Below are 144,179 nucleotides of genomic sequence, written 5' to 3' on the forward strand. Positions count from 1 at the left end.
TCACAAATATAAAAAATAATGAAAACTTTAGCTATGCTGAATCATTTATCTGATCATTATCCAGAGAAAATGGCTGAGAATGAACCATCTTCAATATTTAGGAGTATGAAGAGTAAGAAAAGAGGAAAATGAAAACTTGGACTTCCTGAACCTCAAGCTAGTACCATATTTCTCTTGGACAAACTGATATTTTCCTCATATAACCAATCAGGGCATGGTTATATGTTTGTGCTCTCAGCTTGGACAGAGTGGGGTGCCAGTAAGAGAGGGGGGCGAAGTTTGAATAGTGAGTTTCACTACAGGTAGTGAAAGTGTAGGAAAACAGTGATTTCTGTAACAATGTCAACCATTGTACTCTTCTTCCACTTTCTTTTGAATTCAGTCAGTCCACAACCAGAACTGTTCTGCATTAAACAAGTCAAGCCAGGGGTTCTTTCCACCCCTACCCTCTACATTAACATGGCAAAGTCCCAAACTAGAATGAGATTTATCAGATTATTTTTTTCTCATTAATTCATTGTAAAGAATGCTTTGGGTGAACAATTAGACAGTGAATAGTATCTCTTTCAGCTGAAAAGTCATACATGAAAGGAGTATGGCTTTCTTATTGGGCTAGATTTAAGGACGTGCAATTCCTGGTGGCTCAGCAGTAAGGATCCACCTGTAATTAAGGAGCTGCAGGAGACCTGGGTTTGATCCCTGGGTCGGGGAGATCCCCTGAAGGAGAGCATGGCAACTCACTCTAGTGTTTTTGCCTGAAGAATCCCATGGACAGAGAAGCTTGGTTGGTTTCAATCCATTGGGTCACAAAGAGTCGGACACAACTGAAGCAACTTAGCATGAACAGAAATGTTAGATCCACATGTATGTGATCTCCTGTGTATTGGATCCTCCAAATTTCTATCAGAGGAGTGTTTCTTCAACTGTGGTCCATTGACCACTTGCAGCAGAAGCACCTGAGTTGGGATAATAGTGCTAGTTCTAGGTGACACCCAACACCATGAATACAAACATAGGAATGAAGGCTGAAAATGTGCATTTTTCAATAAACTCCATAGCTGATTCTTATTCAAGTTGGTTTTTAAGAACTGCTGTCCTGGTGGTAACAGATAAAGTGACACACTTCTCTCTGAAATGGACAGGTTCCCAGCCTGACACACAAATGCATTCCAGACTGGTACTCATGGGCTTGTTCCTAACCCAAAACCCTTCCTGTCTTGTTGCACCCTGGATACTCCTGCTTTCCCAGGTCATCCTATTTTTGCTTGAGAACCCACAACCACAGGTCAAGTTTCAGGTTCTTCTTATTTCTGTAATTGCAGGGAAGATGGAATTGGATAGTAAACAAACCAACTTTAACTTGGTCTCTTATATCAGGGACCATGTGTTTTAACTATTTTACGACTTAAAAAAAGACTGAAGCAGTTATATTTCCAGTTTTTTAAGGAATCTCCACACTGTTCTCGATAGTGGCTGTACTAGTTTGCATTCCCACCAACAGTGTAAGAGAGTTCCCTTTTCTCCACACCCTCTCCAGCGTTTATTGCTTGTAGACTTATGGATTGCAGCCATTCTGACTGGCGTGAAATGGTACCTCATAGTGGTTTTGATTTGCATTTCTCTGATAATGAGTGATGTTGAGCATCTTTTCATGTGTTTGTTAGCCATCTGTATGTCTTCTTTGGAGAAATGTCTATTTAGTTCTTTGGCCCATTTTTTGATTGGGTCATTTGTTTTTCTGGAGTTGAGCTGCCTTATGATCCAGCAATCCCACTGTACCCCAATGTTCATCGCAGCACTGTTTATAATAGCCAAGACATGGAAGCAACCTAGATGCCCATCAGCAGATGAATGGATAAGAAAGCTGTGGTACATATACAGAATGGAGTATTACTCAGCCATTAAAAAGAATACATTTGAATCAGTTCTAATGAGATGGATGAAATTGGAACCTATTATACAGAGTGAAGTAAGCCAGAAATAGAAACACCAATACAGTATACTAACACATATATATGGAATTTAGAAAGATGGTAACAATAACCCTGTGTACGAGACAGCAAAAGAGACACTGATGTATAGATCAGCCTTATAGACTCTGTGGGAGAGGAAGAGGGTGGGGTATTTGGGAGAATATCATTGAAACACGTATAATATCATGTATGAAATGAGTCGCCAGTCCAGGTTCGATGCACGATACTGGATGCTTGGGGCTGGTGCACTGGGACGACCCAGAGGGAGGGTATGGGGAGGGAGGAGGGAGGAGGGTTCAGGATGGGGAACACAGGTATACCTGTGGTGGATTCACTTTGATATTTGGCAAAACGAATACAATATTGTAAAGTTTAAAAATAAAATAAAATTAAAAATAAATTAATTAATTAAAAAAATTAAAAAAAGCTAAAAAAAAAAGACTGAAGCATAAACTTATTGTCATTTATATTTTTCTAATATTGTTTAGGTTTTGTTCTGCATATTTATTTCCCTGATCTGCTTTACACTGAAATTTTGTGTATTGGGAAAATGTAGAGAATTCTCTGCAGAGGGACTTTTTATGCAATGAATTTTTCCTGACTTCTGAGTTCTAGGAATTGTTTTTCAAGGCAAAAAAACATGACAAATCTCTTGAGCAACAGAAAATCATCAAGATGAAACACTAAGATGCCCTTTGATTACTGCATTTGGGGTTGCACTGCCCCATCTACCCTCCTGGGAAAGACAGAAATATTCTTCACAGGTCATGGAAAAGGGTAAATGATTTCCTGCTCAATCATGGGGACTGAAGTGAGAGGTTGGTTTGACTGGAGTTCTTCACTGGAATTCTTCTGGACACACTCCAGACCTCACTGTTAGCAGCCTGAGAGAAGCTCATAAATGAAAAACCTTTAGTGGTGAGAACCTGAAGTTTAGGGTGTATGGTGGCAAGGAGGTCATTGTACCCGAGCTGAGCGAGGATAGGTTCATGGAGGAGGTGGCCGCCATATTGAAAAAAAATTCAAAAGTGAATCAAGGATTTTTGGAGGCATCTGTACAAAGTCTTATGGACTTACTGTGTGCAGTTCAAAAATTGTGATGAAGCATGTCCCTTTCCACCTCAAAAACCCATTTTTTTCTAATATGCATTGGTGCCCCCACACAGGACACACAATTACCCTGTTCAACATTCTCAGATTCAGTCTCTCCCAGTTAAAGGGTTGTAATAAGTGTTCCCACCTTGGAGGGTTTGTGGACAATTCATTGGGTCAATCCATGTAAAGAACTTAGACCCATGCTTGTCACACAGTATGAGTTCAATAACTGTTAGTGCTTGTAACTGTTATCTGTGGCCTGGCCTCTATGTAAAGAATATACAGATGAAGCAGACAGGAGTCTTCCTCCCAGGAGCCACTTGCAGTCCAGACAGTTGAAGACAAAACTGCAGCCTTGGCTGAGATGGCCCCATTACCCTGTGCTTCCTCTGTGGCTACTGGGAATACTTGGCAATGGCTGAGCACCAAGTTATTTCCAGACCTGAACTTGACCTCATTTTTCTGACTTAGGTACTATCATATCCTCCCCCACCCCTAATGCATGGTGAACTTGGGATTCAGAGAAACTCTGTAGCATCCAAGATCACAAAGGCATTGATATCAGAAGAGACACAGTTTGAAGCCAAGTATAAATGTCATTTAAACCTATGCTTTTCCCTACACTCTACCCAGAACCAACAAGAAGTAATGAAAGGATAAAGAAGAGAAGTGGGGGAGTCAGGGTGACCTGTATATTCACAGAGATGCAGCATGTGTTCTTGCAAATGTATCCAGGTAGGAAATTGATCCTCTGATGAAAATGGTTGGAACAGAAAGAATTCCCATCTTTTGGATAAAACATGATTAAGCAATATAACAGCTCACATATTTAGAAAACGATGATAGGAATTGCACTGATATTTAATATGTACCTCAAAGGAAATATCAAGTTAAACTAATGATTTGTTCATTTCCTCTAGTCAGAAATTAATGGACCATTGAGAATGCTTTGTGGAGCCAGAAGATCCAAGTCAACATGTAGCTGAAAAGTGAGAGGTCTATATATGTCATACTTTGCATGGTTGAACCAATAAGAAGGATCAGTAAATAGCTTCTGTAGTTAAGTTTTCTATACTGAAGGGACAAATATTTGTAAAACAGCAGCCTGAATTTTTGATCATCCTCTATCTGGTTGGCACAGGAAAAATAGAATATTTACACCCAGCTCCTAACTTGCCCCTGATTGCTGTGAGATGGGTAGGAATTTCCCTGAAGGACAAGGATGTGTGTGGCTGCCCCACAACCTTGACCATGAAGCTTCACCACACAGAATGTGTCCCAGGATGTTAAAACATCTGTTTCTTTACTTTCAACCTTGCTAATGGTCATTTTATTTATCTCGTGAATTCCTTAGAAGCTCTGACAAACCTGCTAATATTTATTGCACCAGGCCTTCTATGCATCCCCACTGTGTCAGTACAGTGACCTGGGTCCTCAGAGACCTCTCAGTGGCTCATGGCGACCATCTCTGAAACGCGTCTGCTTCCCCAGGATTGCTCCCCTGACAACCAACCTTCCTGCTATTTTTCTTTCTAAAGCACAGATCTGATCATATCACTTTCCTCCCTATCACCGTCAGTATTTCCTCATCATTCATTCTTTTCTAAAAATATATATTTGAAAATGCTGTAAAAATTGCTCACATTCCTACTTTTTAAAAAATAACTATTAAGTAAGGATGTCTCCTGTTCTCTTTCTATTTGAAGTTTCTCTATTCAAGGAGTCAATTAGTCTCTTCAGATCAGATCAGATCAGTCGCTCAGTCGTGCCCGACTCTTTGCGACCCCATGAATCGGAGCACACCAGGCCTCCCTGTCTATCACCAACTCCCGGTGTTCACTGAGACTCATGTCCATCGAGTCAATGATGCCATCCAGCCATCTCATCCTCTGTCATTCCCTTCTCCTCCTGACCCCAATCCCTCCCAGCATCAGAGTCTTTTCCAATGAGTCAACTCTTCGCACAAGGTGGCCAGAGTACTGGAGTTTCAGCCTCAGCATCATTCCTTCCAAAGAAATCCTAGGGCTGATCTCCTTCAGAATGGACTGGTTGGATCTCCTTGAAGTCCAAGGGATTCTCAAGAGTCTTCCCCAACACCACAGTTCAAAAGCATCAATTCTTCGGCGCTCAGCCTTCTTCACAGTCCAACTCTCACATCCATACATGACCACAGGAAAAACCATAGCCTTCACTAGACGAACCTTTGTTGGCAAAATAATGTCTTTGCTTTTGAATATGCTATCTAGGTTGGTCATAACTTTCCTTCCAAGGAGTGAGCATCTTCTATTTTCATGGCTGCAGTCACCATCTGTAGTGATTTTGGAGCCCAGAAAAATAAAGTCTGACACTGTTTCCACTGTTTCCCCATCTATTTCCTATGAAGTGGTGGGACCAGATGCCATGATCTTCGTTTTCTGAATGTTGAGCTTTAAGCCAACTTTTTCACTCTGCTCTTTCACTTTCATCAAGAGGCTTTTGAGTTCCTCTTCACTTTCTGCCATAAGGGTGGTGTCATCTGCATATCTGAGGTGATTGAGATTTCTCCCGGCAATCTTGATTCCAGCTTGTGTTTCTTCTAGTCCAGCGTTTCTCATGATGTACTCTGCATAGAAGTTAAATAAACAGGGTGACAATATACAGCCTTGACATACTCCTTTTCCTATTTGGAACCAGTCTGTTGTTCCATGTCCAGTTCTAACTGTTGCTTCCTGACCTGCATACGAATTTCTCAAGAGGCAGATCAGGTGGTCTGGTATTCCCATCTCTTTCAGAATTTTCCACAGTTGATTGTGATCCACACAGTCAAAGGCTTTGTCATAGTCAATAAAGCAGAAATAGATGTTTTTCTGGAACTCTCTTGCTTTTTCCATGATCCAGCGGATGTTGGCAATTTGATCTCTGGTTCCTCTGCCTTTTCTAAAACCAGATTGAACATCAGGAAGTTCACGGTTCACATATTGCTGAAGCCTGGCTTGGAGGATTTTGAGCATTACTTCACTAGCGTGTGAGATGAGTGCAATTGTGCGATAGTTTGAGCATTCTTTGGCATTGCCTTTCTTTGGGATTGGAATGAAAACTGACCTTTTCCAGTCCTGTGGCCACTGCTGAGTTCCAAATTTTTTTTTTTTTTTTTTTTTTAGATCTGTACAGTTTTTATTTTTTTTAATTTTTTTTTTATTTTTTTATTTTTTTCCTCCAATTTTATTTTATTTTTAAACTTTACATAATTGTATTAGTTTTGCCAAATATCAAAATGAATCCGCCACAGGTATACATGTGTTCCCCATCCCGAACCCTCCTCCCTCCTCCCTCCCCATACCATCCCTCTGGGCCGTCCCAGTGCACCAGCCCCAAGCATCCAGCATCATGCATCGAACCTGGACTGGCAACTCGTTTCCCACATGATACTTTACATGTTTCATTGCCATTCTCCCAAATCTTCCCACCCTCTCCCTCTCCCACAGAGTCCATAAGACTGTTCTATACATCAGTGTCTCTTTTGCTGTCTCGTACACCGGGTTATTGTTACCATCTTTCTAAATTCCATATATATGCGTTAGTATACTGTATTTATGTTTTTCCTTCTGGCTTACTTCACTCTGTATAATAGGCTCCAGTTTCATCCACCTCATTAGAACTGATTCAAATGTATTCTTTTTAATGGCTGAGTAATACTCCATTGTGTATATGTACCACAGCTTTCTTATCCATTCATCTGCTGATGGACATCTAGGTTGCTTCCATGTCTTGGCTATTATAAACAGTGCTGCGATGAACATTGGGGTACACGTGTCTCTTTCCCTTCTGGTTTTCTCAGGGTGTATGCCCAGCAGTGGGATTGCTGGATCATAAGGCAGTTCTATTTCCAGTTTTTTAAGGAATCTCCACACTGTTCTCCATAGTGGCTGTACTAGTTTGCATTCCCACCAACAGTGTAAGAGGGTTCCCTTTTCTCCACACCCTCTCCAGCATTTATTATTTGTAGACTTTTGGATCGCAGCCATTCTGACTGGTGTGAAATGGTACCTCATAGTGGTTTTGATTTGCATTTCTCTGATAATGAGTGATGTTGAGCATCTTTTCATGTGTTTGTTAGCCATCTGTATGTCTTTTTTGGAGAAATGTCTATTTAGTTCTTTGGCCCATTTTTTGATTGGGTCGTTTATTTTTCTGGAGTTGAGCTGTAGGAGTTGCTTGTATATTTTTGAGATTAGTTGTTTGTCGGTTGCTTCATTTGCTATTATTTTCTCCCATTCTGAAGGCTGTCTTTTCACCTTGCTAATAGTTTCCTTTGATGTGCAGAAGCTTTTAAGGTTAATTAGGTCCCATTTGTTTATTTTTGCTTTTATTTCCAATATTCTGGGAGGTGGGTCATAGAGGATCCTGCTGTGATGTATGTCGGAGAGTGTTTTGCCTATGTTCTCCTCTAGGAGTTTTATAGTTTCTGGTCTTACGTTGAGATCTTTAATCCATTTTGAGTTTATTTTTGTGTATGGTGTTAGAAAGTGGTCCAGTTTCATTCTTTTACAAGTGGTTGACCAGATTTCCCAGCACCACTTGTTAAAGAGATTGTCTTTAATCCATTGTATATTCTTGCCTCCTTTGTCAAAGATAAGGTGTCCATATGTGCGTGGATTTATCTCTGGGCTTTCTATTTTGTTCCATTGATCAATATTTCTGTCTTTGTGCCAGTACCATACTGTCTTGATAACTGTGGCTTTGTAGTAGAGCCTGAAGTCAGGTAGGTTGATTCCTCCAGTTCCATTCTTCTTTCTCAAGATCGCTTTGGCTATTCGAGGTTTTTTGTATTTCCATACAAATTGTGAAATTATTTGTTCTAGCTCTGTGAAGAATACTGTTGGTAGCTTGATAGGGATTGCGTTGAATCTATAAATTGCTTTGGGTAGTATACTCATTTTCACTATATTGATTCTTCCAATCCATGAACATGGTATATTTCTCCATCTATTAGTGTCCTCTTTGATTTCTTTCACCAGTGTTTTATAGTTTTCTATATATAGGTCTTTAGTTTCTTTGGGTAGATATATTCCTAAGTATTTTATTCTTTCCGTTGCAATGGTGAATGGAATTGTTTCCTTAATTTCTCTTTCTGTTTTCTCATTATTAGTGTATAGGAATGCAAGGGATTTCTGTGTGTTGATTTTATATCCTGCAACTTTACTGTAGTCATTGATTATTTCTAGTAATTTTCTGGTGGACTCTTTAGGGTTTTCTATGTAGAGGATCATGTCATCTGCAAATAGTGAGAGTTTTACTTCTTCTTTTCCAATTTGGATTCCTTTTATTTCTTTTTCTGCTCTGATCGCTGTGGCTAAAACTTCCAAAACTATGTTGAATAGTAATGGTGAAAGTGGGCACCCTTGTCTTGTTCCTGACTTTAGAGGAAATGCTTTCAATTTTTCACCATTGAGGATAATGTTTGCTGTGGGTTTGTCATATATAGCTTTTATTATGTTGAGGTATGTTCCTTCTATTCCTGCTTTCTGGAGAGTTTTTATCATAAATGGATGTTGAATTTTGTCAAAGGCTTTCTCTGCATCTATTGAGATAATCATATGGTTTTTATTTTTCAATTTGTTAATGTGGTGTATTACATTGATTGATTTGCGGATATTGAAGAATCCTTGCATCCCTGGGATAAAGCCCACTTGATCATGGTGTATGATCTTTTTAATGTGTTGTTGGATTCTGATTGCTAGAATTTTGTTAAGGATTTTTGCATCTATGTTCATCAGTGATATTGGCCTGTAGTTTTCTTTTTTTGTGGGATCTTTGTCAGGTTTTGGTATTAGGGTGATGGTGGCCTCATAGAATGAGTTTGGAAGTTTACCTTCCTCTGCAATTTTCTGGAAGAGTTTGCGCAGGATAGGTGTTAGCTCTTCTCTAAATTTTTGGTAGAATTCAGCTGTGAAGCCGTCTGGACCGGGGCTTTTGTTTGCTGGAAGATTTTTGATTACAGTTTCAATTTCCATGCTTGTGATGGGTCTGTTAAGATTTTCTATTTCTTCCTGGTCCAGTTTTGGAAAGTTGTACTTTTCTAAGAATTTGTCCATTTCTTCCACGTTGTCCATTTTATTGGCATATAATTGTTGATAGTAGTCTCCTATGATCCTTTGTATTTCTGTGTTGTCTGTTGTGATCTCTCCATTTTCGTTTCTAATTTTGTTGATTTGATTTTTCTCCCTTTGTTTCTTGATGAGTCTGGCTAATGGTTTGTCAATTTTATTTATCCTTTCAAAGAACCAGCTTTTGGTTTTGTTGATTTTTGCTATGGTCTCTTTTGTTTCTTTTGCATTTATTTCTGCTCTAATTTTTAAGATTTCTTTCCTTCTACTAACCCTGGGGTTCTTCATTTCTTCCTTTTCTAGTTGCTTTAGGTGTAGAGTTAGGTTATTTATTTGACTTTTTTCTTGTTTCTTGAGGTGTGCCTGTATTGCTATGAACTTTCCCCTTAAGACTGCTTTTACCGTGTCCCACAGGTTTTGGGTTGTTGTGTTTTCATTTTCATTCGTTTCTATGCAAATTTTGATTTCTTTTTTGATTTCTTCTGTGATTTGTTGGTTATTCAGCAGCGTGTTGTTCAGCCTCCATATGTTGGAATTTTTAATAGTTTTTCTCCTGTAATTGAGATCTAATCTTACTGCATTGTGGTCAGAAAAGATGCTTGGAATGATTTCTATTTTTTTGAATTTACCAAGGCTAGCTTTATGGCCCAGGATGTGATCTATCCTGGAGAAGGTTCCATGTGCGCTTGAGAAAAAGGTGAAATTCATTGTTTTGGGATGAAATGACCTATAGATATCAATTAGGTCTAACTGGTCTATTGTATCGTTTAAAGTTTGTGTTTCCTTGTTAATTTTCTGTTTAGTTGATCTATCCATAGGTGTAAGTGGGGTATTAAAGTCTCCCACTATTATTGTGTTATTGTTAATTTCTCCTTTCATACTTGTTAGCATTTGTCTAACGTACTGTGGTGCTCCCGTGTTGGGTGCATATATATTTATAATTGTTATATCTTCTTCTTGGATTGATCCTTTGATCATTATGTAGTGACCTTCTTTGTCTCTTTTCACAGCCTTTGTTTTAAAGTCTATTTTATCTGATATGAGTATTGCTACTCCTGCTTTCTTTTGGTCCCTATTTGCATGGAAAATCTTTTTCCAGCCCTTCACTTTCAGTCTGTATGTGTCCCCTGTTTTGAGGTGGGTCTCTTGTAGACAACATATGTAGGGGTCTTGTTTTTGTATCCATTCAGCCAGTCTTTGTCTTTTGGTTGGGGCATTCAACCCATTTACATTTAAGGTAATTACTGATAAGTATGTTCCCGTTGCCATTTACTTTATTGTTTTGGGTTCGAGTTTATACACCGTTTTTGTGTTTCCTGTCTAGAGAATATCCTTTAGTATTTGTTGGAGAGCTGGTTTGGTGGTGCAGAATTCTCTCAGCTTTTGCTTGTCTGAAAAGCTTTTGATTTCTCCTTCATACTTGAATGAGATCCTTGCTGGGTACAATAATCTGGGCTGTAGGTTATTTTCTTTCATCATTTTAAGTATGTCTTGCCATTCCCTCCTGGCTTGAAGAGTTTCTATTGAAAGATCAGCTGTTATCCTTATGGGAATTCCCTTGTGTGTTATTTGTTGTTTTTCCCTTGCTGCTTTTAATATTTGTTCTTTGTGTTTGATCTTTGTTAATTTGATTAATATGTGTCTTGGGGTGTTTCTCCTTGGGTTTATCCTGTTTGGTACTCTCTGGGTTTCTTGGACTTGGGTGATTATTTCCTTCCCCATTTTAGGGAAGTTTTCCACTATTATCTCCTCAAGTATTTTCTCATGGTCTTTCTTTTTGTCTTCTTCTTCTGGAACCCCTATGATTCGAATGTTGTAGCGTTTAATATTGTCCTGGAGGTCTCTAAGATTGTCCTCATTTCTTTTAATTCGTTTTTCTTTTATCCTCTCTGATTCATTTATTTCTACCATTCTATCTTCTAATTCACTAATCCTGTCTTCTGCCTCTGTTATTCTACTATTTGTTGCCTCCAGAGTGTTTTTAATTTCACTTATTGCATTATTCATTATATATTGACTCTTTTTTATTTCTTCTAGGTCCTTGTTAAACCTTTCTTGCATCTTCTCAATCCTTGTCTCCAGGCTATTTATCTGTGATTCCATTTTACTTTCAAGATTTTGGATCAATTTCACTATCATTATTCGGAATTCTTTATCAGGTAGATTCCCTATCTCTTCCTCTTTTGTTTGGTTTGGTGGGCATTTATCCTGTTCCTTTATCTGCTGAGTATTCCTCTGTCTCTTCATCTTGTTTAAATTGCTGAGTTTGGGGTGTCCTTTCTGTATTCTGGCAGTTTGTGGAGTTCTCTTTATTGTGGCGTTTCCTCACTGTGTGTGGGTTTGTACAGGTGGCTTGTCAAGGTTTCCTGGTTAGGGAAGCTTGTGTCAGTGTTCTGGTGGGTGGAGCTGTATTTCTTCTCTCTGGAGTGCAATGAAATGTCCAGTAATGAGTTATGAGATGTCTATAGTTTTGGGGTGACTTTGGGCAGCCTGTATCTTGAAGCTCAGGGCTGTGTTCCTTTGTTGCTGGAGAATTTGCTTGGTATGTCTTGCCCTGGAACTTATTGGCCCTTGTGTGGTGCTTGGTTTCAGTGTCGGTATGGAGGCATTTGATGAGCTCCTGTCAATGAATGTTCCTTGGAGTCAGGAGTTCCCTGGAGTCAGGGTTTGGACTTAAGTCTCCTGCTTCTGATTATCGGTCTTATTTTTACAGTAGTTTCAAAACTTCTCCTTCTATACAGCACCATTGATAAAACATCTACATTAAAGATGATAAGTTTCTCTACAGTTAGGGTCACTCAGAGAGGTTCACAGGGTTACATGGAGAAGAGAAGAGGGAGGAGGGAGTTAGAGGTGACCCAAATGAGATGAGGTGAATCAATAGTGGAGAGAGTGGACTAGCCAGTAGTCACTTCCTTATGTGCACTCCACAACTCGACCACTCAGAGATGTTCACGGGGTTATACAGAGAAGAGAAGAAGGAGGAAGGTAACAGAGGTGGCCAGAAGGATAAAAGGGGGGAATGAAAAGGAGGGAGACAGATCCAGCCAGTAATCAGTTCCCTAAGTGTTCTCCACAGTCTGGAACACACAGAAATTCACAGAGTTGGGTAGAGTAGAGAGGGGTTAGGGAGGAGACACAGGCGACCTGGTGGAGAAAAAGGAGGGTCCAAAGGGAGAGAGAGCAGTCAAGCCAGTAATCTCACTCCCTAGTGAAAAATGGGTCCTGAAGATTGGGTCCTTATAGGTACAAAATTGGTAACAAATACATAAAAGCAAAACTTAAAAATCTAGAGTAGAGTTTGGAATTTCAAAAATACGATGTTAAAGAAAAGAAGAAGGAAAAGAAAGAGAGAAAGAACGAACAAACAAAAACAAACAAGGTCGCGAAAATTATAGAGAAAGTACAGGTACAAAATTGATAACTAATACCAGAAAGCGAAAATTAAAAATCTAGAGTAGAGTTTGGAATTTCAAAAATACAATGTTAAAAAAAAAAAAAAGAAGAAGAAGAAGAAAAATAAAGAGAGAAAACAAACAAACAAATATGAACAATGTCACAAAAATTATAAAGAAAATACAGGTACAAAATTGATATCAAATACCAAAAAGCATAAATTAAAAATCTAGAGTAAAGTTTGGAATTTCAGATATACAATGTTATATAAAAGAAGAAGAGAAAGAAACAGAGAAGAAGAAAAAAAAAAAAGTCACAGAAATTATATAAAAAAAAAAACTATAGGTACAAAATTGATAACATATACCAAAAAGTGAAAATTAAAAATCTAGAGTAGAGTTTAGAATTTCAAAAATACAATGTTAAAGAAAAGAAGAAAAAAACAAAAACAAACAAAAAAAACAAGGTCAAAAAATTATAAAATATATATATATGAAGTTTGCTGAAGAAGAAAAAAATAGGTCTTTTTTTTTTTTTTTTTTTGCAAAGTAATAGGATATAAAGGTGAAAATTAAAGGAACAATAGAGGACTTAAAATTTTTTTTTTAATTAAAAAAAAAGAAAGAATGATCATAAAAATAATAAAAATATATCTAGGACTTTTTTGTTTTTTTTTTTTGTGGGTGTTGTGGGTTCAGTTCATTTTTGGCTAGTTCCTTGGTCAGATTTATATTTCTCAAGATCTATAGGCCCCTTCCTATGTAGTCCGTAGTAACCACAGGGTTTTGATCTATTGCCTGTAGCTTCCAAGGCGTTTCCCTCTGTTATATCTTCTTCTGTTTGCTAGTCTCTTCAGTATCTGGTTTCCGCCCTGACTCAAAGGGCACGGTGGAGGACACTTTTTTTTTTTTTTTTTTTTAGGCTTACTTGTTCAGTCGCGCTGTGGGGAGGGAGGGAGGGATGCTGCAAACAAATAACACTGGCGTGGGCTCGCAGTGCCTCAGCCACCCTGGGTCTGCCCCCGCTCACGGCGCGTGTAGCCTCCCTGTCCACACTGCTCGGACTCTAGGTTGTTCCGCCGGGAACAATCCGAGGCTGGCCCTGGGCTGCATGCACCTCCCAGGTCCAAGCCGCTCAGGTTCAGGCACTCGGGTAGTCCTCAGAGGCGCAGACTCAGTTGGGTCTGCGTTTTGTGCTCTTCCCAGGTCCGAGCGCCAATTTGCTCTTCCCAGGCGAGCGCCAATGCTACGACTTATCGCCTCCCCGCCACTCGGTTATCTGGATGTAAAACCGGCGCACCTTCTCAGGCAGATGTTGACCGTCCAGACCCCCAAGAAGTTTTAGTTAGCAAAGAAGCCTGCTTACAGTTTTATAGATAATGTCTCTCTGGGGCTGCGATTGCCCCCTTCCGGCTCTGGCTGCCTGTCACCGGAGGGGGAAGGTCTGCAGCCGGCTATCTCTGTTCAGTCCTTTGTTCCGTGCGCGGGCCTGGCGGTCTTAGGTTAGGGCTGGCTTTTCGCGTGGTAGGTATCCCACAGTCTGGTTTGCTAGCCCAAATTATTTCACTCAGATAGCGCTCAGGGTATTCAGGCCAGATTCTTACTCTCAGGGATGCAGCCCACGCCGCGCCTCCCTGCCCAGCCCCGGTTTGCTAATGGCGGATGCAGGCGTCTGCGCTGCTTCTCTGCTGGGGGAGTTACCGTAGGGCTCGCAATCTGCGAGTTTTAAATTGTTTATTTATTTTTTCTCTCTGTTATGTTGCCCTCTGTGCTTCCAAAACTCGGCACAGATTCGGCAGTGAGAAGGTTTCCTGATGTTTGGAAACTTCTCTCTTTTTAAGATTCCCTTCCCGGGACGGAACTCCGTCCCTCCCTCTTTTGTCTCTTTTTTTTTGTTTTTAATATTTTTTCCTACCTCCTTTCGAAGAGTTGGGTTGCTTTTCTGGGTGCCTGATGTCCTCTGCCTGCATTCAGAAGTTGTTTTGTGGAATTTACTCGACGTTTAAATGCTCTTTTGATGAATTTGTGGGGGAGAAAGTGTTCTCCCCGTCCTACTCCTCCGCCATCTTGGCTCCTCCCCCTGAGTTCCAAATTTGCTGGCATATTGAGTGCAGCACTTTCACAGCATCATCTTTCAGGATTTGGAATAGCGCAACTGGAATTCCATCACCTCCACTAGCTTTGTTTGTAGTGATGCTTTCTAAGGCCCACTTGACTTCACATTCCAGGATGTCTGGCTCTAGGTCAGTGATCACACCATCGTGATTATCTGGGTCGTGAAGATCTTTTTTGTACAGTTCTTCTGTGTATTCTTGCCATGTCTTCTTAATATCTTCTGCTTCTGTTAGGTCCATACCATTTCTGTCCTTTATCGAGCTCATCTTTGCATGAAATGTTCCTTTGGTATCTCTGATTTTTTTGAAGAGATCCCTAGTCTTTCCCATTCTGTTGTTCTCCTCTATTTCTTTGCATTGATCACTGAAGAAGGCTTTCTTATCTCGTCTTGCTATCCTTTGGAACTCTGCATTCAGATGTTTATATCTTTCCTTTTCTCCTTTGCTTTTCGCTTCTCTTCTTTTCACAGCTATTTGTAAGGCCTCCCCAGACAGCCATTTTGCTTTTTTGCATTTCTTTTCTATGGGAATGGTCTTGATCCCTATCTCTCCTTCAATATTAAATAACTAACGAGCAGCCAGGTTGAGGCAAGTGACTGAAATAGTTCCAGCGTTGCCAGCTCAGATCTCAGGCACAAGGAGCCATCACAGAACTCATTATACAAGTGTACAATGTGCTTTACTCTGAAAGTGACTAGCATCCACTTATCAATTTCACAAGGAAACAAGACATACATACTAAATTTATGTGCCTGGATGTTCATTCGTTGTAGTACCATTTACTACAGCCCCTAGTGAACCATAATCCGCAATAAGAAACTGAAAATAAATGATGTCATGTGACAGACTGCTTTGCATCTTTAAAAAATGTAGATTATTTTTAGAAATGGAACATCAATCAGGAAGCGTCATTGAAAAAATAATTTCTGCATTATGAAAGTGAAAGTCACTCAGTCGTGTCTGACTCTTTGTGACCCCATGGATTATACAGTCCATGGAATTCTCCAGGCCAGAATACTGGAGTGGGTAGCCTTTCCCTTCTCCAGGGAATCTTCCTAACCCAGGGATCGAACCCAGGTCTCATGCATTGCAGGTGGATTCTTTACCAGTTAAGCCACAAGGGAAGGCCAAGAATACTGTAGTGGGTAGCCTATCCCTTCTCCAGTGGATCTTCCTGACCGAGGAATTGAACAGGCTCTCCTGCATTGTAAGCAGATTCTTTACCAACTGAGCTATCAGGGAAGCCAATCTTCATTACAGTATCCATCAAAAATTTTGGATAATATCTTTGCATGGATCAAAAATACACCAACTAACCTTGCTTGAGCCATTGTATTTACCTTTCTTCCTCTTTAACATTATGCTTTTGCTTTCTCTGAATCTTTTATAGCAAATATGAGTGTACGTATGAATGTATATGCATGTATACATATTCTAACTTCCCTCTTTATACTCAAAGGTAGCATTCAGCATATATTGTTTTGAACTTCTCTGTACTTACACAATCTAGAGCTATTTTTCTGCAAATGTACAGAGATGCTCGAATAGCTAGGTTAATAAATAATAATTTATAAAATAATTTCCCGTCATAATACACTATTATCTTACACATTTTGCTATTATTTTTAAAATGCTGAAATCATAATAGTGTTTTATATCATGAAGACTGTGTGTATTTATCATTTTTATGGGGAAAAAAAGTGAAAGTGCAGTGTAAAGAATCCGCCTGCCAAAGCAGGAGACTCAGGTTCAATCCCTGGGTAGGGAAAATCTCCTGGAGAAGGATATGGCAACCTACTCCAGTATTCTTGCCTGGGAAATCCCATGGACAGAGGAGTCTGTTGGACTACAGTCCACGGGGTCGAAAAAAGTCAGCCATGACTTAGCAACCAACTTTCACTTCACTTTTTTTTCTCCATTCACAAAGTATATGAATGTCGGGAGAGTGTTGTGAAAAGTGGGATTTTGCTACTTGGACAAGTGAAAATAGATAAAATCTAATCTACTCAACTCCTTGCCTTTTAGTCGCTGAGGTGTGTCTGACACTTTGGGACCCTACAGACTGTAACCCTCCAGGCTCCTCTGCCCATGGGATTATCCTGGCAAGAATATTGGAATGGGTTGCTATTTTCTCCTTCAGGGGATCTTCCCAACCCAAGGATCGAACTTGGGGTCTCCTGCATTGGCAGGTGGATTCTTTACTGCTGAGCCACTTGGGAAGTCCAGATCAACTCCTTGGTTCTTAGGAATTTGATCAGACTTCTTTAGACGAAATATGTGGCCCTGGTCTTAGAGATTTGGAACTATTTATTCACCGTGAACAAAACAGTGTATTTAAGTGTAGAAGGCAAGAAACGGAAACGTGCAAATCACTGAAAGTTGTATGCAGCTGATGTCACAGTCAGGGCCCTGCTGGGCATGTCTCCTGTGGTTTCCAACTTCTCAGCAACCTCCTGCCCCAACTTGCCCTGGACTGCCCTAGCCTGGGAGGGCAGAGAGGGAAGGGTAGTGGGCCTGGGGGTGACAGTCTGCTGATATGCTGATGCGTTGATCAGGTTTCATTTTCTCAGGCTTCTTTGTTCACCTGCTCTGTGGAATGTGGTTGATTCATGGAAAATGCTCAAACTGGCCTCTACTGGTTGGGACTGTGCAAGGAAACGAGAACAGTTAAACCACAGCCAACTCTGCTCACTTTCAAAGGGTCACAGCTAATGGAAGAAAAAAATCCTTCTGCAAGCACATGTGAATGTTATCAAACACACTCTAGACTGTGTGACCCGAATTCCTCATTATTTCTTTGTATAGTTCCTCTGATGAGCTCCTACGTGAGTTGGGAACTTTATGCTCAGGATGTTCATATCTGCGTGTTTGTCTATGCTCATGACCCTGAAGAAAGGAGCAGACAGGACTCCTTGCAGCACTAAGATCATCCCTAACTTTCCACCAGCCACCTAGGATCTTCCATGATTTGTGATTTTTCTGAGGCTGCTACTTCTTGGTTTCATTTTTCTCTGTGTAGACTAGGTGACACAAGACCCAATCCTTGAACCAAGCTTCGTGGACAGATGTGACATGCTTGGTCCCTCACAAGAACAGAGATTTGGAGGCCCGATCTCACCTGTGCAATTGAGTCTGTCATGTACTAAGTCATGTAAGTTCTCTAAAAGGAAAAAATGATTTCATAGTCAATCTGAGCAAGGCTTCCTAGGGGCACTAACATCAGGTGACAATGTAACGGGTGAATGACAGAGGGCTGCTCAGACACAAGCATGAAGAGCAGGTGTCCAACCCCCTCCCCACCCAGCAGGCCCAGGATGGGAGTCCATGTCCTGGATTCCATCTGTCCAGTCTCAGAGGGAAGCAGAGGGAAGCAGTCTCAAACGGAAGCAGTCTCAGAGGGACCACTGCTGAGGTCTTGGCTTCAGCTCTCACATTGTGACCTCAGGTCACATTCAAGTCACATCCTTCATTCCTCCTGGTCTCTGCTCTGAGAGCCAACATCTAGGGAGCCTTGCCCTCCTAGGAGGACTGGCTGCATCTAACTGGTGCAGCCAGTGTGTCAGGAGTGGAGTCCCTTCTCAGGTTAAAGTCACATCCTGACGTCCAGCTCAGGCCCCATCTGTGGTGCTGCTGTGGACACGAGTCCACTCCTGACTCAGGACAAATCATTGTGATGACACTACTGAATTCTTGAGGTTTGAGTCCAAGGCCAGACTCAGCATGTTCTCCATGTAAGGAGCTCTCCCTGCTTAGACCCCATCCTCCCAGGGAGCCTCTGTCTGCATTTCTGTCCTGTGGCCCATTCTTAGACCAAGCGTGGATGGGGTTGATTAGATCCATATAAATAACCAGTTTCCTCCCGAGCCAGACCATTTCCTTCATTACTTGAATGACGGTACCTAATGAAAGGAAACTGACAGACACGCTGCCTTCCCATAAAGCATTGCATTGAGTATTTCTGTTTTACAAAGGCAACTCAAAATATAATTGAGTTCATTTGAGTTCAGACTGGCTAAACACAAGGGAAAATGATTTCATAGTGTGGGTTCAAAATAAGAGTACTCAGACTACCTTAGGGGCTACATCTGTAAGAAAACTATTATTTCATGATACATAATACAAAATGCCTGGTACCTTTTATATGTATTCAAAACCCACCATGTCTTCTTGTTGTGATCCCAGTCCTTCAGGCCAAATACATAATGCAAAATAGGAAAAACAAAACTAATCATTTTGATATTTCAATATTACTACTTTTTACAATAGTACAAATAGTGCCTGTGCATGAAGTAAAAACCTGAGAAGAAATGTAAGGTGTTGAAAAACATAAAAAGAAATCTGAGACATGAAACAAGAATTACCTTCTGCAAATCAAAACAGAAAGAGATTTTGCTTACAAATAAATGCTACGCGAATTTACTAAGAGGTTTTTTGATCAGGAACACAACACAAAACTTTTCTCCAACTTTTCATTAAGAGATCACTCAGTCTCACTGAATATAGGGTGGATCTGAACATTATCTTACCAGCCAGAGTCAGGTGTATGTATATATGTGTGGATATGATACCATGTCTGTGAATCAATAAATTCTTTACCAGCCATTCACTAACATCAGCAGTGGGTGTCCTCATTTCAACTTTCAAAAAAGAGACTCCATCTTCAGTTTTTTCCCTTCTGGTGACTTTCAATTACGTTTTTAAAATTAATTAATTAATTTTTTATTGAAGGATAATTGTTTTACAGAATTTTGCTGTTTTCTGTTAAACCTCAACATGAATCAGCCATAGGTATACATATAACCACTCCCTTTTGGAATTCCCTCAATTATGTTTTTTTTTCATGCTGAAAAAGACAGAACCCCCCAAAATTTTGAGATGCAATGTGAAAAACAAAAAGCTACATTTTACTCTGTATTTTTATAGCAGTTTATGTATCAAACATGAGCCATGAGATAGACACTGAAGAGACCAAGGATGAGGTCACCCAAGAATTTACTTTAAAGCATTTTACAAAAGGGTCATACTCTTCACATGCCCACATTTTTGCTTTATGTCTGAACACTGTTGTGGAAAAGAGAGGCTGGAGTGTCTTGGGAACCATGCATTCACAGCAGGGCTCCTGTTTCCTGCAACTGGCTGCTTCTGTCGGCTCTTTTGCCCCTATGCCTGTTGTGCAGATACTCCATTCAATCCACTAATTTTCTCTCTTTTTTAAAAACATATCTTTAAAATAAAATTGACATAAAATATTACATTATTCTCAGTTATACAAGATAGAAATTTGATATTTTATATATATTGAAATGGTCACCACATTAAGTCAATATCCCTCATTGTATATAGTTACATATTTTTTTTTTCTTATAAGATAAAATTGTTAGATCTACTCTTTCCCTTGTTGGTTAAATATTTAAGCAGAGTTACTGCTTTTATAATTGACTGTATGTTTATATGTTCATATTTGTGGGACTGAAATATTTCCTTTGATGTTTGAAAGGGACTGAACAATATTAGCAGACCTGGATGCACATGGATTCCATCTTCTGTAGCTGGACCACATGTGTCATCTCAGAAGTTCCAAAACACTCCCAGTAGAGCTCTCTAAATCCACCACATAATTAGGGCACAAAATGGTAATTATCTCTCTCTCTGTCTCTCTCTCTATATATATATACAACACACATATATACTATATATATATATATTCACATATATACCACACCTAGTTTATCTGTCCATCTGGTTTTGGGCACTTAGGTTGTTTTTGTGTCTTGGTTGTTATAAACAATGAACATGAGGTGCTGGTATATCTTAGTATTTTTGTTTTCTATGGATAAACACTCAGAAGTGAAATTGCTGGATCATGTGGTAGTTCCATTTCTAACTTATGGAGGAAGCTCCATACTGGTTTCCATAGTGACTACACCAGTTTACATTCCCACCAACAGTGCACTTGTTATTTCCAGCCTTGTTGATATTAGCCATTCTGACAGGAGTGAGGTGAAATCTCATTGTTGTTTGATTTGCATTTCCCTGAATTTCAGATAAACAAAATATATATTTTTAGTTTAAGTTTGTTCCAAATATTGCAAAGCTCCTTGCTTTATTTATTTTTGTTTTTTTGAGAAACGTGGCAACCCAATGTGAGGTGGCTTTTTACTTAGGGATGAACATACACTGTCTATCAAAATGATTCGTAACGCAGACACACACACATATATCCCTTTACTGCTGCTACTGCTACTGCTACTGCTAAGTCATTTCAGTTGTGTCTGACTCTGAGAGTCAAATGCAGACCAACATTATAACCTTAATTTTAATAAAGCGGGCTCAGTTCTTCTTGGATTTGCTGTTTGTTGTCTCAAAGTTTGCTTATAGCTATAAGAGGAAAGGTAGCTCGGGGAAGGACTATAGACGTTTCATCACTGGAGAAGACCACGGCAGCAGCATTAACACTGAAACCTTGAACTGCAGGGAACTTAGCCTGATTCAGATCTGCTCACTCCACTAGGCAACAGGCAAGTATTGTCCGTGTTTTTCCATCCACCCCTCACCTGATCCCTCTGCTTGCAGTTCTGAGCTTTCAGAGCTCAGGCTTCTCTTCTCCCGTCGGGGAGGTGGCTGCTCCCAGCCTGCCACAGGGGGCCCTCAAGAAAGGGGTTGGTGTAGAGAGGCGGGGCTCCTCCGTGGGCCTCCCCCAGCACCCACCCCTTCTGGGCTCAGCCTGGTGGTCTTTAAGAGAGATCCTCGCTAACTCCCCTGCCCATCACATCTGCTGGGAACCCCAGTCTCACTATTGTCCCAGCCATGCTGCGGGCCCCAGTGCTGCTTCTGGTGTTCCTGGCTCTTGGTGAGTGTGTTGCCTGGATGCTCCTGGGATTTTTCTGTATTTTTTGGCAATGGTGTGTATGTATGTGTGTGGTGTGTGTGTGTGGGGGGTCATACTAAGAAATGCTGTTTCCTCTTCCTCAAGATTTTTTGTTGCTTTTCCCATTGCAGTCACTCAGGTATCTTCCAACATGGAAGGCGACAAGATGTCAATCACCAGGGCAACTGGGTCCTCTGCTGTAATCCCGTGTGATCTTCCTACACAAAACAAGCAATATATCCACTGGTACAAATTCCAGGAGGGAACCGTACCCCGACGCCTTCTCTACTATGATGTCTCCTACTCAAAGGTTGTGCTGGAATCAGGAATCAGTCCAGGGAAATACCATGGCTATGAAGGCACAGACAAGATGTATAAATTTGTAATCTCAAATCTTCAAGAAAGTGATTCTGGCGTGTACCGCTGCGCTGTCTGGGAGAAGCACATTGGTTCAGCCCTCCGTTACACTGTACTGAAATTTTGCTTGTCACTGCCAAAAAACAGCCGGATACACAGGATAGACCAACACCTGCCTCACTTCCTGCTGTCAATGCCAATTCTCTTTACTCTGAACAAAGTGAAATCCTGAGCTCATCGCCCATCCCCCAACTTTAATATTCAATTGTCACTCACCTCTCCCCACCAAAGCCACAGTTTTTTCTAAAAGCAGGCTTCCATCTTCACGCCTCACACAAGCAACTGTCAGGCTTCATCTTCTTTTAACTGGCCTAGGAGCTGCTGGAGTCTATTCAACCTCCTCTTTAGGAGACAGGGCACCTAGGGTTGATTTGTTAAGGGAAGTATTTAGGAGAGCATGGAAAGGTTGGGAACCTCACTGTGGTTCAGTGTTTAAGAATCTGCCTTGGAATGCAGGGTGCTTGTGTTCTGGAGCAACTACACCTGCATGTTTTGAAGACCCTGTTCCACAACTAGAAGTTCCTGTGCCACAAGGGAAGACCCCACACGATGCAACAGAGATCCTGCATGTCGCAACTAAGACCTGATGCAGAAAGTAAAGAAGATATCAAAAAATAACAAAAATCACAAACATAAAAAATAATGAAAAGCTTAGCTATACTGAATCATTTATCTGATCATTATCCAGAGAAAATGGCTGGGAACAAAGCGTCTTCAATATTCAGGAGTATGAAGAGTAAGAAAAGATGAAAATGAAAACTTGGACTTCCTGAACCTCAAGCTAGTATCATATTTCTTTTGGACAAACTGATACTTTCCTCATATAACCAATTAAGGCATGGCTGACATAGTGAAAGTGTAGGAAAACAGTGATTTCTCTAACAATGTCAACCATTGTACTCTTCTTCCACTTTCTTTTGAATTCAGTCAGTCCACAACCAGAACTGTTCTGCATTAAACAAGTCAAGCCAGGGGTTCTTTCCACTCCTACCCTCTACATTAACATGGCCAAGTCCCAAACTGGAATGAGATTTATCAGATTATTTTTTTCTCATTAATTCATTGTAAAGAATGCTTTGGGTGAACAATTAGACAGTGAATAGTATCTCTTTCAGCTGAAAAGTCATACATGAAAGGAGTATGGCTTTCTTACTGGGCTAGATTTAAGGACGTGGAATTCCTGGTGGCTCAGCGGTAAAGAATTCACCTGTAATTAAGGAGCTGCAGGAGACCTGGGTTCGATCCCTGGGTCGGGACGATCCCCTGAAGGAGAGCATGGCAACTCACTCCAGTGTTTTTATCTGGAGAATCCATTGGGTCGCAAAGAGTTGGACACAACTGAAGCAACTTAGCATGAACAGAAATGTTAGATTCACATGTATGTGATCTCCTGTGTATTGGATCCTCCAAATTTCTATCAGAGGAGTGTTTCTTCAACTGTGGTCCGTTGACCACTTGCAGCAGAAGCACCTGAGTTGGGATAATAGTGCTAGTTCTAGGTGACACCCAACACCATGAATACAAACATAGGAATGAAGGCTGAAAATGTGCATTTTTCAATAAACTCCATAGCTGATTCTTATTCAAGTTGGTTTTTAAGAACTGCTGTCCTGGTGGTAACAGATAAAGTGACACACTTCTCTCTGAAATGGACAAGTTCCCAGCCTGACACACAAATGCATTCCAGAATGGTACTCATGAGCTTGTTCCTAACCCAAAACCCTTCCTGTCTTGTTGCACCCTGGATACTCCTGCTCTCCCAGGTCATCCTATTTTTGCTTGAGAACCCACAACCACAGGTCAAGTTTCAGGTTCTTCTTATTTCTGTAATTGCAGGGAAGAAGGAATTGGATAGTAAACAAACCAACTTTAACTTGGTCTCTTATATCAGGGACCATGTGTTTTAACTATTTTACGACTTTAAAAAAGACTGAAGCATGAACTTATTGTCATTTATATTTTTCTAATATTGTTTAGGTTTTGTTCTGCATATTTATTTCCCTGATCTGCTTTACACTGAAATTTTGTGTATTGGGAAAATGTAGAGATTCTCTGCAGAGGGACTTTTTATGCAATGAATTGTTCCTGACTTCTGAGTTCTAGGAATTGTTTTTCAAGGCAAAAAGACATGACAAATCTCTTGAGCAACAGAAAATCATCAAGATGAAACACTAAGATGCCCTTTGATTACTGCATTTGGGGTTGCACTGCCCCATCTACCCTCCTGGGAAAGACAGAAATATTCTTCACAGGTCATGGAAAAGGGTAAATGATTTGCTGCTCAATCATGGGGACTGAAGTGAGAGGTTGGTTTGACTGGAGTTCTTCACTGGAATTCTTCTGGACACACTCCAGACCTCACTGTTAGCAGCCTGAGAGCTGCTCATAAGTGAAAAACCTTTAGTGGTGAGAACCTGAAGTTTAGGGTGTATGGTGGCAAGGAGGTCATTGTGCCCGAGCTGAGTGAGGATACGTTCAAGGAGGAGGTGGCCGCCACATTGAAAAAAAAATTCAAAAGTGAATCAAGGATTTTTGGAGGCATCTGTACAAAGACTTATGGACTTATTGTGTACAGTTCAAAAATTGTGATGAAGCATGTCCCTTTCCACCTCAAATGCCCATTTTTTTCTAATATGCATTGGTGCCCCCACACGGGACACACAATTACCCTGTTCAACATTCTCAGATTCAATCTCTCCCTCAGTTAAAGGGTTGTAATAAGTGTTCCCACCTTGGAGGGTTTGTGGACAATTCATTGGGTCAATCCATGTAAAGAACTTAGACCCATGCTTGTCACACAGTACAAGTTCAATAACTGTTAGTGCTTGTAACTGTTAGCTGTGGCCTGGCCTCTATGTAAAGAATATACAGATGAAGCAGACAGGAGTCTTCCTCCCAGGAGCCACTTGCCGTCCAGACAGTTGAAGACAAAACTGCAGCCTTGGCTGAGATGGCCCCATTACCCTGTGCTTCCTCTGTGGCTACTGGGAATACTTGGCAATGGCTGAGCACCAAGTAATTTCCCAGACCTGAACTTGACCTCATTTTTCTGACTTAGGTACTATCATATCCTCCCCCACCCCTAATGCATGGTGAACTTGGGATTCAGAGAAACTCTGTAGCATCCAAGATCACAAAGGCATCGATATCAGAAGAGACACAGTTTGAAGCCAAGTATAAATGTCATTTAAACCTATGCTTTTCCCTACACTCTACCCAGAACCAACAAGAAGTAATGAAAGGATAAAGAAGAGAAGTGGGGGAGTCAGGGTGACCTGTATATTCACAGAGATGCAGCATGTGTTCTTGCAAATGTATCCAGGTAGGAAATTGATCCTCTGATGAAAATGGTTCGAACAGAAAGAATTCCCATCTTTTGGATAAAACATGATTAAGCAATATAACGGCTCACATATTTAGAAAAGTAATGATAGGAGTTGCACTGTGCTATTTCCTATGTACCTCAAAGGAAATATCAAATTAAACTAATGATTTGTTCATTTCCTCTAGTCAGAATTAATGACCATTGGAGAATGCTTTGTGGAGCCAGAAGATACAGGTCCACATGTAGCCGAAAAGTGAGAGGGTCTATATATGTCACACTTTGCATGGTTGAACCAATAAGAAGGATCAGTAAATAGCTTCTGTAGTTAAGTTTTCTATACTGAAGGGATAAATATTTGTAAAATAGCAGCCTGAATTTTCAATCAACCTCTATCTGGTTGGCACAGGAAAAATAGAATATTTATACCCAGCTCCTAACTTGCCCCTGATTGTTGTGAGATGGGTAGGAATTTCCCTGAAGGACAAGGATGTGTGTGGCTGCCCCACAACCTTGACCATGAAGCTTTACCACACAGAATGTGTCCCAGGATGTTAAAACATCTTTTTCTTTACTTTCAACCTTGCTAATGGTCATTTTATTTATCTCGTGAATTCCTTAGAAGCTCTGACAAACCTGCTAATATTTATTGCACCAGCCCTTCTATGCATCCCCACTGTGTCAGTACAGTGACCTGGGTCCTCAGAGACCTCTCAGTGGCTCATGGCGACCATCTCTGAAACGTATCTGCTTCCCCGGGATTGCTCCCCTGACAGCCAACCTTCCTGCTATTTTTCTTTCTAAAGCACAGATCTGATCATATCACTTTCCTCCCTACCACCATCAGTATTTCCTCATCATTCATTCTTTTCTAAAAATATATATTTGAAAATGCTGTAAAAATTGCTCACATTCTTACTTCTTAAAAAATAACTATTAAGTAAGGATGTCTCCTGTTCTCTTTCTATTTGAAGTTTCTCTACTCAAGGAGTCAATTAGTCTCTTATTTGTTCCTTTTAACTTACATCTCTCAGTTCAGTTCAGTCTCTCAGACATATCTGACTCTTTGTGACCCCATGGACTGCAGCACACCTGGTTTCGCTGTCCATCACCAACTTCTGGAGCTTGCTCAAACTCATGTCCATAGGGTTGGTGATGCCATCCAACCATCTCATCCTCTGTCGTCCCCTTCTCCTCCTGCCTTCAATCTTTCCCAGCATCAGGGTCTTTTCCAGTGAGTCAGTTCTTCACATATGGTGGCCAAAGTATTGGAGCTTCACATCTCTAGACGTTTTTTAATATGAACTTCACATATATTGTGTTTGATAGAAAACTATTTCTGTTTTCCCAACAGATTATCAATTATCCTAATCTAGTTTTAAGATAATCTCTTTGTTTCCCTACAATTTAAAAACGACTTACCATATTTTTATATCAACATATACTTGAAGTATTTGCTAGAGGACTTCTGTTTCATTTATGTCTCAGTATTCATACACCATTATCATGTTATGTCAGTAACTTTGCAATAAAGGTTTACATCTATTAGGCCAAATGTCTATTCAATATTATTCTTAATCATATTTAATGTTATTTAACTTGCTAACCCTGAACCCTTATATCATAGAACAAAAAATGAAATATTTTCTTAATTCTCATAAGAATTATAGTAACTTCATAAATGTGAATTTAGGAAAGATCAGTATCTTTATGATATTTAGTTTTCCTTATACAAATATGATATGTCTCTTTATTTATTCAGGTTTAATTTTATGGCCTTTATAAAACCTTACACTCTTTATTCTTATAGCTCTAGAATTTTCTTATAAATTTGACAAATGATTTTATAACTCTTTACTTACTCTTTTGCATTTTATTGGTAAAGCTTTCATGGGTTTGGAAAAATAGGCAACTCCTAAAGCTCCTGATAATTTGATTCATGGTCTAGAATAAGGAAAAACAGAGTACAAGCTACCAGAGAGGTACTGAGTGGTACCTCAGATACCACTGAGATCTCAATAGGTCCGAATGGTATTTGACAACCCAAAGTATGAATACTATTAACTTAATTTTCAATTAAAAAAAGCTTTCTAAACAAAATATTCATCCAGATCTCTCGTCTTCCTGTGTATTAAGGGCTCAGCTACTATGAATGGACAGTTGGCACTGTGACCTATTTTCATTCTCAGGGCAAAGGCACTGCTTGGTGATAGGACTTAGGCCAGGACCAACCAGGTGGATCTGGCATGGACAGAAGGATACTTGATCTGTCTTGTGTGGGTCCTGGGGGATGGACAGCTCATGCATGCCAGAGGAGCACCCAGATGCCTCTGACAACCTTTTTTCACCCTGATCCAAGATGAGTATCTCCAGATTACGAAACAGTCTCCAAGAGTCTTCTTACAACTTATCAGATAAATGGATATTGTTTTTAAGTTTTAGTTTCAATAAGGAATCTATTATTTCAAAGGAGAGAAAATTCTACAAATTTCTTCTTAAATCCTAAGGGTGAAAAGAAAAACTCATCACAGAACTTATTTTCTCATCTTGTGTTGCCATGGTAAAGAATGTTACCCAGTGAATGGAGAACTTTGCTCACATTTTCCAAGTACACTTGTGATGGAGTATTTACATTTTCAGTGACTGAAGAGTTACCTCCTTTCAACAATATAGCCCCAAATCCCTAAGGGAGAGGTTCTGGTGTTTGTGAGAACGGAAGGGTCTTTCTTTGATGCAAACTCTGAGCAGTTTCAACAGAGTTGAACACCTGGAAATTAAAAAAAAAAAAAGGCTTAATTCTTTGAATACTATTACTGGAAATTTAGGAAGGCAGGTGGTTAACCCGTTGGTGGTGAACTCTTCTTTTCCTGTTTTTCTTCCTTTCATCTTTCATCAGTGCCTTCAATAATTTCTCCTCCATGGAAAGCAGATATTTGGGTCCATTTGTCTGAGGAAAACTAATAAAACATCAGATACCATAAAACCTATGTTTAAGGACTTTCAAAAGAATCCATAAGATCAAATTTCCAGTACAAAATGTTTAACTTCCAGTCATGATATGAAGTTAGGAGAAGGCTAAGATTATTGTAGGAGCTTCAACCAGTGTGATAGTGCAGGCTGGAAGAAGATATTTGGAAAAGCAACTGAGCTCATAGTAGCTCCTCCTGGTAAGTAATGTTTTTCTCTTTTTTGCCTTAGTTATGGGAAAGTGACAAGTGTTTTTGTAGAGAAAACAATCTGTGCTGTGTGTTAAGTCACTTCAGTCATGTCCGCCTCTTTGCGACCCTGTGGACTGTAGCCTGCCAGGCTCCTCTGTCGATGGGATTCCACAGGCAAAAATTCTGAAGTGGGTTGCCATTTCCTTCCCCAGGGTATCTTCTTGACCCAAGGATCTAAAGTATTCACTTTGTCTAACTGCCGCATGCTTGGTCTTAGCATATGAACAATAATTCTGCAGGTACTGGTTGCTGTATATGGAAACTCAACTATTTTGTAAATGATTTATTCTCTCCTCAAAAACAGAATGGAATTTTTCTTTTAAAATACACACACACAAACATAAACCATTAAAATAGACTCAGACTAGATAGTAAAATGGAGATGTAGAAATGGAGAAGGAAATGGCAACCCACTCCAGTGTTCTTGCCTGGAGAATCCCAGGGACAGGGGAGCCTGGTGGGCTGCCGTCTATGGGGTCGCACAGAGTCAGACACGATTGAAGCGTCTTAGCAGCAGATAGTAAAATATTTGAGGATCATGTCTTTTTTACTGTTTCGTTTATGTGTCAATATTCTTACACCATTAACATATGTCATTACATTGGTATAAGCTATTGATTAAATTTCCTTTTCTTCTAGACAATCTATTAAGTGAGAATCACTTTTCTTAATTATTTCTTCTCTACAGTTTGAGATAAAACACAGTGTCCTTGTCTCCCAATATTTTACAAAACTACATTATCGGTTTTCATCCCATCCCTAAAATCGGTACATAAAAATTCTTATAGTAAATGACTATAGAACATAGATAAATCCCATTTCTTATTACTGTAGCTTCTTAGAGGGAGGCTGAGATAAGTTGAAATGTATGTAGTCACATCTCTTGTTACATTGCCTGGATATGGATCAGTTTCATGGAATTTGTGAGCTCAATGAGCCCTGTCTTCCCTGGTGGCTCAGGTAGTAAAGAATCTGCCCGTGATGCTGGAAACCCAGGTTTGATCCCTGGGTGAAGAAGATACCCTGGAGAAGGGAATGGCTACCCACTCTAGCATTTTTGTTTGGAGAATTTCATGGACAGAGGAACCTGGTGGGCTACAGTCCATGGGGTTGCAAAGAGTCAGACATGACCAAGAGACTTTTACTCCCTCTCTTATGAGCCATGTCAGCTCCAAAGTCCATGAAAACAGTTTACATGGTTGAATATCCTCATCTGCCCATTCTCTCAGCATTTATTTATTGAGGACAGTTTCTGTGTTGGATGCTGGAGATAAAAGAGTAAGCTAGACAAAGATAGAGCGAGTTCCAACAGTCAAACAGTTTCTATTCTACCAGATGAGCTTTATAGATTCTGCCATGATTAGGACCCATGTTCTATGATCCGTGGCTGCTAGACAGACAGCAGATCTTGGATTGATGGGCTTGTTTCTTTCTCAATTGATGTAATATTTATAGCTTATAAAACTCATGTATTTTATCTGGTGGAAGAATTTAATGAAATGTCCTTACCTTAAGTCATCTCACTAAAGAGAATTTTAGTATCAGCTGCTATTTACTGAGAATCAGACAGCATAAGAAGTTTCAGTGCTGTATCTCATTCCTCAGCAGGAATCATCTTATTCCTAGTTCATATATAAGGACACTGAGGTTTTAAGAAGCTCAGTTACTAGCCTACAGTCACCTAACAAGATATATTGCAAAGTTTAGGATTCAATAGGGATTTGTCTATTCCAAAGTACATGATCTGGACTGTTATTGATGTTAGAAACATTTAAGTCATGTTTGTATATCCTGAGTATTTACAGTTCCGTAGCCTGACCTTTTCCAGTATCCTCACCTGAAAAATCCCATGGTCAGAGGAGCCTGGCAGGCTGTAGTCCAAAGGGTCTCAAAGAGTCAGACACAACTGAATGACTAAGCACTCAGCCTCACCTTTTAAACGACTACTTTGATTGACTATTTAGTAGCTTATAATTTGCTTTACTGTCATTTGTGAAAACAATGCTTCTGTTCCTCTTTGGTAATGAAAGACATATTTACTCTAAGTGACACTCTTGACCAGGAACTGACTTTACATTGAAAACACTTTTTGAAAGGAGATTTAAAAAGATTCAGGCAAAATAGTGAAAAAAGATGCAACTCTACTCCCAATGGATGTGGGATGGAAACAGAGGTAATCCAAGCAGCCCAGAGAGAGCAGGGAGAGTTCTTCAGTTCTCGGCACATTCTTACCTTATGTGGTTTGCTGAAAGTCACCTCTGTGTCACCGTAGCAGGGTCAACTTCTCCATATATTTATGTAAATATTGAAAAAAGTTGGACAGAAATTCAAAACAGACACAGTTCTCTATGTCTTGCATCTATCTCACAGAACTAGGATTTGCAAACACGTTATCTGATTCCTCATGCTCTGTTGGAGTTGCTGCTGCTGCTGCTAAGTCGCTTCAGTCATGTCCGACTCTGTGCGACCCCATAGACGGCAGCCCACCAGGCTCCCCCGTTCCTGGGATTCTCCAGGCAAGAACACTGGAGTGGGTTGCCATTTCCTTCTCCAATGCATGAAGGTGAAAAATGAAAGTGAAGTCACTCAGTCGTGTCCGACTCTTCGTGACCCCATGGACTGCAGCCTACCAGGCTCCTCCATCCATGGGATTTTCTAGGCAAGAGTACTGGAGTCGGGTGCCATTGCCTTAGAACTTACTAAATTATCAAAATCCAAGGCAGAAAAAGAAACATGCTATTTGTTATTTTATGTAAGTTGCTTGCTTCCAAACTTTATTTGAGAAGAACTCTGGGAGTTGGTGATGGACAGGGGGGCCTGGCCTGCTGCGATTCATGGGGTCGCAAAAAGTCGGACATGACTGAGCAACTGAACTGAACTGAAGATAAAAACACACATACAGGGACTTTCCTGCTGGATCAGTGACTGGGTCTCTGAATTCCCAGTGCGGGAGCCTGGGTTCATTCCCTGATTGGGGAACTAGATCCTGCATGCTGCAAAGAAGATCCTGTGTGCCACAACTAGAGACCTGATGCAGCCAAATAAATGAATACTTAAACACACACACACACAGGTTCAGGCAGGGCAAAAATAGGAATAGAAAATCAAAGACACTCATGGAAGTAGAAGGAAAAAGGCCTGTGAAGACCTGGCAGGAAAACACAGTGTAAGATTTCATTCTCAGAGATAGGAGAGATATGTGTATGTTCTATATCTATAAACAAGTGATTGAAAATTTTAAAAGTTGAAAAAATGTAGTGGAATGATATTTTTAATAAAGTGATAAAGAAGCATACCAAATTTTCCAATAAGCTATGTTAAAATAATATTAGAAAGAGATCTCAATGCAGGAGTCTTTGGGAGGAAAATGAAGTAATAGGTGGACATTGGCTTCAACACCTATTATATAAAATGGAAGAAATGGTTTTTAAATAAATCCAGTTCTTGCTTCCAGGGCATCAATGTTACGAACATCATAAAGTTTAATGTCATTCAGAGATGACCCTGCAGAGAGAGTCAGGCAGGGAAGGTTTTCATGATGCAATATGACTCTAGGGGAATTTGAGGACCAGGTATCCTGCCATTTCTCTAGTCATCCTGTCTTAAAGGCCCACTGCAAGGACTCACAAGTTGAACTCTGTTCATGAGCTGGATAGAAGTCAATTCAAGGCTAAAATTTCTAGTCAAAGCTTGGAGCCAAAATCAATTGTGGTCTTGACTGGGGGGAATGCCATTTGTTTTGAACAAAACAAGTGAAGCAGTTTCATATACTAACTGAATATATTAGGCTTTAGCCAATGTTCCTTTTGATTTTTTTAACCCTGGAAATACATTGGCTAAGACAAGACTAATAATTGCCTATCAATTTGGTTTGTGAAAGGCATGTTTCCTGTGATGATAGAGTTGAGGATTTCAGACAATTGAGAGCACAGTGGAATTGCAATCAAGGGAACCAGTGTCCAAGGTTAATTGGCAGGGATTCAGTTGCAACCAAAATACTGAATTCTGATCAGTAAGGATGAGCTCTGGTACCATGATATAAAAATGTCATGTTGGAGCACACAATCAACACAAACAAATCACTAATAATGAGAACTATTATCTCTTATTTCCATAGCATTTTTAATCAACTTACTTTTCACATCTTGTTTCGTTTTGGTCTCACTGCAGCACTGGTTTGCTGTTGTTGTTTAAATGCTAAGTTGTGTCCGACTCTTTTGCAACCCCATGGACTGTAGCACGTCAGGCTCCTCTGTCCAAGGGATTTCTGGGGCAAAAACACTAATGATTTACATGAACTTCATTTTCAAATAAATAAAGTATCAAAGGCTTTAATTGACCCAGTTGGCTCAGTCACAGAACTTATGAGGAAAATGAAGCAGGACCAGAAGCCTGGTCTCTTGAACTGAAGGCCACCATAGTTTCCCTAGGATATGAAGAAGTCAGAGAAGCTAAATTAGTCTAATGATTTCTATATGGGTTGAATAATTTTGAAATTATTATAGAAAAATGTTTGTTAACAGAATAAAATTTTTGTCATAGGTAGATAGCAGGAGAAAGCAATTTTTTTTTTCAAGGGAATTGGGGAAGGCAAGAAACAATTCAAGGAAAAATATATGGTTCTTTGGAAGGAATGATGCTAAAGCTGAAACTCCAGTACTTTGGCCACCTCATGTGAAGAGCTGACTCATTGGAAAAGACTCTGATGCTGGGAGGGATTGGGGGCAGGAGGAGAATGGGACGACAGAAGATGAGATGGCTGGATGGCAACACCGACTCGATGGACGTGAGTCTGAGTGAACTCCGGGAGTTGGTGATGGACAGAGAGGCCTGGCGTGCTGTGGTTCATAGGGTCGCAAAGAGTCGGACATGACTGAGCAACTGAATTGAACTGAACTGTAGGATGTTTAGGTAAAAATGGGAATGTGAAAGAGGATTAGATGTGGAAATCTTAGGAAGAATTTTAAAACAAATCCCTGTTTGTAAAAGACAGTATGGAAAAACACTGTGCAAGGAACCTAATAGGATTTGTCTTGTGTACATGTGGACTACTACTAAGGATTCATGTATAAAGTGTGCAGTCATCTTGAAAGTGTTTGGCCTAAGGTTTAAATTTGTTATTACAAGTAAGTTTTGTGAGTTGACATATTTCCTTTCCTGATGTGGAAGAGTGTTTTCAAAGAACCTGGGCTTTGGAATCAGGTTGACTTGGAACTTCAGGTGTACCACTTATGCTTATGTGAATTTGGGCAATTATTTTCTGGCCTCAGTCTCTAATCCATAAAGTGGGATAATAATGTATACCCAGTACCGGTTGTATGAAAACTGAATGAGATAATGTGTAGCTATCATATTTGGTACATTGTCTTGGCAGATGATAGGGAATGTATATATGTACCTACACTCAATTCAAATGTTAAGGGAGAATTTTATCCAGTAGGGAGTTGTTTGCAGACAAGAATGCTGACTGAACAAAAATTCTCCAGAAAATACAGCTGTACTTTTAATTCCTCAAATGGAAAGTTATCTTACTGTCCACTCACACACAAAAAATTGAATTTGGAGATATTTGTCTCTCTTTAGCATACTTTTTCTCACTTGACAAGAAAAATGAGTTATAAATATGTTTTTTAATATGCCCTATAGAGACATTTTCATAGTTACCTGGTCTTCTCCCTCAATCCATTCCCACCACGCACTCCCATTCACCCTAAAACAGTCTCCATTATAATAAAATAAAATAGATTTTTAAACAATAAATGTGTTCATGAAGGCTGGAAGCCTTGATATGGGGCAGTTAAAAGTCAAACCCCATTGTAACATGCGGAGAAAGAACAAATGTCAAGGTTAATCCAGCCTCTGTTACATATTAGCTGGGACTTTAAGTTTTATGATGTCTTGAACCTCTCTTCCCATTGAAAACAAGAACAATAAAACACACCTCACCACCTTCTGTGGATGAACAACCAGGCTATCTTCCTCTTACCACTTGCTAGGTTGTTCCAAATAACACCAACATTTGTGTTTGTGTAATAACTCTTTTTAATTACTGTTTCATTTTCTCCTACAGATAGAGACCTTGATATAGACATGTCCCCCAAGCCCACTATGTTTCTTCCTTCGATTACTGAAATCAAGCGTGAGAATACTGGAACATATCTTTGTCTTCTGGAGAATTTTTTCCCTCATGTTATTAAGGTTTATTGGAGAGAAAAAAGAGGCAACAGAGTTTTGCCATCCCAGCAGGGAAATACCGTGAAGACTGCTGACACATACATGAAGTTCAGCTGGCTGACCGTGTCTGGAAACTCCATGGATAAAGAACACATATGTATCGTCAAACATGAGAAAAATAAAAGAGGAGATAATCAAGAGATTCTTTTTCCGCCAGTGAATGAAGGTATGTGAATAGAAATATAAGTATAACTTCCTAGAACAATTTTTCAAAGGGATACTCCACCTCTTCTGTCAAGCATTAATGAAAAACAAATGCAAAACTTTCTTAAATTGAAAGCTATTTCCTTACAGAATAAAAAAAAAAAGTGTAGTGTTTGAAATAAAAAAGAAAGAGAAAAGTTCACCTAAACTTTGTCAGCCTTGGTTCATCATCCAAAATATTAAGGTCATAATATAGTATTTTGGGGTTGTTATATGGTTTAAATCAAACAACATATATGGAAGTACCTAACAATTTAGCACACTATAAACACACAAAAAGAGATTCCACTGTTGAAGATCTTAGTTTATTAGGAAGTAAGAATAATTGTATGTCTTTTATGAGTGTTCTATTCATCAAACAAAGTCATCTAACTTCAATCTTGCTTTACTCAAACTGTAGTCCAGAAACGAGTCTTAACATCAAATTGATGTTCTTATGCACGAGCCAGATTGCAGATCAACAGAAATCAGAGTAACTTGGCTACTGTACATTTATTATGGTCCATGGTGTTAGGTTTTTAAGATTTGGATTTTTTATATATCACTTGGAGTAGAATTTTGTGATTAAAGATGAGGTGAGGCTAGAGCACACAGACTTACTTGCATTCTACATAATGAATGTATTTCTTGCCATTGGAAAATGCCTCTCACCAACTTTCATTGCAGCCTAGCACGTTACGTGCCAGGCCTGAAGGGAGTGTGTACCCATGCCCCTTGCATTGGCAGGCAGATTCCTATCCACTGCTCCACCAGGGACGTCCTTCCCTTAGTTAGAGGACTATAAATGTGATTTGGCCTATTTTTCAGTCCTCAAAAGAATTGCACTGAAATGCTGAGCTCCTGTAATAAAATCATCATTGCTAAAAATATTTAAGAAAGGAAGCTATTTTTGGTGTGGAATTCTGTTTTCTGTCTATAGATTAATTTTTCTGCATTTCTATGGATTATTTCTACAAAGTACTTTTCTCAGCTTTGTCTCATTTAATCTCCCTCAACAATCCTTAGAGTTCTGGCTCTGCCATCACTGATATGACTCTAAGCAAGTTACTTACCATCTAATTCTTACTTACTCCTTTGTAACATGGAATCCTCCAAAATACACCTCAGTCCAGTGTCAGTGGGGGAGTAAATGACGTATTGCATGTGCAGTATGTAAGTGAGTGCCTGGCACAGTAATAATCACTCAATGGCTATCAGCCTTATTAGTATTGTTTTCTTTATTCCCACACATATCACAATTGCAAGAGTATCGGATGCTGGAGATATGAGTGATATAGAAAGGTGTGGCTGGTTTTTTATTTTTCCTCGATGGGAAATTTGCTGGAGCCAGACTCCTTCAAATAAGAGATTCTGTTTTATTTTCTGGGATTGGATGAATTTATTTTGATGCTGACCTGATGTACTGAATTACATAGAATCAGACCAACTCTTCCTGGATTGTAGGGCTCATATTTCTTAATGAATGTTTCTTTCTCAGCAGATTATCTACTTATATATGTGTGTTTTAATAACACATATATAAACATAAACGCACATTGCCAAATAACAGGCGTGAAAATTTGACTAATAATTGTTCTCATTTCTTGTAGTTGTCTCTTCAGTTGTCACTGCTACTAAACCTCCAAATGATGGTTTGAAGGATAAAAGTAAGTTTTTGTACACGTTTGCCTTTATGTCATGCTTCAGTCTTTTTTTCCTTCTTATTCCACATCTCCTGCATCTCTTGCATTGCTTTCTGATGAATTTCCCTTTTGAAGTCTACCTGGCTTAAAGTAAAAAGACCAATTACCTGCAATTGTGGGGCTCATCATTGTTATACTTTTAATGACTCCTCTTCTGTCAGGAGAATGTATTCTATCAGGAGAATACATATATGTGTACAGACATATAGACAGACTAAAATAATAGGCAGGGATAATATATATATGACTTCCCAATATAAAGAATCTGCTTGTAATGCAGGAGACCCGAGTTTGATCCCTGGGTCAACAAGATCCCCTGGAGAAGGAAATTGCAATCCACTCCAGTATTCTTGCCTGGAAAATCCCGTGAACAGAGGAGCTTGGTGGGCTATAGTTAATGGGGTCACTAGAGTTGGGCATGGCTTGGTGACTAAACCACAACCATGGCTTCCCAGGTGGCCCAGTGGTAGGGAATCCACCTGCCAGTGCAGGAAATGCAGGAGATCTGGGAGATGTGGGTTCAATCCCTGGGTTGGAAAGAGCCCCTGGAGGAGAAAATAGCAACCCATTCTAGTATTCTTTCCAGAAGAATCCCACGGACAAGGAATCTGACAGGCTAAGTCCATGGGGTAGCAAAGAATTGGACAGGACTCAGCAACAGAGCATGCATATAGATGTCTATATGCACATATATATCACACTATCAAAAATAGATATACACAATCAACTAATACTTGCTTTCCTTTCTTCTAGAAAAACAAGTCCCTGTTGTAAATTCTACAAAAGCATGTCTGAAAGATGAAAACAGTAAGTTTTTGTTTAGTTTTGCTGTTATGTCAGCTATAGCACTTTTGTCCACCATATAAATTAACTTTTGAACTTACTTGGTTTAATGTAAAAAAAGCTATACTGTTGGGATTTGCAGAAATAGACTGAGTGGTATTTTAAGTAAATCTATCATCATTTCTTGGGCTTGGTGGCTCAGTGGTAAAGAATCTGCCTGCCAATGCAGGAGACATAAATTCAATCCCTGGGTTGGGAAGATCCCCTGGAAAAGGAAGTGGCCACCCACTCCAGTATTCTTGCCTGGGAAATCCCATGGACAGAGGAGGCTGGTGGGCTACAGTCCATGGAGTCTCAAAAGAGTCGGACACAACTTACCCACTAAACGTTATCATTTCCTAGGGGTCATCTTAGCACAATAAATGCTGGTTTTGGTGTGAGATGACTCTAAATTAGAAACTGTTCATGATAAACTCTGAACTATTTACACAGTGGATTTCATTTGTTAGTGTGGCTTTTGTGTCTAATGACCGGGAAACATGATATGTTTTTGTGTCTAGTATTTTGATTGTGCTGGTAGTTAATACGTGAAATGACACTTACTGAAATCTTCTTATATGGAAGGTATTGTGCTGTATCTTGCATGCATTTTCTGTGAATGCAGTGTTCTCTTTACTAAACCCCACTATCCACCCTCTGTGAACACCAGAAAACTTCATGGATTGTAACTTTTGTAGGAATCTCACTAACGCACAACATATAATGGCTCAGATGCTTCCAAGTCAGCAGTTCCACTTGATGTTTATGCTAAGACTTTCCTGTCTGGAGTATTTATCGCATGTGGAGATGCAGGACTCCAGAGCAGTTAAGAATGTGTTCTTTACAGTCAGATTGCTGGGAATAAAATACGGTTTCTGGTATTTTCTAAATGTGTGACATCTGGCAAATTCATTCTCTCCATTCACAGTTGACTTGTAAAATGGAAATGAAAATAACAATCTTATGAATTATTGTGAAGTGAAGTAAGATTAGAGCTTTGCTTGCAAAGCTCTCAGAATAAATGCCTGGTATTTGGGGTTAATGAAGATTAGCTGTTTTTATTACTTAGAGACATAGTGAGGGCAAAGAAAATGCTAAAATCTCTTAAAAATTCTTTTTTCCCACTGCATGAATTCATTAAAAACACAAACTTACTTTTTAATATTTAGAAAGGTTCTAAGTGAACATAGCAGAAGTTGTCGATTGGCTTGAACTTTGAGTTGGATTCTGAGTAGTTCTGGTGGTGGTGTGATGGTAGTGGTGGTCCTTGTTGACTGTGGGGATTGGTGATGCTGGGGTGTCACTTTAAAGTAGGTCGTCAGAAAGAAAGAATTGTGACCTCCTCCCATCACTGTGTACTGACCTTTCAAAAGAACAGGCAACTAATCAAAGGACTTCTCCTAGATACCCTGCAGCTGCACCTCATGAACACCTCTGCCTATTACACATACCTCCTCCTCCTCATTACGAGCACGGTCTACCTTGTCATCATCACCTCCTGTGTGTTCAGGAGAACAGGCGTCTGCGGCATTCAGAAGAGCTCGTGATAGAGGGGCCCCATAAGAGGATCAACGTTCCTTCATCATCTATGGTCTCTAAAAGCTCTGCTCAGAATCTAGCCTGGTTTTTATTCTGGATTTGGGTTATTTCAATCCATGTGTTATTTTTATATTATGTGTTTATTTTGTAAGAGTTTTTCAAACCATTGGGCAAACAGTTTGACTCTGTAACAAGAAATTCTGCCATTACCCAGGGCCAGGACCCAGGGTGGGTCCGGAGAGCCTCTCCCCTCACTGTCCCCACAGCCTCATCAGCTCCCTGGGCTCCTGAGTCTTCACACCTTCTCAGCGCACACAGTAGGCAGCTCCCCGTCTCTTCCCTCAGCACCTCCCCCCAGATCCTGACCCTGACCCTCCCTGCCACACACCCTGGGGCTGCCAGCTTTGCTACTTGAATTCTGTATTCTATTTCATAATAGATGAGGTTAATAAAAAGAAAAACTAAAAAGTCCATTTTTGTCTGTGTGTACTTTAATTTTATGAAATCTAACTAAGGTAAAAAACAGCATGACAACTGAGCTATCAAATTCAGCCCTGGTTATAATAATGATCAACAACACATGTCTAAGCCTTTCCCTGGGATGGTGGTTATGGTGCTTTCTTTGGGGCACTGGCCCCAAGAGGATCCATAGTCAAAGAAAGGTGCCTGGGTTCTTTCTCTTTTAAAGTCAGCGGATTCAAACTTATTGGTTTGGGACATTTCCATGGTGACTGACACTCAGCATGACTTTCACAGTGTGTGCTCAGATCTGTGCTAGGGTCTCATAAGCACTGCCTCCGGATCCTCATATTAACCCCACGAGAACTGCCCCAACACCAGAGGGGCATCAGGTAGAGGAGGAGCATGCAGACTCTAATCCCCGAGGGCCTGCATTTGAACCCTGGGTCTGTGTTAGCATCTGTGTGACCCCAGGCAGTGATTTGAACTCTCTGCATGATGAAGTTACAGTGCCCTGTCTCCTGGAGCAGGTGAAGTAGATAAGTTCATGATGCGTGGTCCATGTAAACCCTAAGCAACATTAGCATCTACTGTTGGTAGCTCTACTGTAGAATCCATAGATTTCACAATTACACAAATGCACTGAGAATTTTCTCTAATCTCATTCCCCACGGACAGTTTAGATGTAGATGGAACAGGGATTCAGTTGCTACAGTTCACCCAGATAATTCCATTAATCCTCTAAGCACCCTTGGAAGAAGCTACAGTTAGAGGCCACAGTTTTCAGATGAGAGAGGTTATCTGCTCATCACATCTACTTTTAAAGCAATAGTTATTTAGAACTGGATTTCTCTGACTTCTGAGCCTATATTTTGTTGCCCAGCATCTCTAATTCACCGACAAGAAGATGAGGTCCCAGAGAGGTTATGAAATATGCCCAAAGGTAAACACAGAGCAGTGCCAAACTCCACTTGGGCCAGGTCTGCCTGACTTAAACCCTGCTCCCTTTTTCAGTACACCAGTGGCTCTCTTATTGTAGCTATAAATAAATGATTAGGGAAATAGATTGATAAATGTATAAGAAAAAAAGTCACTGATGTCCAGACTACATCACAGGCCAGGCATCACACTTTAAAAATCCTCCTTCATTAATCCTAATGTGCAGCTGGGTTGAGGCATCAAGTGACTGAAACGGTTCCAACGTTGCCCGCTCAGATCTCACGCAGCGAGGGGCCATCACAGAGCTCATTACACAAGTTAGAATGTGCTTTACTCAGAAAGCGATCTTAACATCCACTCATCAATTTCCTAAAGAAATAAAATGTACTAAGATTTATTTATGTTCATTAACTGCAGCCCCCAATGAACCCTAGTCCCCAGTAAGAAGCTAAAAAATAAACTAAAAGACCACTATGCGTCTTCCAAAACATATATATTGTGCATATTTATTGATTATCCCAAAGCCTTTGGCTGTGTGGATCACAACAAACTGGAAAATTCTTCAAGAGATGGGAATACCAGACCATCTAACCTGCCTCCTGTAGGGAGGTCAAGAAGCAACAGTTGGAACCGGACATGGAACAGACTGGTTCCAAATCAGGAAAGGAGTACATCAAAGCTGTATATTGTTACCCTGCTTATTTAACTTATATGCAGTGCACATCATGTGAAATGCTGGGCTGGATGAAACACAAGCAGGAGTCAAGATTGCTGGGAGAAATATCAATAACCTCAGATATGCAGATGACACCACCCTTACAGGCAGAAAGCGAAGAAGAATTAGTCTCTTGATGAAAGTGAAAGAGGAGAGTGAAAAAGTTGGCTTAAAACTTAGCATTCAGAAAGCTAAGATCATGGCATCTGGTCCCATCACTTCATGGCAGGTAGATAAAGAAACAGTGAAAACAGTGACGGAGTTTATTCTCTGGGGCTCCAAATCACTGAAGATGGTGACCTCAGCCATGAAATTAAGACACTTGCCCCTTGGAGGAAAAGCTATAACCAACCTAGACAGCATACTACAAAGCAGAGACATTACTGTGCCAACAAAGTTCCATCTAGTGAAAGCTATGGCTTTTCCAGTAGTCAGGTTTGGATGTGAGAGTTGGACTATAAAGAAAGCTGAGCAAGGAAGAATTGATGCTCTTGAACTGTGGTGTTTGAGAAACTCTTGAGAGTCCCTTGGACTGCAAGGAGATCCAACCAGTCTATCCTAAAGGAAATCAGTCCTGAATATTTATTGGAAGGACTGATGCTGAAGCTGAAACTTCAACACTTTGGCCACCTGATGGGAAGAACTGACTCATTTGAAAAGACCCTGATGCCTGGAAAGACTGAAGGGAGGAGGAGAAGGGGACGATATAGAATGAGATGGTTGGATAGCCTCACTGACTCAATGGACATGAATTTGAGTAAGCTCTGGGAGTTGGTGATGGACAGGGAGGCCTGGTGTGCTGCAGTCCATGGCGTCACAAAGTTGGACACGACTGAGCAACTGAACTGACTGAACTGGTCTTAGAGATGTAGAACTATTTCTTCATTGTGAGGAATCAGTGCATTAAATGTAGGAGGCAAGAAGGGAAATTTGCAAATCACTGAAAGTTTTGTGCAGCTGATTCCACAGCTAGGGCCCTGCTGGGCAGTATCTCTTGTGGTTTCCAACTTCTCAGCAACCTCCTGCCCCAACTCTCCCTGGGCTGCCCTGGCCTGGGAGGTGCAGAGAGGGGAGGGCCTTGGGGATGGGGTGACAGCCTGAGTGGCAGCAGGAGGGCGCTGGTGTGGCTGATGGGGTTTCATTTTCTCAGGGTTTTTATGTTTACGTGCTCTGACAAATGTGGTTGATTCACTGAGAATGCTCAAACTGGCCTCTAGTGGTTGAGGCTGTGCAAAGGGTAGCTGGGGTGTCACAAGGAAATTAGAACAGTTAAACCACAGCCGACTTCCTGCAAGCAACTCCTGTGTGAGCTGGGGACCTTATGTCCAGGATGTTCAGTGGCTGCATTTCTGTCTATGCTCAGGACTGTGTTCTGGAGGAAAGAGCAGACAGGACTCCTTGCAGCACTAAGATCACCCCTGACTTTCCACCAGCCACCCAAATCAACACCATTTTCATCACACAGAGTTTAATTTTTCTGAAATGACACAAGTGAATAATGAAAAGGAACTTACAGACATGCTGCCTTCCCATGAAGCACTGCATTGAAAATTCCTGCTTAACAAAATCAGCTCACAGTATGAGTTAATTTTAGTTCAAACTAGCTAAACATACGGAGAAGGCAGTGGCACCCCACTCCAGTACTCTTGCCTGGAAAATCCCATGGACAGAGGAGCCTGGTGGGCTGCAGTCCCTGAGGTCTCACAGAGTCGGACACGACTCATGCGACTTAGCAGCAGCAGCAGCTAAACATAAGGAAAATTGATGGCAATGGTGTCATAGAATGGATTCAAAGTAAGAGTACTCAGAGTGGTTTAGAAGATATGTCTAAGAGAGAAACATTTCATGCTACGTAATACTTTGATACTTTTACATGTATTCGCAAGCCATCTTGCCTTCCTGTTATAATTCAACACTGTAGGCCAAATACATAATGCAAATCAGGAATGAAACTAATCATTTTAATAGGTTCAGGGTTTTTTATTTTGTTTTACTTTTTAGCTGCAGTGAAAGTGCTGAGTCCTAGCCACAGGACCATCAGGGAACTCCCGACATACTCTGTTTTCTTACTTTTTACAATTGTACAAATATTGCATGTGCATGAATTTAAAAACACAGTAGACAGGTAGGGTGTTAAAAAAGATATTAAAAAGAAGGCCAAGACACAAAAGGAAAAAATACCCTCCATTCTGCAAATCAAAATAAAATAAAAAATAAAAAGAGATTTTGCTTACAAAGAAATGCTCCTCCAATATATTAAGAGGTCTTTTGGTTAGGAACAAAGCACAGGTCTTTTTCCCAACTTTTCATTAAGAGATCAGACTCAGTCTCATGGAATACAGGGTGGATCCTGACACAACCTTATCAGCCACAGGCAGGCAACTAAGTCTAGGGTGCCATGTCTGTGAAGTACTACAATCAAGAAAACCTTTACTAACCCCTGAATAATATCAGCAGTAGATTACCATTTCAGTTTTCAAAAAGAATAACCAATTTCCAGTCTTTTTTCCCCCTCTAGTGACTTTCAATGAAGGTTTTTCATGCAGAAAAAGAAAGAACACAAAAATTATTTGAGATGTAGCATGAAAAGGCTAAATATTGCATGTTACTTTGTGTCTTTTTTATAACAAAGTCTATTATTTCATGGGCTGTGAAATAGACACTGAAGTGTCTATATGATTTAGGCCACCCAAGAATTTATTTTAAAGCATTTTAGAAAAGGATTTACTCTTCACATGTCCAAATTTTTGCTTTATGTCTGAACACTGTTGTGGAAACAAGAGGCCCAAGTTTGTTGAGAACCCCAGATGCAGGGCAGGGTCTCTGTTTGCTGTGACTGTGGCTGCCTCAGCTGGCCTGCCTGTCCCTATATCAGCTGCCCAGCTACTCCATCCAGTCCTCTGCTTTCCCCTTCTTTTAGAAAAGATTTTATTAGCTTTCAGTGGGGCTATACTTGACATGAAACATTATATTAGTCTCAGTTATCAGCATAATGATTCCATATTTATAAATGGTCCCTGGGCTTCCCTGGTGGCTCAGCGACATGAAGTTTTAAGATCTACTCTCTTTTCCCTTCTATGGTTCAATAATTATGCAGAGTCACTGCTATTACAACTGATCATATGTTTATTTGCTTGTGTTTCTGAGGTTGAAATGTTTCTTTGGTGACTTGAGGGACTGAACAATGAATGTTCCTGGACTTGGAGGCACATGGAGCTGCACTGCTGGCACTGGACAGTGTCTGTCATCTCAGAAGCTCCAGTGTGCTCCAGAGACACCCACTGGTGCAGGATTAGCACGGATCCGGGTACCAGACAGGGTGCCTGAGTCCTGGCTCTGCCTGTCAGTCGTGGGACCCTGGACCAGTCACTCACCCTCGGTCTCACCCGTCTCTGTGTAAGTGGAGACAAGGACAGTACCAACCTCCCAGGACTGCTGCCCTCACTGCCTGCAGAAGTTAGGGTTTGTAGATAAACCATGTCTGACACAGAGACATTCTGGCTACATAAATAAAAGTGAACTAAGTCATCCTTATTTGGAAATTTGGCACTCTGCGATGATTTTCATGCTTCACAAATTTATACCTAAAAATAAAAGGTTAAAAAAACTCACCTTATAAAATCATATTCCTGAAATTTTACTTTGAATCTACTCAAAGAAAGGCTCCATATTTAACTACTTTGTCATATAGTTTCATTTTTCAAAGACTTACTTTAACAAAAGAGTTCTCATTGTCCTGAAAGTGGTTTTTCACTATCCTGCTTTTCTTCTGCTTCTCCTGAAGATCCTAGATGGTGGAAAAGAGGAAGGAGAAAAAGTACTGCGTTTGATTGCAGTAACAAATGATTTCTTTTACATTGCAGTACACATGGTTAGAATATAAAATGAGAGGTACGTAGGTTTAATCCTTGAGAGATTTAGGTTAACACAATGCCAAGTGCAAACTAAAGTTTTATTTTATTTCTTGTCAGAGGAAAACCTGTATAACAGGAACTACCTGTTGCACTAATTTGTCAAAAGGGGTTTCACGTATGTCCATCTAAAAATATTCATCTAGCCCGAGAACTATTATCCACCGTCCCTCCTCCTGCATTTCTTTACTGACAAGCTTGTGCAGGTTCATCAAGTGCAGTTAGTTTGGACTTTGGTACAAATAATTTACCCTTCATATTTGGACAAATGGCTACATTCAGTTAGTGAGAGAGTTCCTAGTGCGGAGATAAAACCGACAGTCATGCTCTCATGCGAGCAACCATTGTGTTACAATCTTCCTTGGTCAGTGTCTCCTGAACCTTTTATTGTTGTTGAATTTTACCCAGACATCCACTCCGGAGTTATCTCCAAACTACACTGTTATACATCTATTTAATGTATGAATATGCTTGATATAATAAATAATATGTCTTTCTTTCTCTTTATATATATTAACTTCCTGCATATTTTCCCTATCTATCTCTCCGTCTCTCTGTACTATTGCACAATAACACTGTATGACAAACATCCCAAAGCATACTGGTTTAAAACAGCAATCATTTATTAATCCTCATTAACTCTCTGGTCAGCTGGGCTGTTCTCCTGATCTGAGTCACACTCAGCTGGTGACCACCTAGGCTCCAGCTAACCCATCAGCGGAATACCAGGTGACTAGGTCAAGGTAGCCTGGGCTAGGATGAATCTGCTCTATACGAGGTGGGTCTTCATCCTCGAGGACTTGTTGTCATGACAATGGTGGGGATTCAAGAGACCTGCCAGAATCTCATTAGGCCTTTTAAGGTCTAGACTCAGACCTGGAACCCCATTCTAATGGGGGAAGAAACTACAGCCTTTGATTAAGGAACTAGGAATTCACATTGCAAGGAGTGAGTTCCAATCTGGAAAATTTGCCGAGAAGCACATTTGGCCTTTGGATATCTCTTACTAAATGCAACTAACACCCATGATTTTGGGAGCTGCAAAAAATAAATGACAGCAAGTATTTTGTAAAAGGAAATCATAAAGTTAGCACCACTGAACTGATGGTGAGTTTCTCTTATTTTTCTTTTGGTCTCCCCTAGCTGGCACTCAAAGAAGCCTGAAGCCTGAATGTGCATCAGGTACAGAGAGAGGGATGGGGTGCTCAGTGGGCCAGGAGCACTGCTTTTCTGTTTTTGCTTGTGCTTCTTTTGTCCTTTTCCATTCTCTCCCACTCTTACCATCCCACACGCACACTCCCAACCCAGGCCATCCCAGTGTCTGTGACAGCAGCTGTGACTGCATGGAGGTTAAGCCCTGAGGGAGGGGACCTTCTTGCTCACACAGGAAACTGTGGTCCCAAGAGCACACAGAGAATCCCAGTGGCTTTTTTCTCTCTGTCCTCTTCCTGCTTGGTGTGGAAGGGAGACACAGTTGCAGGAATGCACAGCAGAGCAAATATACTAAAGACCACTTATCTGGTCCAAGAGCCAGAAGGATGATTCCTGTGAGCTGGAAAGTGGTGCAGAGCTTGCAGAGGAGAGAGATTAAGAAAGAAACCTCATATAAGGGTATTTGACAGCTAGGATCACAGCCCCCCTAGCTGCACATTCATAAAGTGAAAAAAAGTGAAAGTGAAGTCACTCATTCTTGTCCGACTCTTTGCAACCCATGGACTGTAGCCTACCAGGCTCCTCCATGTGTCCATGGGATTTTCCAGACAAGAGTACTGGAGTGGGTTGCCATTTCCTTCTCTAGCACATGCATAAATGTGATCCAAAACAGACTTTGCAAACTGATTTGAGTGTAAACAAACACCCAGGGCTACTGGGTGGCACACACAGTGCAGTGTGAATAATACTGCAAGTGCTTTGAAAACTGCACTATCTGGACCTGCCCATCAAAGACAGGTAGGGATTTATATTCCATAACTGGATTATTTCCCAGCAAACAAAAAATCAACACGTGCAGGATATAATCCAAAATTACTCAACTTATAGAAAGCCAGGAAAAGCTCAACACACTAATGTAGAAAAGTCAGTTAACAGATGCCAATCCTTAAATAGGGCTTCCCTGACAGCTCAGCTGGTAAAGAATCCACCTGCAACGCAGGAGACCCCGGTTCCTGAATATCACACATGTTGGAATGACAGAGAAATTAAAATAGTTATGAGGACCATGGGAGGAAATGGAAAGAGGGAGAGGTAGAAAGTAAAATAGGTAAGAGATATAAACAGAGAAATAGAACAGGAAAGGCAGGTGGTGGACGTAGGCAAGTACAGAGATAGAAAGAGTCAGAAATAGAGATGAGGAAAGAAATAGTAAAACGGAAGAGAGATTAAAGAGAAGGAGAGAAGGGGAAGAAGTCAGAGCTGAAAAGAAAGAGGGGGTGGGTGTAGCAATAGGAAACAGAGAAGATCTGTGAACATAGAGATGGACAGACAGAGGGATATAAAGAATGGTGCATTGGGGAGACAGAGAAACAGAAACGTGATAGAAGAAAGTGCGTCAGTCAAGAGACAGCTGTAAAGCAGTCAGGAGAGTCGTCTAAACCCACCACATAATTAGGGGCCACATAATGGTAATTTCATGTATTCATATAACCACAGCTACTTTACCTGTTCATCTGTTGATGGGCACTTAGCTGTTATAAACAATGAACTTAGGAGTACAGGTATCTTTTAGTGTTTTTGTTTTCTTTTGAAAAACACTCAGAAGTAGAATTGCTGGATCATGTGGTAGTTCCATTTTTAACTTTTTGAGGAACATCCACATTGTTTTCAGTAGTGACTGAACCAATTTACATTCCACCAAAAGTGTACTTAGACGGTAAAGAATCCAGGTGGCTCAGATGATAAAGAATTTGCCTGCACTGCTGGAGACCTGAGTTCTATCCCTGAGTTGGGAAGATCCCCTGGAGGAGGGCATGGCAACCCACTCCAGTACTCTTGCCTGGAAAATCCCCATGGACAGAGGAGCCTGGTGGGTTACAGTCTATGGTGTCACACAGAATCGGACACAACTGAGCGACTAAGCACAGTGAAAATGTACAAGGGTTCTCTTTTCTCCACATCCTTACCAACATGTGTTGTTTGTGTTCTTTTTGATAACAGCCATTCTGACGGATGTTAGATGATATCTCATTGTTGTTTCGATTTGCATGTACCTGAATTTCAGATAAGTCAATTTTTTTTTCCTTTGTGGATGTTTCAAATATTGCAAAGTTCCTTGCATTTTTTTCCCCACAAAATCTGGAAACCCTAAATGAGACAGTCTTTTACTTGAGGATGAACATAAATCCTCCATTAAATTGTTTTATGAGGCATGCACACACACAGCACATATCTGTTTACTTTAAAGGAGAGTCAGATGTAGACCAGTATAACTGATATTAATTTCTTTTAATAAGGCTCATTCAATTCTTATTGGATTTGCTGTTCGAAGTTGGCTTACAGGTGTAAAAGAAAAGGTAGTTCAGGGAAATGATATAAAGATGTTTAATCACCAGACAAGACCACGGCATCAACATTAACACTGAAAGGCTGAACTGCAGGGAATTTAGCCCGATTCAGGTCTTCTCACTCCACCAGGTAACAGGCAAGCTTTGTCCATGTTTCTCCCCCCAACCCCCAATCTGATTGATCCCTCTGCTTGCAGTTCTGAGCTCTCAGTGCTCAGGCATCTCTTCTCCTGGGTGGGGGAGGTGTTCCCAGCCTGCCACAGGGACATCTTCAAGAAGAGGGTTGGTACAGAGAGGCACAGCTCCACCCAGGCCTCTTCTGACACCACCCCCTCTGGGCTTAGCCTGGTGGTTTTAAAGAAAGATCCTCTTTGACTCCCCTGCCTGTCACATCTGCTGAGAACCCCAGTCTAGCTCACTGTCCCAGGCATGTTGTGGGCCCTAGTGCTGCCTTTGGTTTTCCTGGCTCTTGGTAAGTGTGTTGCCTGTATGCTCAGTGGATTCTTCTGTATTTTGTGGCATTGGTGGGGGCAGGAAGGGTCATACTCAGAAACTGGTGTTTCCTCTTCATCATTATTTTTTATTGCTTTTCCCATTGCAGTCACTCAGGTATCTTCCAACGCCAAAGGGGCCCAGATGTCAGTCACTGGCAAGACTTGGGAGACTGCTTCTTTCACTTGCGATCTTACACAAGATGCCACATATATCCACCTGTACAAACAACAGGAGGGGATGGCTCCCCAACGCCTTTTCTACTATGATGTCTACTACACCAAGATTCAGTTCGAATCAGGAACCAAAAAAGAAAAATACAGTGTTTATAAAGTCACAGGAAGGAGCTACAGATTTGCAATCCTAAATCTGGAAGACAGTGATTCTGGGATGTACTACTGTGCTGTCTGGGATAAGCACATTGGTTCAGACTTCCTGTACACTGCACTGGAAATTTTGCTTGTGGCTGCCAAGTGCAGCTCTGGTAACAACCCCTGCCTCACTTCTTCCCCCAGATTTTCTTTACTCTGGACAAAGAGAAACCCTGAGCTCAATGCCCATTTCCGAAGTTTTATATTCTATAGCCACCTCCTCCCTCTCCACAACAGCCATAGTTTTTCCTGAAAACAGACCTTCATCCCCAGGCTGTAAGCAAGCAATATAGCAGGCAGCATATCCTCACTCTCCTAGGAACTGATAGAGTTCATATAATTTTTTCTTTAGAACAAACAGGGGATCTAGGATTGATCTCTTAGGAAAGACATTTAGAAGAGCAAAATGGAAAGGCTAGACAATATGGAATCATTAATTCCATCATTATCCAGAGAAAATGGCTGGGGATGGAGCATCTTTATTATTCAGGAATATGAAAAATAAGAAATGATGGAATGAAAACTTGAGACTTCTTAAACCTCAAGCTGGTATCTGATCTCTCTTTTGGACAAATAGATATTTTCCTCATATAACCAACTAGGGCATGACTAACATAGTGAAAGTGTAGGAAAAAAAGTTATTGTTTTAGGTAAGCCAACCATGATATTCTACTTACACCTTCTTTTGAAGTTCAGCCCACAGCCAAAACTGGTCTGGTCTGGTAACAGATAAAGTGGTATGTCTCCCTTTGAAATGGGCCAGGTCCCAGCCTGACACAGGAGTGCATTCTAGAAGAGTGCTTGTGAGCTTCCTCCCAACCAAGAAGCCCCTCCTCTCTTACTGCACCCCTGGGCACTGCTGCTCTCCCAGGTCATCATATTTGTTCATGATAACCCCACAACCACAAGTCAAAGCTTCATGTCCTTCCACTTCTGTGACTGCAGGGAAGATGAGATTGGCTAGTAAATGCACCAACTTTAACTTGCTGTACTGCTCAGCAAGCTCTTGGAGTTGGTGATAGACGGGGATGCCTGGCGTGCTGCGGTCCATGGGGTCACAAACAGTCGGACATGACTGAGCAACTGAACTGAACTTGAACTGATCAGCAACCACATGGTTTAACTGTTTGCAGCTTTAGGACAGTCTGAAGCATTCAATATATTTTAATTTAGATTTTTCCAGTGGTGGTAAGATTTTGTTCTGCACATTCGTTTCTTTGATCTGCTGTGATTTCAATTTCTGTGTATGGGGGTAAGGTAGCAATCTTAATATGGAGATCCAGTTTCTTCCCCAGTTACTGACAAATACATCATTACACCACTGTTTTTCATCATCACATAGTGATAACTATCTTTCTATATGCTCACATTTTCTCCCTCCTCTTCCACTCTCTATCTGCTTATACAGGCCAGTTTCTCCAAGGGCACAACTAGAGATGGCAGTTACTATGTACACACAAGAAACACAATCACAATCATGTGTAGGATAAAAACTATGCTATACACAACCTGTGTGTGACCAAAGAAATCAGAGAAAATAAAAAATACTTGAAGACAATAAAAATGGAAGTGAGTGAAGTGAAAGTTGCTCAGTCATTTCTAACTCTTTGCTACCCCATGGACTATGCAGTCCATGGAATTGTCCAGGGCAGAATACTGGAGTGGGTAGTCTTTCCCTTCGCCAGGGGATCTTTCCAAACCAGGGATCAAACCCAGGTCTCTTACAGTGCGGGTGGATTCTTTACCAGCTGAGCCACAAGGGAAGCCCAAGAAGACTGGAGTGGGTAGCCTATCTCTTCTCCAGAGGATCTTCCTGACTCAGGAATTGAACCGGAGTCTCCTGCTTTGCAGATGGCTTCTTTTCCAACTGAGCTATCAGAGAAGCCCCAATATAGAAGAACATCATAAAAATCTGTGGCACACAGCAGAAGCAATTCTAAGAGTAAGGTTTATAGTGATACAAGCCTACCTCAGGAGACAAGAACAACCTGAATAAACAGCCTAAACTAACACCTAAAAGAACTAGAGAAAAGAAAAACAAATTAACCTAAAAGTAAGAAGAAGGAAAGATTAGTAAAGATCAGAGCAGATATAAATAAAATAGAGCATAAAAGAACAATAGAAAATATCAGTGATATCAAGAACTGGTTATTTGAAAAGACAAATTGGAAAAACAAATTTATCAAGTAAAAAAGAGAAAAATCTCAAATATGCAAAATGAGACTTGAAATAGAAGAAATTGAAATTGACACCATCAAAATACAAATGATAATAAGACATTACTGCAAATAATCATTTGCCATGCAAGAAAACAGACAACCTAGAATAAATGGATGAATTCCTAGAAATGTAAAATCTCTCCACTTAACCAGGAAGAAATAGAAAATATAAATACACCATCAGAAATGAAACTGCATCAGTAATCAAAAGCATTCCAAAAACAAAAGTCTAGGACCAGACAGCTTCTCAGATTAATTCAACCTAATATTTATAAAAGAACATCTGTCTAAAAATATTCTAAAAATATCAAAGAGGAAGGAACACTTCCCACCACATCATCAAAAATTAAATATTAAGTAATGATGTCTCCTAATGTTTAATCCTTAAGTCATGTCTGACTCTTTGCAACCCCATGGACTGTAGCCTGCCAGGTTCCTTTGCCCATGGGATTTCCCAGGCAAGAATACTGGAGTGCATTGCCATTTCCTTCTCCAGGGGATCTTCCTAACCCAGGAATCAAACCCACATCTCCTGCATTGGCAGGTAAATTCTTTACCGCTGAGTCACCTGGAAAGCCAAAGATGTCTCTTTCCATCTTCTCATTCCAAGTTTCTCTACCCGAAGATCCAGTCAGTCTCCTACTTGTTCCTTCTAGCTCACATTTCTAAGATCAGATCAGATCAGATCATTTGCTCAGTCGTGTCCGACTCTTTGCGATTGCATGAATTGCAGCACGCCAGGGCTCCCTGTCCATCACCAACTCCCGGAGTTCACTGAGACTCATGTCCATCGAGTCAGTGATGCCATCCAGCCATCTCATCCTCTGTCATCCCCTTCTCCTCTGCCCCCAATCCCTCCCAGCATCAGAGTCTTTTCCAATGAGTCAACTCTTCGCATGAGGTGGCCAAAGTACTGGAATTTCAGCTTTAGCATCATTCCTTCCAAAGAAGTCCCAGGGCTGATCTCCTTCAGAATGGACTGGTTGGATCTCCTTGCAGTCCAAGGGACTCTCAAGAGTCTTCTCCAACACCACAGTTCAAAAGCACCAATTCTTCGGCGCTCAGCCTTCTTCACAGTCCAACTCTCACATCCTACATGACCACAGGAAAAACCATAGCCTTGACTAGACGAACCTTTGTTGGCAAAGTAATGTCTCTGCTTTTGAATATGCTATCTAGGTTGGTCATAACTTTCCTTCCAAGGAGTAAGCGTCTTCTAATTTCATGGCTGCAGTCACCATCTGTAGTGATTTTGGAGCCCAGAAAAATAAAGTCTGACACTGTTTCCACTGTTTCCCCATCTATTTCCTATGAAGTGATGGGACCGGATGCCATGATCTTCGTTTTCTGAATGTTGAGCTTTAAGCCAACTTTTTCACTCTCCTCTTTCACTTTCATCAAGAGGCTTTTGTGTTCCTCTTCACTTTCTGCCATAAGGGTGGTGTCATCTGCATATCTGAGGTGATTGAGATTTCTCCTGGCAATCTTGATTCCAGCTTGTGTTTCTTCCAGTCCAGCGTTTCTCATGATGTACTCTGCATATAAGTTAAATAAACAGGGTGACAATATACAGCCTTGACATACTCCTTTTCCTATTTGGAACCAATCTGTTGTTCAGTTCTCACGTTGCTTCCTGACCTGCATACAAATTTCTCAAGAGGCAGGTCAGGTGGTCTGGTATTCCCATCTCTTTCAGAATTTTCCACAGTTTATTGTGATCCACACAGTCAAAGGCTTTGGCATAGTCAATAAAGCAGAAATAGATGTTTTTCTGGAACTCTCTTGCTTTTTCCATGATCCAGCGGATGTTGGCAATTTGATCTCTGGTTCCTCTGCCTTTTCTGAAACCAGCTTGAACATCAGGAAGTTCACGGTTCACAAATTGCTGAAGCCTGGCTTGGAGAATTTGGAGCATTACTTTACTAGCGTGTGAGATGAGTGCAATTGTGCGGTAGTGTGAACATTCTTTGGCATTGCCTTTCTTTGGGATTGGAATGAAAAGTGACCTTTTCCAGTCCTGTGGCCACTGCTGAGTTTTCCAAATATGCTGGCGTATTGAGTGCAGCACTTTCACAGCATCATCTTTCAGGATTTGAAATAGCTCCACTGGAATTCCATCACCTCCACTAGCTTTGTTCGTAGTGATGCTTTCTAAGGCCCACTTGACTTCACATTCCAGGATGTCTGGCTCTAGGTCAGTGATCACACCATCGTGATTATCTGGGTCGTGAAGATCTTTTTTGTGCAGTTCTTCTGTGTATTCTTGCCATGTCTTCTTAATATCTTCTGCTTCTGTTAGGTCCATACCATTTCTGTCCTTTATCAAGCCCATCTTTGCATGAAATGTTCCTTTGGCATCTCTGATTTTCTCGAAGAGATCCCTAGTCTTTCCCATTCTGTTGTTTTCCTCTATTTCTTTGCATTGATCACTGAGGAAGGTTTTCTTATCTCTTCTTGCTTCTCCTTGGAACTTTGCATTCAGATGCTTATATCTGTCCTTTTCTCCTTTGCTTTTCGCTTCTCTTTTCACAGCTATTTGTAAGGCCTCCCCAGACAGCCATTTTGCTTTTTTGCATTTCTTTTCCATGGGAATGGTCTTGATCCCTCTCTCCTATACAATGTCACAAACCTCATTCCATAGTTCATCAGGCACTCTATCTATCAGATCTAGGCCATGCCCATGGGGCGACCCAAGACAGGCAGGTCATCATGGAGAGATTTGACAGAATGTGGTCCACTGGAGAAGGGAATGGCAAACCACTTCAGTATTCTTGCCTTGAGAACCCCATGAACAGTATGAAAAGGCAAAATGATAGGATACTGAAAGAGAAACTCCCCAGGTCAATAGGTGCCCAATATGCTACTGGAGATCAGTGGAGAAATAACTCCAGAAAGAATGAAGGGATGGAGCCAAAGCAAAAACAATACCTAGCTGTGGATGTGACTGGTGATAGAAGCAAGGTCCGATGCTGTAAAGAGCAATATTGCATAGGAACCTGGAATGTCAGGTCCATGAATCAAGGCATATTGGAAGTGGTCAAACAAGAGATGGCAAGAGTGAATGTGGACATTCTAGGAATCAACGAACTGAAATGGACTGGAATGGGTGAATTTAACTCAGATGACCATTATATCTACTACTGCAGGCAGAAATCCCTCAGGAGAAATGGAGTGGCCATCATGGTCAACAAAAGAGTCCGAAATGCAGTACTTGGATGCAATCTCAAAAATGACAGAATGATCTCTGTTCATTTCCAAGGCAAACCACTCAATATCACAGTAATCCAAGTCTATGCCCCAACCAGTAATGCTGAAGAAGCTGAAGTTGAACGGTTCTATGAAGACCTACAAGACCTTTTAGAACTAACACCCAAAAAAGATGTCCTTTTCATTATAGGGGACTGGAATGCAAAAGTAGGAAGTCAAGAAACACCTGGAGTAACAGGCAAATTTGGCCTTGGAATACGGAATGAAGCAGGGCAAAGACTAATAGAGTTTTGCCAAGAAAATGCACTGGTCATAACAAACACCCTCTTCCAACAACACAAGAGAAGACTCTATACATGGACATCACCAGATGGTCAACACTGAAATCAGATTGATTATATTCTTTGCAGCCAAAGATGGAGAAGCTCTATATGGTCAGCAAAAACAAGACCAAGACCTGACTATGGCTCAGACCATGAACTCATTATTGCCAAATTCAGGCTTAAATTGAAGAAAGTAGGGAAAACCACTAGACCATTCACATTTCTAGATGCTTTTTTAAAAATAAACCTAATACTTTCAGGTGTATAGGCTAGGTTTAGAAAAGGTAGAGGAACCAGAGATCAAGTTGTCAACATTCTTCAGGTCATAAAGAAAACAGGAGAATTCCAGAAAAACATCTACTTCTGCTTCATTGACTATCCTTTGTGTGGATCACAACAAACTGTCTACTTCTGCTTCATTGACTATGCTTTGTGTGGATCACAACAAACTGTGGAAAATTCTCAAATAGATGGGAATACCAGACCTGTCTCCTGAGAAACCTATATGTGAGTCAAGAAGCAAGAGTTAGAACTGGACATGGAACAACTGTGGAAAATTCTCAAAGAGATGGGAATACCAGAGCACCTGACCTGCCTCTTGAGAAACCTATTATATTCTTTGGCTGCAAAGAATATAATCAATCTGATTTCAGTGTTGACCATCTGGTGATGTCCATGTATAGAGTCTTCTCTTGTGTTGTTGGAAGAGGGTGTTTGTTATGACCAGTGCATTTTCTTGGCAAAACTCTATTAGTCTTTGCCCTGCTTCATTCCGTATTCCAAGGCCAAATTTGCCTGTTACTCCAGGTGTTTCTTGACTTCCTACTTTTGCATTCCAGTCCCCTATAATGAAAAGGACATCTTTTTTGGGTGTTAGTTCTAAAAGGTCTTGTAGGTCTTCAGGTCAGGAAGCAACAGTTAGAACTGGACATGGAACAACAGACTGGTTCCAAATAGGAAAAGCAGTATGTCAAGGCTGTATATTGTCACCCTGCTTATTTAACTGCTATGCAGAGTACATCCTGGGAAATGCCAAGGCTGGATGAAGCACAAGCTGTAATCAAGACTGCTGGGGGAATTGCCAACAACCTCAGATATGCAGATGATTCCACTCTAATGACAGAAAGTGAAGAGAATCTGAAGAGTCTCTTGATGAGGGTGAAAGAGGAGAGTGAAAAAGCTGGCTTTTTCAACATTCAAAAAATGAAGATCATGGCATTTTGTCCCATTACTTCATGGCAAATAGAAGGAGAAAAAGTGGAAGCAGTGACAGAATTTATTTATTTTTTTTGGATTCCAAAATCACTGCAGACTGTCACTTTAGTCATGAAATTAAAAGACACTTGCTGCTTGGAAAGAAAACTATGACTAACCCAGATAGTGTATTAAGAAGCAGAGACATCACTTTGCCAACAAAATCTGTATAGTCAAAGGTACAATTTTTCTAGTAGTCATGTATGGATGTGACAGTTGGATCATAAATAAGGTTGAGTGCCCAAGAATTTATGCTTTCAAATTGTGGTGCTGGAGAAGACACTTGAGAGTCACTTGGACAGCAAGGAGATCAAACTAGTCAATACTAAAGGAAATCAACCCTGAATCTTCATTGGAAGGACTGATACTGAAGCTGAACCTCCAATACTTTGGCCACCTGATGCAAAGAGCTGACTCATTGGGAAAGAACCGGATGCTGGGAAAGAGTGAAGACAAAAGGAGCAGGGGGAACCAAAGGATGAGATGTTTAGATAGCAATACTCTAGATGTACATGAGTTTGAGCAAACTCTGGGAGATAGTGGAGGTCAGAAGAGGATGGTGTGCTATAGTCCACGGAGTTGCAAAGAGTCAAACATGACTTAGCAACTGAATAAGAGCAACTCATTTATATAGTATTTGATAAAGAGCTATTTTTTGTTCTCCCAACAAATGATCAGTAGCTCAAAGCCAGTTTTAAAACAATCTCTCATTTCTCTACAATTTAAAAATTCCTTATCATATTTTTACATTAATATATGCTTGGAGTGTTTTCTGTAGGACTTTTGTTTCATTTATGCTTTAAAATTCTTACAACATAATTAGCTCAATCCCAATCCTTACAACATACAACAACAACAAATAAAGTTTATCTTAACTCGGATTGGAATTATAGTCAATTTATGTGATTTTAGGAAGGATTAGCATGTTTATGATATGGAGTTTTTCTTTCATGAATATGATATGTCCCTCTACTTATGCAGGTTTTTTCCAGCCCTTTAATAAAATCCTGTACTATTTTCTTCATATGGTCTTGTATTATTTTGTAAATATAATCAAAGATTGTGTAACTGTTTACCTATTCTTTTACATTTTACTACTTAAATCCTTCATGGGTCTTGGAATACAGACAACTCCTAAAGCTTAGGAAAATTCTGCTCATGGTCTTAGAATAAGGAAAAACAGAAGACAAGATGTCAAAAAGGAGATGAGTGGGCATCACTCATGTCTATAATAGATGCAAAGAGTATATGTCAGCCCCAAGTACTAATAACCCAGAACTTTCAATTTAAAAAAAGAGATGAGATGCGCTTAGTCGCTCAGTCATATCCAACTCTGCAACCTCATGGACTGTAGCCCGCCAGGCTCCTCTTTCCATGGGGATTCTCCAGGCAAGAATACTGGAGTGGGTTGCTGTTCCCTCCTCCAGATCTTCCCAACCCAGGGATCGAACCCAGGTCTCCTGCATTACAGGCAGATTCTTTACCATGTTATCTACCAGGGAAGCCCTTAAAAAAAGACTCCTTTCTAAATATGATTTTCATCCAGGTCTCTCATCCTTTTATATTGTGTTGGGTGCTGTGAGTGGACAGCTGCTCACCATGATCTCCTCTTATTTTCATCCTCAGGGCAGAGGCATTGAGTGCTCATGGGCCTCAGGCCAGGACTGGGTGGATCTGCCATGGACATGGGAATCTCAGGGCCTGTCCTGTATGGATTCTGGCAGCTGGACAGTTCATCTGTGCTCAGAGAAGCACTCAGTTGCTTCTGGATATTTCTTTTTCTCCTGATCTAAGGTGAGTGGCTTGAGAGTACAGAACAGCCTCTAAGAGTCTTCTTTCAACATATCAGAGAAATGGATATTGTTTTCAAGTTTTAGTTTTACTAAGGAATCTAATCTCAAAGCAGATAGAATTCTACAAATTTCTTCCTTTATTCTAGGAAAAATAGTAAGTCGTCATGGGACATGTTCTCTCATCTTGCATTGCCGTGGTAAAGAATTACGTTATTCAACAATGGAGACCTTTGTTCACATTTCTCAAGTACACTTGTGTTGGCATATTTGCATTTTCAGTTACTGAAGAGTTTCTTCTTTTCAGAAATACATTCCTAAATTGCTGACGGAACAGCCCTGGTGTTTGTGGGAACAGAAGGGTCTTTCCTTTGATGTAAACTCTGAGCTGTTTCAACAGAGCTGAACACCTGGAAAAAAAAAAGTCTTAATTCTTTGAATACTATTCCTGGAAATTTAGAAAGGCCAGTAGTTAACTGTTTGGTGCCAATGATGTGTTCTTTTCCTGCTTTTACACTTTTCATGTATTATCAGTGTTTTCAATGATTTCTCCTCTGGGGAAAGCAGATATTTGGGTCCATTTATCTGAGGAAAATTAATAAAACATCAAATACCACAAAACCTATGTTCAAGGACTTTCAAAAGAACCCAGAGAATAAAGTTGCCAGTACAAAGTTTTCAACTGCTAGTCATGTCATGAAGGTAGGTGAAGGCTGAGATTATTGTAGGAGCTTCAACCAGGGTAATGGCTCAGAGTGAAAGAAGATATTTGGAAAAGGAACTAAGCTCATAATAGCTCCCCATGGTAAGTAACTTTTTTCCATTTTTTACCTTGGTCATGAAAGACTAACAGATGCTTTTCATTTTATTTTATTTTGGGGGCTCGTGGGATCTTAGATCCCTGATCAGAGATCGAACCCAAGCCCATGGTAGTGAAGTGCCAAATCCTAACCCCTGGATAGACAAGAAATTTCTGACTGATGGTTTTTAGAAAAAAGCAATTTAGGATTCCTCCTTATCTGACTGCCACATTCTTGGTCTCAGAATACAAACAGCAATTTTTCAGCTACTGGTCTCTGTATATGGAAACTAAACTACTTTGGAAATGGTTTATTTTTTCTGCTTGTAAACAGTTGAAATTTTTCTTCTAGAAAACACACACACATGCAGAATAGGATCAGGCTAGATAATAAAAAGGACTCAGTTTTATTGTTTCATTTCTATTTCAATATTCTTATACCATTATCATGTTCCTTATTATGTTAGTGTAAGTTTTTGGCTCAGGTTCCTTTTCTTGAAGATGGTATGTTAAGTGAGTTACTCTTCTTTTAATTAGCTCTTCTCTAGAGTTTGAGATAAATCTGCTCCATTCTCCTAATAACTTGCCAAACAAATATAGATTTTCACCTCATCCCTAATAGCAGTGCAAAAAGATTCTATAGTAAATGACTATAGAACTTTGATAAATCTCACTTCTTATTACTCTAGCTTCTCAGAGGTAGGCTGATAGTCTTTAAAACTTGAGCGATTGCATCTCTTTTTTAAATTAATTAATTTTTTAACTGAAGGATAATTGTTTTACAGAATTTTGTTGTTTTCTGTCAAACCTCAACAAGAATCAGCCATAAGTTTCTTGGATATGGACAAGTTTGTCAGCTTGAGTCATTTCAGCTCCAAAGTCCTTGAAAATGGTGTGCATGGTTACATATCCTCATTTGCTCTTTCATTCTCTCAGCAAATATTTATTGAATTGTTTCTGTGCTGGATGCTTGAGATAAAAGTGTGAACATCACAGATAGAACAAGGATAACACTCAAACAAACCATTTCTATTCTAGTGGGAAAGTGTTTGAAATTCTGGCTTAATGGGGACCCATGTTCTATGATATGTGGCTGCAGAGAGGCAGGACATCTTGATGAACTTGTTTCCTTTCTTAATTGATTAAATAGTTGTTTTTGTTGAGTCATTAAGTCACGTCCGGCTCCTTTGTGACCCCATGAACTGTAGCCTGCCAGACTCTTTCGTCCATGGGATTTCCCAGGCAAGAATACTGGAATGGGTTGCCATTTCTTTCTCCAGGGGATTTTCCTGACTCAGGGATCGAACTCATGTTGCCTACATTGGCAGGCAGACTCTTTAACACTCAACCACCAGGGAAGCCCAATGTAATAGTTATTGCTTGTAAAATCTACACCTTTTGTTTGGTGGACGACTGATGAAACGGCCTCAAAACCATCCCATTAAAGAGAATTTTAATATTAGTCAATATTAGCTATATTTACTGAGGGTCAGGCACCATGGTAAGTATTTCAATGCCTTATCTTTTCCTCAACAGGAATCCTTTCATTCTCATTTCATAGATAAGGAAACTGAGTTTAGAGTAGTTCACTTAAATGCTGTAAGTCACATGACTAATTACTGTTGGCAAAGTTTGAGATCCAATAGGGATTCCCTTGTGGCTCAGCTGGTAAAGAATCTGCTTGCAATTCGAGAGACCTGGGTTCAATCCCTGGGTTGGAAAGATCCCCTGGAGAAGGGAAAGGCTACCCACTTGAGTATTCTGGCCTAGAGAATTCCATGGATTGCATAGTCCATAGGGCCGTGAAGAGTCAGACATGACTGAGTGACTTTCACACTCACACAGAGACTTGTTTATTCTGAAGTAAGTGGACTAGACCATTACATGATGTTAGAAACATTAAGTCATGTTTTTATATCCTGAATATTTACTCTCTGTAGTCTGACCTGGATCCTTCAATTAACTACAGTGTTGTCATAGTGCATACTTTGTATTGCTACTCATGTGTGAAAACAATGCTTTTGCTTTTAATGATGGCACTGAGATGACCTTTCTTTATGCCCAAAAGATCATGTAAGTCATATTGAATATGCATTTATTAAATATTCAGAATATGTGTCAGTTCTATCTCAATACAAAAGAAACAAGTAATAAAAGGAAATAAGAAAGCAGGAAAAAATGTAGTGGAATACATACTATCTGTTAACACACCAAATTTGATAAACACACCAAATTTTAAAATATGATATGCTTTTCCATCCACAAAATTAGAAGAGAACTTCAATGCAGGAGTCTTTAAGAGGAAAGTGAAGTAAATAAATAAATAAAAAGGGGACTTTGCCTTCAACATCCATTTTATAAAATGAAATAAATGGTCTTTAAACATATACATTTATACTTCCAGTACATCAATGCTATGTCCTCCAACATTTAATGTCATCCACAGATGGTGACCCTCAGCAGGAAGGCAGGCAACGTTTTAGTGATCCAAGGAGAAAATAGGAGGATTTGAGGACTGGGCATCTTCATTTGGAACAGGCCATTTCTCTTAGTCATTCTGTCTTAAGGTTCAGTGCCCAGAGTTGCAAGTTGAACTTTGGGCATGAGTTAGGTAGAAGTCAGTTTGAGGCTGAAATTTCAGGTAAAAGCTTGGAATGCCAGTAGATGTGCTGTTAATGGGGGGAAAAATGCCATTTATTTTGGACAACACCAGTGAAGAAGTTCCATGTACTGATTGCTTCAGCCAATGTTCTCTTTGGATTTCTTAAACGTGGAAATACAACAAATAAGAATAAACAAATGATTGCCTATTAATTGGGTATGTGAAAAGCTGTGATGATGGTTTTGAGAGGTCTAGACATATTACAGCATAGAGTAAAGCAAACAAGTCATTAGTTGCTACAAATCTAATTGCAAACCCCAAACACTGAATTCCTATCAGGGTATGCAAAATTTGGCCCCATGTTATTAAAATGTCATGTTGGACCACACAATTATCAGAAATAAAAATGCTAATAATAATGATAATACAGTAATTTTTATAGTATCTTATCTCCATATTATTTTTATTCAAATCACTCTTCAGTTCTTGTTTTGTTTTGATCTCACTGCAACTGTGATAAGGATGTTCAATTGACTTAACAGTAATAACATCTTTTACAAATAAATGAAGTATCTAAGGGTTTAGCTTATTTGATTTGCTCAGCCCCAGAACTTGTTAGGAGCAAAATGAACTAGGACCTGAATCCTGGTGTCTTGAATTCCAGGCTATCATAATTCCACTAGAATTTGAAGGAATCGGTGAAGCTAAATTAGTCTAAAGTTTTTGATACAGCCTGAATCACTGTGTAATAATTACAAAAAAAACTTCAATGTTGGAACAAAACTTGTTGTCACAGGTAGGTATTAGAGAATGTAATTTTTTTCCAAGGTAATAGAGGGAAAGTGAGGAACAACTAAATGAGAATGAAAGCCACAAAAAATGGGTATGTGGTTGGGGATTAGATTTAGGAGAGATTTTACAAGTTGGAAAAGACTCTGATGCTGGGAGGGATTGGGGGCAGGAGGAGAAGGGAACAACAGAGGATGAGATGGCTGGATGGCATTACCGACTTGATGGACGTGAGTTTGAGTGAACTCTGGGAGTTGGTGATGGATAAGGAGGCCTGGCGTGCTGCGATTCATGGGGTTGCAAAGAGTCGGACACGACTGAGCGACTGATCTGATCTGATCTGATCTGATAGTAAAGGAGCGTGTAGACAACACTGTGCAAATGTTGTAATAGGATTTGGCTTTGTATCCATGTGGACTTCAATAAAGGGCCCATGTGGCATTCTTGCCTGGAAAATCCCGTGGACAGAGGAGCCTGGCAGGGTACTGTCCATGGAGTCGCAAGAGTCGGGCATGACTTAGCAACTAAACAATAATGTAGTATATGTAATAGTCATAAAAGTGTTTGGCCCAAGGTTGAAGTTTGTCATTACAGCTAAGTTTTGTGAGTTGACAGGTTTCCTTTTCTGATGCTGAAGACGTATTTTCAAAAACATGGGCTTTTGAGTCAGGCTGACCTGGAGCTTCTGACCCACCACTAACTACTTATGTGAACATGGGGGTGATTCTCTGGCCTCAGTCTCCTAATCCATAAGATAGGATAACAGTGTATATTCAGCAGGGGTAGTAGGAGAATTGAATGAGATAAAGTGAATAAAGTACTTAGCACATTGGCTAACACCTCATAGGTGCTGGATAGTTGTTTATTCAAATGTAAAGTGAAAATGGCCTCCAGGAGGGAGAGTTTTTTGCAAAACTGTTGACAGCACTGACATTCTTCAGAGAATGCAGCTGTACTTCTGACTCCTCAAATGAAAAGTTATCTTACTGTCCACTCACACACACACAAAATTGAATTGGGGGGATTTGTCTCTCTTTAGCAGGTTCTTGTCTACTTAGCAAGAAAAATTAGATTAAAATGTATTTTTTTTAATATGTCTTGTTGTTCTATGTGGTTTAAATCTTAATCCTTTAGCTTACTTGGTATCATTTCTAACAACAATATTTATTGGCTCTTAAATATATAGTCAATAAGTTTGGGCTTCATGCTCATATTTATCAGAAAAAAGTTTTAATTTATAAAGAAAGTGATCAAGAAGGGAAGTCAAATATAGAGGGAAATATCATAAATTTGAAACTGCTATTTAAAAATGAAATAGTTCTAATTATCTAATTTATAAAGGAAAAGTGAGAAGAAAAAAAAGAGAACACGTAAATGTCAGCATAGTATATGGTTGGAGAAATACACAGTGTCTTGCTATGATAATGAATAAAGTACTACTTGTTCTAAAAGGAAGATGCATAACATTAAAATAAACACATTAAGACCCAACTATATTTAAAGCATGAGTAAAAAATCAACACCGTCTGTTTACTGATTTAGTAGAAAAATCAGGAGCTTTGCTGCACAGGCAGAAATTCTGAATAATTCTTTTCTTCTCATGTGAGAAGTCCAATTTTTCTTTTCTTAAGATATTTCCCAATGAGGGGCTTCCCTGGTGGGTCAGTGGTTAAGATTCGGCCTTCTAGTGCTGGGGGCACAGGTTCGATTCCTGGTTGGGATATACACTCTATTCAGTAGGTGGAAAAGAGCGAATAGTGGTGCTCCAAAGCAGTTCAGCAGCCTTATACGGTAGGTTCAAATGAGAGTCAAAATGTTGTATGTTATTCCTGAATTTAGACGAAATTCCAAAGTAAAATGTGATTTGGTGCACTTTCTGAATTGAGACAAAATTCTGATAAATGCATTACTTGGTAAGTTCAGTGTAAGAGCATTTCTGAAAACAATGTGTGCTCAGTTGCTTCAGTTATGTCTGACTCTTTGCGATCCATGAACTGTAGTCCACCAGGCTCCTCTGTCCATGGGATGCTCCAGGCAATAATACTGGAGTGGGTTGCCACTTCCTCCTCCAGGGGATCTTCCCAACCCAGGAATCGCACCTACTTTTCCTGCGTCTGCTGCATTGCAGATGAATTCTTTACCGCTGAGCCACGCAGAAGCTCTTCTGAAAATAATACTTTTTTTTAAAATGGAAGTATAGTTGATTAACAACATTGTGTGAGTTTCAGGTGTACAGCAGAATGATTCATTTATACATATGTGTGTATGTGTGTGTGTTTGTGTATCTGTGTGTGTATAGTCTTTTTCACGTTCTTTCCTATTATTACAAGGTTATTACAAGATATTGGATGTAGTTCCCTGTGCTATATAGTAGGTCCTTATTGTTTTATCTATTTTATATATAGTATTGTGCTATCTGTTAATCCCAAATTAGGAGTTTGGGATTAATTGTACATTTTAAATAAAAGTTTTAGAAATATAGCTATCTTGCTTCCACATTCAAGGCACTGTAAATAATGTAGTGCTCTACTAAAAAATCTGGAGTGGTTCAGATGTAAAATTGAGAGGTTATATAGAATTAAAAATAAAGAGGATTCCAGCACTTAAGAATTGGGCATGGGACCCACATTTGGAGAGAAAAGTTAACTTCATACATTGTCACATACCCGTGGACACTGACTCCATTTTAAAAAGCAATTGCATATCACTTTTTAAAAATGATAAACTTCTCTGGGTGTTTATTTTTGTGGGAAATAAAATAAATATGGTGCATCCCAGAATCAGTTAAATGAATGAGTTTCCACAGAGTTTCAGAACATAAGAATGTGTCATTTGGCGAAAGAGAGCATAAGTTAAAATACAAGATAAGATGGGAAAGGAAAGTAATTTAGAAGGCATCAAAGATTCTCACAGATAGAGAAACCATCAGAGTTACCTGGTCTCCTCCTCCATCCGCATTCCCACAACCCACCCATCTACTCCAAAAGAGGCTCCACTATGATAGAGCAAAAGAGAATTTTTTTTTTAATCAGGATTTCCCTGGCAGTCCAGCAGTTGGGACTTTGCACTTCTACTGTAGGAGGCACAGGTTCAAAGCATGGTGCAGGAACTAAGATACGGCATGCTGCATAGTATGGTCAAAAAACAAGCAAACAAAAAAAATAAGCTGACAAAACAATAAATGTATTCATGAATTTTGGAAGCCTTGATATGGAGTGTTTACGTGGGGTATTTAAAAGTCATACGCCATCTTTACAAATGGAGAAAAATGAAGGTCAAGGTATAATCTAGCTTTACTACTCAACAGCTGTGACTTTGGGCAAGTTACATGAAGTCTTGAACTTTTCTTTCCATCAAAGATAAGAACAATAATACGCATCTGACAATCTATTGTGGATGAAAGGCCACCGTGAGCACTGGTTCAATGATGCCTTTCTTTTACCACTCGCTGTGCTGCCCTCAGTCATTCACTTGTGTCCGACTCTTTGCTACCCCATGGACTGTAGCCTGCCAGGCCCTTCTGTCCATGAAATTTTCCAGGCAAGAGCACTGGAGTGGGTTGCCATTTCCTTCTCCAGGGGATCTTTCCAACCCGGGAACTGAATCCACATCTCTTGTGTCTCCTGCATTTGCAGTGGATTCTTTTCCACTGGGCTACCTGGGAAGCCTTATTACTTGCTGCTGCTGCTGCTGCTAAGTCACTTCAGTCGAGTCTGACTCTGAGCAACCCCATGGACTGTAGCCTACCACGCTCTTCCGTCCATGGGATTTTCCAGGCAAGAGTACTGGAGTAGGGTGCTATTGCCTTCTCCATTATTACTTGCTAGGTTTTTCCAAATCTCAAAATGTTAGTGTTGCTCTAATGATTCTTTTTAATTATATTTTATTTCCCCCCACAGATAGAAACCTTGCTACAGACATTTCACCCAAGCCCACTATTTTTCTTCCTTCAATTGCTGAAATCAATCACAGTAAGACTGGAACATACCTTTGTCTTCTGGAGAAATTTTTCCCTGATATTATTAAGGTTTATTGGAAAGAAAAGGATGGCAACAAAGCTCTGCCATCCCAGCAGGGAAATACCATGAAGACTACTGACACATACATGAAGCTCAGCTGGCTGACCGTGACTGAAAACTCCATGGACAAAGAACATATCTGTGTCGTACAACACGAGAGAAATATAGGAGGAATTAATCAAGAGATTCTTTTTCCTTCAATAAATGAAGGTATGTGAATAAACATAAAACAGAACCCTGTTTTTCAAATAAAATACACCACTTTTTCTGTTAAGCATTAATGAAAAACAAACAAATGTCTTTATAAAATGATGTTTTATTTAATGGTAGCATAAATGTTCTGCTATCTCTCCCATAGAATTAAAGTGGGATAGGCTTTGGTACCAGAGAAGGCAATGGCACCCCATTCCAGTACTCTTGTCTGGAAAATCCCATGGACGGAGGAGCCTGGTGGGCTGCAGTACATGAGGTTGCTAAGAGTCGGACACAACTGAGCGACTTCACTTTCACTTTTCTCTTTCATGCATTGGAGAAGGAAATGGCAACCCACTCCAGTGTTCTTGCCTGGAGAATCCCAGGGACGGGGGAGCCTGGTCGGCTGCAGTCTATGGGGTCGCATAGAGTCGGACACGACTGAAGCGACTTAGCAGCAGTAGCAGCAGTAGGCTTTGATACATAAATATGAAAAAAATTTTACTTAACCTTTTCAGATTTGGTTTCATCTTCCAAAATATTAAGATCATAGTAATGTTTCTTAAAGTTGTTGTATGGATTTAAGGAAACAACATCTGTGAAAATATCTAGCAACTTGCTGCTGCTGCTGCTAAGTCGCTTCAGTCGTGTCCGACTCTATGCGACCCCATAGACTGCAGCCGACCAGGCTCCCCCGTCCCTGGGATTCTCCAGGCAAGAACACTGGAGTGGGTTGCCATTTCCTTCTCCAATGCATGAAAGTGAAAAGTGAAAGTGAAGTCGCTCAGTCCTGTCTGACTCTTAACGACCCCATGGACGGCAGCCCACCAGGCTCCTCCACCCATGGGATTTTCCAGGCAAGAGTACTGGAGTGGGGTGCCATTGCCTTCTCCAACTTAGCACATAACAAATCTCCACTGTGGATGACCTTGGCTGACCAGGAAATGAGAACATGTATGCATCTTTTAGGAATGTTCTACTCAGCAAATAAGTCAGTGTCACTTTAATTCTGCTTTATGCAAGGTACAATTCCACAACAATGAGTTATTAAATGATAAAACGGTGTTTGTATGATGGAGGCAGATTGCAGTTCAACAAAATGTAGAATAATTAGACACCTGGGGTTTTATTATGTTTTTAGGTTTTTGAAATTTGTATTTTACATATCATCATAAGATAAGCTAAAATTTTGTAATTAGAGATGGGGTGAGGCTAAAGTATACAGACTTACTCTCATTCTACATAAAGAATGCATTTCTTGCCATTGGAAAATGCTTCTCACAAACTCTCATTGTAGCCCTAGCACGTGCCAGGCCTAGAGGGAATGTGGATGAACACACTCAGGTGAATTACTCTCCCAGAAGGATGCACTACAGTCAAGAGAATATCAGATCAGATCAGATCAGATTAGTCACTCAGTCGTGTCCGACTCTTTTCGACCCCATGAATTGCAGCACGCCAGGCCTCACTGTCCATCACCAACTCCCGGAGTTCACCCAGACTCACGTCCATCGAGTCAGTGATGCCATCCAGCCATCTCATCCTCTGTCATCCCCTTCTCCTCTTGCCCCCAATCCCTCTCAGCATCAGAGTCTTTTCCAATGAGTCAACTCTTCGCATGAGGTGGCTAAAGTACTGGAGTTTCAGCCTCAGCATCAGTCCTTCCAATGAACACCCAGGGCTGATCTCCTTCAGAATGGACTGGTTGGATCTCCTTGCAGTCCAAGGGACTCTCAAGAGTCTTCTCCAACACCACTTGTCTCTTAATCACTCAGGGTTACTTGTGATTTGGGCAAGGTGTACCAAAGGAGACCCTGTGATACAGATGTTGGGCAGAGGGCTGGAAGTGCGCTGGCCCTGGCAGTGATCCTGTAACTCACAGGACTCCGGACTGAAAGTCCTCAGTATTCACCTAGCAGGCCAAAGGCCCCAGAGTGTCCCTAATTAGGAATCATTGCTGTGCCTTTCCTGTGGTTAGGAAGCCCTTTTTAAGCAGTGGGAACCACGTGCTTAATCAAATGTACATAGACTTTTACTGGGCACCAGTCCAGATTTTTGAAGCAAGCCTATCTCTTCCCTGATCCTCAGTTTGTCCACTGATCAAATTAGGTTTGAACACTTGCCTTGGCTTTGTCCTGGGACTGCAATGAAGAGCAAATAGAATAGCACCAGAGAAAACGTTCCAAAGCATGACATAGATGTATTTATTCTTATATTCATCAAATCTATTTGTATCCTTTCCTAAAACTAATTAAAAGTAAGAATACAAAAACAGCCCTAAATTGTTATTTCTACTCTTTATAAATAGAGAGGAAGCAAATTTGCTAAGTGCTGTCTAATGTAACCACAGCTCTGATTATCCTACTAGGTTTTAATTTTTCTTGTAGTCAGGAAAAAATGAGTCACTGTGACAATGACCATACTGGAGAGAAGCCCCAGTTCATAATGTGTTCTACCTGACACAACTTCTGAAACAAATGCTTTGCAAGTGGTTCTAACGGCAGTAAAACTAATGAGGGCATTTCTGCTAATGTCGTTCTACCGCAGATTTCTAATGCTGTTTCTTAGAAGCTTTTTGTTTTTGATAAAAGCTAAGAATATAACATGGAAGTACAGACTGATGAAATGATTTTGAAGAGAAATAAAATTAATCTGGTCCTAGTTTTCAACCAGCCTTTACTGAGAAATTGAACTTATCATAAACACATGAAGTTTATTACAAAAATTTGTTTCTTTATTGTTTCTACCTCAATCAATGCATGGTAGTAAGAAATTTGTTTATCTTCTAACAATTTAAAAAATTTATTTATTTTATATTTTGCTGCACTAGGTCTTCATTGCTATTTTGTTGCACTGGGTCTTCATTGCTGCACAGGCTTTTCTCTAGTTGCAGTGCGTGGGCTTCTCACTGCAGCGGTTTCTCTTGTTGCAGAGCACGGGCTCTGGGGCTTGTGGGCTTCAGTGGTTGTGGCACACGGGCTCCGTAGTTGCAGCTCCCAGGCTCTTGAGTGCAGGCTCAATAGCTGTGGTGCATGGGCTTAGTTGCTCTATGGTATGTGGGATCCTCTCAGATCAGGGATCAAACCCATGCTTCCTGCATTGGCAGGCAGATTCTTTACCACTGAGCCACCAGGGAAGCCCCTATTTACCTTTTAATGAATAAAATCATTATAAGGAAAGAAAGGGACTTATTAAAGTCAGTTCTTGAGGATACTTTAACATCAAAACATGACTCTACTTGTATTTTCATTCTTGGGATTTACTCCAAAGCATTCATACCTCAAATCCAAGTTTTAGATTATAGGGAAAAAAATATCTCATTGAGGGCGTAAAAAATATAGCAGACTGTATTCATGTGGACATGAACCCATCCAGGAGAAAAGCGATAAACCAAACAACTTCTGTGACTGTTTTCCTCCATCCAACAGTCCATGATCTTTTAAAAAAATTTTGTACTAATATGGTTGTATTTTTCTTTGACATTACTCATGAATAAAATTCTCACTTCAAGTTTTATCAAGCCAGATAACTAAAAATGTGATTTGATCTATTTTTTTTTTTTACCCCTGGAAAGAAATGCTGAGCTCCTGTAATAAAAAGGTCATTGTTAAGAATAATTAAGATCTCTAGAAGACAAAATGTTTTTAATGTTCACAATGGTGGAATTCTGTTGTCTTTGCATAGGTTGATTTCTCTTTCTAAGGCTTATTTTTAGAGTACTCTCCACTTGCTCTGTCTCATTTAATCCCCAACAACCATCCTTTGAATGGTGTCTCTGCCACCACTGGTATCACCGATATGACTCTCCGCCAGTTACCCTCTAATTCTTATTTCTTCCTTTGTAACATGGAATCCTCCAAAACACAAATCACTCCAGTGTCACTGGGGGATTAAAGAAGATAATGCACGTGAAGAGCTAAGCGAGTGCCTAGCCCAGTTACAGTCACTCAGCTATTAACCTTGTTAACATTGCTTTCGTTATGCCCATAAGCTCCACAACTACAGAAAAATCATGTCCGTGAGCCAAGGATACCAAGGATGTGTGTGCTTTGGAAAGCTTCAGCGCTTTCTTTTGCTTGATGGGAAATATGCCTTAGCCTAACTCCTTCAAACGTGGGATTCCCTTGAGGACTCTAGCTTTGAATGACTTTGATTTGGTAGCAATTCTTCATCTTGGCAGTGGGTGCTGAAGTTATGGAGCAGCCACTTTTCCTGATTACTTGTCTTTGCAATAAGTATTTCTCCAACACCTACTTTGTGGTAAGCACAGTGCTAGGAGCTATGAATACAGAAGGAAAATAGGATGCCATTGGGTATTACCCTCCAGTTATGGTAAAATGTAGCCTTCACGAACTTCAACATTTCCATGTGTAGAAAACTATATGCAAATGAAATCTATGAATTACATGGAATCAGACCAACTAGTTTTGGAACTGTAGGGCTCATATTTTTAATAACTGTCTCTCTCAGCAGATTATCTATATATATACATATATATGTATTATACAATAACACATGTATAAACACACACAATGTCAAATAATGGGCACAAATAATTGACTAATACTTTTTTCATTTCTTGTAGTTGTCAGCTCAATTGTCCCTACCACTGAGTCTCCCAGTGACTGTTTAAACCATGACAGCAGTAAGTTTTTGTAGATGATTGCCTTTATGTCATGCTTTAGTCTTTTATTTCCTTTCTAATCTATTTATCTTTTGAACTTCTCTGGCTAAAAGTACAAAAGACCAACAATTATCTGAAATTGTGGGGCTCATTGTCGTAGTTTTAATGATATCTCTTTTGTCTCACTGTATCTCACTGACTATCTCACTGTCTCACTATATATAAATATATATATTTATATATACACAGATACACACATTTTACATACATATGTACACATTGTAAAATACTGGGCAAGGACAACCAATTAATACTTGCTTCCATTGTTTCTAGAAGTTACCGGTACTGGTTCTAAAAAAGCTTGTCTGAAAGATGAAAGTGGTAAGTTTTTGACTTTGTTTGCCTTTACAAAATCCTATAGCATTTTTTCCCTCCTGATCAAATTACCTCTTGAACTTCCCTGCTTAATGTTAGGAAAAAGCAATTATTCCTAGAATTGTGGAGTTCATACATTTAATCAGAGTATCTCTCCTACTTGTGCTAGCAAATTTTACCTTATATATACATATATATTAACACACATATACTTAATCACATATGTGCCACTGTCTAATAATAGATATGAACAATTGACAATACAATTAATACTTGCTCTCCTTTCTTCTAGAAGTCACTGCTGATAATAATTCTACAAAAGTGTGTCTGAAAGATGAAAGCAGTAAGTTTTGCCTTTGTGTCATGTTACAGCACTTTTCCTCTCTAAATAAACTTAACTTTTGTACTTCTTTGGTTTAAGATAGAAAGCCAGAAGTCTGGATATTGTAGAATGGATGGTATCATATTTTAAGTAATCCCATCATTCCCTAAGAGTCATCTTAGCACAGTAAATGTTGGTTTTGGAGTTTTGAGGATGTAGTGATAGGTTCTGAATTACTTCAACAGTGGGCTTCACTTAGTTGCGTAGCTTTTGTTTGTAGTGACTAGAGAAATGCGATGTCAAGTTGCTTCTAGACATTTGAGTTTTAGCCCTTGTTTGCATATAATACATGAACTGACACTGAGAGCTTGATATACACAAAGTGTATTGCTATATCTTTCACATATACTCTGTTTGCTCCCTATAACCACTCCTATGAGGTGGTACAATATTTTCCAACATTTTGCAATCAGGGCAATGTGCCAAAATTAGTTCAGTCCTTTGTACAAAGTCACACAGCTAGATTTGGGGATTCAACTTAGTCCATCTGAAACAATGGTTCACACAACTTACTCAGTTCTCTATTCCTCCTCTAAGAGGTAGACATAGAGCAAGACTCCCGAAGCCAAGGTCCTGAGACAGGATGAACCCATGGGCAGGGGGTTAAGTGCATGGGCTTCTGAACATCACAGTCCCCAATACTTTTATTATTAGCTTCATGAAAAATGGGTAAATTAGTTACATTTCTGAGCAATACTGCCCTCATATGCCAGTTGGAAACAATAATAGACTGAACTCAGTTATTGGAGATATAAGATCACATATGTGGAGTGTCTCCGACAGGGTATCCATTTAGCTGGCACAGAATCAATACTAGTTGGTGGCCTCTTCTCCCTACGGGTTCCAAGTGCATTTAGAATCTCTGGCTCTAGCTCTGCTGATTCCTCCTCCATTTCAAGTATCAGGGGGCCCAGAATTCAGCTAATACCTGACCTGACTGAGGGGAGTTAGTTATGAGCAGGTCACCTCCTGAGATCCTTTCCATACTAAATGCTACTGATTCTGGAGTTCTGACTCTATGAAGATGAAGTGTGGGAAAGAGAAATTTCCACAGGAAGAAACTCAGTCCTGAGATTAATTGAGTAGCCAAGTCAGGCCCATCATTAGTGCTGTTAATTGTTTTTTGACAGCATATATTTCTTGCAAAACTTCAAGGACACATAAGGGCAATTATCCTATAACATCACAGCCATGATGTTAGACATTCAAGACAGACAGGTGAGTGAAGCATGAGCTCCTGATGTTTCAGGAATTTTGGACTAAAGACCTTCTTCCATTTAATAAAATATCCTGTTTACCAAAACCTTCTGCCCACTACAATGTATCACAACCAGATTTCCATGACTTGTATCTTTCTTAGGAACCTCATTTATTCACAACATATAATGGCTCAGATCCTCCCAAATCAACAATTCAACTTGATATTTATGCTTAACTTTGATGTCTGGTGTGTCAATTGCACACAGAGTTGCAGGATTACAGAGCAGCTAAGAATGTGTTCTTCAACGTCATGTTGCTGGGATTGAAATGTGGTTTCTGGTACTTTCTAAATGTGTGACCTCAGGCCAATTATTTTTCTCTGTGCTCAGTTTACTTGTAAAATGTGATTGAAACTAATAATCTCATGCTCTGCTTTGCTTAGTCACTCAGTCATGTTTAAACTCTTTGTGACTCATGGACTGTAGTGCACCAGGTTCCTCTCTCCATTGGGATTCTCCAGGCAAGAATACTGGAGTGGGTTGCCATGCCCTCCTCCAGGGGATCTTCCCAACCCAGGGATTGAACCCAGGTTTCCTGCATTTCGGGTGGATTCTTTATCATCTAAGCCACTAGAGAAGCACAATAATTTCATAGGTTATCTTAAAGCTTAGATAAGAGTAGAATTTTACATGCAAAGCTCTCAAAATAAGTGTTTGATTAGTTGTTAATGAATATAACCTGTTATTATTACTCAGAGATGCAGGAGGGGGGCAAAAAATGCTAAATGCTATTTATCACAAATATTTTTCCTTTTGGATTCATTCTTTAAAAACACAACTTTTTTTTTTTTTAATATTTTGGAAGAGTCTAGTGAATTTAGCTGAGGTTGTTGATTGACTTGAATTGCCAACTGGATTCTGAATTGTCCTGGCAGTGGTGGTGCTCATGGTGCTTGCATTTGTTTTCTTTGGCATTTGGTGGTGCAGGGGTAACACTTCACAGTAGGTCAGCAGAAATAATTATGACCTCCTCCCATTACTGTGTATTGACCTTTCAAAAGAGCAGGTAACTAATCAAATGATTTCTCCTAGATACCCTGCAGCTGCAGCTCATGAACACCTCTGCCTATTACACCTACCTCCTTCTCCTCCTCAAGAGTGTGGTCTACTGTATCATCATCACCTCCTGTGTGTTTCGGAGAACAGGCATCTTCTGTGACGGGAAGAACTTGTGATAGAGGGTCCCCGAAGGAGTCAGCTTTCCTTAATCATCTGTTGATACTGAAATTCTCTGCTTGCTTTTTGGATTTGGGTTATCTCAGTGCATATGTGTTTTTTCCCCTATTATGTCATTATTGTGTAACAATTTTTCAAACACTGGGCAAACAGACAGTTCTACCCTGAAACAAGGAATTCTGTTATTACTCAGGGAGCAAGGCCCAGGGCGGGTCCAGGGGAGCCTCTCCCACCACTGTCCCCACCCGCATCAGCTCCTTCCACCCCAAGTCCCCATGCCTCCAGGGTGCACTAAGCGGGCAGCTCCCCATCTCCTCCGTCAGCATCTTCCCCAAGACCATGGTCTTGACCCTCCCTGTTACACATCCTGGGGCAGCCAGCTTTGCTACTTGAACTCTGTACGTTCTTTTTCATAATAGGCACAATAAGTAAAAAAATAAATAAAAAGTCCACACATTTGTCTGTGTGTACTTTAATTTCATGAAATCTAACCAATGTAAGAAACATCATGACAATTGAGCTATCAAATTCTGCATGGTTGTAATAGTGGTCAATACCACATGTCTAAGTCTTTCCCTGAAATGGTGGCTATGGTGCTTTCTTTGGGGCACTGGGGCAAATGAAGGTGCCCAGGGTCCTTCTCTTTCAAAGTCACCAGATTCAGACTCATCAGTTTGGGACGTTCTGATGGTGACAGTGTGACACCCATCATGCCTTGCACCGAGTGTGCTCAGATTGTACCAGTGTCTCACAAGCACTGAATCCTGAGCCTCACATTAACCCCATGGGAACTGCTCCAGCACCAGAAGGTCATTCAGTGGACGGTGAAGCACACAGACCATGACTCCCAAGGGTCTGGGATTGAACCCTGGATCTGTATTAGCATCCGTGTGACGTCAGGCAGTGATCTGAACTCTCTGTGCCATCATTTCCTCATCTGTGTAATGAAGTCACAGTGCCTGTGCTCAGTTTACCTGTAAATGGGATTGAAACTAGTAATCTCATGCTGTGCTGTGCTTAGTCACTCAGTCATGTCCAACTCTTTGTGACCCTGAAGGGTAAATGAATAAACAAGTTAATGATGCTTAATCCATGCAAGTTCTCAATAACAGCATCTACTGGAGGTAGCTGTACTACAGAAATCATAGATTTCACATGTACAAAAATGCACTGATATTCATTTCAAAACTTACTTCCCCACAAAGAGATTAGATGCAGATGGAATAGGGACTCAGTTTCTACTGTTCATCAGGAATCCCGTTAATCATCTAAGAATCCTTGAAGGAAGGAACAGTTAGAGTCCACAGTTTATAGGTTGGAGAGGTTAATTTGTCTGTTCATGGTCATTATTTTATAAGTAAGAGTCATTCAAGTTTTTCTGAACTCAGAGCCCATATTTTGTTACCTAGTATCATGTAGCTTTCCATTGACTCAATTTCTATTGGGGGAAAAAAACAAACACACACAGCATAACAGAAAATGCACTGCTTCCTTACTAAAGGCTTTCTCTAGGGATTCATTGAGGATTTTCTTAAGGACATGTGGGTGCATCTGTCTTCTCCTCATGTATATAATCTGGTATCACCATAGCTGCCCTCTTGATTGTCAACATGGTGGAAATTCTGCCTTATTCTGTGTGTGTAGACTTACAACTTCTTTTAAGGTGAACTATTTGTTCATGTCTTTCAACCATTTTTGTCTATTAAGTAATAATACTAACAATCAGAACACTCCTAATATGTATTTCTGTGTATTTCTATAAACAGAGACATAAAACAAGAAGTTCAATTCATGATAAATGGGAGAAAAAATAAGTGAGTGTATATTTTCTATTTTCTCTAATGAATCCTTTTAAAGGAAAAATTCTAAGGTATTAGAATAAAACACTGTCTCATTTAAAACCAAGGAGGCTTTTTGTTTGTTTCTTTGTTTATAATCAGCTTCAGTGTGTGTGAAACAAGTCCTTAGAACACTAAACAGAAGTTCCTCATTTGAAAGCAAAAAAGACCAACCAAATAGAAAGAAGATAGAGGAAATCTAGTTTAGATTGGCTCTACTCCTTGCTTCCCACTAATTTGATCAGACCTCTTTAAACAAAATAAGTCACTCTCATCTTAAAGATATGAAAATATTTCTTTACTGGAAACAAATAATGTAGTAAGTAAAGAAGTCAAGGAGTTCCCAGGTCATTCAGCAGTAAAGAAGATAGATAGATTAGTTGCTCAGTCACGTCTGACTCTTTTTGACTCCATTGTCAAAAAGACTGTGGATTGCCAGGCTCCTCTGTCCATGGGATTTTCCCAGACAAGAACACTAGTGTGAGTTGCCATTTCTTTCTCCAGAGGATCTTCCTGACTTAGGGATGGAAACTGCATCTCCTGCATTGCAAGCAGATTCTGTACCATCTGAACCACCAGGGAAGCTCTAGCAGTAAAGAATCCACCTGCCAATGGGCAGAGGAGCCTGTTGGGCTACAGTCCATAGGGTCGATATAAGTCAGACACAACTTAGTGACTAAACAAGAATAACAACAGAAGCCAAGAAGGGAAACTCGCTTTGGCTATTGTACATACTGCTGCAATGAACTTTGGGGTACATATGTTTCCTCAAATATGGTTTTCTCCAGATATAAGCCCATGAGTGGGATTGTTGGATCATGTGTGGCATGCTCAGTTGCTCAGTCATGTCCAACTCTTTGTGACCCCATGGACCATCGCCCAACATGTTCCTCTGTCCATGGGATTTTCCAGGCAAGAATCCTGGAGTGCTTTGCCATTTTCTTCTCCAGGGGATCTTCCCGATCCAGGATCATATGGTAGTTCTATTACAACACGGATGGATTTAGAGATTATCATACTAAGTGAGGTAAATCAGACAGAGAAAGACAAATATCCTATGGTATCACTTATATGTGGAGAGTAAAATAATGATACAAATGAACTTATATTAAAAAAAGAAACAGACTCACAGACTTAGAAAACAAATCTATAGCTATCAAAGAGGAAAGAAAGATGGGGGGAGGGTAAGTTAGGAGTTTAGCATTAACACATACAAACTACTATATATTAAATAGATGATCAACAAGGACCTACTGTATAGCACAGGAAACTCTCTTCAATTTTCTATGATAATCTACATGAGAAAAGGATTTGAAAAAGAATGAATATATGTATTAATATAACTGACTTACTTTGCTGTACACCTGAAACTAACACAACACTGTAAATTGACTATATGCTGTGTGTGTGTTAGTTGCCTAGTCGTGTCTGACTCTTTGCAACCCCATAGAATGCAGCCCCACCAGGGCCCTCTGTCCTTGGGATTCTCCAGGCAAGAACACTGGGGTGGGTTGCCATTTCCTTCTCCAAAAGGAACTATAGAAAGAAAGAAAGTGAAGTCGCTCTGTTGTGTCTGACTCTTTGCAACCCCATGGACTGTAGCTTGCCAGGCTCCCCCATCCATGGAGTTTTCCAGGCAAGAGTACTGGAGTGGGTTGCCATTTCCTTCTCCTGACTATATTTTGCTGCTGCTGCTGCTCCTAAGTCACTTCGGTCGTGTCTGACTCTGTGCGACCCCATAGATGGCAGCCCACCAGGCTCCGCCATCCCTGGGATTCTCCATGCATGAACACTGGAGTGGGTTGCCATTTCCTTCTCCAATGCATGAAAGTGAAAAGGGAAAGTGAAGTCGCTCAGTCGTGTCTGACTCCTAGTGACCCCATGGACTGCAGCCTACCAGGCTCCTCCATCCATGGGATTTTCCAGGCAAGAGTACTGGATTATGTTGCCATTGCCTTCTCCTGACTATACTCTAATATGAACTAAAATTTAAATTTTAAAAATGGAAGCAATAACATTTTAAAAAGAGGCTAAACCTACATATCTCTGAAAATTTTGTGTAGCTGATTTCCCTGCCAGGGCCCCGCTGGGCAGCGTCTCTTGTGATTTCCAGCTCTCAGCAACTTCCTGCCCCAGCTGCCCTGGGCTGCCCTGGCCTGAGAGGTGCAGAAAGGGGAGGGCATTGGGGGTGGCAGTGGCAGCAGAAGGGCGCTGATGTGGGTGATGGGGTATCATTTCCTCAGGCTTTTTTGCTCATTTGCTCAAAACCACATTTTGGTTGATTTGTGGAAAATGTTTAAAGGCAAACAGACCCTACCAGTTGGGACTGTGCAACAGCTAGCTGGGGTGTCACAAAGAAATGAGAACAGTTAAACCACAACCAGCTTTGCTCACTTTCAAAGGTCACAGTTAATGGAAGAAAAGAGTTCTTTACACAGGCATGTGATTGTTAGCAAACAAATTGTGGCTCAGGTTCCCCATTATTTCTGTATGCATTTCCTCCACTATGTCCATTTAAGAATCCACCTGCAGTGTAGGAGACCTGGATTTGATCACTGGGTCGAGAAGATCCCCTGGAGAAAGATATGGCAACCCACTCCAGTGTTCTTGCCTAGAGAATCCCATGGACAGAAGAGCCTGGCAGGCTACAGTCCATGGGGTTGCAAAAGAGTTGGACACGACTTAGTGACTAAACCACCGCATACATCCTATGTGAGCTGGGAATCTTACCCCCAAGGTGTCCAGATGCTGAACATCATCCACAACAGTGTGTCCATCCACACTCAGGACCCTGTTCTGGAGGAAGGAGCAGAAAGGACTCCTTGCAGCACTAAGATCATCCCTGATGTCTCACCAGCCACCTGGGCTCTTCCATGATCTGTGACTTACTGAGGCTGCTTCTTCTTGGTCTCATTTTCCCAGTGTAGATAGGGTGACACAAAATCCCATCCCTGAAACCAGTGACATGGACAGACCACAGGTGTGGGCAACAGCAATCTGCTTTGTTCCTCAAAGACAGTAGTAAGGAGGCACCTGTGCAATTAAGTGTCGTATATGGAGTCACCTAAGTCCCGAGAGCCTGGTGGGCTACAGTCCATGGGGTTGCAAAGAGCTGGACACAAGTGAGAGACTTCACTTTCTTTCTTTCTTTCTAAGTCCCCCTAAAGGGACAAAATGACTTCAGAGTCAACCTGAGCAAGGCTTACTAGAGGACAGTAAGTCAAATGACAGTGTTATGTGTGAATGAGCAGAGGGCTGCTCAGCAAAGTCAGTGTGAGTAGCAGATGTCCCCCTCCCCTCCCCTTCCCCATCCAGCAGGTCCAGGGTGGGGGTCCAGGACTCGGACTCCATCTATCCAGTCCCAGAGGGAAGCAGGGCTCCACTGCTGAGGTCACAGCTTCAACTCTGAGAGTCTGACCTTAGGGCATATTCAAGTCACATCGTTTGTTCCTCTTGGTCTCTGCTCCAAGAGCCAACATGTGGGATGCCTTGCCCTCCTAGGAGGACTGGCCGCCTTTAACTGATGCTGCCAGTGCTTCAGGGGTGGAGTCCCTTCTCAGGTTGAAGTCACACTCTGATGTCCAGCTCAGGCCCCATCAGTGGTCATGCTGTAGATGCAGATTCACTCCTGACACAGGACGTTCTCATTGTGATGACACCAGGGAATTCCTGAGGTTTTAGTTCAAGGCCAGACCCTGGCACTTCCCCTCCCCTTGTCTCCATGCAAGAAGCTCTCCCTGGTGAGGCCCCGGGCTCCCAGGGAGCCTCCAGAGGCATATCTGTCCTGTGGCACATTCTTAGACCAAGCTCGGATAGAATTGATTAAATCCACACAAACGGCCAGTTTTTACCCAAACCAGCATCACTACCACTATACACAATTGGGTATTTCTTGAATAAAACAATGAATAATGGAAAAATCTAATAGGCATGCTGGCTTCTCATGAAGCATTAAGTTGAATACATTTTTATTTGAAAAAAAATCTCACAATATAATTGAGTTCATTTTAATTCAAACTAGTTAAACACGAGGGAAAAGGATGGCAAAAGATTTCATAGAGTAGGTTCAAACTAAGGGGACTCAAGACTATTTCAGAAGATATGTCCAAGAGAGAGATATCATTTCATTTGTTACTTTTAAAATTTGTACACAGAACACATGTGCATGAGTTAAAAGAACACAAGAGAAATGTAAGGTCATAAAGAAGAAATACAGAGATCTGAGACATGAAAAAAAATTCCATTCTGCAAATCAAAATATAAAATGTCTGGCATTTTTTATATGTATTCAGCCATCTTGTCTTCCTGTTGTGATTTCAACACTTTAGGACAAATACATAATGCAAAAGAAAAAAACCAAAACTAATCATTTTTATATGCTCAGTTTTAATACTTTTATAATTATATAAATACAATTATACAATTGTACAATTGGCCAGTTTCCCAAAGCAGCAACATTACCACTATACACAATTGTGTGTTTCTTGAATAAAACAATGAATCATTGGGAAAAAACAAAAATAAAAACCTTGTAGACATGCTGCCTTCCCATGAAGTATTACATTGAATATTCCTGTTTGAAAACAAAACAGCTTACAGTATTGCTGAGTTCATTTTAATTCAAACTAGCCATACATAAGGGGAAATAATGGCAATGTTTCAGAGTAGAGTTTCAAAGTACTATTTTAGATCATACTTCTAAGAGAAAGATACTGTTTCTGGTGACCTTTTATATGTATTCATATCCCTTCTGTTCCTCTTTTGTAATTCTAACACTTTAGGCCAGATATATAATTCAAAGCAAGAAAAATAAAACTATTTTGATACATAGGAATTTGTTACTTTTAAAATTTGTACACAGAACACATGTGCATGAGTTAAAAGAACACAAGAGAAATGTAAGGTCATAAAGAAGAAATACAGAGATCTGAGACATGAAAAAAAATTCCATTCTGCAAATCAAAATAAAAAGAGATTTTCCTTACAAAGAGATGCTATTCCAATTTATTAAGAGCTCTTTTAATTAGGAACACAGCCCAAGACTTTCTGCAACTATTACTTAAGAAGTCAGACTCAGTCTCACTGAGTATAGCATGGATCATATTATCTTACCAGCCACAGGCAGGTGACTAAACATATGTGGATATGGTACCATGACGGTGAGGGGTTATAGTCAATAAATTGTTTACTAGCCATTGAATAACAATAGCAGTGGGTATAACCATTTCAATGTTCAGTTGGGAGACCCCCATGTCCTTCTTGTGACTTTCAATGAGGGTTTCTTCCTGCTTCAAAAAAGAACACAAAACTATTTGAGATGTAGTGTAAAAGGGCAGTGTTACATTTTGCCCTATGTTTTTATAAAGATGTCTATATACTGAACATTGACTGTGTTTAAGACATTTAAAGAACCATGTGGAAGGCCACAGAAGGATTTATTTTAAAGCTTTTTAGAAAAGGATCTATTGTTCACATGCCCACATTTATATATCCAAACTCTGTTGTAGAAAGACGGGCCAAAGCATGTTGGGCACCTTCCATGGGATACACGGCTTCCAGCCGTTGCTGCTTGTTTTGATTTCCATTGTTATTTTTCTATGTAGATGTCACTTCAGTTATCACTTTCTTTCCACTTGTGGTTCAGACAGTAAGAAATCTGCCTGTAATGCAGGAGATCTGGGTTTGATCCCTGAGTTGGGAAGATCCCCTGGAGAAGGGAATGGCAACCCACCCCAGTATTCTTTGCCTGGAGAATCCCATGGACAGAGGAGCCTGGCTGGCTACAGTCCATGGGGTCACAAAGAGTTGGAAATTATTGAGAGACTAACAGTTTCACTTCTTTCCACTTAACCTTTACCATGGCTGGGCTAGACATCTCTGGATGGTATAAATGATAGCTCCGGAATATTCTTTCAGCAAGTATTCTATTAGCTTTATATTTGACCGACACCTCACCAGCTCAACACAACCCAAGAGCCTTCATTGTGGGACTCATGAGGCTTACATTTTGGTTACAGCTGAGCATGTCTGAATTCCAGCTCTGGAACTAGGTCTGCTGTCCTGCTGAAGGACCCATAGCTTCCCTGCCCAAGCCAAGTCCTGTTTCCTCACCACACCCTCTGTCCCCTTCTCTTGGTCTTCAAAGTAGAATTAGCCTGAAACATTAGCATCACTTTACATACCCAGGAGGCCATGGGCACAATTAGCAAAACTGGAAAGGAACCCACATTTCAGTTGGAAGTCATGGCTACCTTTATTCTAGAAGCTTCATTTCTGGTGGATTCCTCAGCTGATCCTTCCCTGTGCCCTGCCTTCAACATTCCTGAGGATATGGTGCTGGAGCAGGAGGACTTTTGTTGGAGGATGGCTTCCAAGATTTTAAAAAAGGTTCAGAAATAGAGTGTGAAGTAGTCAAGGAGTATGGATTGGAGATATACAGTATCACTGCAGGGGTTGGAGTCATTTACTTAGGGAAGGAGAACAGGAGAGCAGTCAGCATCACCATGTGCTTCATCCAGTGTAGCTGCGTGGGTGGCATGAGCAGCAGAGTTGGATTTGTGTGTCCAACTGTTTGCAACCCTATGACCTGGCCTGTAGCCCAACAGGTTCCTCTGTCCATGGGATTCTCCTAAAGTGGGGTGAGTTCCCATTTCTCCCTCCAGGGTATCTTCCGGACCCAGGGATCAAACCTGTGTCTCTTATGTCTCCTGCATTGGCAGGTGGGTTCTTTACCACTAGGGCTACCTGGGAAGCCCCAGAGTTGGATTTAACTTGGCCGTGTGTGGATAATCACAGCAACACCTCCTCCCCCATCATCCTTTCCCAACCCTCATCTCCTCACAGAAATCTTAGCTATCTCCTTGCTAACGGAGAGGAATATTGTTCAGAGATCTTGGCGATTCTATCTCAGCTTTCAGTATTTCTCCCAATGACGTCTTGCAAAAGTTTTGTTTTGTCACTCACTTTTTCTCTTCACATCCCACAATTCTTGTGGTATTTCCCCCCTGTTATCAGTATTATGCAATAGCATTGTATCCTGACTAACCAATTTTCCAAAGGGGATGAAGACAACTGGGGGAGAAGTATAGTTAAGGCTCTAAAACTATGCCAATAATATTAAATATCATTTATTAAGCACTTGATGTGTCCTAGGCATTTGACATACACTTCTAATTCTTTCAACAAATCCTTCATTTTAAAGGAATGGAAACTTAGAAAGTAAAATGAGTCACCCAGCTGATCAATGTCTGAGTTAGATCCAAATCCTGGCTTGCCTGCTCAATGGTGCTGACTCTGGACACTCCACTCTAACCTTTATTTGGCAAGGCAAAATTAAGCTTGTGTTGCTCCCGTTCCATCTACACATATTCAAATGTTGCTGGATGGGGCTTGCCTGCTGCTGCTGCTAAGTCGCTTCAGTCGTGTCTGACTGTGCGACCCCATAGACGGCAGCCCACCAGGTTCCCCCGTCCCTGTGATTCTCCAGGCAAGAACACTGGAGTGGGTTGCCACTTCCTTCTCCAATGAGTGAAAGTGAAAAGTGAAAGTGAAGTCACTCAGTCGTGTCAGACTCTTAGCGACCCCATGGACTGAAGCCTACCATGCTCCTCTGTCCAAGGGAGTTTCCAGGCAAGAGTACTAGACTGGGTTGCCATTGCCTTCTCCGGGGCTTGCTTACATATCTTTAATTCAAAGTGCTGCTTCTAACCTCTCTTTCCAGATGCCAGAGACAAAAATTCTAGTTTTCACATTACAAACCAAACTCATTCCTAAACACTGAACTTTTAGTCCTGTCATATTCCCCAATTTTAAATCTCTGGATACATTCAGCTGTATTTACAATACCTTGGCAATGTTGACATTTGGGGCCAGGTAATTTTTGTCTTGTTGGGACCTGTCCTGTGCATAATAGGTTGTTTAGCAGCAACCCTGACCTCTACCCACTGGATGCCAGTAGCATCCTCTCCCTAACTGTGATGACCAAAAATGTCTCCAGATGTTGCCAAAGGTGTTATGGAAGTCAAAACTGTCCCTGGTGGAGAACCACCAGTTTAGAAGTAAGTGAAGTCGTTCAGTTGTGTGCGACTCTTTGAAATCCATGAACTGTAGCCTACTAAGCTCCTCTATCCATGGAATTTTCCAGGCAAGAGTACTGGAATGGGTTGCCATTTCCTTCTCCAGGGGATCTTCCCAAACCAGGGATCGAACCCAGGTCTCCTGCATCGCGGGCGGACACTTTACCCGCTGAGCCACTTAGTTCAGTTCAGTTCAGTCGCTCAGTCATGTCCAACTCTTTGCAACCCCATGAATCACAGCATGCCAGGCCTCCCTGTCCATCACCAACTCCCAGAGCTCACTCAGACTCACGTCCATCGAGTTGGTGATGCCATCCAGCCATCCTTCTCCTCCTGCCCCCAATCCCTCCCAGCATCAGACTCTTTTCCAACGAGTCAACTCTTCGCACGAGGTAGCCAAAGTATTGGAGTTTCAGCTTCAGCCTCAGTCCTTCCAATGAACAAGCAGGACTGATCTCCTTTAGTATGGACTGGTTGAATCTCCTTGCAGTCCAAGGGACTCTCAAGAGGCTTCTCCAACACCACAGTTCAAAAGCATCAATTCTTTGGTGCTCCCTTCTTCACAGTCCAACTCTCATATCCATACATGACCACTGGAAAAACCATAGCCTTGATTAGACGGACCTTTGTTGGCAAAGTAGTATCTCTGCTTTTCAATATGCTATCTAGGTTGGTCATAACTTTCCTTCCAAGGAGTAAGTGTCTTTTAATTTCATGGCTGTAATCACCATCTGCAGTGATTTTGGAGCCCCCCAAAATAAAGTCTGACACTGTTTCCACTGTTTCCCCATCTATTTCCCATGAAGTGATGGGACCAGATGCCATGATCTTCGTTTTCTGAATGTTGAGCTTTAAGCCAACTTTTCCACTCTCCTCTTTCACTTTCATCAGCAGGCTTTTTAGTTCCTGTTCACTTTCTGCCATAAGGGTGGTGTCATCTGCATATCTGAGGTTATTGATATTTCTCCTGGCAATCTTAGGGAAGCCTAATTAGAAATAAAGATTACATAAAAAATAGTAAATTCATGTTTCTTTAAAAAATATTAAAAATTTTATATTGCCACTTTGTCCATAACAATTACAGATAAGTTTCCTTTGTACTTTTTGGCTTTACAATAGGTTTTTGTTTTTTATAAAAAGATGAGCTCTTCTCAGATTTTGCCTTCTTTATAATTTTCTAATAACTCCTTACATCAACATCTTCTGATGCTGAATTATTTGCAACAGTACTTATGTTCTCATTACTTTGAAAAAAAAAAAAACTGTAATAGTACTTATCACATTTTATCATAATGCTTTAAAAAATTCACACATATAGTAGTCTTGGCTACAAGATTATCAACACTTTGAGAATGGAGGCAATATTCATTTCTGCACTGCCAGCATTTACAAAAATCCTAAGTATGTGCTTAACTTGTGCTTTTAAATCACATTACAAGGCTTTTCACTTGTTGGCTCTTTCAATTGCCTGTGCCCACAGAATGTCCTCATGCGAAAAGCTGACTCATTGGAAAAGAGTCTGATGCTGGGAGGGATTGGGAGCAGAAGGAGAAAGGGACGACAGAGGATGAGATGGCTGGATGGCATCACCGACTCGATGGACGTGAGTTTGAGTGAACTCCGGGAGATGGTGATGGACAGGGAGGCCTGGCGTGCTGCGATTCACGGGGTCGCAAAGAGTTGGACACGACTGAGCAACTGAACTGACTGACTGACAGAATGTCTGGGCTTCCCTGCTAGCTGCTGGTAAAGAATCCACCTGCAATGCATCAGACCCCGATTTGATTCCTGGATTCAGAAGGATCTGTTGGAGAAGGGATAGGCTACCCACTCCAGTATTCATGCCTGGTGGCTCAGACGATAAAGAATCTGCATGCAAGGCAGGAGACCTGGGATGGATCCCTAGGTTGGGATGGTCCCCTGGAGGAGGACATGGCAACGCCCTCCAGTATTCTTGCCTGGAGAATCCTCATGGACAAAGGAACCTGGCAGACTACAGCCCAAAAGAGTTGGACACAACTGAGAAACTAAGCCAAAGGCTAACAGAGTTTTGCCAAGAGAACACACTGGTCATAGCAAACATACTCTTCCAACAACACAAGAGAAGATTCTACACATGGACATCACCAAATGGTCAATATAGAAATCAGATTGATTATATTCTTTGCAGCCAAAGATGGAGAAGCTCTAAACAGTCAGCAAAAAACAAGACTGCAAGATGACTGGGGCTCAGATCATGAACTCCTTATTGCCAAATTCAGACTTAATTGAAGAAAGTAGGGAAAACCACTAGACCATTCAGGTATGTCCTAAATAAAACCCTTTATGATTATACAGTGGAAGTGATGAATAGATTCAAGGGATTAGATCTGATAGAGTGCCTGAAGAACTATGGACAGAGGTCTGTGACATTGTACAGGAGGCAGTGATCAAGACTATCCCCAAAAAAAGAAATGAAAAAGGGAAAAATGGTTGTCTGAGGAGGCCTTACAAATAGCTGAGAAAATATGAGAAGCTAAAGGCAAAGGAGAAAAGGAAAGATATATCCATTTGAATGCAGAGTTCCAAAGAATAGCAAGGAAAAATAAAAAGCCTTCCTCAGTGATCAATGCAAAGAAATAGAGGAAAACAATAGACTGGGAAAGACTAGGTATCTCTTCAAGAAAATCAGAGATATCAAGGGAACATCTCATGCAAAGATGGGCACAGTAAAGGACAAAAACAGTATGGACCTAACAGAAGCAGAAGATATTAAGAGGCGGCAAGAATACACAGAACTATACAAAAAAGATCTTCATGACTCAGATAACCACGATGGTGTGATCACTCACCTAGAGTCAGACACCCTGGAATGCAAAGTCAAGTGGGCCTTAGGAAGAATCACTACAAAAAAAGCTAGTGGAGGTGATGGAATTCCAGTTGAGCTATTTCAAATCCTAAAAGATGATGCTATGAAAGTACTGCACTCAATATGCCAGAAAATTTAGAAAACTTAGCAGTGGCCAAGGACTGGAAAAGTCAGTTTTCATTCCAATGCCAAATGAGGGCAATACCAAAGAATGTTTAAACTACCACATAATTGCACTCATCTCAAAGGCTAGCAAAGTAATGCTCAAAATTCTCCAAGTCAGGCTTCAACAGTACGTGAACCATGAACTTTCAGATGTACAAACTGGATTTTAAAAAGCCAGAGGATCAAATTGTCAACATTCGCTGGATCATTGAAAAAGCAAGAGAATTCCAGAAAAACATCTATTTCTGCTTTCTTGATTATGCCAAAGCCTTTGACTGTGTAGACGACAACAAACTGTGGAAAATTCTGAAAGAGATGGGAATACCAGACCACCTGATCTGACTCCTGAGAAATCTATATTCAGGTCAAGAAGCACAGTTAGAACCAGACTTGGAACAACAGACTGGTTCCAAATAGGAAAAGGAGTACGTCAAGGCTGTATATTGTCACCCTGCTTATTTAACTTATATGTAGAGTATATCCTGCAAAATGCTGGACTGGATGAAGTACAAGCTGGAATCAAGATTGCTGGGAGAAATATCAATAATGTCAGATATGCAGATGACACCACCCTTATGGCAGAAAGTGAAGAGGAACTGAAGAGCCTCTTGATGAAAGTAAAAGAGGAGAGTGAAAAAGCTGGCTTAAAGCTCAACATTCAGAAAACTAAGATCACGGCACCTGGTCCTATCACTTCATGTCATATAGATGGGGAAACAATGGAAAAAGTGACAGACTTCATTTTCTTGGGTTCCAAAATCACTGCAGATGGTGACTGCAGCCATGAAATTAAAAGATGCTTGTTCCTTGGGAGAAAAGCTATGATCAACCTAGACAGCATATTCAAAAGCAGAGACATTACTTTGCCAGCAAAGATCCATCTAGTCAAAGCTATGGTTTTTCCAGTAGTCATGTATGGATGTGAGAGTTGAACTATAAAGAAAGCTGAGCAAGGAAGAATTGATGCTTTTGAACTGTGGTGTTGGAGAAGACTCTTGAGAGTCCCTTGGACTGCAAGGAGGTCCAGCCAGTCCATCCTAAATGAAATCAGTCCTAATGTTCACTGGAAGGACTGATGCTGAAGCTGAAAATCCAATACTTTGGCTACCTGGTGCAAAGAACTGACTCATTGGGAAAGACTCTGATGCTGGGCAAAATTGAAGGCAGGAGGAGAGGGGGACAACAGAGGATGAGATAGTTGGATGGTATCACTGACTCGATGAATATGAGTTTGAGCAAGCTCAAGGAGTTGGTGATGGACAGGGAAGCCTGATGTGCTGCAGTCCATGGGGTTGCAGAGAGTCAGACAGGACTGAGCCACTGAATGAACTGAATGAACTGAGGAACCAAGCACAGCACAACCCCTAATGCTCCTTAGGGTTTGTCATCTTTTATTACAGGCCTGCCATCTAGTGGCCAATTCCTCAAACTGTAGGTACAATATCTAGGATAAAACTAAGCTAATATGCCATGTTTCTCAAACACAAAATTTTAAAGCTACATTCAGTATCACAAGAAAGAGATACTACTTAAACACTTTCATTCATATGCAGATATATTTTTCAACTACTGAAAATTTCTACTTTAACTCTGCTTGAGTGGAATTAATTCACATATATAAGTTTTTTGAAAGTGAAAGTGATAGTTGCTTAGTCATGTCCAATAAGGTGCTTCGCTCCAGTATATAGCATTTTTTATTTTAAAACAAGGGTTTATTTAATGTCCACATTGCCCACCTTTTATATTAAATAATGTCCTTTTCCAACCAAACTCAAGCTTTGCTTTTTTTTTTTTCCTTAGAGACTTCTCTCCCTAACGAGTCTAAGCCATTGGACAAAATGCCTACCAGGACCCCAAACTCAGCTACATAGCCAGATCTCAGGAAAAGCTCCACAGCTAGGATGATTCATCATCTGATTGGAGCCAGAGCTGTTCCACAATTTGGATTGAAATAAGCAGTTTTTACCTGGAGGAGGGCATGGCAATACACTCCAAATTTTAATCAGTACGTTACTAGTGTGGTTACAGGACTGACTGAATTGATCCATCAGTTCAACCAACTAGGTTAGAAAATTAATCTAAATATTAAAAACATTAATTCTGAAGAAGCATTTTCATCACTAACTCATTGTCTTCACCCATTATATGTTTTCAAATGTCTCATTCATACATTATTCTCCTGTTATAATTAGAATAATACTGTTAACTAATAAAGAGATTGGATGGGGGGACAAGAGAATGGAAAAAGGATGAGAGATAAGGGTTGGCAATTCAGTTTCAACTTTACGATTTAGCATTTGAGAGATCATAAATATATTACCAACTCATATTTATGAGTTATGAAGTGTATCTGCCTTAGCAGGGAGACATAACTAAATGTCCCTAAAATATGCTGAATTGTTCTGTCACTTATCTGTTCTGCTGAGATCATTTGGTTTTGAAGCCAAATGTAGCAGATGTATAAATTCTCAGATATTTCTCATTCTTCCTAATATTAGCTCCCGATACATCATTGATTTGCAAGATGAATATTTAATTTAATTTTTTTTATTTTTTATTTTTTTTTCTAATTTTATTTTTAAACTTTACATAATTGTATTAGTTTTGCCAAATATCAAAATGAATCCGCCACAGGTATACATGTGTTCCCCATCCCGAACCCTCCTCCCTCCTCCCTCCCCATACCATCTCTCTGGGTCGTCCCAGTGCACCAGCCCCAAGCATCCAGCATCGTGCATCGAGCCTGGACTGGCAACTCGTTTCCTACATGATATTTTACATGTTTCATTGCCATTCTCCCAAATCTTCCCACCCTCTCCCTCTCCCACAGAGTCCAAAACACTGTTCTATACATCAGTGTCTCTTTTGCTGTCTCGTACACCGGGTTATTGTTACCATCTTTCTAAATTCCATATATATGCGTTAGTATACTGTATTTATGTTTTTCCTTCTGGCTTACTTCACTCTGTATAATAGGCTCCAGTTTCATCCACCTCATTAGAACTGATTCAAATGTATTCTTTTTAATGGCTGAGTAATACTCCATTGTGTATATGTACCACAGCTTTCTTATCCATTCATCTGCTGATGGACATCTAGGTTGCTTCCATGTCTTGGCTATTATAAACAGTGCTGCGATGAACATTGGGGTACACGTGTCTCTTTCCCTTCTGGTTTCCTCAGTGTGTATGCCCAGCAGTGGGGTTGCTGGATCATAAGGCAGTTCTATTTCCAGTTTTTTAAGGAATCTCCACACTGTTCTCCATAGTGGCTGTACTAGTTTGCATTCCCACCAACAGTGTAAGAGGGTTCCCTTTTCTCCACACCCTCTCCAGCATTTATTATTTGTAGACTTTTGGATCGCAGCCATTCTGACTGGTGTGAAATGGTACCTCATAGTGGTTTTGATTTGCATTTCTCTGATAATGAGTGATGTTGAGCATCTTTTCATGTGTTTGTTAGCCATCTGTATGTCTTCTTTGGAGAAATGTCTATTTAGTTCTTTGGCCCATTTTTTGATTGGGTCATTTATTTTTCTGGAGTTGAGCTGTAGGAGTTGCTTGTATATTTTTGAGATTAGTTGTTTGTCGGTTGCTTCATTTGCTATTATTTTCTCCCATTCTGAAGGCTGTCTTTTCACCTTGCTAATAGTTTCCTTTGATGTGCAGAAGCTTTTAAGGTTAATTAGGTCCCATTTGTTTATTTTTGCTTTTATTTCCAATATTCTGGGAGGTGGGTCATAGAGGATCCTGCTGTGATGTATGTCGGAGAGTGTTTTGCCTATGTTCTCCTCTAGGAGTTTTATAGTTTCTGGTCTTATGTTTAGATCTTTAATCCATTTTGAGTTTATTTTTGTGTATGGTGTTAGAAAGTGGTCCAGTTTCATTCTTTTACAAGTGGTTGACCAGATTTCCCATCACCACTTGTTAAAGAGATTGTCTTTAATCCATTGTATATTCTTGCCTCCTTTGTCAAAGATAAGGTGTCCATATGTGCGTGGATTTATCTCTGGGCTTTCTATTTTATTCCATTGATCAATATTTCTGTCTTTGTGCCAGTACCATACTGTCTTGATAACTGTGGCTTTGTAGTAGAGCCTGAAGTCAGGTAGGTTGATTCCTCCAGTTCCATTCTTCTTTCTCAAGATCGCTTTGGCTATTCGAGGTTTTTTGTATTTCCATACAAATTGTGAAATTATTTGTTCTAGCTCTGTGAAGAATACTGTTGGTAGCTTGATAGGGATTGCGTTGAATCTATAAATTGCTTTGGGTAGTATACTCATTTTCACTATATTGATTCTTCCAATCCATGAACATGGTATATTTCTCCATCTATTAGTGTCCTCTTTGATTTCTTTCACCAGTGTTTTATAGTTTTCTATATATAGGTCTTTAGTTTCTTTAGGTAGATATATTCCTAAGTATTTTATTCTTTCCGTTGCAATGGTGAATGGAATTGTTTCCTTAATTTCTCTTTCTGTTTTCTCATTATTAGTGTATAGGAATGCAAGGGATTTCTGTGTGTTGATTTTATATCCTGCAACTTTACTATAGTCATTGATTATTTCTAGTAATTTTCTGGTGGAATCTTTAGGGTTTTCTATGTAGAGGATCATGTCATCTGCAAATAGTGAGAGTTTTACTTCTTCTTTTCCAATTTGGATTCCTTTTATTTCTTTTTCTGCTCTGATTGCTGTGAATATTTAATTTTAGTACTACAAACTTACCAGTGGCATGACCCCATTTCTTTATTCTCAGATATTTTAAATATCTGAAGAAATTAAAAATATTATTTAGACTGACTACTCATTGCACATGTGGGAAGACTGAGGTTCTGAGAGGCTTGGTGCCTTGTCCAAAGTAATGGAGCTAATTGTGGCAGATGATTCTAGAGCTCTCAGCTCCTGACAGACTAGTAGTCCTGAGGCCACACTGCAAATTAATGCCTGGGGCTAACACACCACTGAGAGTATTACCAGATGTGGGTGTGCATGCTAAATCACTTTAGTTGTGTCTGATTCTGTGCGACACTATGGACTGCCAGGCTCCTCTGTCCATGGGATTCTACAGGCAAGAACATGGGAGTGGGTTGCCATGCCCTCCTTCAGGGGATCTTCCTGGCCCAGGGATCAAACCCTTGTCTCTTGAGTCTCCTGCATTGACTGTTGAGTTCTTCACCACTATCGCCACCTGGGAAGCCCCATTACGAAATGAGCTTCTCACCACTAATCCCATCATCTTCACCTCCCCAGGTGTTCAATACTTCACCAATCTGCAGGAGGCCCAGCCTCTCTAACTGGTTCTTTTTCTCACAAATTCTATTTGTCTTCTCCACTTACCTCTCTTCTCACACAAACCCTTCCAGTGTCTTCTGTGACCCCAACCTGTGACCAGCTGTTCTCCCTTCTTCAAATATTCCCTTCATCTCTTTGGTTTACTTAAAATCTACCTGGGTCCTGAGCAAACATCAGAACCAGGAGTTGAGGTACATGTGTTCCTTGCTACTTTCAAATTATCTCACCCTTTCCCTCCTGCAAGTCTCTGTTCTTTTAATGCGAACATCATTGGGATATATAGCATTCTTTCTATGTCTTCTTCCACTCTTCTGCTCACCTCCTAGTCACACCTCCTCATTCACTAGTCTTCTGGTCCCAGAAAAGTCTTCTATTCCTTTTGGTTTCTGACCTTTATCGTTGGTGATTTCAATAAGTGGATGACCCATCAAAAAGCCCCAGCTTCTCAATTTCTTGATTTCCATAATCCACTCTCATTTACCTTTTGCCCCTTCAATCACTTGTTTTATGGTCACACCCAGGATCTTTTAAAAAATATGAACCTTTTCAAGTAGAAAGACCTAACTTTCTCCTGCATAGCTGTGCAGTTTATTGATACAAGTACTTCCATACAACCACATGGTTCTTCAGTAATGTTGAGGCATTTGATCCCTTTATCCTGCCACTTTCTTGTTAACCGTCAATCCCCTCTCATCTCTTTCTATCTTCTTCAGCACAGATTCTATTATCATAGGCATACTGCTCCTTTGCAAATACTTTCTATTCCCTGTTCCTTCTTTCTCTCAATTGAGCTCACCCTATAAAACCCCACTCCATGTATGAATACATCTTGCTTCAGGGTTTTTTGCACCCAAACAGGAAAAAATTAGTTGTCATAGGAATCACACAGATGACTCATTTTGTTTTAAATCTATAATTTCAGGCCACAGTTTGAATCTTGAGAAGACCCAGAAATCTTGTTACATTTCTCTAATAAGTCAGTTTTTCTGCTCCCTGGGATGATGGTAGTGATGATGGATCTTTTCTATTCAATCTTGTACCTGATCTTTTACACCTTTCTCTCCCAGCAGGTGTCCCTGTTCATATTTTATTGAGAAGATGGAACAGAGCAAAAAGATGCAAATCAGAAAAGGCTACAGGCTATATTAATCAAACTGTATTATCTTCTAATCAAAAGACAAAACTATGGAAACGGTAAAAAGATCAGTGGTTTCCAGGGGTTTGGTTTGAGGAAGGGATGAGCAGGATGAACACAGAGGATTTTCAGGGCAGTGAAACTATTCCATACCATAATGGTGGATACACATCATTATACATTTTCCAAGTCCATAGAACATACAACACCCAAAGTGCATGGTGATATAAACTATGGGCTTTGTATGACTAAGAAAATTAGAGATACCAAGGGAACATTTCATGCAAAGATGGGCTCGATAAAGGACAGAAATTGTATGGACCTAACAGAAGCAGAAGATATTAAGAAGAGGTGGCAAGAATACACAGAAGACTGTACAAAAAAGATCTTCATGGCCCAGATAATTACGATGATGTGATCACTGACCTAAAGCCAGACATCCTGGAATGTGAAGTCAAGTGGGCCTTAGAAAGCATCACTATGAACAAAGCTAGTGGAGGTGATGGAATTCTAGTTGAGCTATTTCAAATCCTGAAAGATGATGCCATGAAAGTGCTGCACTCAATATGCCAGCAAATTTGGAAGACTCAGCAGTGGCCACAGGACTGCAAAAGGTCACTTTTTATTCCAATCCCAAAGAAAGGCAATGCCAAAGAATGCTCAAACTACTGCACAATTGCACTCATCTCACACGCTAGTGAAGTAATGCTCAAAATTCTCCAAGCCAGGCTTCAGCAATACGTGAACCATGAACTTCCTGATGTTCAAGCTGGTTTTAGAAAAGGCAGAGGAACCAGAGATCAAATTGCCAACATCTGCTGGATCATCGAAAAAGCAAGAGAGTTCCAGAAAAACATCTAGTTCTGCTTTATTGACTATGACAAAGCCTTTGACTGGGTGGATCACAATAAACTGTGGAAAATTCTGAAAGAGATGGGAATACCAGACCACCTGACCTGCCTCTTGAGAAACCTGTATGCAGGTCAGGAAGCAACAGTTAGAACTGGACATGGAACAACAGGCTGGTTCCAAATAGGAAAAGGAGTTCATCAAGGCTGAATATTGTCACCCTGCTTATTTAACTTCTATGCAGAGTACATCATGAGAAATGCTGGACTGGAAGAAACACAAGCTGGAATCAAGATTGCCGGGAGAAATATCAATAACCTCAGATATGCAGATGACACCACCCTTATGGCAGAAAGTGAAGAGGAACTCAAAAGCCTCTTGATGAAAGTGAAAGTGGAGAGTGAAAAAGTTGGCTTAAAGCTCAACATTCAGAAAACGAAGATCATGGCATCCGGTCCCACCACTTCATAGGAAACAGATGGGAAAACAGTGGAAACAGTGTCAGACTTTATTTTTTTGGACTCCAAAATCACTGCAGGTGGTGACTGCAGCCATGAAATTAAAAGATGCTTCCTCCTTGGAAGGAAAGTTATGACCAACCTAGATAGCATATTCAAAAGCAGAGACAGTACTTTGCCAACAAAGGTCCATCTAGTCAAGGCTATGGTTTTTCCTGTGGTCATGTATGGATGTGAAAGTTGGACTGTGAAGAAGGCTGAGCGCCAAAGAATTGATGATTTTGAACTGTGGTGTTCAAAACTGAGAATCCCTTGGACAGCAAGGAGGTCCAACCAGTCCATTCTGAAGGAGATGAGTCCTGGGATTTCTTTGGAAGGAATGATGCTAAAGCTGAAACTCCAGTACTTTGGCCACCTCATGCGAAGAGCTGACTCTTTGGAAAAGACTCTGATGCTGGGAGGGATTGGAGGCAGGAGGAGAAGGGGATGACAGAGGATGAGATGGCTGGATGGCATCACTGACTCGATGGACGTGAGTCTGGGTGAACTCCGGGAGTTGGTGATGGACAGGGAGGCCTGGCGTGCTGCGATTCATGGGGTCGCAAAGAGTCGGACACGACTGAGTGACTGAACTGAACTGAACTGAACTGATGTGTCAATGTAGGTTCATCAACTATAACAAATGTAACTCTGTTGGGAGATGTGGATAATGGAGGATGTTAGGCATGTGTTGGAGAAGGCAATGGCATCCCACTCCAGTACGCTTGCCTGGAAAATCCCATGGATGGAGGAGTCTGGTAGGCTGTGGTCCATGAGGTAGCCTAGAGTCGGACACAACTGAGCGACTTCACTTTTACTTTTCACTTTCATGCATTGGAGAAGGAAATGGCAACCCACTCCAGTGTTCTTGCCTGGAGAATCCCAGGGGTGGGGGAGCCTGGTGGGCTAACGCCTATGGGGTCGCACAGAGTCGGACACGACTGAAGTGACTTAGCAGTAGCAGCAGGCATGTGTTGGTGGTAGACGGTATATGGGAAATCTCTTTCCCTTCAATTTTGCTGTGAACCTAATACTTCTCTGAAAACAGTCTTAATTTTAAGAGTCTGTATTTAAAGGGTAGTTGAAACTGACATTAATTCATAAACAGAAGATTACATTAATTCATAAACAGAGAAATTAAAATGAATGAAATCTAGATACATCAAAACAGATAAATCTCAAATACATAAACTTCAGCAAAAGCAAGCTGCAGAGATTCTTTATATGTGAGTTTTAATACAAAGTAATATACACTGTATGCAGACACACAAATGTAGAAAAGTATATTAATGATAAAACAACTTCAGAATAGGAGAAATGAGAGGGAAAGAATAGGAGTGGTATATTAGCTTGATCTGCTGTTATATTTCTTTTAAAAAAATGCTTCCAGTAAAGATGCCAAAAAAGAGAGTATAAACTGAAAATGTGGGGAATGTTATAAAAAGGAAAATTAAACAGAGACAGTAGGTCCTAGACATCAAGAAAGGAAGGAGGTATATTTTCAAACAAAGGACATAAAACACAGCATCCAATTTTTACAGACAAGTGGAATGAGAATTAAGAAGCTCTGCCTATTATCATTCATAATTTTTGAAGAAAGTTTCAGCAGAATACTGGGGGTACAAGCCAGATGGTGGGAGGTGGAGGAGAGACTTGGCACTAAAGAAGTGGAGGCAGTGAGAGCAAATTGCTCATTCAAGAAAGTTGGCAATGACGAAGAAAGGGGTAGAGAAAGATATACAGGAGTTGGAATGAGAAATTTTTGTCTGATGCTTCAGTTTTGGGCCAGGTGGGTTCTCAAATAACTCAACCATTTTGCAAAACATTAAGTCTTTATATTATCAAAAATAAAGGACAGAAATAAATATCTTTTTCCTTAAGGGAATATCTGAAAACTATCTTATTTGTTAATATAGCATAACATAACACTAGGAGCTTGGTTCAGTTGACAAAGAAAATGAATATCAGAGTTGGAAAAATTGAGACAAGAAGATCTGTGAGATCTAGAATTTCCTGGGTGTGATGCTAACACAGATAGATCTCCACAAAGTGGGCTTCTTGATATTGTTATCCAGTTGGGATCTGTCCTTCAGCCTTTCAAACTTAGAAATTTAACCTCATCAATGTGAATATAATTAGCAGTCTCAGGAAGCTGATTCCACTAAAGAAGCTCATCAGATCAAGTTGATTTGGGATGAGAGAAAAAAAAAAAAAAGACTTAATTTCTTTAAATTTTCATCAGAAATGTACTTATACAGATCAGAAATGGCATTAAATTATTCTATTCCTATAACTTTTCCTAACTGTAAAAGTGCCCCTTCTCTAATGATTTCCTTCGGGTAATTTTCTAAAAGAGAAAATATTGTTAGAGAATACAATGAAAGATCTCTATACTGCTAAATTAACCAGTGCTACTCTAGATTATCTGTCCAAATGTGTATGTTATTACATTTTTGGGTAATAAAAATATCTGAAAATTTAAAAAAAAGCTCATCAGAGACTACTGTTTAAGCCACTTATTTATATGTATGCCAACGTTTACTATCGCAGCTTCTAAATTATGATGTATCTCAGTAAGGTCTAAAACAGCCCATGCCATCTTGGCCTGTTACTGAAGATTGCAAAAGTATTATCTTGTTGTAACATCAACCCTGGTCTGATTCAGGAAACCCTGATATGAATGCTAGTTCAATCTTTAAAAGAAACTTAAAAAAAAAATAGACTATAGAAAATATGAGTTGTTTGTATGGAATAGTCCTTAGTGTAATATCTTTAAAAAGAAACCAATTCTCCATGGAAATAAACTAGTGAGTCTTTCATATAATTCTATTTAAAAAAAAAAAGTTCTGATGGCAAACTTAAAGAAGTAACATTAAACTACTTACTCCTGTGTATGTGGTGAGTTTTAAACCATTTTCTCAGATATAAAAAGGTATAGTTCTTTTGGACCTACACCAAAATGTTTATTTTGCACAGCTCATTCTATTCAACGTGTAGCTTTGACTTGCAATGGTCCTGGGCAATGTTCTTTGTCCAGAAACTTTGTAAGCATGGGTCTCTGGAAAAAATTATTAGATTCTGAGCCATAAGATTTTAGGATTTCTCTCTGAAAGGATAGAAATGATAAGTGTCAGATATTTTTAAACCTTTATTTCCAAATTGAGGTTCATGGTTATATTTTAAAAACATCAAGCAAACTCATAAAGGAAAAAGACAGTTATCATATTTTAGATATGATAGCTATTATATACAGGGGCTATGATTCAGCTCAATATTAATTTATAAGCTACTTGGGCATCTTAATATTGGACCTTTGTTGCATCCTAAAGAAGAGTGGATACTTGTTGGCTTCTTCCACAGCATCCACTTCCCCTTTTTTCCCCTTGGACCTCATTTTCAACAGAACACCCCCATCCCCAGCACAAAGCAGCTGTGTGGTTTGAGAGGGTGGATCCCACCCCTGTGTTAAGTCCAGCAAAGCATGTTATACCTGATCACAGTGGCTAGTTCAGGGAAGGGCATGTATCACATTTTGACCAATGAAATATGAGACTTATTAAGTCCCCCAAGAAAGTTTCCTTGCTCTTCTGTAGGAGCTTCAGGGACTCATAGACAATGTGAGAAGACTGTCGGGCCCCATAACGCTACCATGAGGAGATCTAGGGTATAAATGAGTCCAGCACCCAGAGGAGGACAGAGCTCCAAGAATCAAAATGAAGCTGGTGTTCATTTTGGCAACATGAACCTATAAATCAAGATTCCCACAAAGCCTAAAATTAGAAGTCTGTGGACAATTCAGTTACATTAATTGATATACACCTTTGCTTAGGCTGGTTGCTCTTTGCTTTCATTCACAGTGAGCTAGAAATCTGCCTCCCTCAGGCTTCCCAAGAGAGATGGGTGAATGTTATGGAAGCCCAAGTCCCTGTCCTAGGGTGAGGAGAAAAATACATGGTGTCAACTCACACACTAACATTCCCTGTGGGTCAGACTGAAACTACCCTCGGTGAGACCTTACCTGGGAACTCATCCCTGCTTGCTCTCCCTCCCTTCCCCTCTTACTTCTTTAGCTTCCTTACTGGTTTCACTTGGAAACACTTCCTTAGTACATCTGCTGCTGCTGCTTCTAAGTCGCTTCAGTCGTATCCGACTCTGCAGACCCCATGGACGGCAGCCCACCAGGCTCCCCCGTCTCTGGGATTCTCCAGGCAAGAACACTGGAATGGGTTGCCATTTCCTTCTCCAATGCATGAAAGTGAAAAGTGAAAGTGAAGTCACTCAGTCGTGTCCGACTCTAGCGACCCCATGGACTGCGGCCCACCAGGCTCCTCTGTTCATGGGATTCTCCAGGCAAAAGTACTGGAGTGGGGTGCCATTGCCTTCTCCGCCTTAGTACATCACTGACATACAAATAAATACTTGCTTCAAGCTGTGTTTCTGGGGACTCTGTCCTAAGACACTCTTCTAAACAGAAAGATCTATAGATTGCCAGACTCAGAGGGGTAATATGATAGGAACAATGTTGCAAAAAGGTGGGTAAACTGTCACCATCCCAACATGATTTGAGGAAGGCTTTAGTTTAAGGATTTGATTGCCACTAGGACTGGAAATGCTTACATGAATGACTTCTCTGTAAACTTTGGGGCCTTACAAATGTACCATTCCACACCGTTATCCCAGGAAAGAGGCATGGGTAGCACAAATCTTGTTCTTCATGACCAAAATCACCAAGTTGAGTGTAGCCCAGGCTTCTGGATGCCACAACTAGATCACTATGGGGTTAGGGAAAGGAGGGCTCCTGAGGCACAGTCATAACGGGGTCATCCTTGTGCTTCATTTGTTGCTACATCATGGATTCTGACTGAAGTGTCAGGCAGCAGCCTGATTAAGGGACCAGAGATGGGTGTTTCAGTTGTTCAGGTGTTCAGACCAGTTCAGGTTGTTAAGTAACAACCCACTTTAAACAAACTTAGGTAGCAGCAGTGATTGCTTGCCCAGGGATATTTGAAAAGGCAAGGCAATGGCACCCCACTCCAGTACTTCTGCCTGGAAAATCCCATGGACAGAGGAGCCTGGTAGGCTGCAATCCATGGGGTCGCTGAGGGTCGGACACGACTGAGAGACTTCACTTTCACTTTTCACTTTCATGCATTGGAGAAGGAAATGGCAACCCACTCCAGTGTTCTTGCCTGGAGAATCCCAGGGATGGGGGAGCCTGGTGGGCTGCCGTCTATGGGGTCGCACAGAGTCGGTCACAACTGAAGTGACTTAGCAGTAGCAATAGCAGTATAGACAGTGGGGTGGGGCAAAAGACCCATCTTATCCTTTTCATCATGTGAAAAAGAGATGGTCAGGTGAAATCAGACGATGACTAGGACTGCAGTTAGGGTATGGCTATCCTCAAACTGGGAAATTCTTAAAGAGATGGGAATGCCAGACCACCTTACCTGCCTCCTGAGAAATCAGTCTGTAGGTCAAGAAGCAACAGAAACAGACATGGAACAACAGACTGGTTCCAAATTGGGAAAGGAGTATGTCAAGGCTGTGTATTGTCACCTTGTTTATTTAACTTATATGCAGAGTACATCATGCGAAATGCCAGGCTGGATGAAGCACAAGCTGGAATCAATCAGATATGCAGGTGACACCACCCTTATGACAGAAAGCAAAGAGGAACTAAAGAGCCTCTTGATGAAAGTGAAAGACTGAAAAAGTTGGCTTAAAACTCAACATTCAGAAAACAAAGATCATGGCATCTGGTCCCATTACTTCATGGGAAATAGATGGGGAAACAATGGAAAGTGACAGACTTTATTTTCTTGGGCTCCAAAATCACTGCAGATGGTGACTGCAGCCATGAAATTAAAAGATGCTCGCTCCTTGGGAAAAAAGCTAAGACCAACCTAGACAGCATCTTAAAAAGCAGAGACATTACTTTGTCAACAAAGGTCCATCTAGTCAAAGCTATGGTTTTTCCAGTAGTCATGTATGGATATGAGAGTTGGACTATAAAAAAGCTGAGTGCCAAAGAATTGATGCTCTTGAACTGTGGTTTTGGAGAAGACTCTTGAGAGTCTCTTGGACTGCAGGGAGATCCAACCAGTCAATTCTAAAGGAATAGTCCTGAATATTCATTGGAAGGACTGATACTGAAGCTCCAATACTTTGGCCAACTGATGAGAAGAACTGACTCATTGGAAAATACCCTGATGCTGGGAAAGATTGAAAGCAGGAGGAGAAGGGATCAACAGAGGATGAGATGGTTGGATGGCACAAGCTCTGGGAGTTGTTGATGGACAGGGAGGCCTGGAGTGGTGCTTGCTATTTAAATGGGGTCTCAAAGAGTGAGAGACAACTGAATGACTAAACTGAACTGAACTGAACTGATCCTCAAACTCAGATAAGATATAGGTCTTGTTGAAAGGAAGTATTCATGACATCTAGCTTAGTCTGTGTTGCCCCAAAGGTAGACCCTGAGGCAAGAATTCCAGTGCAGTTAGTTTATTGGGGGAAGCCAGTACTGGAGTGAGAAGCATTACAAGGAAGGCAGGCAGTGAAAAGTGCAGTATACGCTGGCTAAGACATTGAGTGACTGGAGATAATCATCTGAAGTATCCCACCTGGTTGATGACTGGTATCTACAAACCCTTCTTGACAGTCACTGACTGAAGACTACTTTCTGGGGGTATTAATTCCCCAGCATTTCCAACCTGCCACACATACGTTAAAAAAAAAAAAAAAAAAAAAAGCCCTCAGAGAAGCACATATCAACAACTCCAAGTGACCGGTGCACACTGAAACAGTTTTGAAAGAATTAAAAATGGTTATTATATACTACCTTCCTAGAAGTTGAGCTGAACAGGGTGTACAATTAGCTCAGGTTAAAAAAAAAATTGACCAAGACCTCACATTCACAGCACATCCAGAAAAGATGTGCATGGATTTTCAGAGCTCATGATAGATTAACTTTCCAACAGTTTTCACGGAATGCATGGTAACATTTTTTTTTTTAAGTGAAAATAAAATCAGTTGATGCGTTTTATAAGCGTGGGTTTTGGTAAAAACTTTAAATCTGCAACTCCAAGGTTTAAAAGAATAAATCTTTTAAAACACAAACAAAATACTATGTGACAGGAATAATATCCTTTATAATTAATAAATTTATAATGCAAAAACTTAGGATTTTAAAGTAAGTTTGTATAATGCTGCTGGTGCTGCTAACTCGCTTCAGTCGTGTCTGACTCTGTGCGACCCCATAGATGGCAGCCCACCAGGCTCCCCCATCCCTGGGATTCTCCAGGCAAGAACACTGGAGTGGGTTGCTACTTCCTTCTCCAATGCATGAAAGTGAAAAGTGAAAGTGAAGTCACTCAGTCATGTCCGACTCTTAGCGACCCCATGGACTGCAGCCTACCAGGCTCCTCCATCCATGGGATTTTCCAAGCAAGAGTACTGGAGTGGGGTGCCATTGCCTTCTCCGTTGTATAATGAGGTTTTGGTTTAAACTTTTTTTTAAAGTGTTTGAAGATCATTGTAGACCACTTCTAACACAACACTTCCAGAAGTTTCTGGATTCAGAATTCCTAGTTGCCAACTTGACACCAGAAACCAACTTGAGCTGATTCAAGTAGGAAGGGAAGTAACTGATGGATATGCAGGAACTCACATAACTGTGGGACAGGCTGGAGGACAAGATCCAGAAGTTACATAACCATGTAGCATGTCCCAAACACATAGCAAAGCTGGGTTAGTACCCTGTGGACAGCACTGCAAAACAATACAGACTCGGGCTTGCACATCAAAATACTGCTGGTGTGACCACATGCTCTGGATGCCACCAGGAACATCAACGCATGGCTCCTTTATGAATTTGCTCTTGCTGAAGGTGTATGACCACAAGAGGGTGTTCTCCTTAGGTCAGGTAGTCATAAACCTGAGTCTAGGTCTCTCTTGTTATAAGAAACAGCCAAAAAAAAAAAAAAAAAAAAAGGCACTGATATAATGAGTTATATGTCCCACTCAAACTCACAAAGTAGGAAATTCTCAAGAAATGAGAGCTCTGCTGTTGAACAGCTGGAAAACAAAGATAAATACCCCTTAAAAATGGTTGTTTTTCATTTGAATTACTACCTTCTGCTTTCCAAAACAACTGTATGCTTAGAATTTCTTTTAATCCACTGTGCTATGACATGTCTGTGGTTTTTAATTGAATTTCTGATGCATATGTTAAAAAGCAGATCATTATTTTCTATCATTATTCTTAGGCATGAAAAAATCCCATTACAGGAGTTATCACATGGGGTAATGACTTGGAAAACATTTCTCTGATTCCAGAGTGACAATTTAACAATAGGAAGAAAGGGAGAGAGGGAGGAGACACCACAGACATTCTTCTGAAGTCTTATATCTGAGTTTTGGTTTGTTTGTTATTCATGATGTGAATTGTTAAATTCAGAAAAATGGAGGGACCATATCTCAAAGCTGGTCAAAATGGGCATTAGGGTCATATCTGAGGCTGACCAGGATGATGAATTAGCTTACTTCCCTGATGGGAGAATGAGTGTGCCAACTTTGTAGAGACAATTTGGCAATATGGATATAAATGGTAATATGGATATTTAGAAATCTCATTTGCTGAAATTAGAGAACAGAGGTCTGCAAATTTTCTGTTAAGAGCCAGATACTCATTATTTTGTGGACCATATGGTTTCTGTCACAGCCACCCATTGTCATCCCAAAGCAGCCAGCATACATAACACATACACTAACACGTGTGACTGTGTTCCAACAAAACTTTCTAAAAAAATTTGGTCTGTGGGCTGGTTAGAGATGTTTAACATTAACAATGCAGATGCCTACTACTGAAGAAAAATAAATGTACCAGAGGCATTTATTACTGAATAAAATATTTAAAATTGTTGAATTTGCCTCTTTGTAATAGTCCTCAACAAGAATCTGAAGGAAAACTCACAGTGCCCACATCTGGGCCAGTAACTTCACATGACCTCTTGTTTACATCACGGTCTTTATTTTGTCATTCTATTGGGCATATCTCTGGGACGACAGTGTTAAGATTGCAGTGCAGTGCTTGACCACTTAGGTTCAAAAACTGGCTTTGTCATTTACTAACAAAATGACTTTGAAGAAGATAAAATCCAGAATAGAAACCAGCAGAACCACAGACACCTTCGTAAGTGAGATGGAGGCTAAGAAGAATACAATGGAGTAATTCATCAAGATTTAAGATTTCAGTGAAGGTTGAACACATACCACTCCTCCTTGCCCTGGCAGTAGAGCCTAAACCTTATAACACCAGTATAATGAGTAAGAAACATACATGAAGTAAATGGCAATCTAGGTTGAAGAAACCAATGCTTACACCTAAAAATTCTGGGGAGAGGCTTAGAATTTAGAAGGACTCTGTGCCTCAGAGAAAGATGGTCATGAGCAATAGTACTTACATTGTTTATAAAGGGTCAAATATGCTCCAATTCTCCTTCTATCTGATAGTACAGTTACTTTTCTCAATGAGTTTCTTTAGTCAAAATCCACAAAGATAATAAATTAAGTGGTTGTGCATCTCCATTAATTTTTTATTGCTGCCATAACAAATTACCTCAAATTTCATGGCTTCAACAAAAAAACTTTATCACTTTAAACACTGTAAGGTCAGAAGTCTGGTATGGGTCTGACTGGACTAAAATCCAAGGTGTTAGCAGAATGTCTTCCTTTCTGGAGGCTCTAAAGGAGAATGCATTTCCTGTTTACTTGTTTTTTGGGCAGAATCAGGTATGCTTCTCTTCCTGGAACCAAGATACTTGTTTTCTTTCTGGCTGAACACTAAGGGCTGTTCTCAGCAAGAAACCAGCACAGTCCTTGGCTCCCAGCTGCCTCCTTCTTCTCCAACTTCAAAGCCACCAGCAGCAGAACCAGATCTCATGTAGGACTCTCAGACCCACTCTCTTGCCTCCCTCTTCCAATTTTAAGGATTCAAGTGATTCGAGTCAGGCCCACTCAGATAATTCAGAATATTCTCTGCACCAAACATCCTTAATAATAACTACATTAGAAAAACCCATTTTTGCCATATAAGGTAGTAGTCACAGGTTCCAGGACATCCCTGGGTGGGTAGGGGGGCATGCATTATTCTGCCTACCACAATCAGACCAGATCAGTCACTCAGTCATGTCCGACTCTTTGAGACCCCATGAATCGCAGGACGCCAGGCCTCCCTGTCCATCACCAACTCCCGGAGTTCACCCAGACTCACGTCCATCGAGTCAGTGATGCCATCCAGCCATCTCATCCTCTGTCGTCCCCTTCTCCTCCTGCCCCCAACCCCTCCCAGAATCAGAATCTTTTCCAATGAGTCAACTCTTCGCATGAGGTGGCCAAAGTACTGGAGTTTCAGCTTTAGCATCATTCCTTCCAAAGAAATCCCAGGGCTGATCTCCTTCAGAATGGATTCCTTGGATCTCCTTGCAGTCCAAGGGACTCTCAAGAGTCTTCTCCAACACCACAGTTCAAAAGCATCAATTCTTCGGCACTCAGCCTTCTTCACAGTCCAACTTTCACATCCATACATGACCACAGGAAAAACCATAGCCTTGACTAGATGAACCTTTGTTGGCAAAGTAACGTCTGTGCTTTTGAACATGCTATCTATGTTGGTCATAACTTTCCTTCCAAGGAGGAAGCGTCTTTTAATTTCATGGCTGCAGTCACCATCTGTAGTGATTTTGGAGCCCAGAAAAATAAAGTCTGACACTGTTTCCACTGTTTCCCTATCTATTTCCCATGAAGTGATGGGACCGGATGCCATGATCTTCGTTTTCTGAATGTTGAGCTTTAAGCCAACTTTTTCACTCTCCACTTTCACTTTCATCAAAAGGCTTTTGAGTTCCTCTTCACTTTCTGCCATAAGGGTGGTGTCATCTGCATATCTGAGGTTATTGATATTTCTCCTGGCAATCTTGATTCCAGCTTGTGCTTCTTCCAGTCCAGCGTTTTTCATGATGTACTCTGCATATCTGCTTCTCCTACTCTTCCCAGTGGGATTGACATCTGAAAAATGTTGAGCTGCCTTTGTTTATTCTTGGATATCAATTCCTTCTGATCTTTGAAAAAGTCTACCTTACAAGGGCACACAGTGATATATCCATGGACGTGCTGCTGATCATCTGTAGGTACAGACTCAAATTTTGTCTTGTGAGTAAAAATTACTTTATTTCTAATTACTGTAAAGAGTACTGAACTAGAATCAAGAAGGCGTTCACTGTTGGCTCTGCTATGTGACCCTCAGAGACTCTCAGCCTCTCTGGGACTCAGTTTCCTATCCACCAAGAGACAGAAGTGAACTTGGAAATTCCTAGATTTCCTTCTAGCTCTTAAAGTCTAAATGCATGGTTTTGGGGAAAAAAAGGCAGCAGAGGTTGGAGAGCAATTATAGGTAAAAAATCAAACTCCAGCAAAACTTATAAAATGAAAAATTTTCCAGAAAAGCATCTTGCAGAAAAACCCAAATTAACTTTTTGACCAATCCAATAGTAAGGTAAAGCTTTGACTTTTTCTTTTAACTCCATACATATTTTAATGTAATTTTAGGCATTTGCTTTCCATTAGTGACTCAAGGTAACTTGGCTTTGTCAAGACAGTTCTTATATGCTTCATGCTACCACTCCATTTTTAAGAGCTCTCCCTTGTGGCTCAGAGGGTAAAGAATCTGCCTACAATGTGGGAGACCCAGGTTCAATCATTGGGTTGGGAAGATCCCCTGGAGAAGGGAATGGTAATCCACTCCAGTGTTTTTGCCTAGAGAATTCCAAGGACAGATGAACCTGGTGGGCTACAGTCCATGGGGTCCCAAAGAGTTGGACATGACTCAGCAACTACACTTTCTTCCTTTCACCACTCCATTTATCTTTCTATACTTTCTCACATTATTCATACCTCATAGGCTAAGAACCTGGTGGGCTACAGTCCATGGGGTCCCAAAGAGTTGGACATGACTCAGCAACTACACTTTCTTCCTTTCACCACTCCATTTATCTTTCTATACTTTCTCACATTATTCATACCTCATAGGCTAACCTCAGTATATCAATGAATTAGCTTTGATCTCTCTCACAACATTATGTCTGCAACAAATCTAAATCAATCTATGCTTTCAGTGTGGATTATAACATCAGAAGCAAGTTTAGGTTGAAGATCGCAGATGTAAGTCAAGTAGTTTCTGCCATCAACATCATTTTTCAAGTCCATCATGCTAAAATCACAGTGAAAAGATAGGATAATTTTATCTGTACTGCAATCCAAGCTGCTAAAGACAGTTATATTTAAAAGACAAGCAAAAATTACAAAAAGGTAAGCACTCAGCTTAAAAGAATGTTCCTTAATCCGCCTTGCAATAGTGATTACACAAAAATAGTTGTTTACACACACAAACAAAGGATATTGAAAAGGCGCAAGTCTGGGTGCTCCATTTAGATTAGTGGCACTCTTGACTTGCTATTTAAATCAAGTTACCCCAAGTTGTATGAATCAAGCACGCTCTCAGGCCAAGGTCAGAGGAGGCATAAGACCAACCTGCCTGGTGGCTCAGTGGTAAAGAATCTGCCTGCAATACAGAACATGTGGGTTTGATCCCTGCATTGGGAAGATCCCCTGGAGAAGGAAATGGCAGCCCATTCCAGTATTTTTGCTTGGAAAATTCCATGAACAGAGGAGTGTGGCAGGCTATGGTCTAAAGAGTCAGACATGAGTAAAGCGACTGAGCACACAGCCCCAGCCACAGGAGATTAGTAAAATATGGGCAGGTTAACCAAAGTCAAAGACCAGATATGCAGTGGAATAGTAGTAGTCTGCTGTCCTAGAACACTGTTTTGTGTGGTATAAATCAGCTCACATGAGATTGTTAAATAGGGGAGTGATGTTAGAATAGTGCAGAAAGCAGGTTGGTATCCAGGTAATTTTTCCTAGCACTTTAATGTCCCATGCTACCAAGAACCAACAGCTAAAAGTCACATGGCTGACTGATGGATTACTCCTGGCTTGGAAGAACATGGTACCCAAATAACACTTTTTCACTCTGGCATCCCGCTGTCCCCTCAGCTTAGCTCAGCCATGTACTCCATTTTGATAGTGCTTATTTTGCATTTCTCCTAGATCTGCACAAAAGCAACAAGAGACAACAGGTCAGAGCCATCTGTCTCTGGCATCTCTAATTTTGTGCAAAGTCTGCAACTTCTGAGGGCGATGCTCTTCTGCCCTTGCTTCATCACTTAGCAGTGTCTCTCTTCCATAAACTGTCGTTTGTCAAGACACCTCCAACTTTTTTTAAAGGTACAGCTCTCTAAGTTACTATAGCATCTCATTGCATGCATGCTCAGTTGCTTCAGTCATGTTCAACTCTTTGCAATCCAACTGACCATAGACTGCCTCTGTCCTCTGTTGTTCAGTCGCTAAGTTGTGTCTGACTCTGTGACCCCATGGACTATAGACTCTCAGGCTCCTCTGTCCATGGGATTCTCCTGGCAAGAACATTGGAGTGGGTTACCATGCCCTCCTCCACAGGATCTTCCCAACCCAGGGATGAACTTGCTGTCTCTTGCATCTCCTGCATTGGCAGGAGGGTTCTTTATCACTAGCGCCACTTGGGAAGCCCTAGCATTTCTTTACTTGTAAGGAATTTCACATATCATGTCCTTTTAAATGTGTTCTTGTTTGGACTGTTATTGTCTCTGTTAATGCTGTCCACTGGTTCTCAAACTTCGCTTCCTGTTACCATCACTTGTGGACCTTTAAGAATCCAGATGCCTAGGCTCTCCCCTCATATCATTTAATTAGAATGTCTGGGGGTGGAAGCCAGGGCATTAGTAGTTTTCAAATATTCCCCATGTGTTTTCAATGAGCAGCAAAATTTGAGAACCACTGCTCTAGTTCAGTTGTTCAGTTTGAGTGGTCTTTCCCAGACCCATTTTTTTCTTAAGGTCTGTTATTTTAAGTGAGCTTTTTTTTTTTTTTGAATGTGAGGATTTTCAGGAATGTACATGCCACACTGTAGCCAAAATGTTTTATTTTACCATTTCAAATTTCCAAAATATAAATAATTTAAATAATTCATAAAAGTATCTTTAAGCATTTATTAATATGCATTATTGAAGATCCTTTGGAGAAGGAAATGACAACCGACGCCAGTATTCTTGCCTGGAAAACCCCATGAACAGAGGAGCCTGAGAGTCTATAGTCCATGGGGTCGCAGAGTCAGACACAACTTAGCGACTGAACAACAACACACAATAATCTATAAATGACACAGTGGGCCTCCTGAGATAGACTGGCTCTCCAGATCTTTAGGATTAAGTGCATGCCACAGCTGGTGTACCCAGTATGTTCGGTGACCTCACCACTGGCTGGTGCAGTGTGTGTCACACCTACACAGGTCTACAACTTGGCCCCCCCTCTACTTTATTTACAAGCAGCCCTGTCTTTTCCTGGGTCTCCCTACTCTTGCCATTCTTCCAATTCACCAACACTATCATTATGCTGCTCTTGATTTGCTGGCTGCCTCTCTGCCTGTCTTAACCATTATCTTTGAATCACATGTTTTCGGCCTTTCTACTCCTGCTGCTACAAATCAGAAACTCACATCTGGAGTCTTGCTAGTCTTCTAATCCTCACTTTCTACCTCCACTAAATAATGAAAGTCAGGTTAATTTTCCTAAAGTGCATCTGTACTTTTCCTCAAGCTACAACTTAACTCTTGGCTTTTTCATAAAATAGTCCAAGATTCTAACACATATCCACCTTCTTCTTCCTGAATCAATTAAAATGCATACTGCTCTATTTGTCCAATCAGAAAAAAAGAGACAGTGAGCAAAATACTTTAGTAGTACAAGCCCTGGGACTGAGTAAAGGGTTACCTGTGACATAATCTATGTCCATGAGCAATAAGAACTGACATTAATAGAGTGCTTATTACATCTCAGGTTTTACAAGAATTACTTTTAATCCGCCAACAATTTGATAAAGTAAGTACCATCATTTCTCCATTTTACAGATAAGAAAACTGAGGTAAGAAGGTTAAGTAATCCACTCAGAGCCTCACTGGATCCAAATCCAAACAGGCTAGCTCCTGAGGTAGTGTTCTTAATCAAAACCCTATACTCCTTCTCAAGTAGCAAGTTAGTTCAATGTAATTCTTGCCAAATCTTAAAAAATGGCATAAAAAATGCCTGCTCTAATACTTAAAAGGAAAAAACCCATAATATATGAAAAACACTTTGTAATTTACACTATTAAATGAACTAATGTTTTCACATCAATTATCTTTCTTTATAATTTGGGATATGTATTATTTTTCCATACACTAATTATTTCATGCTTATAATTAAAGCTCTGTACCTATTCAGGAGTTTCTTTGTAAGGAGAAATCAGGGTTTATTTATGTCCTTTTCGGCCTTGGAAAATCCTAGAAAGATCTATTTAATATACATTGCTAATTGGTTGACACTTTCGGAACTTGTAGGAATACAAATTGATATAAATAAAAGCTACATAATATTAGATTAAAAGTAATATTTTAATTTTCCATTATTGTCATTTTTTTTCCTATGAACCATTCAAATTCAGTTTCCTCAGAATCTACCACGAGTCTGATTCTTTGGGTTAATGAAAGAGAACAGGATACAAAGGGAAATGAGTTATGTCCTGCCTCTCAAGGGAATTAACCAGAGAGAGACTAATTTTATATACTTTGATTTCTACTAATGGAAAGTAAGTTCAGGAAATTCAGATATCTAGCAAACTCCTTTCTACCCTTTCCCATTTCTTTTCTGCCCTATTCTTGGTAAATCTTCATTGCAGTTCTAGATACATGTAGTTGGATTACTAGTGAGAGACAGATTCATGAATGGGTTGAGATAAAATATTGAGCCAATCTTAACTGAACTAAATATAAAAGAAAAAGCTTTCTGCTCCAAGTTTGAATTCAGAACTAATGGACTAAAACGAGTGCTTTTAGTAAAATAAAAAGCATTCCAGCATACTTTGATGTTTTAACAGTGACAGAGTTCCATTCAAATGAGTAGCACTTTGAGATATTTTATTTAAGTTCAAAATTTCATTGTGCCCCTTGGTAAAGAAACCACCTGCCAAAACAGGAGATGTAAAAGACATGGGATTGACCCCTGGGTCAGGAAGATCCCCTGGAGAAGGGCATGGCAACGCACTCCAGTATCCTTGCCTGGAGAATCCCATGGACAGGGAGTCGGATACAACTTGGAGACTGAACTTGTAGTTTAGGTATGTAGTTTATGACGAAATTAGTTCTGTAAGTTACTATACAATGTTAATAAACATTGTCACATATAAATACACTCTAAGAGATGAAACACTACATGGGTTATCCATTTTAAATACTTAGTAAAATTTGCTGCTGTCGTTCAGTCACTCAGTCCTGTAGGACCCCATGGACTGCAGCATGCCAGGCTTCTCTGGCCTTCACTATCTCCGGGAGTTTGCTCAAACTTAGCACAATACTTTTTAAAAACTCCTTACTAATGATACTACATTTATCACTAGATAGTACTTTGGTTTTCTTTTAGTTCAGTATCTAACACCTGCACATCACATGATAGCTTCATTTTTCTTTTAATTTACGGAAGATATTGCACTTGCATTTACCACCACTACCACCACCACCATCCCCTCAAACAAACAAAAAACTGGGACATACACCACCTAATTCCTGACTACATGTGGTTCAAACAGGCCAAAGTAAGTTTCAGTATATAAAATACTAAACATTTGGGAATGATCTGTAGGTAATTTTGTAAGTACGCTGTAATGAAAACAGATGCTTTTCAGAAGAAAACTGCTGACATTGCAAGAGTTTTTAAACCTTCTTCAGTTAAGAAACAGCACACCTGTGAAAATGACTATATACTACCAAACACAATCTACAAATTCAGTATGATCCCTATCAAATTACCAATGGCATTTTTCACAGAACTAGAACAAAAAATTTCACAATTCATATGGAAACACAAAAGACCCTGAATAGCTAAAGATAGTCTTGAGAAAAAAGAATGGAGCTGGAGGAATCAACCATCCTGACTTCAAAGTATACTACAAAGCTACAGTCATCAAGACAGTATGGTACCAGCACAAAAACATAAATATAGACCAGTGGAACAAGACAGAAACCCCAGAAATAAACCCTTGCACCTATGGGTACCTTATTTTTGACAAAGGAGGCAAGAATATACAATAGGGCAAAGCAGCCTCTTCAATAAATAGTGCTGGGAAAATTGGACAACTACATGTAATAGAATGAAATTACACTTCCTAACACTACACAAAGACAAACTCAAAATGAATTAAAGACCTAAATGTAAGACCAGAAACTATAAACCTCTTAGAGGAAAACATGGCAGAACACTAGATGACATAGATCAAAGCAAGATCCTCTATGACCAACCTCCTAGAGTAATGGAAATAAAAACAAAAGTAACAAGTGGGACCTGATTAAAATTAAAAGCTTTTGCTCAGCAAAGGAAAACAGAAGCAAGGTGAAAAGACAACCCTCAGAATGGGAGAAAATAGCAAACGAAACAAATGACAAAGGATTAATTTCCAAAATATACAAGCAGCTCATACAACTCATTGCCAGAAAAACAATCAATCTAATCAGAAAGTGGGAAAAAGACCTAAACAGACATTTCTCCAAAGAAAACATACAGATGGCTAACAAACACATGAAAAGATGCCCAACACCACTCATTATTATAGAAATACAAATCAAAACTACAATGAGCTATCACTTCACACTGGTCAGAATGGCCATCATCAAAAAGTCTACAAACAATAAGTGCTGGAGAGGGTGTGGAGAAAAGGGAACGCTCTTGCACTGTTTGTTAGTGGGAATGTAAATTGATATAGCCACTATGGAAGATAGTGGCCTTAAAAAACTAGGAATAAAACCACCATATGACCCAGCAATCCCACTCCCAGGCATATACCCTGAGGAAACCAAAATTGAAAAAGACACATATATACCATTGTTCATTGCAGCACTATTTACTATAGCTAGAACATGGAAGCAACCTAGATGTCCATTGACAGATGAATGGATAAAATTGTGGTACATATACACTATGGAATATTATTCAGCCATAAAAGGAACACATTTGAGTCAGTGCTAATGAGGTGGATGAACCTAGACCCTATTACACAGAGGGAAGTAAGTCAGAAAAAGATACATATCATATACTAATGCACATATACAGAATCTAGAAACAAGGTACTGAAGAATTTATTTGCAGGGCAGCAATGGAAAAACAGACATAGAGAATAGACTTATGGACATGGGGAGAGGGGAGGAGAGGGTGAGATGTATGAAGAGAGTAACATGTAAACTTACATTACCATATGTAAAATAGACAGCCAACAGGGAATTTGCTTTATGTCTCAGGAAACTCAAATATGTGCTCTGTATCAACCTAGAGGGGTGGGATGGTGAGGGAGATGGGCGGGAGGAAAAAAAAGAAACAGCACCCCTAACTGACATCATAAGGCAATTTTGTACAAAGGAAAAATAACTCTGGTATTTTGTACATGGATTTTTTTTTTTCTAACTTCAAGTCCTTTGAATCTAAATACCACAGTAAAATAAATATGTTTTGTAGTAACACACATAAATATCCAAAATGATAAATGGGGTAGAATTTAAGGAAACTGCGGCCCAGATGAGCTGATGTCACTTGTGCAAGGATACACAATTTCATTAGCACAGCAGGACTAGAATCCAGTCTGCTGCTTATTTAGCAAGCTCTTCCAGAATCAGTCCTTTCCAGGAATAAGCAGCGGACCTGCCAGCCTTTTAAAAGTAACTGATTTTATAACCTGAGGGGAGGGAGACTTTGTGGTGGGGTAAAAGACTGTTTCCTAAGGGAGACTCACATTCTACCATTTGGATTCAGTCCCTGGTAGCTCAGACGGTCGAGTCTGCCTACAATGTGGGAAACCTGGTTTTCATCCCTGGGTCCGGAAGATCCTCTGGAGAAGGAAACGGCAACCCATTCCAGAACTCTTGCCTGGAAAATCCCATGGACGGAGGACCGTGGTAGGCTACAGTCCAGGGGGTCGCAAAGACTCGGACACGAACGAGCGACAAAATAAATGAGTGACAACGCCGCCTCGATGCAGCATTTTTTTTTTTTTTTAACAACAAAAACATTTGTATTGGGGCATAGCCCATTAACAATGATTAGCAATGTTTGACAGTTGCAGGTGAACACGAAGCAGCACTTTTAGAAGTAAATGCAAACTGCGAACATGCTTTTAACTATTGACCTCTCCAGATGTATGTACCATACAGTTACAACTTGTGGAACTTTGTCCGGGGTCGTTTAGCTTCTAAAAGGTTAATTTTCGGCCTCTGTAGCACAAAATTAGGGATTCCACATCCCAGCGTCTACACTTCATACCAGAACAGCACTCATCTCTCTACTTCACTTGTGACAACAACACCTTATTCGGTTTTCTCCTGCCGTCCCCATCTTCTCTCAACATTTCCCCCTAGTAACTTCTGCCATTAAAGCCTTCCATTCAGCTATGAAACGCGCTCGCCCACCTTCTCCCCATCTTCAGGGAGCTTCTTTCTTTCTTCCACTGCCCACTCTCTTTAGTTCTCTCCGGCTTCCAATACCACCCGCAAGAAACACTGCAGAAACATACTGCACACGCGCATTAAGGTCGTCGTCGCTTTGCATCTCGGGAATGCTTGGCCGGTTTCTATCAGTCTCTGATTCGTGGAGCCGCCCTGCGGTAGTTCTCGCGGTATTTGCTGCCGCCAGTCTGCTGGAGAGGTTGCTGTTTCCTGGCGGTCCTTTCTAGCTCATCTGGTCGCCGCGGCTGTTGTGTTTCCAGTTGCCAGGTCGCGTATCATGACGTCCGCCTTGGAGAACTACATCAACCGTATCCTTCAGCCGGCTGCCGCGGGCATTAGCAAAGGCCTTGGTGAGGCCCACGTCTGCCCGGAGTGGACCAGTGCTGGAAAAGCCAGGGTTCGGGATCGGCGGAAGGTTGGGGCACCGGGCCACTGACGGGCTTGGGGCCCGGGGTGGGGATACAGAGATTAAGGATCTGAGACCCATCAGGCTCACCCCCGGGACTGGAACTCGCAGCTCCTGCGGGCCCAAGGCGTCTTTTAACTTGAGAGAAAAACCGAGCAAAACCGACATGATTATTCCGAACTTTTCCGTGTCTCTAGAAATCAATTATTGATTCACCCTTTCCATTTCCCTCGGGCCTATACGTTCACGTTTGGGAATAAGATAAACAGTTTTACCAGCTGCGGCGGTGGACTCGTAAATCTATGTGTTTGTTTTATTCATAGGCTTTGCTCAGTCTTCGAGGATAGCAAAAACTTTACAGATAATGCAAAAATTGAATATCTGCCCCTTTACCAGTTGAAATCTCAACTTTATTGTTGATGGAATTAAACTAATGCTTGCTGTTGTAATAGTTCGCCTTATGGGGCAAATAACTTTAAAAAGCCCCTGTAATAGTACTGTATGCACCATTTTAAAGTCTCGGGACAGAAACATTACGTTGTGCTCTCATGTACAAATTTGGGACAAAAGTGGAATGCTAAAGCTTTTTCTTTTTAAATGATGCAAGCATTATTGGTACTTCTGACATTGATTATAGTTTCTTTTGAATTCCAGAAGGCAGGTCCTGGAAGACAGTGTCTTAACGTACATTAAATCATTTGACATGGAATAGTTTAGCACTGATCCAATTTTCGTTTCAGAGATGAAGAAACAGGATTAAGAAAAGGAAAAATATCTTGCGCAGTTTTCATATTTGCAATATTCCCCCATTAAAAATGAGTACCAAACATCCCAGCTGTTTTAAGATAGAATACACTGATCTCATAAAAAGGATGTTCTTTTTCTATTTTTCCTTTTTTTAGATTGTGTAGTTGTCACAGAGAATTAAGAACATACAGTTTTATGTTGTAAATGTGGCTGTGTTAAATAGTTGTATTTTAATTCTGTCACCTTTTTTCCTAGTAATTTAAACCATTTCCTTACCAGATTTTAAGTTTTCAGTTTGCATTCCCTCAGAAATGCTTTCCTTGATTCAGTTGTCAGGAACTGTTGCTGTCATTACTTCTGATGGGAGAATGATTGTGGTAAGTATTTGGCGTATTCATTCTCTGCTTTCTTTTAGGCTTTAATGCCTGCAATGCTCAGTTGTCCCAGACTTTTTTGTGACCTCATGAAGTGTAGCCCGCCAGGCTCCTTTGTCCATGAACTTTTCCAGGCAAGAATACTGGAGTGGGTTGCCACTCCAGTGGCAACAGTAGGTTGACAATCCTACTCCAGAGGATTGTCCCAACTCAGAGATCAAACCCGGATCTCCTGCGTCTCTTGCATTGGCAGGTGGATTCTTGACTGTGGTGCCAACTGGGAAGCCCACTCTTTTAGGCTTATTGGTTGTAAATTTTTATGTACAATAAAGTTTGTACATAAATAAAAATAAAATAAAAATAAAAAATAAATAAAAATAAATAAAAAAATAAATAAAATAAAAATAAATAAATAAAATAAATAAAATAAAATAAAATAAAAAATAAAAAAATAAAAAAAATTAAATAAAATAAAAAAAAATAAATAAAAATAAAAATAAAATCTGATCTTCAGTGCCTAGGCATCAGAGTACACCTGCATTGCAGTTTTCTTATGATTCAACTCTTTATCTCTTTGATAAATAGCTGCCAATCCGTTTTTGTTTTTTTTTCATTAATAAACATTGACTGTAAGTTACATACAAGGCTTCTTCTGGAAGCTGGGATGAATAACAGAATCTGCCCTCAGAGAACTTCTGGTCTAGTCTGCAGATATCTGTCTATATTTTGTATTTATCTTCCTTCATCTTTTATTTCCTTCCCCATTCAGTGCTCTGACATCTACTACATGAATCATACAATTTTTTTTTTTTTAATTGTGTGTGTGTGCTTCATGGAAACTTTTTTTAAAGATTTAGGTACTACCTCTATAAAATGAACATTTAAGACATGTACAGTGTTAATCTTCAGATATTCTTAGGTTGTAGTATCTTGTGCTTCTGTAGAATAAATTATGATGAATATCTAAGTTTATTCATCTCATTTTTCCTTTTATCACTGTATCCCATTTTAATTCCAGGAAAGTCTTGGATTTTATTCCATGATTTTTGGCTGCTTAATTTCATTTATATTCATGATTGTTAACTTTCAAAAAAGTTTTAAGGCTGCTAAACTTTATTGTCTTATATAATTCATAGAATTTGTTCTTCTATCTTCCCACTCTGCAATTGCTGTTTTTGTTTTCTTTTTAATCCTTGGGATTTTTCTCAGTGGATCCTTAAGTGGCAATTACCAAGTGTCAGACTTTGCCATTTATTAAACATATGTCATGTACCACGCATGTCACATGTGTTATATCACTTAATACTAGTACAACTCTGTGAAGAAGAATTAGCCCTGCATTCTAAGCTAAGTACCTGGATCAGAAAAAGAGTCACTTTCCCAAAGTCATATGAATGTATGTGGCAGAACCAAACTGGGATTTAAACTGGATTTGACTCCAAAGCCTAAGGCTAGTGGTCTTGCTTCCATCTTAATCGATAGAGCTGTCATGGTTTTGTTTATTTTTTTAAGGTACCTCACATTGTATTTTGTCAAATTAAGAGAGTTTGAAATATGTTAATCTCATCTTTGAGAAGCCTATCGCTATTAAGAAATATTTGTAAATAGGTTTTTAGTTTGTGGAATACTCTAGTTAAAAATTTTTTTTTTACAGGATAGATGATAAATTGGAAACTTGTTTTAACTTTATAGAAAGAAAGCCATTTAAAAAGAACATTTTGAGAACTAAAGTTCAGCAGTTCTGTATTCCTTTGACACATAGTTCACTTAATAGAATTTGTTGAATTGCTAAGTTATGTCCGACTCTTTTTGACCCCATGGACTGTAGCCCACCAGGCTCCTCTGTCCATGGGATTTCCCGGCAAGAATACTGGAGTGAGCTGCCATTTCCTTCTCCAGGGGATCTCCCCAACCCAGGAATTGAACCCACATATACTGCATTGGCAGGCAAATTCTTTGATGCTGAGCCACCGGGATAGCCCACTTGATAGAACGTGTGTGTCTACTCAGTTGTGTCCAATTCTTTGCAACCCCGTGAATTGTAGTCTACCAGACTCCTCTGTCCATTGAAACTTGATTAAATAGTTACTTGTAAGATGAAGCCAAGAAGCTATGTATGAGTGTGGTAATAACTATTTGCTAACTAGTTTAGTATAGTAAATACTCCACATTTTGCTTCTTTTCCAAATTTTAAGTTAACATTTTCTCTTTATCTTGGTCTAATTTTACATATTTTGAGTTTTAAAACATGAAACTGTAATAAGAGATTTAACCAACCAAAGCCATCAGTATAAGTTGATGTTCTTCAGAAACTGAAATAGCATGAGATACTATGTTGTAATATGCCCATGTCTTCCTTTATTAGGAGCCATGATTCTTCTGTAAAACTCTATTTCCTTCAAGTTGTAGAACTTTCCAGTTGTTGTGATCATATTTGTGTCTACTGTTATTGTGTTATTAGGGGGATTAAATAAGTAAATCCATATGCAGCCCATAGAACACTTTGGCAAGTACTGAGTTCTCATCTAGCCTTAGCTATTACTACTACCAGTTGAAGCTTGTGTATGTTTATGGGATTGATTTGAATCTCTGAAAAGTGGTAAATTATATTTGTTTGTTCATAGTAGTGTAATGTAGAAGTTCAGTGGTCTGGCTTTGAAGCTAGCCTTTCATGGTTTGGATTCTAGCTCTGCTAATACATATAATATCTACTACAAAGGGTAGAGATTGGTTGAGATAATGTGTGTAGCATGTTTACTGGCATGTAACATGTGTGATACTGTTACATTACTATAGCTGTTGTGTATAGGAGTATTTCCCTTAAGTTTTCCTTGTTTTAGTTTGTATCTTTAGAATATTCGCTTCTGGACAGCCTGAAGTTTTATACTACTTCCTTGGAAGTAAACTAGTACATGGGGTCCTTTGTAATTCTCAACAGCTCTGAGCACTAGCAGAAGCTTGGTGCCCCCCTTCCCCTTAAAAAACCAAGAGGTAAGTTTTGTGCCAAGAGTACTCTTGGTCATAAAGAGATATTTTATAGTAAACTTGTATGTATATTTAAAATAGGTCCTCCTATTGGAATACCTGGCAGCTAAAATGGTGTGGTTGAATTTACACATTCAGATAATTTGTCTTTTTTCTCTTGAATATTTTCTTTACAGGGAACACTGAAAGGTTTTGACCAGACCATTAATTTGATACTGGATGAAAGCCATGAACGAGTGTTCAGCTCTTCACAGGGAGTAGAACAAGTGGTACTAGGGTTATACATCGTAAGAGGCGACAATGTGTAAGTAAAATGTCTTTTTTAAGGCAAGTAGCTCAGACTGTAAAAGCATCTACCTGCAATGCAGGAAACCTGGGTTCAATCCCAGAGTCAGGAAGATCCCCTGGAGAAGGAAATGGGAACCCACTCCAGTATTCTTGCCTGGAGAATTCCATGGATAGAGGAGCCTGGTGGGCTACAGCCCATGGGGTCGCAAAGAACTGGACACTACTGAGAGACTAACACACAGCAATATACAATAGATGCACTGCTTTGCTGTATGGAGAAGAGGTTTCTATCTACTGAGATTTGTCCATATTTCTCTTAGTTAAATAGCCTGAATAGGGTCCAGAAAGAGCCCTGTCTTAACACTGGATACTTCACTGGAGGAGGTTCTTAAAATGTTTTTCCAAAATATCCCTAATTTCAGAGGAACATAAATACACCTCCGGGCTAGAGTTTGAAAATGTCTTTGAAATCTCTTGTGTGAACAGTTTTAAATAATGCTTTATAACATAGCTGAATTTATCCATTTTTTCTTTTAATTGTTAGTGTAATTGGCACACTTAAGCTGTCCCATGTTTATGTCGTGGCCTCTGTTAACTTGTGACACTGATAATGGCAGTTTGAGAAGATAGATATATTGTAGTGGTGACAGTATAAGAAAAGTGCAACAGTGTAGAGCAATACTGTCCAGTACAGTTTTAGGGGATGATGGATTGTTACATATCTGTTGTATATCTGCATTGTCCACTGTAGTAGGTACTAACCAAGTGTGTGGCCACTGGGTACTTGAAAAGTAGCTGGTGTGACTGAAGAAATGAATTTTAGGTTTTACTTAATTGTACTTAATTTTAATAGTCACATGTGGCTAGAAGCTGCTGTATTTGTACAGTTATAGAGAGTGGAAGATTGTTGAATCACTTTACTAGTGAGTACTGTTTAAAATTAAAACGGCTGGAAGGCAGCGAAAGATATATTAGCATCTCAGATTACTTTGTTGGACAAGTAGAATATGGAAGAAAATCACCTTTAGATGGATAAATTATTTGATCTTTAATCAAAACCAGAGGTTTATAAAATAATCCAATAGAGATAATATTTAGGTGAAGTGAGCTGTAAAGAATGGCAGGTAGAGCCCAGGTCTCCTGACCAGAACACACTGATTGTATTGGGACTCTGCATAATAATTGAGTTTAAGATGATTTCTCTTATTTTAATTTTAAAAAATTTTCTTTTTGAAGTTCATTTTTAAAAAATTTAAAACATTGTTGTAGACCCAGTGATACGCTAGAGCCATCTTATACTGCTCACCAAAGTAGATTTTTATATTTTGGAAAATTTTGCAAGCTGATTGATTGACATCTTGTTGGTAGCTTAAAATTGGTTGTAGTAGGATTATTTTGCACTATGGCTATCAGTCAACACTGCGAATCAGCCTACCCCTTTTCCTTGGAGAACTGGTTTTAAAACATTTTTCAGCACTGTACTCTCCATAAGGATTTTAAATGACACTAGATTTTTAAAGATGGAACTGAGGTCTTGATTTGTTTCATATTGAGGAAACTGAACATATTCTTCTACAGTTTGGTATTTCTCATTTATTAAAGAACTGAAGACTTTATATAGTTTCAAGCAAAATCAGGCAAATTCTGTGTAACATATTTATCTGTAGAACTTACTTTCAGGAAAGCCAGACAAATTTGAACAACCAGTCTCTTATGGAATAATGTTTCAAACATGTCCCCTGGTCTGAATGTAACAATACCTATATCCAGCTAGAGATATTGGTTACCTAGCATGGCATTATGAAATTAATGTTATACGTATTACGTTAGTGTTGAATCAAGGAAAAAATTTGCTGACTTTTAACCCTAGTCAGTCACAAGTCATTCATATCAAAAATCATTTGTTAGATACCTAAATATCTGTTTTGTCATCTTTGTGTGCAAGAATTGCACTTCTTTTTATTGTTGGGTTTACACTGAGTAGATTGAGAACCATGAAAGGGAAACTAATAGATATTATATTGATGGATTTAGTTCATTGAAGTTACTCAAATAATAGACACTTTTATTTGCTTATTTAGTAGTGATTTAGATTTTTGATCCTCCCCCAACCCCACCGCACCTCGCCCATTCCCAGAATAGTCCTTCAGTTCAGTTCAGTCACTCAGTCGTGTCTGACTCTTTGCGACTGCATGAACTGCAGCATGCCAGGCTTCCCTGTCCATCACCAACTCCTGGAACTTGCTCAAACTCATGTCCATCGAGTCGTTGATGCCATCTAGCCATCTCATCCTCTGTTATCCCCTTCTCCAATAGTCCCTGGATTCAGTGAAAATCAGGATTGAAACTCTGGGGTTTTATACCATTATCTATCCCATATGTGGTTTTTTTTTTTTTCCTTTAAAGACTTGTGACTTTCCTTTAAAGACCAGTCACACTATGCAGTTCATCCTTTAATCTTCATTCCTGTAACAGTGTTGCCTTCAATTTGAGTTTTGTGACTTAAATATGAAAATGTTTTTTCACTTAACTAGTAGTTCTCTTTATTATCTCCTCTCAGTTTGTCAGAAATGAGATTGTTCTGATTTTTTTTTTTCCTTAACAGTGCAGTCATTGGAGAAATTGATGAAGAGACAGATTCTGCACTTGATTTGGGGAATATTCGAGCAGAACCTTTGAACTCTGTAGCACACTGAGGAAAAACTACATATTTCAGACAGCTGTAAATCTTTGTACAGAAACTGATTATTCTGAGATTGATGGTCAGAATTTTTAGGAATGTGTAATTGTGGATTTTGACTCCATGTTGATTCATTGTAATATGATATGTAAATTAAAATATTTCTACATTTTCTTGAAAAAAACTTTTTTTTGGCCTAAATAATACACTTGGTAGCTTGGTTTTTATTTTTTTATTAAATATTAATAGTAAAGAAATCTAATGATTATTTTGAGAACTTTTAGAAAAGATATTCTACTATTTTAATATTTATGGAAAATTAGTTGAAAAGAGAAATTCATGTACTATATAAATTAAACATACAAATCAATAGTGAAGGGTACATATTTTTTTCCCTGGTTTTTTAAGTCATGGAAAGGTAAATCTTGTCTTGTGCAGCTATCTGAACCATCCCTGTTTATCACACTGCCCTGCTGGTTGCTCTGTAGCACTTTAGAAATGTGGATAAAAGTGTATTTGATTGAGAAAAGGAAAAATGCTAACACAGTTGTGTATATTACCTGACAAAAATTTATTCCATATAGTCTTAAAAACCATCTTACCTTTTGAGAATTGGGGAATTTCTAGTATTAAAGGAAATTTTTTGTTATTTATAAATGTGAGTAAATACATTTTGAGGCAGTGCTTGCTATTATTATCAACAGCTTTTCATGACTCCCTAGTTCCGTAAACCTATTTAAAAAAGATGTAAACATGTTTTCTCCAAGCTTGTCAGGCCTATTCTTTGGTTGATTCTTGGAGTGAGTCAATTAAATTGATAAATGTTCCTTCTTTGCTCAACTGGTTGTGTATACTTTTTAAAGGATCCCTAGAAACAGAGCTATAAGTGGTGTTTAGATACCTAAGCTAGTCTGCAAAAATTCTCAAGACATATGTAGGCCAAAGTGCATAACTTTGTGGTAAGAATAGAAAAGTATTTATTTTTTTGTAATTCAAAATTTCAGTAGTTTCTTTTTAATGAAAGTATTTAAAATAGAAGTTGCCAAGCCTTTTTTGTTAAGATGCAGGTAATATTTTAAGCTTTGAGGGCCATATGGTCTCTGTCACAGTTACTTAAGTTTGTTGTTACAGCATGAAGATAGCCAAAGATAATACATAATAGATGATAGTTGTAGCTGTGTTCCAATGTTTCAACAGAACTTTATTTACGATAACAGGTGGCAAGCTGGATTTGGCCTGTAGGCCACAGTTATTGACCCTTGGCTCAAAATGAAAAATACAGGCTCAATAGGAAGAGATGGTGACTGATTTGTATAAATTCTGGAAAGGGTTTCTGGAATGGATCCTTTCAGAGTTCAGAGGTGGATTTTATTGTATTTATTTTGTAATATTGAAATCCCTACTTAATAAATATGGTAGTTCTTTTGGTTCACAAATAAAACATTTTCCAGAGGAAAATATCTTCACATTTTCACAAAACCAAGACCTGTAAGGAGAGAACTGTTAGATAGTTTTCTCCCTTGGTCATGAAGCACCAATACCCAGAATAACTTGGTTGATGTTCTGATGTTCAGGGCTGTCTCTGGGAGGATTAGAGGAAGGTTAGGTAGTATTGGCTATCCATAGATATTTGGCTTTTGTAGTATAAGGTTTTATAATCAATTTAGTTATAAAATGAAAACAATGCAAAGTGGGTAAAGCAAATAGGCCACTTTAATTAGGGATTGTAAACCAGATGTTCTGTTTAAATATATAATGTATTTTAAATTGGTCAACTAATTCCAAAAGGAAGGAATACAGCTCATTCAATTGCTAAGTAAAATGTATTCTAAGTATAAATAATGTCCAGAATCTGATGCTTTCTCCACAAACTTGACCTAACACAAATAACACACATAATCCCTTTCCCTCATAGTAACAATTTTCCTCTATATGATGTGTCCTGGGGGTAGCAGGGGATAAGATGGTTAGATAGCATTACCGACTCAACATGAATTTGAGCAAACTCTGGGAGATAGTGAAGGACAGAGGAGTCTGGTGTGCTGCAGTCTATGGGGTCACAAAGAGTCGGACACAGTGACTGAACAACAACCTTTTGAAATCTAAAATGCCTCATAAAGATGTATTTTCCTAATTGATGCCAGAATAATCATTCCCAAAATATAAATTGAATGTCTTTATTAATGCTTGGTAGGGGAGGTGAATGAAAACACAAAAGTGAAGTGAAGTCGCTCAGTCGTGTCCGACTCTTTGCGACCCCATGGACTATAGCCTATCAGGCTCCTCCGTCCATGGGATTTTCCAGGCAAGAGTGCTAGAGTGGATTGCCATTTCCTTCTCCAGGGGATCTTTCCAACCCAGGAATCGAACCTGGGTCTCCCACATTGCGGGCAGACGCTTTACCGTCTGAGCCACCAGGGAAGCCCAAAACACAAAAACACAAAAGGGTACACGTAATTCTTCATTCCTGGGTGCACATGGTGGGCCTTTTATGCTCAACAAATTCAAGTTGGATTTCATATTGCATGAACATTGTAAGGGAGCCACAATTATGAGTGCCAACTTGATTAATATGTGGTGTCAAGTCTTATATTCATAAATAGGACTTCATAATTTCTTTATAAAAAGGCTGAAATCAATTTAACTTGCAATTGTCTCTGTGCTTTGACTCAGACTAAGTTGAACTTAATAATGAAACAAGGAAATTCCGGGCAAGATATTTTCACTGAAGTTTTTTGTAAAGGACAATTAACTGCAAAAAGAACTTGTTTTTTAACTGAAAAGATACCAACAGTTTAAAGGTAATCTTATTAATACTTGCTTTACTTAAACATGTATTTAGCACCTTTATAAAATTCTGGATTTTTAATGTGAAGTAGAAGTATGACAAAAACAGCTTATAAGTAGTATTCATTACACAAATGTAGGCTGTCTTTGTCAACATTTTTCTCAGATGTGTAACATGAAGGTTTACCATGTAGATGAGAGTATAGTGTCCCTTTATAATGTGAATGTACTTGTAGTCACAGTTAAGCAATCTGTAACTGGCAATATAGTGTATTCTGGGCCTTCACTTTTGAAATTAGTAGGGAGCATTTACTGAGTGCATAGCATGGACTAGGCATGATACCAAGTGTTTACATTACAGATCATTTTACATGTAGGGAAACAGACTCAACAGGGTTAAGTGTGTGAGGTCATACTTGTAATAGGCTTTTAATTGAAGCAGGTTTTTTGTATTCCTTATATACCCTCTCAGCAGCAAGTATAATCTCCAGGTCTCTGCTGTCTAGTATCTCTCAGAAGCCTGGAGGAAACAGAAATATTTCCTGGAGGAAATAGAACTAAGGCAGTTCCCAAGGCTGCGTGTGCACCATTTTCATTTGGTTACATGGGATGCTTTAAGTACTCTTGGGCCCTACTCTTGCTGATTGTGGCTCAGTAGATCTGATATGGGGCAAAAAGGAATACTAAAAAGCTAAATCATGAAATTGTGGTGGAATTAAAAGACCTAGCACTTGTCATATGCCAGATGAATCCCCAGTTATACCTCAGAACCCTTACCTTGAAGACAGTGATAATACCTATCTTCCAGGATTGTGACAAGTGAAATTAGACTGCATTTAAAACACTTGGTATGATGTGCTAGCTATAACAGTACACTATTCTAGGTATCCAAAGACCAATGTGGAAAAGTTATAAACATGGGTCATATCACCTTAGTTTTTCAGAGTCCCACTGGCTATCATATCTCTATAAGAGATATCTCAGTATATAAATTAGGATTTCAGGTTTAATAATAATAATGTATAATAAATTTACATTATTTTAACACATATACAGGAAGATTGATTTGTTTTATGAGGAGCCCTATGCCAAAGAAAACCTTTTCCATTTAATTGCATTTTTTGTTTGTTTTTCAAGCCATTTAAAAAGCTATCCATTGATCTTTTATAATAGAATGTTGTTGCGTGACTTAACAGCCTTGAAAATTTAACAGAGGTTAAAGTAAGACAATATAGACATTACTCCCAAAGTAGAAGCATACGAAAATACAGAACACAATATTAAATGTATATTTAGGTAAGAAAAAGACTTTTTAAATACTCCAATATTAGAGCAATATCAGTACACCTAAAAGGCACAAGAATTATTTGTTAAGTTAGCGAATGAAAACTATGTTTTTCTTAGGAAAGGATTTTTGAAAAACCACAGAAATTATGAGTACCTTGTTGACTAAAACTACATCTATTCCATGCTTCTATTTTTGACATCTAATAAAATGCCTCATTTATGTAAGGGCATTTTATAAATTTATAAATTTTTAACTACTAATTTAACCTAATAGTGGCCTCAGGTCATGCATTACACAAGTTACCACCTTTAAGGGGAACCGTTTTCATTGCAGCATTTTTGCTTTTGTGACATATTTATCTACTTCTATCAAAACTCTGAATTAGGTCCAGAGATGGGCTATTTGTAAACTGTTATACAAACATAACTCCTCTGCTTGATGGCAGTTAAGTATCTTGTTCTAACAAAATCAGTAAACATTGTGGACTGGATCAGACACGACTGAGTGACTAAACCACCACCATGGACTGGATGGTGTGTCCCTCCAAAATTCATGTGTTGAAACCCTAATTTCAATGTGATGGTATTTGGAGGTGGGAACTTTGGGAAGTAATTAAATCATAGGAGCCCTCATGAATGGGTTTAGTGCTCTTATATGAAAAGGCCAGAGATAGCTTCCTCTTTCAGCCACATACGGACACAGCAAGTAAACCAGAAAGGGCTCTCACCAAGAACCCGCTCATGCAGATGCTCTGATCTTAGACTTCCAGTCTCTGGAATTGTTCTAACAAATGTTTATTGTTTGAGCTACCTAGTCTATAGTAATTTGTTACAGCAGTCTAAACTGATTAAGTAAATCATGATGATTAGCCAACAAACAGAAGAAAAGTATTTTCTTCTAAGAGGAGCAAAACATTCTCTTCAAATTATGAAATAAAGATCGATAATAGATTAATATAACCACATATAAAATAACTTGTGATTCTCAAAAAAGAATTGCTTTAATAACATCTATACTGATTTTCAAAAGTAAATTAAAATGTAATATTAGTATACACCATCTAAACCTGACATTTCTTTTGCAGTTCATATAATTTTGTTTAAAGTCCCAGTTTAAAGAGACAGGTGTTTTTTTTTTACAAATGACTCTGTAGATTTTTATAAATGATTATCATATAATAATCATTTATTAGAAATAATGTTATAAAAATAATGAACTCATTATATAATAAATCCAAATTGTAATTATAGAGAAACAAATGACATACTTCTAGTTTGTACAAAGGTACCATATGGGTTTAATGAACTTAGTGAACTTTTGAAACTAAATATAAATCTCTCTTCAGACATTATTTCAGAATTTCAGTTACCTTCTTAAAGAATCACAAATTGTAGAATTTCAAGAAAGAAATGCTAATGACAAAATTTATATATTGATCTTTAAACAGCTCTTTTGTTATCAAAACTTTCATAAGCCCACTCTCTGTATCTTTGGCAGGACCACCAACAGAAAATCCACTATGAAAAGTCTTAACTTGATAGGTACATTTGAGATCAAGGATATTTGGATGTCTTTTATTATTTTTCCTAAGAAATTACATGGGGGTTGTTATATAGAAAAAATTATAAATAACATTGCTATTTTAATACTGATATAGGTACCAACCATGTTACATAATACTCATGTGTCTGATAATAGAAGAGACAGCAGCTCATAACCTATTGATAAAAATTATATAAAATTAGCATACAATTATTCATATCCTTCAAATTTCTGAGCTCTATTAGCTTTATCTTAACATTTAAGGGAAAAATTGTTCTCAAGTCATCCTGAATTGAAGGGGACACAGCTCATTAAATTAACCAGAGATAGCATGATATGAGAAGTGTCCTGAAGCTTATCAGTTCCTGTCCCAGTTCTAACACAAAGCTTTTTTCCTTGGTCAAGTAATGAAAATGAGAGAGATGATGTTGGCCTGGACTACAGTGATGGCCATGGTCAAATTCTGTATGTATTTGGAAGCACTTCATACAGTTTTTGCTAACTGATCATATGTGGCCTTTGAAAAAGAAGGAAGTCAAGGATGACAGTAAAACTTTTGACCTGAGCAACATGAAGAATGGAATTACCTGCCCTTAAGTAAGAAAGACAGTGACAGATTGGAATGTCAGGAGAGCACTTGAAAAATGTTAAGTTTGAGATGCCTATAGAAGCTATAGACAACTGGATATATCAGTCTGGAGTTTAGCAGAGGGAACCAGACTAGAACTCCCAAATTTGGCGTTGACTGTCTAGATATGTTAAAGTTTTGGAACTGAATGAGATCAACCCAGAAGGGGATATAGATGGTGGAAGAAATCAAATGGATTCTGGACATATTGTGTAGTTAGACTTGACAGAATTTGCTGTTAGTTAAATGTAGGTGTAAAAGGTAAGATTCAAGAATGGCTCCAAGGGTTTGGAGGGAAAAAAATGAAGCTATGGATTGACTGATCCTGAGACTCTCCATTATTGGAGATAAAGAGGAATCAGGGAACTAAACAGTAGGACTGGTTAGAAAGGAAGGAATGAAACCAGAAATGGAAAATGTCTTGGAAACCAAGTGAAGTGTGTTTTGAAGAATAAGCAATGAATTGACTTGGATTTACATGAAAAGTGAGAAATGACCCTTGGGTTTCATGTGATGGAGATCACAGTCAATCATATTTAAAGTAGTGCAGATTGAGCAAAATTGGAAAACAGGGTAACTATGGCAGTTGCTTTCAAGTGAGAACAGAGGAAGAAAAATGACAGAGATTACAAGATTATAGATGATTCTAAGGCTTTTGCTGTAAATGAGAGAAATGAGGCAATGATTGCAGGGGGAGATGTGGTCAGTTTTTTGTTTTTAGGATGGATACTAGCACGTATTTATGTCAATAATGTCATCAGAGAGAGAAACTAAAGACATGAGAAAGCAGGGGAAAGGTTGATGAAGCAATACAGAAGATGGGGTTCTAGAAAATAGGAGAAGTGCTGGCCTTTGCTAGAAACATGGACATATTAGCATATGAATAGAAGAGAAGGTAAAATATTTTTTTGGCAAGGTGTAGATAAGTAGATGGGCTTCCCAGGTGACTCAGTGGGATAAGAATCTGCCTGCCAATGCAGGAACCCTAGGAGACACGGGTTTGATCCCTGAGTCAGGAAGATCCCCTAGAGTAGGAAATGGCAATCCACTCCAGTATTCTTGCCAGGATAATTCCATGGACAAAAGAGCCTGGCGGACCACAGTTCACAGCATCACAAAGAGTCAGACAGGACTGAGCAACACAGCACAGTGGAGAGATGTCCTGGTAGCCGATAGAATTGCTTTTCTGATTCTTTTCTCAGTGAATCAAAAGCCAGGTCATCAATCAAGAAGTTTGAAGACAGAGAAGATATGAAATATTCAAGGAAAGTGTAAGTATGAATGGATGAGGGAAATACCTAAGAATTGCTGGGAAGTATAATCCATTTTGGAGAAGTCAATGGCAACCCACTCCAGTACTGTTGCCTGGAAAATCCCATGGACAGAGGAGCCTGGTAGGCTGCAGTCCATGGGGTCTCTAGGAGTTGGAAACGACTGAGCGACTTCACTTTCACCTTCCACTTTCATGCATTGGAGAAGGAAATGGCAACCCACTCCAGTGTTCTTGCCTGGAGAATCCCATGGATGGAGAAGCCTGGTAGGCTGCAGTCCATGGGGTCGCACAGAGTCGGACATGACTGAAGCGACTTAGCAGCAGCAGCAGCAGCAGCATAATCCATTTCAAGTGAAATTCATTTCAGGGTTTTCATGAACTGAAAATGAGAAAAGACATCACAACTGTGTATTTTCCTTTAGTCATATCCAGTGACTCAGGGCTAGACAAATTTAGATAAGAATTTTACTATTTATTTATGCATGTATTTATGTATTTATTTGACATTAAATTTATGTATTTATGTATTTATTTATTGTTGCAGCATGTGGGATCTTTAGTTGCAGCAGGCAGGATTTAATTACATGACCAGGTGTCCAGCCTCAGCTCCTTTCATTGGGAATGCAGAGTCTTAGCCACTGGACCACCAAGGAAGTCCCTAGATGGGAGTTTTAAATGTAACTAGGTCTATGATTCGGAGAAGGCAATGGCACCCCATTCCAGTACTCTTGCCTGGAAAATCCCATGGACAGAGGAGCCTGGTAGGCTGCAGTCCATGGGGTCTCTAGGAGTTGGAAACGACTGAGCGACTTCACTTTCACTTTTATGCATTGGAGAAGGAAATGGCAACTCACTCCAGTCTTGCCTGGAGAATCCCAGGGACGGGGGAGCCTGGTGGGCTGCCGTCTATGGGGTCGAACAGAGTCGGACACGACTGAAGCGACTTAGCAGCAGCAGCAGGTCTATGATTTAGGCAGACAAGTAAGAAAAGGAATAGGGGCAAACTTATTGTAGGTGTATGCATGGGAGTGATAATCATTAACTGTGGAATTTAATCTAGTTATGCAGGGAAGTGAGAACACATAGTGGGGTGGTCAAGGTCACTGAAAGGTGGCAGAATTAATGGGACTGTGGGTGTAAAGAATTAGAAGGATTTTTGGAGTTTTGTGATGAGTGAGTTGAAATGAGAGGTGGTGTTCAAACGTATGTTTGAAATTGATATTAGGAAGGGATTTCAGTTATTATTAAAGGCTAGTTGTATCATGTGAATCATGTTAGAGAGGCAGGGTGTAGGCTGGAGGCAAGGTCTCTGGAGGAGGTTCATCTCCACCAGTTAGAAAGTAAATCTTGGTTTGTAAGAGTTCAAGCCATTAGGTCTATCTTTCAAGGAAAAGGATTATTTGTAAGGAAGTTGGTAGATTTCTACCCAAAGGCTCTCGATCTAATAAGAAGACTGAGAGTGTTTCAGTTAATCTGAGATCTTGGGGGAAGAATCTGGATTTGGGGAACACTGGGTGCCAAGGCCCTGCGTGTTGCTAGGCAACTGAGAAAAGCTGCCCAGTCTAGTTCTGGTCTTTGGTGCACTTCCTGCCTGGGACACACTTCAGAGCTCTGGTCGCTTTGACTCCAGCGTTGTGGGGGAGGATCTGGCCAGAGGGGTCTGCAAGCCAGAGGCTCAGGGCCGAGAGGTAGGTGGGGCAGTTAGGAGTTCCAGGACTTCCTGGTCCCACTGAAGGGCTGCCTCCTGCACCGCCATGAAGAAGCTTTTTACCTTACCAAGAAGTAAGGATGAGCCCCGCTGTTCCTGCTCACCCCTGCTTGTAGGCAGATGGGCCAGTATTGGTCTCCTTGCCCAATCAGGCTACACCCTTCGAGATAAGAATTTAAAGAAACTTCGCAGAGCTGCCTCAGTTGGGGATTTAGAGAAGGTGAAGGAGTGTCTTCAGCTCAAGAAGCATGATGTGAACATGCGGGACAGAGAACTCAGGTGATCAGAGTGACTGAAGGGCAGCACGGTGGGGAAGCTGGGGCCACTGGGTCCTCGAACCAGAATCATGACTTGTCTGGGCCCCTCAGTGCTTGTCACTCCATGTTTCCCACAGCAGAGAGGTCTGGTAACCATTGGCAAAGGGTCACACCCCCAACTTTCAGCTTCTTCCCTTTAGAAAGGCTCTTCTGGATATCTGAGGGCATTTGCCTTAATCTCCACTGCTTACTCCACCCTCTCCCTGACCTACAGTTTGTCCCTGTGGCACATCTTGTCCCTAGCCACTAAGATTTTCCATGTTCCTAACGTACTAATAGAAAAAGAGTAGAGGCAATGTTTCAGAAGAGTAGTTGTTAAGATTTTAAGACTCTGAAAGAACAAAACTTTTTAATGTAGATATCCTATGAAAAAACTTTTTTTTTGAGTTATAGAGGATCTTCAAAAAGCTCATCAGCAACCACTTACTGCAAAAAACAAAACTAATTTTATAAAGAAATGAAGAAGTTATGTATTTGACATTAATAACAGAAAATGTGTTCTATATGTGCCACCCTTAAATCTCGTGGGGAGTTTTCAGGTCATTGAGTGTGTAAAATGTCATGTTTCATCACTATGGTTAGAGGATTTGTGTTAACTTATGGATACGTTTACCTCCTCTTTTAATAAAATCAGAGTTATCTAATTTATCTGACTTTTATCCTGTACCACTGCTTTGAATTTCTTTACAAGGTCATGAATAACCTCAGCATGACTTTATTCAGTGGTCAGTTCTCAGTCTTACCTGGTAGGCATCTCAGCCAAGTCTCTTACTTCCTTATCAATAGTATTTGAAATACTGTATTGTCTTGCAGGACAACTGGTTCGCCTGGCGTTTGTCCTACTTTTGTGTTCAGTTCTTTTTAGACTCTTTTGCTGGTTTTGTTCATCTTCCTGACTGGTAAATACTTTCCTTTTACTTTGGGTTTAATAAATAAAGCTGTAACCGCTTTTTTTTTTTTCCTCCTGCTGCTGGTTTTCATATTTTCCTGGGCTTACTTTTCCAGTTCTGTGCAGACCTTAATATAAAACTCACTATATACTCTGGCTTTCACCAAATTTCATGTGATATCAGATTTTTCATTATTTTCCTACTTCGACTATAGTTCTATAGCATATTATGTAGTAGATTGTAGAGCTTCCCTGGTGGCTCAGTGGTAAAGAATCCGCCTGCCAATGCAGGAGACTCACATTTGATTCTGGGTCAGGATCCCTAGAGACATACTTCAGTACTTCAGTATTCTTGCTTGGGAAATTCCATGGACAGAGGAGCCTGGTGGAATATAGTCCATGGGGTTGCAAAAAGAGTTGGACACAATTTAGCAACTAAACAAGCAATAGTAGATTGTAATATTGTTCAGCAAATATCCACTCTTTCTCCCTGACCCTATTTCCTTTCAAACTGACTTGGTTTGACCATGTGACTTCCATGGATGGGAATGACAGGTTGCCTTTTTCTTGCAGAAGCCCATCACCCTCTTTCACTCTTATCATCCTCCATCAGAACATCATGATTAGATAGCAGTTACCTCTTCAGCCTGGGTCCCAGCATGAGACACAGTGCAGATCTGCACTAAAGCCTAGCTGATGCCAGGAACCCAGGTAGGCCCAGTAGGGCCACAGCCAACATTCAGAAGTGAGAAATAACTGTTCATTTTTCAGGCCACTGGGACTTTGGGATTGTTTATTATCCCAGAAAAAAGTTGACTAATAAACCATAGGGAGAGGGTCATAACATGTAGCTCCTGGCGTTTCATTCACACAGGCCCCAGGACATGTACTCTGTGTCCTATTCCTGGATTCCACATCCCATCTCCCCCAATTGTCCCATAGAAGCTCAGTCTTGCATCCCCTCATTGATCTCTTTTATTACGCAGGATTATTTTTTTCTTGCCAGTGAAACTTGGAAAAGACTTGTTACTTCCACAGTGTATATCCCTAGGAAAGACTGAAGGCACAAGGAGAAGCGAGTGGCAGAGGATGAGATGGTTGGATGGCATCATCAACTTAATGGGCATGAATTTGAGCAAACTCTGGGAGATAGTGGAGGACAGAGGAGCCTGGTGTGCGGCAGTCCATGGGGTCGCACAGAGTCGGACACGACTTAGTGACTGAACTACAATAGCAATGTGCTTATCCAACTAGGTGTGTGTTGCATGCTAAGTTGCTTCAGTCGTGTTTGACTCTGTGTAACCCTTGGACTGCAGCCTGCCAGGCTCCTCTGTCCATGGGATTCTCCAGGCTAGAGTACTGGAGTGGGTTGTCATGCCCTCCTCTTTCAAGGGATCATGTCAACCCAGGGATCAAACCTGTGTCTTTTACGTCTCCTGCATTGGGGGCGGGTTCTTTACCCCTAGTGGTCTAGGCCTTTCTCCACAAGCAATTATTTTACCAGTTACAAGGAATTTCCACTATGTGTAACGTCAGATGAATGCTTTTATCTTGCAATCTTTTCTGAGATACAGGTGAATCTTACTCAGGTTTAGGTAATTACCATCTCGCTTTAAAATAAATACCGGATATTTCTTTTCTAAGGAGTTGTATTAATTTCTTATTGTTGCAGCAAATTACCACAAACACAGTGGCTTAAAACACCACAGATTTTTTTTTTTTGTCCTACAGTTCTGGAGGTCCGAAGTCCAGATGGATTTCACGAGGCTAAAAGCAAGGTAACAGAATGTTCTCCTTCCTGGAGGTTTGAGCGGAGAATCTGTTCCCTTGTCTTTCTACCTTTCAGGTGCTGCCCACGTTTCTTGGTTCCTGACTGCCAGAAATCGAATTAATCTGTCCTCTGCTTATATCTCACATCTGACTCTCCTGCCTCCCTGTATGAACCTGTGTATTTGCTTTGGGTCCAATCTTGTGGAGAACTACTTTTTGATGATAGCCATTCTAACAGTTGTGAAGTGATATCTCATTTTGATCTGCATTTTCCTGATTCTTAATGATATAAGCCTCTCCTCATGTACCTGATGGCCATTGACATGTTCTTTGAAAAACTGTCTATTCAGTTCCTGTGCCCATTTTTTACTCAGGTTGTTAGGTTTTTTACTGTTGAGTTGGATAAGTTCTTCATCTGTTAACTCATCAGATATATGATTTATAAATATATTGTCCCATTCATTTTGTCGATCATTTCTTTTGCTGTGCAGAAGATTTTTCATTTGATGCATTCCCACTTGTTTATTGATTTGCATGAATATCTGAAATATGAAGACCACTGACTGATTATTTGTCACTGTATTGCACATATGCAGAGTATGCAGATACTTTTAATTTGTTTCAATGGATCTTATGTCAGTGATTCTTTGTAGTAATTGACTCTACCTCTAATAATATATTAATCCTTCACTGAACTATTGTTATTTGAATATTTTCTCTTATGATCATTGATATTTCCCCTGTATGCAAAGTTTTTACTTATAAAGTAATTCTAGTGTTTTAAAATCTAGACAATTTTACTCATAGCGGGGCTCATGTACATTTCTATTTTATTTATTACTACTTCAAAGATTAATAATTATGAACTTATTGCTTAGTCCCCATGACTGGGAAACATTTCCTTTATATAACCATTCTATTTATTTTTGTTTGTTTCTGATTCATAAATAATTATAAGGGAATAGGAATTTGGAAGGATTTTTTTCCTGGATAAAAATTTTAGGTGGTTTTAGGATATTTTATTTTGTACTTACTTCATTTTTAAGACACAGAAACTCTGTCTTTTGTTTATAATAAGATACATAATTTTAAAGGAAATCAACCCTGAATATTCATTGAAAGGACTGATGCTAAAGCTAAAGTTCCAACACTTTGGCCAGGTGATGCAAAGAGCCAACTCACTGGAAAAGACCTTGATGCTGGGAAAGACTGAAAGCAAAAGGAGAAGGCGGCAGGAGAGGATGAGATGGTTAAATAGCATAATCAACACGATGGACATGAATCTGAGCAAACACCAGGAGATAGTGAAGGACAGGGGAGCCTGGTGTGCTGCAGTCCATGGGTTCACAAAGAGTCCGACAAGACAGTGACTGAACAACAACAATAAAGATAATTTTATAAAATCTGTTTTCTGTTGTCTATCTCTTCATAAAATTGTTTGCCATCTAGTGGACAATCTAAATACTGCTTAGTTTTGTAAGACAGGATTCTATGTAGAGTATCTAGAGAGAGAGAGAAGGAAATTAATCAGAGGTATTCTGTGGCAAAATCTCAATAAATGAAAAGATGTAATATGTTTATAGATGGAAAGACTCAACATAGTAAAAATGAAAATTCTCTTGAAGTAGATGCAGGTTTAGTGCAATCTAAGCAGTATCCAAGTGAGGTTTTTTTATAGGTATAGACAAGATTCTAAAATTTATATGGAAAGGCAAAGGAAGTAGAATAGCTAAAACAATTTTTCCAGAAGAATAAAATGTGAAGAATCAGTCCACCTGATTTAAGGACTTTTTATATAGCTACAGTAATCAAGAATCTGTGGTACTGATGGAGAGAGAGAAATACAGAGCAATGGAAGAGAAGAGAGAACAGAAATATAGACCCACACGAATATGGTTGACTTTTGACAAAGTTGTAAAAGCAATGCAATGGATAACCTTTTAAAAAATGGTACTGGAGCAACTGGACATCCATAGGCAAAAAAATAAATACTGCCTTAAGTTTCACACTTTATATGAAAATAAACTAAAAAATAGGTAATGAATTAAATATAAGATGTAAAGCATAAACATTTTAGGAGAAAAAAAAAAGAGGAGAAAAACTTTGTTCTCTAGGACTAGATAGAATTCTTAGACCTGACACCAAAAGCATGGTATATAAAAGGAAAAATTGATAAATTAGACTTCATAAAGGTTTCAAACTTTTGCTCTGTGTAAGACTCTTCTTTAATCTCTGTTTAGGACTAAAGTAAGCTACAATCTGGAGGAAAATGTTTACAAACTTCATATCTGACAAAACACTATTGTATCTAGAATTTATATAGAACTCCTATATCTCTACAGTTTTTTTTTTAAGAAAAGCAATTCAGTCAGAAAAAGGATGAAATACATGAAAAAAAAAAAAAAAAACTCACTAAAGAGGAGATACAGATGGGAAGTAAACACATGAAAATATTTTCAACATTGTTGCTGCTGCTGCTGCTAAGTCACTTCAGTCGTGTCCGACTCTGTGTGACCCCATAGACGGCAGAATCCCTGGGATTCTCCAGGCAAGATCACTGGAGTGGGTTGCCATTTCCTTCTTCAATGCATGAAAGTGAAAAGTGTTAGGGAAATGCAAATTTAAACTACAATGAGATACCATTACACATGTATCCGAATGGCTAAAATAAAGAACAGTCAATGTCAAGCGCTGGTTAGGATACAGAGAAATTGGATCACTCATACATTGCTACTGGGAATGTAGAATGGAAGAGCCATTCTGGAAAATAACTTAGTTGTTTCCTTAAATACTAAACATGTAACTACTATACAAACCAGCAATAGCACTCCTGGGCATTTATCCCAGAGAAGTTGAAACTTATGTTCACACCAAAATCTGTACACAAATGTTCATACAGCTTTATTTGTGATAGCTCCAAACTGGGAACAACCTAGGTGTCCTTCAAGGGGTAGGGTGAATGGTTAAATAAATTGTGATACATCCATATCAAGGGATACTATTCAGTGGTAAAACAGAATGAACTGTTGACATATGTATATACTACAATCTGGGTGAATTTCCAGAGAATTATGCTGACTGAAAAAGCCAGTCCTCCAAGATTGCATACTGTATGATTCCATTTATATAACATTCTTTAAATACAAACTTATACAAATAAAGAACAGGTTGCAAGAAGTTAAGGAGATACTGGGGGCATGTGAAGAAAGTGGGTGTGGATTTTTATAGTCACATTTTTATATGCTATATAAGGTATCTGTGATGATGAAAATGTTTTATACCTTGCTGATATCAATATCTTGGTTATTAAAGTATAGTTTTGCATGTGGGAGACCAGAGTACAGGATAAATAAGACCTCTCTATTATTTTTTACAACTGCATTATTTTTTATGAATGATAATGATCTGCAAATTAAAAGTTTAATTAAAATGTATACATATAAAAATAATTCCTAGGGCAAAATGCACTATTTTGAAGGTATGAGTACTTAAGGAATCATTGTTTATTTCTTAAGGAATCAAGATCTCTTCTTATCTCATATAAATTTGATTCACTGAAGTTTTTATGTCCTTGAAACCTCTAACTATTCTATACACTTGAAGAGTTGGGCTCTGTTCAATATGTACAATATTCACATTTCTCCACAGACATATAATTGTTACTAACATAATATCCTTAGTCAGAATAGAATTCTGACAAAGATGTATTTATTTTTCTAAACAATAGGTGGCATATGAGTTTTGCAGATAAAACTGATGATTCATCCTCTTCTAGCAGGAAATGTAATTTTATCTTTCAAACTAATTTAAGTTTAATTTACACACAGGAACACCTCAGAGATATTGGGGATTCAGTTTCCAGACCACCTCAACAAAGCAAATATTGCAATTAAGCAAATCACACAACTTAATTTCCCAGTATAGAAAAAATTAAATTTATACTTTACTCTATGAAGAGTACAATAGCATTATGTCTAAAAAAATGTATGTACCTTAATTTAAAAAATAATTTATTGCTAAAAAAAATGCTAACCATCATCTGAGCCTTCAGTACATCAAAGACCACTGATCACAGGTCACGATAATGAGTAAAATGATAATGAAAAAGCTTGAAATATTGTGAGAATTACCTAAATGTGATGCAGATACATGAAGTGAGCAAATGTTGTTGGAAAAATGGTTCCAATAGATTTGACAGAGGGTTGACATAAACCTTTCATTTAAAAAATGAATCATCTGCAAAGTATAAGAAAAGAGGTATCCCCCAAATATGCTAAAAAAAATCACTAATTATTAGAGAAATACAAATCAAAACTACAATGAGGTATCACCTCACACTGGTCAGAATCAGTATAGTTCAGTTGACTCTTTGCAACCCCATGGACTGCAGCATGCCAGGCTTTCCTGTCCATCACCAACTCCTGGAGCTTGTTCAAACCAATGTCCATTGAGTGCATGATGCCACCCAACCATCTTGTCCTCTGTTGTCCCCTTCTCCTCCTGCCTTCAATCTTTCCCAGTATCAGGGTCTTTTCTAATGAGTCAGCCTTTCACATCAGGTGGCAAAAATATTGGAGCTTCAGCATCAGTATTTCCAATGAATATTCAGGACTGATTTCCTTTAGGATTGACTGGTTTGATCTCCTTGCTGTCCAGAGGACTCTCAAGAGTCTTCTCCAACACCACACTTCAAAAGCATCAATTCTTCCGTGCTCAGCTTTCTTTATGATCCACTTCTCATGTCCAAACATGACTACTGGAAAAAACATAACTTTGACTAGATGGAACTTTGTCAGCAAAGTAATGTCTCTGCTTTTTAATATGCTGTCTAGGTCATAACTTTTCTTTCAAGGAGCAAATGTCTTTTAAATTCATGGCTGCAGTCACCATATGAAGTAATTTTGGAGACCAAGAAAAAGTCTGTCACTGTTTCCATTGTTTCTCCATCTATTTGCCATGAAGTGATGGGACCAGATGCCATGATCTTTGTTTTTTGAATGTTGAGTTTTCATCCAGCTTTTTCTCTCTCCTCTTTCACTTTCATCAAGAGGCTCTTTAGTTTCTTTGCTTTCTGTCATAAGGATGGTGTCATCTGCATATCTAAGGTTATTTATATTTCTCCTGGCAATCTTGATTGCAGCTTGTGCTTCATCCACTCCAGAATTTCACATGATGTAATCTGCATACAAGTTAAATAAACAGGGTGACAATATACAGCTTTGGCATACTCCTTTCCCAGGTTGGAACCAGTTTGTTGTTCCATGTCCGATTCTAACTGTTGCTTCTTGACCTGCATACAGATTTCTCAGGAGGCAGGTAAGGTGGTCTGGCATTCCCATCTCTTTAGGAATTTTCCACAGTTTGTTGTGATCCACACAGTCAAAGGCTTTAGTGTAGTCAGTGAAACAGATGTTTTTCTGGAATGCTCTTGCTGTTTCTATGATCTAAATAGTTGGAATGGCCATCATCAAAAATCTACAAACAATAAATACTGGATAGGGTATGAAGAAAAGGGAACCCTCCTATGCCTATTGGTTGGAATGCTAACTGGCACAGTCACTATGGAGAACATAGTGGAGGTTCCTTAAACAACTAAGAATAGAGGTACCATATTATCCAGCAATTCCATTTCTGAGCATATACCTGGAGAAAAGCATAATTAAAAAGGATACATGCACCCCAATATTCTTGTAGCACTATTTACAATGGCCAGGAGATGAAAGCAATCTAAATGTCCACTGATAGATGATTGACTAAAGAAGATGTGGTACATATATACAGTGGAATATTATTCAGCCATAAAAAGAAGGAAATAATACCTTTTGCAGCAACATGAATGGATATGGAGATTATCATACTGAGTGAAGTAAGTCAGATGAAGGCAAATATCATATGGTATCACTTATATGTGGAATCCAATAAAAGGGTACAAATGACCTTATCTATAAAGCAGAAATAGTTACAGATGTAGAAAATCACAAACATGGGGGTAAGCAGGTGGAGGGAAGAAGGGATAAATTGAAACATTGGGATTGACATACACTATTATATATAAAATTAATAACTAATAATGACCTACTGTATAGCACAGGGAATCTACTCAATACTCTGTAATGGTGTCTATGGGAAAAGAATCTTAAAAAAAGAGTGGATATATGAATATGCATAGCTGATTAACTTTGCTATACACCTGAAACTAACACTACATTGTAAATCAACTACACTCCAATAACATTTTTTTTTAGATTGCTAAAAGCACAATAAAAAATGGGTATGCTAGTACATAGTTCTCCTCATAGCTTATAATACACTTAAAAATATCAGTTAACTGACTGAAAGAAGACACCTATTTTTTCCAAAATTAATTCTGGGAATTTTGCTACTTCTTTGGGGAAAAATATGAAAATAACCTCTAGACTTCATAATGCAATATTCTGTTCCTTTGAATATATTATAGTTTATACATTGTATGAGAATACTCTTTTTCTCTCAAAATCATACTGGAAGTTTTAACTAAAGTCTAGTAAATTCTAATGCATATCAAATGTTAACTTTTCTAATTGTAGTTAATATTATTCAGATATATAGAAAAATTTCAAGCAAGTATTCAATATATGAATAATACATCAATTTATTTTCTAATAAAATTTACATTATGAACTTTGACTACTTTGTTATATCGTAGGCAGCAAATGTTTTCTTCCCTTAGGAGTTGAAACTTACTTGGGGGCTATTTTAAGCCTGAGGAACCACTGGTAGGTGAGATTAATCATTTCCTACTGCTTTCAGGTGTTCAGTATTCGGCTACTTATACTCCAGTTTAAAAAAAAGCCTAGCGGCCTCTTTGTTATTTGTTAGCTATAAACTCACAGATGTATTGAGAGCTGTCAACTTAATTCTTTCCTAAGAACCCCAGCCTATATTGTTCTAAATATATTTGTATTTTATGTTGTCATTCTTTCATGGTACCTGCTTGCACATAACCATTCATGGGAGGCCATGGAGAAAGTCACCTTCCAGCCTCACCATGAGTATTTGGGTCCTGGCCTTCAGCATAACAGGATAAAAGCCTAAACCCTGACAATGAGAGGTAGAAGCGATCTGAGGTTTTCCACTGAGAGACTGGGCTTGAATGCATGTCCTTCCATTTTTGAGCTCTGAAACCAAGATTAGGTCTCTAAAGCTAAGCCTCAATTTCATCTACAACAAGATCTGTTGTAAGAATTAAAGTTAAATAACATATACGTAAGCGATTCTATAACAGGAGCCTTATTTTTTGATGTTCATTAGAAAATAAAATTTTTTTAAATGAATTCAACTTATAAACTCAAGCTTTTTTAGAGGAGTATTAACTATAAATTTATAGTAATATGTAGCTAGCAGTTGTCAATTACAGGAAATTTAAAAAGAAAGGCACAAAAAAGGTGGAAGAAAAAAATTTTTTTTCCCACTTTAGAAGTTAGTGCTCCAGGTAGAACATGTTCTGTATTGTCACCCTGCCTGATCCAAATATTGCTGTAAGATCTCTGAGTTGGGAAAAGCAGAAGCTGTCATGAAGAGGGCTTATTTTCCCAAGAGAAGGTGGAGACAGACTTCAGGAGAGATAAGCAGTGATGGAAGGGCTTTGGCATTCTGGGCAGTGTGTTGAGGGAGAGGGCCTATCAATACTTCAAGGATGTGAATGCATGACTTAAAAAGTTAAACTGAGACATCATCTCACAGCAATACACTATCATATCATAGTCAAATAGTGTCAGTTATTTAATCATTTTTGAGGGGTTATATGAATACATCATATCTCTGGAAGGACAGCTTTTTGAATAATGGTGTTTTATATTTTAATGTCTCATAGAGTCTCTAGTACTATAACATAAAATATGATTCTATAATAGGTAATATATAATGACTGAAACTAGCCTTCTCATCTGTAAAAATAAATTCTTAAACTATGCATCTAGATTACAAAATGGTTTTTATTTAACTCTGAAGTTCTATTTTATTTCAGGTTTTACTTTTATGTCCTTCAAGAATTTATTGTCACTAAAACTTTTATCGAGTTATTTGTTTTCTATAAATTCAATGCAGTATAATACAAAGATAGGGAGACCCCTAACTGTATTTTCTACTTGAGGTGGCTGGTAATTTTAAGATATATTTGTAGAGGGGGTGGTCCCAAGATGGTGGAGTAATAGGATGGGGAGACCACTTTCTCCCCCACAAATTCATCAAAAGATCATTTGGATGCTAAGCAACTTCCACAAAACAACTTCTGAACACTGGCAGAGGACACTAAGCACCCAGTACTGTAGCCCATTCTCTTTGAAAGGAGGTAGGACAAAATATAAAAGACAAAAAGAGAGACAAAAGAATTAGGGATGGAGTCCCATCCTGGGAAGGGAGTCATGAAGGAGGAGAAGTTTCTAAACAGCAGGAAACCCTCTCACTGGTAGGTCTGTGGGGAGGTTTTGGAATCTCATAGGGCAACATAACCAGGGGTGGGGATGTGGGGGTGTGGTGTGGAAACCCACAGAATATGTGCCTAACTGCAACCCCTAGTGGAGAAGTAGCCCAGACACTCATGTCCGCCACCAGGGGATGGACAGAGAGGCGAGAGAGAACTTTCCTGCAAAAGGTTCTAACCTAACATGTAGCCTGGCCTGCTCACAGAACAAAGGATTGAAAGAAAACCAAAGGAGAGCTAACTGGCTGCATACAGGGCCCTCCCCCGCACTGGAGGCAGAGAGGCATGCATGCGACAGCCAGAGATGGCAGGCAAGGGGCAATCTCAGCCCCAGAGACTGGCATCCTCCACCAAACTGTGAGCAGGCTCCCAGTTGCTAACCTCATCTTCCTGGGATCCTGGCTGGTCAGCCTGAGATCAGCTCCCTAGAGGAGACACAAGGTACACCTGAGACGGTGCTCTCGTGGCCTCCTGGGAAACTGAACAGCCAGGATTGGGGAGGTGATTAAGACACACAGTCCACCTGGGACCGTGCGCTTGCCAAGCACCTGGTTGCCTGAGCTGGGAAGGGCATAAAACGCATGCCCCACTTAGTCTGTGCCCCATGAGGAGTGCCTGAGAACATGAATGTGAGCATCTTAGAACTGGGAAGTGCACAAAATGCAGGGCCCTGCTTTGGACAGTACCACTGCAGAACAACCTGGAGTCTGAGCAGTGTAGATATGGAAAGCACATGCTGCTGTGAGCTGGGGCAAACCCAGTGTGGACCATACACTGTGAGCACTCCCCACACATGCCAGTGATATTTGCTTGCAGTGTTCCTTCTGCCCCACAACATAACTGAACAAGTGAGTCTAAATAAGTGACTACCTTTGCCCCTTTTGTGAGGGCAGAAATTAGACACTAAAGAGACTTGCAAACAGAGGAAGCCAAAATTAACAAAGAAGAGGAAATGTTCTGGAAGTGACAAGTGCAACAGATTAAAACCCTGTAGTTAACATTGACTAAGCATTTGAAGGGGCTTATAGACCTTGAGAAGAAGTATAAGCTGGAACAAGGAACTATCTGAAACTAAACTGACCCCACACTGCCCACAACAGCTCCAGAGAAATTCCTAGATATATCTTTAGTATTATCATTTTAAATTTTTAAAAGTTCTTTATTACTCCTTTAATTTTCATTTTTATAACCTATTATTACCTTGCAAAAAAAGACCCTATTTTTAAAGCAAATTTCACATATATACTTTTTATAATTTTTGTGATTGATTTTGTTTTGTATTTTTAATATTGTATTTTTGA

At 39.7% G+C, this 144,179-nt stretch overlaps 1 protein-coding gene and 2 gene segments (V, D, J or C); all 3 read left to right on the top strand.

The window, feature by feature from the left end:
* The first annotated feature begins 21,395 nt into the window (after positions 1-21,395).
* On the top strand, positions 21,396-39,440 carry TRGC3 (T cell receptor gamma C3). The segment is given in 7 exon segments: positions 21,396-21,513; positions 21,663-21,980; positions 28,387-28,437; positions 34,559-34,888; positions 36,516-36,572; positions 37,362-37,415; positions 38,835-39,440. Coding segments are annotated over 7 exon segments (996 nt in total).
* A 9,331-nt stretch (positions 39,441-48,771) lies between these two features.
* TRGC4 (T cell receptor gamma C4) lies at positions 48,772-74,820 on the top strand. The segment is given in 8 exon segments: positions 48,772-48,965; positions 49,095-49,395; positions 62,294-62,346; positions 66,239-66,568; positions 71,136-71,195; positions 71,508-71,555; positions 71,842-71,892; positions 74,223-74,820. Coding segments are annotated over 8 exon segments (1,029 nt in total).
* A 40,100-nt stretch (positions 74,821-114,920) lies between these two features.
* Positions 114,921-135,820, top strand: LSM8 (LSM8 homolog, U6 small nuclear RNA associated). 5 transcript variants are annotated; one of them, XM_024990883.2, is made up of 5 exons: positions 114,948-115,043; positions 116,225-116,265; positions 119,424-119,551; positions 134,379-134,425; positions 135,578-135,820. In XM_024990883.2, the coding sequence occupies exons 1-4, from the start codon at positions 115,013-115,015 to the stop codon at positions 134,416-134,418; spliced, it is 240 nt and encodes a 79-aa protein (XP_024846651.1). In that variant the 5' UTR covers positions 114,948-115,012; the 3' UTR covers positions 134,419-134,425; positions 135,578-135,820. The 5 variants fall into 5 exon arrangements, with proteins under 5 accessions (NP_001029912.1, XP_024846651.1, XP_059741711.1 ...); NM_001034740.2 differs by lacking the exons at positions 134,379-134,425; positions 135,578-135,820 and adding an exon at positions 122,141-122,399 and having other exon boundaries at positions 114,921-115,043; XM_059885728.1 differs by having other exon boundaries at positions 134,379-135,820.
* Positions 135,821-144,179: the final 8,359 nt, after the last annotated feature.

The sequence above is a fragment of the Bos taurus genome, chromosome 4 (genome assembly GCF_002263795.3).
Source record: "Bos taurus isolate L1 Dominette 01449 registration number 42190680 breed Hereford chromosome 4, ARS-UCD2.0, whole genome shotgun sequence".
Classification (NCBI taxonomy): Eukaryota; Metazoa; Chordata; class Mammalia; order Artiodactyla; family Bovidae; genus Bos; species Bos taurus.

Bases quoted from the DNA above. Each gene is read 5' to 3' on its own strand.
- LSM8 (NM_001034740.2), top strand. From the start codon at position 115,013: ATGACGTCCGCCTTGGAGAACTACATCAACC. The intron at 116,266-119,423 runs GTAAGTATTTGG...TTTTCTTTACAG, and splicing joins CTGATGGGAGAATGATTGTG to GGAACACTGAAAGGTTTTGA. The intron at 119,552-122,140 runs GTAAGTAAAATG...TTTCCTTAACAG, and splicing joins ATCGTAAGAGGCGACAATGT to TGCAGTCATTGGAGAAATTG.